This window comes from Apis mellifera, linkage group LG2, assembly GCF_003254395.2.
Source record: "Apis mellifera strain DH4 linkage group LG2, Amel_HAv3.1, whole genome shotgun sequence".
Lineage (NCBI taxonomy): Eukaryota > Metazoa > Arthropoda > Insecta > Hymenoptera > Apidae > Apis > Apis mellifera.
The window spans coordinates 10,433,289-10,549,327 of record NC_037639.1 but is presented as its reverse complement, the minus strand read 5'-3'; the positions used below and the strand labels follow the sequence as shown (position 1 = coordinate 10,549,327).

The 116,039-nt window shown below is 33.0% G+C and overlaps 8 protein-coding genes and 4 non-coding genes across 22 annotated transcripts; 9 read left to right on the top strand and 3 right to left on the bottom strand.

Moving 5' to 3' along the window:
• Positions 1-14,139: 14,139 nt before the first annotated feature.
• TRNAG-UCC lies at positions 14,140-14,211 on the top strand. The gene has a single exon. It is a non-coding gene; the product is annotated as a tRNA-Gly (tRNA).
• Positions 14,212-14,305: 94 nt separating this feature from the next.
• TRNAG-UCC lies at positions 14,306-14,377 on the top strand. The gene has a single exon. It is a non-coding gene; the product is annotated as a tRNA-Gly (tRNA).
• A 94-nt stretch (positions 14,378-14,471) lies between these two features.
• On the top strand, positions 14,472-14,543 carry TRNAG-UCC. The gene has a single exon. It is a non-coding gene; the product is annotated as a tRNA-Gly (tRNA).
• Positions 14,544-14,827: 284 nt separating this feature from the next.
• On the top strand, positions 14,828-14,899 carry TRNAG-UCC. Its single transcript has one exon. It is a non-coding gene; the product is annotated as a tRNA-Gly (tRNA).
• Positions 14,900-16,271: 1,372 nt separating this feature from the next.
• LOC100578356 (apoptotic protease-activating factor 1-like) lies at positions 16,272-21,781 on the top strand. Of its 2 annotated transcripts, none has more exons than XM_026438977.1 (11): positions 16,272-16,526; positions 16,703-16,877; positions 17,138-17,266; positions 17,355-17,669; positions 17,766-18,001; positions 18,097-18,226; positions 18,339-19,421; positions 19,490-19,542; positions 19,610-20,498; positions 20,585-20,980; positions 21,053-21,781. In XM_026438977.1, exons 1-11 carry the CDS (start codon positions 16,339-16,341, stop codon positions 21,566-21,568), a joined length of 4,110 nt encoding a protein of 1,369 aa, XP_026294762.1. In that variant the 5' UTR covers positions 16,272-16,338; the 3' UTR covers positions 21,569-21,781. The 2 variants fall into 2 exon arrangements, with proteins under 2 accessions (XP_026294762.1, XP_006565907.2); XM_006565844.3 differs by having other exon boundaries at positions 17,129-17,266.
• A 2,603-nt stretch (positions 21,782-24,384) lies between these two features.
• LOC413186 (mitochondrial pyruvate carrier 3) lies at positions 24,385-27,265 on the top strand. Its single transcript, XM_396637.7, has 4 exons — positions 24,385-24,635; positions 25,198-25,238; positions 25,820-26,016; positions 26,290-27,265. Exons 1-4 carry the CDS (start codon positions 24,551-24,553, stop codon positions 26,342-26,344), a joined length of 378 nt encoding a protein of 125 aa, XP_396637.3. The 5' UTR covers positions 24,385-24,550; the 3' UTR covers positions 26,345-27,265.
• A 1,532-nt stretch (positions 27,266-28,797) lies between these two features.
• On the top strand, positions 28,798-31,917 carry LOC726956 (Golgi membrane protein 1). Of its 2 annotated transcripts, XM_001122673.5 has the most exons (6): positions 28,798-29,468; positions 29,755-30,049; positions 30,140-30,215; positions 30,544-30,714; positions 31,422-31,487; positions 31,662-31,917. In XM_001122673.5, the coding sequence occupies exons 1-6, from the start codon at positions 29,302-29,304 to the stop codon at positions 31,754-31,756; spliced, it is 870 nt and encodes a 289-aa protein (XP_001122673.2). In that variant the 5' UTR covers positions 28,798-29,301; the 3' UTR covers positions 31,757-31,917. The 2 variants fall into 2 exon arrangements, with proteins under 2 accessions (XP_001122673.2, XP_006565915.1); XM_006565852.3 differs by lacking the exon at positions 30,544-30,714 and having other exon boundaries at positions 28,800-29,468; positions 31,662-31,911.
• LOC411671 (GTP-binding protein Rit2) lies at positions 30,637-35,937 on the bottom strand. 3 transcript variants are annotated; one of them, XM_006565848.3, is made up of 7 exons: positions 35,573-35,937; positions 35,370-35,490; positions 35,232-35,303; positions 35,034-35,107; positions 34,745-34,936; positions 34,518-34,661; positions 30,637-30,752 (listed from the first exon to the last, which is right to left on the bottom strand). In XM_006565848.3, the coding sequence occupies exons 1-7, from the start codon at positions 35,663-35,665 to the stop codon at positions 30,681-30,683; spliced, it is 768 nt and encodes a 255-aa protein (XP_006565911.1). In that variant the 5' UTR covers positions 35,666-35,937; the 3' UTR covers positions 30,637-30,680. The 3 variants fall into 3 exon arrangements, with proteins under 3 accessions (XP_006565911.1, XP_006565909.1, XP_006565910.1); XM_006565846.3 differs by lacking the exon at positions 30,637-30,752 and having other exon boundaries at positions 34,144-34,661; positions 35,573-35,934; XM_006565847.3 differs by lacking the exon at positions 30,637-30,752 and having other exon boundaries at positions 34,147-34,661; positions 35,232-35,288; positions 35,573-35,928.
• Positions 35,938-37,113: 1,176 nt separating this feature from the next.
• On the top strand, positions 37,114-40,770 carry LOC100576433 (protein DENND6A). The gene is made up of 9 exons (XM_003250692.4): positions 37,114-37,724; positions 37,838-38,137; positions 38,226-38,498; positions 38,589-38,774; positions 38,836-39,083; positions 39,169-39,359; positions 39,414-39,682; positions 39,759-39,971; positions 40,088-40,770. The coding sequence occupies exons 2-9, from the start codon at positions 37,988-37,990 to the stop codon at positions 40,286-40,288; spliced, it is 1,731 nt and encodes a 576-aa protein (XP_003250740.3). The 5' UTR covers positions 37,114-37,724; positions 37,838-37,987; the 3' UTR covers positions 40,289-40,770.
• A 528-nt stretch (positions 40,771-41,298) lies between these two features.
• Positions 41,299-47,708, top strand: LOC551711 (kinesin A). Its single transcript, XM_026439191.1, has 17 exons — positions 41,299-41,537; positions 41,873-42,404; positions 42,478-43,099; positions 43,168-43,595; positions 43,696-43,897; positions 43,970-44,396; positions 44,482-44,809; positions 44,949-45,059; positions 45,144-45,613; positions 45,714-46,007; positions 46,084-46,128; positions 46,188-46,271; positions 46,352-46,592; positions 46,684-47,063; positions 47,133-47,296; positions 47,370-47,493; positions 47,576-47,708. The coding sequence occupies exons 2-17, from the start codon at positions 41,873-41,875 to the stop codon at positions 47,633-47,635; spliced, it is 4,512 nt and encodes a 1,503-aa protein (XP_026294976.1). The 5' UTR covers positions 41,299-41,537; the 3' UTR covers positions 47,636-47,708.
• A 750-nt stretch (positions 47,709-48,458) lies between these two features.
• LOC726924 (synapse-associated protein 1) lies at positions 48,459-109,769 on the bottom strand. 7 transcript variants are annotated; one of them, XM_006565857.3, is made up of 10 exons: positions 109,470-109,769; positions 105,453-105,662; positions 105,042-105,056; positions 104,747-104,832; positions 93,491-93,612; positions 61,407-61,544; positions 59,950-60,089; positions 59,299-59,438; positions 56,437-56,607; positions 48,459-55,309 (listed from the first exon to the last, which is right to left on the bottom strand). In XM_006565857.3, the coding sequence occupies exons 1-10, from the start codon at positions 109,598-109,600 to the stop codon at positions 55,305-55,307; spliced, it is 1,158 nt and encodes a 385-aa protein (XP_006565920.1). In that variant the 5' UTR covers positions 109,601-109,769; the 3' UTR covers positions 48,459-55,304. The 7 variants fall into 7 exon arrangements, with proteins under 7 accessions (XP_006565920.1, XP_006565917.1, XP_006565918.1 ...); XM_006565854.3 differs by having other exon boundaries at positions 48,459-51,600; XM_006565855.3 differs by having other exon boundaries at positions 48,459-51,597.
• A 1,482-nt stretch (positions 109,770-111,251) lies between these two features.
• On the bottom strand, positions 111,252-113,849 carry LOC726899 (death-associated inhibitor of apoptosis 1). Its single transcript, XM_001122616.5, has 3 exons — positions 113,750-113,849; positions 111,967-112,810; positions 111,252-111,882 (listed from the first exon to the last, which is right to left on the bottom strand). The coding sequence occupies exons 2-3, from the start codon at positions 112,786-112,788 to the stop codon at positions 111,577-111,579; spliced, it is 1,128 nt and encodes a 375-aa protein (XP_001122616.1). The 5' UTR covers positions 112,789-112,810; positions 113,750-113,849; the 3' UTR covers positions 111,252-111,576.
• Positions 113,850-116,039: the final 2,190 nt, after the last annotated feature.

Genomic DNA, 116,039 nt, shown 5'->3' with positions numbered 1-116,039 from the left:
TTGAAATATCGGCTCGCCTCGTAGGTGATAAACCGGGTGATTCCCCCGTGGGAAGGAGGGGTAACGATTAGTCCATTTATAAACTGGCGGGGGAAAAAATCGAGTGAAAAAGGAATCGTATTTATTTATTTCTCTCCCCTTATTCTAACTAAGAGTAAAAAAGTACGCCGCGTCCACGAGTTTCTTGGAAAACTCAAACATCCCAAGATGAATGCCTCGCGCCGACAAAAGCGTTCCACCCTTTCATTTTTCCATCAACGGGGTTACGGAAGGAAACGCGTCAACTCGAACCGCGCGTTGTAAACCGCGAACTCATCCTTCCTTTCTCTCTCTCTCTCTCCGTTTTTTCCGTTTCGCTCCCGCAATTACTCAGGTGTAATTGCGTTCCACTCCCCCTCCCCCTTCACTCGGCCCACCAGGCTTACACGGGCTCGCGCGAAAAAAAAAAAGAACGGACGATACGTGTCACGCGCACGTTGTTAGAGAGTAAAACGGAGAGAGAGAGAGAGAGAGTTGCGCGCAAGGGATAGTAGGTGTAGGTCGGATGCAACGCTGCAACGGGCAGGCATTTGCCAGTTTCCCTTCCCACGTCCACCCTCGATTCAATTCAATGCCACTCAATCAGTCAATGTAACGCGCATGCAGCCGCATACCGGTGTACCGCGTTTCGCAATGAAACGACCGCTGTTTCGACCGGTACTTCGCTGTTAAGTGTCTCCCCCCTTGTAATCGGACCGCCACCGATCCGATTCCTCTCCTCGCCGCCGCCGCCGTCCATCGCGCGAATATGGCACGCGCGCCGTTTTATTCTACAGATTTTATTTTTCAGTTTACGCTTCGTTGTTTATTCACCGGGGCCCGCGTGTCGCCGCGTATTCCGCCGCAATTTGTTGCCCGGCCAACCTGCTACTATATCATCCCCCGTAACGTTTCACTCGGGAGAGAATTACGACCGAGTTCGCGCTTTTTTCGATATCGCGCGACGCCGATCCGTTGCAGGAAACGAGCTCGAGCTTTCCAAATAAACGTTGTAACCAGGTACGTGACGGATACCCCACCCGTCACGGAGAAATGGAATTTCATAGGGCGGTACGTCAACTTTCGACGCACTTTTCGTAAAAGCCCGGCTGCAATCTCTCCGTTGTAAACGGAAATGAAATTTTAATTCGTAATTCCGGGTGATGCGCGCGTTCCACGGGGCAAGAGAAAAGAAGGGATAATTAACCAATCCGCATATCGCGTAGGAGATAAAAAAAAAGAAGGAGGGTGATATCAGCTTGATGGAGTAGGCGAGGTACGCGAGGGTGGAAAATTTAGAGAACGGTTCGCCTTCGTTTACTTTTATAAAATTCTCGAGAATATCGGGAAATTCTCCTCTCTTACGATCAGATCGTTACAATGGTTGTTTTTAATGCATATACGTTCTCCTTTAATGGATATTTGTCTATCGAGATTTCACGAGTCATCGTCAAACGTCACGCGAGTCCATCATCCATCCATCCTTGTTCTCCGCGGTGGAAAAATCCTGGACGACCCGTGTCGGATTCCATAATCCCTGCGAATGACTTAACTAAACGCGGCCGAAGCCCGAAAACGTTCCGTATCGAATCGTCGAACCCCTCCGTCATCTCTCGGAATCTCTATATATTCTCTCTCCCTTTCCCCCTCTGCTCGGGAGAGAAGTTATTCTCCCATCTATATTCGACGATGCAATCTACGTTGGCCTCGTGGCTGCGGTTCCAACGGCCGTAAACAACTCGGAAAGTCCCTCGGTGGCCGCGTTCCTCGGCCGTTGCTCGGCCGGACGCCGACATCGACGCCGGGATCGAGGGCGAGGGGAGGATCGTTTGCGGAAGATCGGCGCAAGTTTACATACGAATGCCTGATTTCGGGTGTAACGCGCCCACCGGGGAAATCGAGGGAGAGACAGGGACAATATCGCGAGCGACTGAAAGTGACGTGCTATCGTGCTACCGGTTGCCATGCTAATTATCCCTGGCAATTAGGTAAATCAAGGATGGGGAGGGATCCGCCTAATGTCGGATCCCCACCCCGAAATTCTGACGAGCTTCCGTTTTCCCTTCTGCGTGGGACAAAGCTCGTGAATAGAAGCTCGCGACGAGTATTATCTCGCGAGAAATCGCCAGAGATTACGACGATAAAAGGCTCGCGTCGTGATTGGACGACCAGACGGGGACCAGATGGCGATACGATTTTTCCTTTCTTTCGAAGAGAGATGCGCCGTTACTCGCTCGTCCAACTGTTGTTGGAAAAGTTATGCGGCGAACAACCGGCGCTCTTTATTCCATTTCTTTTTTTTTTTTTTTTTTTCTTTTTCAAAAGGATTACACACGTGGTGTCGTTAACGCAACAGAGAGAGAGAAAGGAAAGAATGGTTTTTGTCGGTTGTACCGGGGCCTAATTGCGGTCGATGTCACGACAAATATCGTTGTTCCACCCCTCGGCCAATATCGTACGTCACAGGAGCGTAAGCGCGTCGTGGTAGCTCGTCGTATTCGTTTACCGATACTTCCTATGCTAATTATACCAATTAGCATAGCGGGGACATAACGCGATGAGAGAGCGTGCATCGTGAGTTTCTAGGGAACTCGCTCCGTCCGTTTCCTCGTAAATTCGTCGATAGTTTATCCCCAGCTATCCCTCCACGACGAGTGGAAGTTCGCACACGAATTTACATTCAGCCCGTACGGAGATGCGTGCTGCACCGTTAGATACCGTACATGATATATATATATATACATATATATATATATATATGTACGCGTGTCTCGTACGTTTACTTGTGTGTACATGCGTGTAGCTTACTACCGTCCTGCGTGCGCCGCGTCAAGCGCAACCATTCGGACACGGGATTAACATAAAAGGAAGAGTCAATATCATAAACAATCTTCGTTACAATGGACCGAGCGGTGTTGGCAATAAATTCGTCGATATGAGATGGGGAAAGGTGGTGAGTCCTTCATATATATATATGTATATCTCTCTCTCTCTTCACTGTAAAAGCAGATCAAGGATGGAGGGATGAAATTGCACGGAGGGCGCCGATTGGCCGATTCGGAGAACAGAGAAGGAAAGAGGGACGGCATCGACTTTTCGTCGATATCATAAACCACGGTTCGGGGGTTGAAACTTCTTCCCTCCTTCGAGGGAAACGGACGAGGAGGAAGGAGAGGGAGGAGGAGGAAGAAGGAGGAAGAGGTTGAGCGACAGGGTCGGGTCCGACCGGGTCGTAAATTCATCGATATGCAAAACAGATTCTCCTCGGCCGTTTCCTCTACACCTCCTTCTCTTTTTCTTCTTCTCTCCCCCCTTTTCTTCCCCTTCTTCTTCTCCCTCTTCTTTATCCTTCTTTATTCTTTCCATTTACGTCTCGGCAAGAACGCGAAATAAATTCGCGAATGGAATAGGAGCGCAATGCCATCTCGATCGCCGCGCTGGTGGTAACTCGTAGGATAACTCTTTCCCTGGTCAAAGGTTACGCAATTGCGGCCGTGATTTCTCGGCCGTAGGTCGACCCGTATTCGCAGAAACCGTGTTCGCAGGTAGAAACACCGCGCGATATCTCGATTGTCGGCGTACTCGTTCATTTGCATAGGAATGGTGAGAATGTTGTTCACAAAGGCGGATCAGGGGTGAGATTGGTGGTTATCTTGGGCGCTTCTCGCTTCTCATACTACTGGATATTATTAATTCTGTAAAAAAGAAAAAAAAACCCAAACCGTTATCAAGCTTAAGAATGATCGCGATCAACCTCGACTTGTTACGTGAACGATCATCAAAGAAGTTTTAAATATTCGTCCTGTAAATGAAAAAAAAAAAGAAAGAAAGAAACTTCGCGAAGTTGGGAATAAATTTTATTTTTAGACGTTTAATGAAACTCGAGCGAGCAGTTGGCGTACGAATGGCCGAATAAAACGATAAAAATCGCGGAAAACGATGGAACGATTTTATTAGTACAGTTTCCTCTCTCCCTCCCTCCTTCCCTCCTCGCTATCGCGAGTTATCTTTTACATTACTCGCGACGCGATCGTTTTAAGACCGATCGCCGCAGGAGATACGCGACGAACTTCTCTCTCGCGTTCTCGTTCGCCTCTTCTTTTTTTCTTTTTTTTTTTTTCTTCTTTTATATAAAATCCACGTCGTGTCCACGCCACAGGGACGAAGCCAAAAGGTAAACAGACGGATCTCCCGTTATTGGATTTTTGGTACTGTGGTTAACAAACCGTGGTGGACAAGCCACGGTTATTATTATTATTATTATTATTATTATTATTATTATTATTATTATTATTATTATTGTTATTCGGTCTCGATCGGTTTTTAGCCGAGGAGGATCCTTCCTCTCCCCCTCTCCCCCGAGTAACGGCATCCACGAGCGAGGCGCATTTGTATTTCAGCTTTACACCGTGATTATGGCTAAGTTAAAGTTTAAACTGGCGTATCATTCAGGATAACGCGGGATAAAATCGCGTCGTACGATCGGCCGGTAACTTCGAAGACGCTTTTGAACGAGGTAGTTTCGGCCGGTGGAGGGGTGGGAGGGGGTGGGGGCCGTATTGCAAAGTCTTCGCGATATTACGCGAATTTTACGATCCGGGACTTAGTTTGCATATCAATGGGATATATATTCGGGTTCGAGTCTCGGGCGGAGACTCGGAGTTTTTCGAAAAAGGAGACGAGTACGACGACTACGACGAGGAAGAGGACGAGGAAGAAGACGGCGGTGCCGGGAAATTGGGACATAGCGGGCAACCGCCGACTCTCTCTCTCTCTCTTTCCTCCAACTTTTCATACACGCCGTAGTTTATTGATAACGCTTATCGTATTCCCCGACTGCGTAAACTTGCCACGGCGAATACTCGAAAACGTCCGGCTTTATTTCCCTCCTCTCCACGGGAAGATTTCTATTTTCCCCGGCCGAGATTCCATTCCAGAATATGCTTTAAAATTGCAGCGAGCAACGAAGCTCGTTCCTGGACTGCGGAGATAAAAGTGACGTATAACGGGCACGAAGGTATAAAATAAGAAAAGAGAAATAAAAGAGAGAGGAAGAAGAAGGAGAAGAAGGAGAAAAAAAGGATAGGAAAGTTTGTCGTAAGGCGAGGAATTCGATAAAAGGGATGATCCCCGTGAAGGAAGAAGTTTCGCGGCCGAGGCGGTAATGAAAAGTTTCGCCCTCTTCCGCGTTGTTTTTTAACGATCGAGAGAGTTTTTCCGGGAGAACGACGCGTCCATCTTGGCTGGAAACATTTCATTTAATGAACGCCTAATATAAATATCGAAGATTAATCGAGCCGTAATGCGCTCGTTCCCGGATGATAAACTACCCTCTGCCTCGATAACGGCCGAGTCACTGTCCATCAATATTATGTGCATATTCTCTCTCGCCAGGAGGGGGAGAGAGGAGGAGAATCGAGCTCACTTTACCCTGACGAGAATAAATTTGACGAGAAAAGTAAGTTATCTACTTACTTCTCCTTCCTTCCTTCCTTCCAATACTTCCCTGCCTCCCTGTTCAATGGAAATTTCTTTCTAAACGCGATTACGTCAACTCGGGCCTCTTTAACCTGTTCATTTTTCATTTATCGTTACGAGACACGCGTTCTTTTTCAAATTGATAAAAACTTCTTCGTATCTTAATCCCATCCCCTTTAATATTCCATCTTCTCGAGAAACACAGAAACATCCTTACTTTTATCCCAGATATTCGTTTCAAAAATGTTTCCTTGGGAAACTTCCCTCTTCTTTTATATTTCTCGAAATATTTCCAAAGTTCCAAAGATATATATATATATATATATATATATATATCCAGTCGGTCGTTTCACGGAAGAAAAGAGTACGTTAGAAGCGAGCGCACGATACACACGGTTAATGTACGATCCGGCCGTCACGCGCCAATAGCAGCATGGCGAGGGAATGACAAAGAGGGAAATATTGAGAGGAGGAGGAGGAGCAGGAAGGGGAAGGGGAGGAAGAAAATAAAGTTGCATGGTTCATAAACAATTCCATATGGTCCCGGACGTTCGTCGAGCGGCACTTACGACGGCGATCGCGCTTCTTCCCAGTTTCCTCTCGATATCGTCTCCACTTTACTCCCCCCATTTCCGGGGCCCGAGCCTCGCAGCGTTTATGCCTTCGGTATTTCTCTTTTGGTTATGCCTTCGGAATTGTTATATACTTTCTGCCTGCCTGCCTGCCTGTCTATCTGTCTGTCTGTCCGTCTCTTCTCTCCGTGCCCGATTACGCCACCCGCGCGAGGAAATCTGACGCGGAAAGAGAACGTTCCATAACCATTACCGCGTCCTAAAGGGTCCTAGTTTCGTGGCGATCCGGGACGTAAATTTCCTTTCACGATCGTATCGACGAAAATATCAACGGGTTCCGGTATATATATCTTTTTTTTTTTTCTCTTATCTTCTGCACCAAGTTTAATTAGGCGAAAAATCTCTCTCTCGTAGGAAGGCGCGAAGGAATAAGAAGAAAATAAATCAAACATCGTTTCACCGCCTCGCAATCCAACCCCCATCAAAGTTCCAGCTCGGTCGAACGGAAGGCCGATTTTACAGCTCAGTTTTTCCCTCCTGGCGAATTGACCGTTTGACCATTAATTCCAATCACACAGCCCGGTGACTTTTAATTACCAATAAAATCCCTGAACCTGATGCCTGATGAGGGAAAAATTACCAGAGCACGCTCTCTACCCTTTTTCCGTTAGATTGATTCTTTCCTTCTTTTTTCTCTCCCTCCCTCTTTTTTTTTTTTTGATCTACCCCGAGTATCGTTCTTCCACCAGGGCATTTCCACCCTCCCGCCGTGGTCAAAGACTAAACGGCCCCGTCGACGCCCCGACGTCGAGACGACGCACGACGACTGGACGGACGAGGCAACGCCGGAACCGCGGCATCCTCCGCGCGTTCACCCCGGAAATGAACAAAGCGAAAAAACATGTTTGTACCCCGGACTAAAGTGTCGAGAGAAAAGTGGGGGAGAAAAGGGGGGGGGGGATCTTGTGTCGGACGAGCAATTGAATAAAGTGGAGGCGTCAATACGCGACGGTCGAGAAGCTAGAAGCTATCGATTAACCGATCCCAAATCCCCTTTTTTCCTCCAACTTTTCTCCTCCATCCGTGGAAAATATATTCGAGAATATTATATATCTCGCTAATGATCTCGCGAATAATTTTTCAATCGACTTCTTTACGACGAGTAAAATTGAAGGAACGGCTCCCGTGTTTGTACAGACGATCCACAAAGTTTCGAGTGCAAGGTATATTTACACGGACGGATAATCTTGGTCGACAACATTTCGTGTATATTTCGCACGCGTATCCAAGAGTGGTCGAGTCGTAAAAATATCGTCTCCATGACGACGTAACCGTCAACTATCGTTAAGTTTATTTACTCGTTACGTATTTACGAGTATTTAATTCTTTTTTCCATGCAACGATTACGGGGAGCGACGAGCGCTCAACGATATTTCCGGTTTCTCCGTTGCTGCTGCTGCGGGATGTTAACGACTTTTTGCGTGCATATATATATATATATATATATATATATATATATATATATATATATATATATATATGCAACGGCAGATGTACTTCCTAGACCACGGAAGCTTGCCGATATTCAAGGTTAATTATAATTACGTCCAGGTTGATCGTAATGCGGTGAAACTCGTTTCCATCATTAGCCCATAAATAGCTGGCCAAGAGGGGGAACGGACACACATGGAGGTGCGGGTTGAAGTCTCGTACCATACCTAGCTCCCTACGTGTCACCTGGTTTCGCTGAGAAAAACCGACGGACACGCTAATGGATAGAATGACGCGCCTTTTTCTTCCTAACACGATAAAGTTATCAACGTTCGACGTCTTTCTTCAAGCTATATACTCATTTCCACGGGTGTCTAAAATTACATTCGAAATTTCTTTTCGATCCATTTATCGAATTCTTGAATATTGTAATCTTGAAAAAAAAATTATCGACGTTCGACGTATCTTTAACCCTTTAATCTTTTTAAGCTTCATACTCGTTTCCATGGGCGTCCAAATTTATTACAAGAATATGAAATTTCGATCTATTTATAGAATTCTTGAATTTCAACATTGTAATCTCTAAATATTACAATCTTATTTGAAAAGTAACGTTTGATTTTCCTCGAAATCTGTTTAATATAGATTTAGGTCTATCATTCCGAGCTACTTCGATCTTTATCCAGTACAAATACCGTGCCCATGCATTATTCACGCGTCATCGATCAGCACACCGCTCAGAATTCCATCCAGTAGGAGTTTGGAGAGATGAATATTCGCGCGGGGTGGTGGGGTATCCGCGCGAGACAATCCTCGGAAAAGTAGACGGTCGAAAATCGTTCGAATCGGGGGAATCGAAGGGCCGGGCCTCCCCTTTCTATCCGCGCGACGTGTCGACGGAGGCGCGCCTTCCTCCTCCTCCCCGAGTTATTTCAATAAAGCAAATGGAATAGGCCTCGCCGAGGTGGCATATATCTTGGCATAGAATGGGAAAGAGCGGGCCGATCGAGCAGCAGGGGCTACGCGGAGGAACGTCGGCCGTATGATGGAGCCGTCAGTACATCGTGATCCACGCATCATCAACATTGACGACCTCCGTCCGCTTTTTGGCGAAAACCTTCCCCTTCCCGGGGCCATTGCGCCGGTTTACGAGCCTGCAGGGATCTGCCTCCCCTTCCAACTCCTCTGCCCAGGCTACCTCGTCGAACACGATCTTGCCCTCCTCGGCCACCTCTCTCGCTCTCCTCGGAAACCGCCGAGTTTCTCGGTGACAAGCGTGACGTCACCCGGGACTAAATCACCCTTCACGCCTTGTTACCCCGCGCCAACGTACCGTTTTACGATTTTACGCCCAGCATCGCCCACCGAATTGCCAATTGTTAATTAGCATTCTCACGGAAAGAAGGCCGCGAACGAGGGTGGGTGTCCTCGAGGATGATGCACGGAAGATCCTTTTTCTGTCGCGAGTCTGTGCACAATGAGTATCGTACAATTACATCGCTACAATTGTTACAATACTGATGTAATTACGTGCGAGAAACGTACGTATAGTTGTAATGATACGATGGTAAAAAAAAAAAAAAAAAAAAAAGAATGGTACTCGAAAGAAAAAAAGAAAAAGGCGAGTAATAATAATAATAATAATAGGTGCACGGTTTACCGTTATCACCGTTGCCCAAGGACACGCGCACGCACGCTTCGCACACACTCGCATTCGCGGGGTTTACGCGCCCCGTAAAACGAGGCGCGTTTAAAAAGTGAAAGCATAAAAGAGCGAACTCGTCGGTAAATTAATAATTCATCGACAATTAGAGCTCCGCAGGTGGTCGGCATAAAATGCAAGGCAGCATATGTTTGCCTCGGTGAATCATAGTGGAATTAGCATAACTAACGCGCCACGGGAAACATTAGCATATTCGTGTCGATAGGCGTATATAGGGATCTCGCATGTCAGCCGCTCGTCCTGCACTTCTGCCGGCGCCTCGGAACGATCCAACCAGGAAACATCTTTTTCCTGCGTTTACCCGGCCCCAACTTTGCATCTAATTTCCTGCTCAACCATCCCCCCCTCCTCAACATCTTTCTCATCGCCTTTCGTTTTAGCACCGTTTTACTCTTTCTTTCCGTTTGACAACGAGCCGAGATTGCCTGGATCGAGTCGATATATCCTCTTCCTCTTCCTCTTCTTTCCTTTTTCGCACCAACTTTATCAACTTTATCAAACAAACAAATTACGTTACAGTCGGCGTTGAAACGAGAAATTTGCCACGCGCCGTTATTGGCCAATATTTCGGCCAAGTGGAGGAAACCGACAAACAAACCGGCGCAGATATCGCAGGGCGCAGAATTTAATTAGCAAATCCTGAATATAGGCACGCATCCCATATAGGCCTTGCACCGCATTCGACGCACGAGTCGTCGATCGAGAGCAATCGGTCGCTTCGATCGTTTCCCTCGATCTCGCGGAACGAAAACGCGAGAGGAGGAATAACTGGGGTTCGAGAAACGGGGCGCGCAACCCCGCGACACGTCCACGCACGAGCGGGACAACAAGGCTGCCGCGTTTTCGGCAGCGCTGCCCCTGTAGCCCGAGTAGTGCATGCGTAATTAATGAAACCAATCAAGCCGCGCCCGTGGAAATTCGTTAAATTTAATTGGACGCGACTAATCGTCGCGCCGTCGAAAGAAAGGCGGTATCGCGTTAAACGCACGGGATGGAAGGCGCGCATTCGAGGGAGGGAACGCTCGGTTCCAGCTCGAGAAGGAAGAGAATGTTGGTTACGGTCGCCGTTTATCGCGCGTTAAAACGAGCATACGAAATGGAAGAAATCCTTTAACGAGCGGTCGTGGAAATTCATTGTACCGTTGTGGTGAGAGGAGGTCAAGTCGCGCTGCTGGAATTCGAGGATCGTTAAAAAAGCGACTGCGTGAACGATCTTATCGAAAACGTGTCGCTTATCGAAAAGAAAAATAGTTCATCAGTTTGTTCAAAGATATTTTGCGTTCTTTTTCCTCTTCTCAAATAAATTATTATATCCGCGATTAAAACCGCGTAATAAGTTGGGCGGCGAGCTATTAATTAATGGTGAATTTACGAGTGCAAATGAGTTGATCCTATTAAATTAAATTGGCATCGCGGCGACGGTGCGTAATCCGAGCGTGGAATATCCATCGCGTTAGGACGATAACGCGATCCGCGTTGTAAATGCTCGGGCTCGCGATCGACGGGATGATCGTAAATTTTTGAATTAATGCCGCATTAAGGACCCGCGTGTTGCATCGATCGAGAACGTTTGGATATGAGACCAAAATATATATATATATATATATATATATATATATATATATATATATATACACACGCGTGTATCGACATTAATCTGCCTCTCGGATAACAACGTTTCACGGTTCGTACGTGGTGGTTCGGAGGAACGAGAGTCGTCGACGCAAACCAGAGTCGTTTGGAATTCAGTCGACACTGAAATATCGCGTTTCCAACTAAATCTGGCCGAATCTAATTTTACGGGACCCATGTGCATTAGCGGATTAATGCACTCTATTCCTGCCGGACCAGAGGCGAGATGAGGAGGTGTATTTGCATGGCATTATACTTGCGCCTTCCCTTCCCCTCCCTCTCTTACCGAACCCTTATCCGAACCTCTTCAATCCCATCTCTAATTATACGTGTAACACCCACCACGAGTCCTCTTGCGCCCAGGTGATAATCATATTACCATCCTATCAACGTTATTGCCATTCCTGATCGCATACCACGATCGCACTATTTGAAGTGCTTAGACTAGTGGCGATCGATCAACGCCCTAAGAGGTTCGAATTTACCCTCTCACAATCGGTCTGCTCTTTGAAGAGGAGGTGAGCAGGGGGGGGAGGGAAACCGGAGAACAGAGGATACAGACAATAGGCGACCGCCTCTCGCGCCCACCGAATATCCTATTAACTCGAACGAAAATTTATTCCTGTATTTCCTCTTCTTTCTTCTTTCGTTCTCTTTTTTTTCCCTCGTCTCTTCAACCCTCCTCGTCTTCTGCCTCTTCTTTCCTCCCCGTTCTCGAACGCTATATTTCGAACGCGAATTTTCTTTCCCGCCGGCGAGCAAACAAAACGTAAATAAATAACGACAGGAAGGAGGGCAATGAACTCTCACGTTTGCCAAGTTTTCGGTGTGCAAGTTTTCGCGAAACTGGTGCGCGAAGCTATCGCGGCTGAACTATCGAGAGGAAAGGAACGAACGAATGTTAGATATACGGCGTATAAGTTGCGAGTAATCTCGCGTTGTCGCGGGGGATATCGAGATATAAATTCACGGACGAACGTGAAGTTTCTCTATCACGGCTCGCCGTTTGGAAACTTCGTCGTTTGTTCGTCAGCACACGTTGGAAAAGGGAAGCAAATAATCGACTTTGCTCGATTCTTTCTTCGAACGAACACGGGGACAACTTGTTTGCGCCTTTCGTTTAGACTATTCGTACACGCGATATGCAAATTCGCGGATAAAACTCACCATTCTATCTATCCCATTGTGCAAATTTAATCTTTTCTCTTAATGAGATATTCTCATAATTAAAGGATAAACGCTTCATCCTAATGTATTTTCATCACGATCGAGCGAACATTTTTGCACACCCATTTTCCCCCCCTATCCATTACTTTTGCCACAGATGATAAGAAATAGTTTCGTGACATTTCCACCCCTCTAGTAAGTTGCCGTGATGCATAGTTTAAATTGTAAATTTGTAAATTGGTAGCTCGCGTGTCTCGTTTTCTCATTTTAATTAGATGCACGTCATCTTATTAATCGGACGGTGTTGTATCGATTACCTCCTCTCGCGTACCGTGGCGTTCCGCGGGGCGGCGGGAATGGCTGCGACACGATTCGTATCTTGCGAGCGCAACAGTGAATCCGCGACAAATTAATCGGGCAAAGTAGCCGATGCACGGCTAATGCGGGCTGAGCGCCAAATGCTGTTTCTAACGTAATCGAATTTGCAGCTTGTCTCTGTACTCTCGGGACCATCGAGCACACCTACACGCGTCAAGCTTCGAATGGACGGCTATAGTAATCGAATAATTCATTTTCGCAATCCCGTATCGCGGGACAATAACCGAGTGGAATTATTCAAGAACGATTCGATCTTTCAACTGGCTTCGTTCGCTCCGATTCGCGATGTTTCGCGATGATTTCATTTCCAACTGTTCGAGATCACGCAGATCAAGGATCGTATGGTTGGGGATCGTTGGACGATGTTGTCGCGTACAGTAAATTACAGGAATTTTATTTCAATCGCGATAATCAAAACGAAATGAAACTTTCCACCATTGTACGCGTCAACAAATTAATAATACAATGGTCGGTAAATTTTATATGCGCGAGGCGGCGCAACTTTCGTTTTAATTGTGTGCAACGATGAAGTTAATTTTACGAAGTCCGTAACGGGGAACGGCGGGTACACGCCCGTTTCGCGGTGCCGGCAGATTTCAAACTTTTTTCATTTTTAGGGATAAAACGAGATTCTCTCGAGAGATTTAAGAATGGGCTCATCGCTATGAAAGGGTAATGCTGTTTAATTTATGAACCGAGAACAAAACCTCACGTGTGCTTATTAAACCATTCAAATCATCGGTTATTAAACTGCCCAGATGATAATCGTTGAGATTTAATTTTTTTTTTTTTTTTGCAATCGATTCTTTGGACGAATGTACTTTAATTTAATAAGTGATAAAAACTTGTGAATCACGTACCATTTTGCACGTATCGCGGACAACAATAGCGTGTCGTAATCCGTTATTTTTTTAATTTCGCGGGATCGAGATATGTCTGATTGTGCGGCGATTAATTTGAAACACGTTGTAAATTAATTCGCGTAATATCGAATATAATAGTTAATTTTTATTATATATGGGTATCATTTTAAATTCGATATTTAAAGTTAAAAGTGAGTTTAGGAATGAAGATATTGAATTTTTGTGACGTTTGAGTTATTGTTTTTCGAAAAGGGAATTATAAGATGTTATTATTTCGTGTTTTCTTTGATAAATAGTAGAATATTTTGTGTTCTCAGGCAAATGATTATAAAATATTATGCTCATTTATATAATTCGTAAAAATTCGTAAACATTTGAGAAGGAACAATGTGATGTATTGAATATGTAACAATCCTTAAGAATAGTCAAAGTTGTTTAAAAAAATCATTAAAGCATAAGAGCTGAAAAAAAAAATAAAAGTTTTCAAATTTTCAGTAAATATCGACATAAATTATTTTTATTGTTATATTATAATTTAATTATTATATACAATATAATTATTATTTTATTTAAAATTTTATAAGATTAAAAATTCATTTATAATTATTTGTTCAACATTTTTAATTTTATTTAAATTGTAATCATTTTCAATTGATTCTGAAATCTAATAAATCGGAAAAAGCTTAAAGCCTAAGTGAAATTGTGTAAATAAAAATATTAGAAATTATAATAGAAAAAAAAAAATAATAGATTTGAGTAATAGTTTTCTCAATATGACGAAACTAGAATTTCTCTATGTGAAAGTATTCTTCCAACTGCGATGGTGGTGTAATGGTTAGCATAGTTGCCTTCCAAGCAGTTGATCCGGGTTCGATTCCCGGCCATCGCAGAGTTTATTTTTCTTTCGAAAAACCTTGTTCCTTTTTTGATTCCGATAACTTATTCTACTTTATTATATTCCCTTAAAACACAAGATTTCAATTGCGATGGTGGTGTAATGGTCAGCATAGTTGCCTTCCAAGCAGTTGATCCGGGTTCGATTCCCGGCCATCGCAGGATTTATTTTTCTTCCTTTTCTAAATTTACATTTTTATTTGAATAGTATACGTATTCTGAATATTTTCTATTTTAAACGATCATATATCAACTGCGATGGTGGTGTAATGGTCAGCATAGTTGCCTTCCAAGCAGTTGATCCGGGTTCGATTCCCGGCCATCGCAGGGATTATTTTTTTTTCTTTTAATTTGCATTATTTATTTAAATAATATATATATATATATATATATATATATATATATCTAAATTATTTTTTATTTTAAATATTTAAATTTTAATTGCGATGGTGATATAATGGTTAGCATAATTGTCTTTCAAAGTAGTTGATTCGGTTTTGATTCCCGGCTATTGTAATAATTTATTTTATTTAAAAATAAAATAATTATTTTATATAATTAATGTTTGTTATTATATATTTGTAATTACTTAAACAAATAACATTCAAACTGCGATGGTGGTGTAATGGTCAGCATAGTTGCCTTCCAAGCAGTTGATCCGGGTTCGATTCCCGGCCATCGCAGGGTTATTTTTTTTTTAAATTTTTGTTTTATATAATTTTTATTTTATGTTAAAAATATTTACAATTTTATAAATAAATTTTATCGCTATTTATGATAACAAAAATATTTAATTTTAATATGTTTAATTAACGTGTTATTTAGTTAGAGAAAAATAAATTTCTTTTGATAATGATTTGAATATATGTAGAAAAATTATATTAAAATATTTTTAATAAGAAAAGATAAAAACAGAAAATTAATATTTTTTATTATTGATATTTTAATATTTTTATATTATACATACATACTATATATTTCAATAAAACAAAGAATATCTTATTTTCTCTAGAAGTTATATTTTTGTCCACCAATAAGTTTTGAATAACTTGAAAATACATAGCATATGATTTTTATCAATTATACTTTTATATTTTTAATCATATTTTTAGCAATATTAAATCTTTTATTGTCTATTTAATTTTATTGCCTTTTTATTTTAATATTATTATGATATTTCAATTATAATATTTAAAGAACAATTTTTGAGAGAGCTTAAAAATAGCGGGAAAATTGATGTCATGTGATACCAACAACCAATCAGAATGTGAATTTGATGTATAGATTTGGCAACAATGTTGCCTGACTCAGGCAGACGATAGTAGTGTCACTTTCTTCTAGATAGTGAGTTGAATAGTAGTTGAAGTTAAGTTGAATAGTAATTCGATTATTCTATTTATCAAATAAATATCGTATAAAAAGAAGAATAATTGTATATTTTGAACAAGCAACTTTAATAAGGTAAAATTTAATAAGATTTTATTTTCAAAAATTTATCAAACAATCATAACGTTTATGTTTGAATTTGGAGTCATTGACCGTAGTCCTCTTCTATTTTATCAATTTAATGTTACGAAAATAGATAACTATATTATTATATTAAATAAAAATTTTTTATTAACATATTTTTTATCATGTTAAAGAATAAAATTTTCGGAAATTTTAATAATTTTCAAAAGCAAATTAATAAAGCAAATTAGGAAATATATATATATGAAATATGCATGTATATATATTTAAATTTTAGTATTGTGTATATTATATTATTTAAATTTTTTTTTTAAATAAATACGAATAAAATATGTATATTTGTGAAACAATATTTAAAATATAATTATTTTCATATTTTTTCATTCAAAATATTCATAATATATTTATGTAAAATATAAAATAGAAAAATTCATCCTCAAATTTTGTATAATATCTATCAAGGCTGATTTATAAACCTTGAATTACTATATTTAGAAATAAGAAATTGTATCCTGTTATATATATGTTTATGACCTTTAACTTATTATGTTACAATAAAAGTTTTATTTTTTTATTTTTTTTAATTTTATAGATAAATTTACTAAAAACAAGAAAAATTAATATGATATAAGTATACATAAAAAATATAAAAATGGATAAATTACATCAACATATTCTCAAAGTATTAAGAAAAAGTATAATGGCTGATATGGATGTACATAATGGTATTATAAAGCTACTGCAATCAGAATATATATTAACAGATATACAAATAGCAAGAATTGAAAATGGTGCTTCTAAAGAAGAAAAAGCTGAAATTTTATTAGATATACTTCCAAGGTAATAATAATACATAAAATTAATTTTAATTTACATTTTATATGAAATATAAATTTACTATAGATTATAAGATTTTTTAGAAATGTTTTATTTAAACTATTTTTTATTTTTTTTATCTAAATTTTAGTAATTATTTCATTTAAATATAATGTATAAAATTATTATTTATTTTTTAGTTGTGGTCCAGGTGCATTTGATATTTTTCGTCAAGCTTTAAAACATCATTATGAATGGTTAAGTAATGATATGGATAAACTTGAAGAAAGTGTAAGATCATTTTGTGACATAAAGAATATCAGTACACCCACTCTTCCTCCAACATCACCATTAACTGTTGTAAGAGAGGCAAAGGTACATATCATTAAAAATATTAAAAATTCGTTACATTCATTTTTATTCTATTAATTTAATAAATTGTAAAATAAAAAATTAATTTTTATTGTTGTTTAATTGTTATTGTATATGATATTTGTTATTTTGTATGCATGCTTATGGAAATCAAATATGTAAGTTTAAAAAAAAAATTGCCAAATATTTATAACATTAATTTTATTTTTTATATAATTTTTATATAAAATTAATCTAATAGTTTTTAATTTTAGATAAAACAGTTACAAAGTTATTTGGAAGAATTACAACCAAATGAATATATTGTACTTCATGGTATGAAAGGTTTTGGTAAATCATGTTTAACAGCTAGTACATTAAAAAACATGAAATTTGTAAGAAATATATTTTGTGTAAGTTATAATTTTATAATTAGAAGCTTATATATTAATTATAAAATTTTTACATAATATTTTAAATAATTTATTATATTTTTTTTAGAATGAAGTGTATTGGATCAAATTTGGATATAAACGTCCAGTTGATGAAGAAATATTATTTCAACTTAATACATTGTATCATCGTGTCAAGAACTTGGAAATAGTCCCAGAATCATTAAAGCCAGAATCTTTAAAAGATTCATTAATTTATTTTTTGCAAGAACATTTTAGTAGAGAAAAACATTGCCATGCTTTATTAATTTTAGATGATGTTTGTGATTCAAAAATAATTGAAACATTTGATTTTGGCTGCAAAACATTAGTAATTACAGCTGATCTTGATGTTGTATGGGAAAAAAGACCTCGTGTGATTGAGGTAAATTATTTTTTTTTTTTTTCTATATAATAATTACAAATTATCTAATATTCTATATATATGATAATTCGATGTATAATTATCAATTATTTACAGATGAATGATGGATTTACTGAAACAGAATCTTTAGGTTTGTTTGCTAAAGTATTGGATACAGAAATAGAAAATCTTCCCTTAGAAGCAAAACGAATTCATGATGAATGTAAAGGAATGCCTTTATTAATTGCAATGTTTTCTGCTCAATTTAAGGAATTTAAACATGATATGAAATTACGTCCAGATAGATGGAAATACTATTTAAATTCATTAAGAAATAAGGATGAAAATAATCAGTAATATTTTAAATATATATAAATGTATTTGAATTATTTTATATATATATATATAAACATAATTTCAACTAATAGATATTTTATATCTTTTTCAGTGTAATTAAAAAATTTTGGGAAAAACAAGAAGTAATTTTTAATATGTGTATAGAACAATTACCTCTTGAAATGAGAAAACGTTATGAAGAATTAGTTATTTTTAGAGAAGATGTTAACATAACACCACAGGTATAAATTTATGATTTTAACATTATCTTATATTTATATATTAAAAATACAATATATTAAATATGCATATGATTATTAATATATATTATTATATTTTATATTTATCTTATAGACATTAGAAATTCTGTGGGAGGGCGGCCTATTTCAGGTTGAAGAAATGATGCTTGATTTATGTCATAAGTCACTTGCGGCTAAACAATGGAATGACGAATTACGCAGTTATATATACGGTGTTCATGATTTATTACTTTGTCACCTTCGACAAAAATTTTCAAAAAATGAATTAATACAAATGCATAAATCATTGATTAAGAAATATCATAAATATTGCAATGGTGATTTTTCGAAATTACCAGCAGATAATTATAGTCATTCATATATTGGATATCATTTGGAGCAAGCAAAATTATATGATGAGTTTCCTAATATATATTTAGATTTTGATTTCATCCAACAAGCAATAGTCCATAGTGGTTTAAATAATTTATTGATTGATTTAAACAATTATAGAAAATATATTACCAAAGATTGTGATCCAGAATACGAAAAACGCTTTGTTGACTTGGAAAAATTTTTAGAAGAAAATTCAAGTACTATAGCAGAACATAGACGAAAAAAATGCTTGGATATAGTACAAATTGCTATGAGTCATCCTTATCCGGGATACATTAAAGATACTGCTATTAAACTTGCAAAAGGAAGATCTAAATATTTATATTTATTTCATGATAAAACAGGACAAATAGATATACCATTGAGTGAAGAAATGTCAACAGAAATATGTACATCATGTTTTATAAATGATCCAAATCTTATATTAATTGGAAACCGATCGGGTGAAATATTCTTATGGTATAGCATTTTCAAAAGGCAAAAAATTTTCAATGGACATGACAAAAATTCTTGCATAAAAAAAATTATTGTATGTAATGAAGGAGATTATTTCTTATCTTTAGATGATCGTGGTATAGTAAAATTATTTAAAATTTTTGATGATGAAAATTATGAAGAAAGTAATAATGCTATATTAAGTCCAAGACAAAAACAATCTTTTTGGAGCGGAATTTTTACAAGTAAAATTCCTCGTGATGATAGTTCAGTAATATTTTCTGTTCCTAATGAAATTATATTAGATGTGACATTTTCACATGACAGTAGTTCTATTGCTGCTTGTACAAATAAAGGAACAATAAGGGTAAATAAATTTAATAGAAACTTATATTAATAAATTTTCGTTGAATTAAAATAATAATTTTTTTTTAGATTTGGGATTGTCATGGAAATATATTATCAAATCACGGTCATAATCCTCAGAGGTAAATATAATTGATAATATTTATATATTGATAATTAAAAAAATTAAAATATTATTAATTTTTACAGTTCTCTTAAAAATATAGCATTTACATTAGAAAATAACATTACTTCTTTACTTCATATAATGGATGAAATACATGGTGTTATAATATCATATTGTAAATATGGTGATAAATATGAATATATATCAACATACAATTTAGATTTGAAAAAGAAGAAAGTTATCTTCTTCTGCAGTGTGCCACTACAAAATAATTCTTTATTTATTGTTACTCAAAAAAAAGCTATATATGTAAAATGGTTTAGATCAAGTAATAATCATATGCATAGTTATAATAAACAAGTAAGAGCAAGTGTTGAAAATGAAAAAACCGTTTATGTTTGTGCCAGTATGACTGATGATGGTCAGTATATAGTTTTAGCTGATTCTAGCGGTTTTATAAATGTATGGAATATAAATATTGGACTTCATCCAATAACTACTTATAAAAGTCGTGTTTCTTCTTTGGACACATATTGGTTAAAAGATGAAGGGTATCATATTATATGTGGAAGTGAGAATCGATTACTTCATAAATGGAAATTTCCAGTAGAAGGAACTGGTATATCAATAAAAAAACCTTTATTTGATGCAAAAGTACAGAATTTTGGCAATACTTCGGATACTATTGTTATGGAAACGCGTTCAAATACTATTATTACATTAATTGGTGATGATAAAATAGCAGAAACTGAACAAATTGATGGAAAAATAAATAATTTAATTCTTTATGCAGATAAAATAATTTATGTTACTGATAAAGGTATGATTAATATGTTTGATACAAGAAGTAAAGAAAATATTCGTATATTAAACTTTTCATCTAATGTGGAATTAATCACAGTATTAGATATAAAAAAGGATATAATTAACAATGGTATTCTCGTTTGTAGAGGGACAGATGATAATTTACAGGTAACACAATATATTATATGGCAATATATTATATAAAAAAAATTGAAAGAAATTGATTATTTTAATTGATTTTTTATTTTTTATAGGTGTGGGAAAACATAAAATTAAAATATATAATTCCGAATACGGGTTACGTTATTGCAATTCATACAATTGATCAAGAATGTTTAGTAACAATAACTCGAAATGGTATAATAACAATTTGGAATATCAAAAATATGAATTGGTTACAAACGGATAGAGTGAACGGAAATTCAGAAATAATCTTTAGTTGTTTAAGCTATCAGAAGAATTTCTTAGCTGTGTTAAATGAAAATAGAGATGTGGTTTTATATAAATTACAGAAAGATATAATATTAAATCCAGCATATATTAAGATAATAGAATGTTCTAGGCTAACATATATTCATAAATTAACATGTTGTGAAATTTCACAAAACGAAAAGTATTTAGCTATAGGTTTTGAAAATGGAAACATTTCTGTAAGTTTTTATTATAAATTATTTTAATATCTATATAAAAAATATTAATTATTATAATATTAATAATTTCAGATTATTGATACATTTACATTCGAAGAAATACGAAAATTGAACTTTCATACAAGTTCAGTTACTCAATTACATTGGGCTCCCTCTATGATTGAAATTCCAATTTTGCTTTCTGTAAGTTCTGATGAATTAATTTGGTGGAATATTACTTTAATTCTACACATACGTAAACCAAAATCGGAGAAAAGAACTGTATTGAATCACAGTTTTAGTTCTCCTTCTGTTAGTAAAATAACTAATGATTTCCCACATATATCTACTAGTCAAAGTATAGATTCGTATATTTGCCATTTACAAAATCAGCTACAAGGTAAAAATACAAAGAATGATATAGATAAACTAACTAAGTTTTGGAAATCTAAAGAGGGTAAAGATCCCAAACAACCAGGAATACTAGCTATTGTCGAATTACCTTCAAATTTTTTTGCTAAAATATGCGTATCTACCGACTTCACTAAATATGTTACAGTTGATATATATGGATCAATCAGTACTTTTACATTATGTGGGTATGATTAATAACAAATATTTTTATAATTCAATTTATAATTTTTATACATAACTTTTTGAAAAAGAATCTTGCTTTAAAAAATTTGCATATAAATTCATTATTAGCTCTATGTTATATTGAGTTTTAATGGTAGATGACTACAACAAAATAGAATAAGGAAATAGAATTTAAGAATTCTAATGATTATGTTAAATGTGAGTAAAATTTCATATAATTTAATTGACTAATGCTCAAAACTATATTGAAAAGCATAAAGTTCTTAATAATACTTTAATATTACTGCCATTTGCATTTATCAAAAAATTATAAGATCTCTTATTCATAGAAGAAAACCATAGTTCCAATTTTTACTGCATTTTTTATAACGAATTTATACATAATATAATTTTTAGATAAATTTTTATCCTTATAATTCGAGCACTCGTATTTCTTAGAATTATTCTTTAAGTGATACAAGTTGCTGAATGTAGTTTGTAAACTTTATTCTACTTATTTTTTTGTACAAATGCTCTTTTTTACATATTTTATATAATTATATATCATTATAATATATACATATATCAATATATAGTTTATACATAAGTATTATTTAATATTAATATAAAATATATTTTAGTATTATACACATTTTTGTAAATATAAGTAATTGTATTTTATCGCAGAGATTAGCAAAATTTAAAAAAAATTAAATACTTTTAACAATTAGAAATTTTATTGAAATAAAATAAAAAAAATAAAAGAGAGAGAGAAAAATATCTAAATTATATAACGAACCTAAAAATTTTATAATTAAAAAATTGATTATGTTATATTTTTATGTATTCTGTATTATTTAAAAATAATACTGCAAAATATTAAAAATGTAAGTTATTGATATGGAAAAAAATTTAATTTGAGTTTGTACTAAATAATATTTATTAATTAAAAAATTTTTTAAATAAATAAAATTAATCATAAAAATATCATAAAATTAAATAAATTATAATTTAATTAAATAATAAAATAAATTTTAAAATTTGATCAAAACTTTATAATTATATTAAAACATTGCAATAATTGTTAATATTTTATAAATTACAGGAAATTATTAAATTAGAAACTTTCCATATCTTTGACTTTCATTCGTTAAACTATGAAGTCAATATTTTTTATTGTTATATATTTTATACTATGTGCCTTAAATGTACAACATAAATATTTGAAAAAAAATATATATTTGCATTGAATTTTTAACATATTTAAATTATATGTTAATAATCAATTTATGGCACATGCCTTTTAAATAAGATACTTAAATCATGCATTTATTTTATATACCAAATATAAAAAAAATAAATTGTACTTTAATTGGTGCGTAAAGTCATAGTTCTTGTCGTATATTTTATCTCAGTGTTGCAATCTCAGTGTTGCAATTTCTTTAATTTTTACGAATCTATTTGATTTCATATATTTGATTGTAATATTGCTATATGTTCTAATGAGATTATTTCAAGATACAGACAACAAAACAATAATATAAAAAAAATCCTAAATGTTTCTAAGTACAACAATTTTACACAAATTAGATAGAATATGTATTGAAAAATTTCATGTATTCTGATACTACATATATAGTTATGTATATGTCGAAATGTTTATCAATTATTTTGTGATATAAGAATACATGTGACTAATGTATTCGTCTTAATTGTGGTGCAATTTATGGGAAATGTAAACAATACTAAAGCTCACGAGTGATAATATTTTATCAGTCAAAACGAAGTTTGCATTTTCTCATTAAGAAACTCAATTTTTTAAAACATTTTTTGTATTTTACGACGTTATAAAAATTATATACATTGTATTGTAAATAAAATTCTGTAAATATATATATTTTTTTATTTCTTTTTTTCGAAATCAATGGATAAAACGCGGAATAGTGCAATTGCGTTTTGCATAAAACACGTGGTTAGTATACATATTTTTAGAAGAGAATGACCATGCAATGTACGACTTGGCACTCCACAAAGCATTTAATTTTATACTCTAGGCCAATGTCGATTACTATGTTATGTACATGTTTTAATAAGAAATTGTTTATAAAATTCGGAGATTAATTATATTATTGTAGGTTAAAATTTGTTTTACTGTTAATTCAAATTTTAAAATGCCAAAATATACATGCAATTTTTTTTAATGACTAATAATTATTTATTTAAAAATATTTATCTAATAATCTTAAATAATAATTCATTAATTCATCTCAATAATTACTAATAGTTATTATCAATAATTAATTATTATCAATAATAAATTAATATATTAATAATTATTGAAACAAGTATAATTAAAATATTATAATAATCAATTATAATCTTATGTCTAAATATACAAGTCAATCATTGAAATCGTATTGAAAACATAACCATTTATTGAATTTAATTAAATAATAAAGTAAATGGTATTATATGATTTAAAATAAAGAATTAATTTAAATTATAAATCGTAATATTACTTTTACTTTAATGGGTAATCAAAATGGTAATCAAAAGTAGCTAAAAATATTTTATGATAATATATTATGATTTGAATATCGATTCGAATCGATAATTTTTGAAAGATATTTCCACGTGCTAATAATCGCACGTTAATTATTACATCACAATTATATATCATTATATATCATATCAATTGATCAAAAAGAATATTTGATAGATCCTAAATTATTTGCGACAGTATGCGAATATAACGACACACAACATATACAAAGTATATCACAACACTTTAGGTCCCGGAAATGTTAGCGGGGTGAGGAAAGTGTAGACGACTCATACCAGCAGCGCAACTACCAATCATTGCACTTCGCGATATTCAGTCTCGGTGTGCGGATCGTCTTACTACTTGTCATTTTTATATTCATCCGTTTTGTGATCTTTAAATAATTAATTTTTCAATTTTTTTTCTTTGAATAATTTATAATAATAATCTTCAGTGTGAATACATAAAAAACAATGTCGGTTATATATAAAAATACAATGAACTCAATTGGCAAGTTTGTACCTCAGAAATTTCAACCACTGTGGAATCATCCAGCTGGTTAGTAAGTTATCGATGATTTCTCAAATAGTAACACGTGCGTTAGAACATATGTGTTTCTGTCATTCTATTGCTTATATTTGACTGGACAGATAAAAAGTACATATAATATTTTATATACTTTAAATATTTCTTATTTTTTATAAATGTAAATTCAGATTGATCTGACCGTTATTAACGCATGTAAATCATGTCATACTATGACACGCTGTTCTATATATTAAGATTGTTAGATTTTTATTCATTTCTTTTTACATTTTTTATAATATCGTAAAGAGAAAGTTAAAAATAATATATCGATATCATTAAATAAGTGATTTAAAGATTGTTGTAGATTAAGTTTTTGTAATTGGAATTTGAAACTTGTTGAAATATGATTAAGTAATATACATATATTATGAAACATGATTTACGTAAATTCGAAAATATGTAATCATAATCATTATCGTTATATTACGGATTATTTTTATTCTATTCCTTTTTAAATTTTCTATTGATAATATATATTGCAACTATTATAAGAAATATGTAACAGTAGTATCGACGTATTTCTCCCTTTCAGGTCCACAGACTATATTCTTCTGGGCACCAGCTTTTAAATGGGTCAGTAATTTTGAAGTTTTAATATCTCGTTAAACATTGTTATTTAATATGTTTAATTATGTTTAATATATTTTAACATATTATTTTAAAATAATTAATGTATGTTTATTCTATCATTGAATTTACAAATTTAAAAATTATTTGTTGACTACAACATATCTACATAAATTTAATTTAAATATATTTTCATTAATATATATTATAAAAAAATGATACACATCACTATAATCATCTTTAATTATTTCGTAATGATTCTGTATTTTCATAATATATTTTCGATATATAATATATTTTCGATATATAAAATCAATAATCATGAATATATTTTCTAAAAAGAAAGAAAGAAAAATTATTTCGTATAAATGTCAGATGTTTATAATTTAAAAAATTGTAAATTTTATATATAAAAAAATTTCTGAAGTATCATACACATGTATCTTATTAATCTAAATATAGGTCAACTTTTTAAAATAAATTGTTTGAATATATCTTGCATTTGCTTGATTATTCATCTTTTGTTATTTTTTTTTATAACTTAAATCTACTTTAATAGTTTAAAAATCGAAGTTTACAAATTACAGGGACTTGTAATAGCTGGCCTCGGTGATTTGCAGAGGCCAGCAAGTCAAATTTCCATTAGTCAATCAACTGCTTTAGGCATGACTGGCTTAATCTGGACCAGATATTCTTTAGCGATCACTCCAAAAAATTGGAGTCTTTTTAGCGTAAATCTTTTCGTCGCGCTAACAGCTTTGTATCAAGTTAGTCGAGGAATAATGTAAGTCCACTTTTTAAATATTATATAACAATATTATTTTAAATTGTATCGAATTATATCGAAACAATAAGAAATCATGAAAAAATAATGATTTTTTTATACCTAATATATTACATTTATTGCGAATATGTATGAATGTATAATGTATGAATTTTTGTGTTTTGAAATAAATAAATTATATATATGTAACAACTATATTATTTCAAAAAATTTAATTAGTCTATTTTTTTATTGTATTTCATATTTGATTAAATTATGTTTTTTTTCTTTTAGGTATCAAAGAGAACAAACAACGTTAACTGCAACAGCATCTGCGAAAGAAAAATAGCGTCTATTTTCAAATAATATACATTCCCAGATATTCAAATATTTAAATGTATATATTGAAAATGACATTTTAATAATTTGATGATATTTGTGGAATGTATTTAATGTTATGAAACAAACAAAAAAAACAAACATAAGATTAGAAAAATAACGCGAATTTATTATCAGAATTGAATATAATTAAAATTAAAAACTATAGTTCAGATAAAATGCACTTTACATATATATAATAGGAATACATTCAATATAAAAAAAAATAATAATAAAAAAAATAAGCTATAAATTATATCATAAAATTTAGAAAACAAGCAAATTGCAAATCGCAAGTCGATATGCAGAAATATGAAATAATAATAATTGGAAATTTAAAATATTAATATTCAAAATTTAAAACATTAATTAAAAATTAAAAATTATCAATATTGTGTTTAAATTTAAAATACCAAAAAAAATGCGATACCAATAACATAAAATTATTAAAAATAATATAAAATGTATTAAGCTGTGATATCGAATGTAAGGTGCTGTTCGTTTTTATTTCACTATATTGTATAAATTCTAAATCCTAAACTAAGTACAAATATACCAACAGAAAATATAGAATGTAATTTCAAAGTGCAGTACAACATTTAAAAGTATACACAATGAATTAAAATATCAATCAATAATACACCAATAATAATCGTGTGTAGTAATATATTATGTATATTATATACATACATAATGTTAGATTTAGATAAATTTATTTATGTACATATCTACCTCTAATAAATAATAATATATAATTTACTGGTCTTAACGATTCGCAACACTGATGCTGAAGCATTCGAAGAAGTAGGAAATGTACAAATTGTATACCAAGTTCGATAATATTGTAATTGCCTTATAAAAAATATAATAAAATAATATATTTTTTTAATAACTGTTTTTCCATATAATTTTTTTATATTCGAAAAAAATATATTGTCACTTTATATCCGAAACACGAATATGTAAATTTTCTGTTCGAATAAGAACATAGAATAAAATTTTTTTATTATATTTGACTTCTAACAGATAGATTTCATAATGATAAAATCATATTTTATTGGTCAAATTGAACTGTGAAATTTGTAAAACTACAAATATCTCAAAAATTATGATTTCGATAATTATCTTTTTATATATTTAAAATATAAACTTTCATAAATTATCGAATTGTGCACCTTTGATACAAAAATAATGATAATATAATTTATGTATTTCTATAAAATATATATAATGCTTGTTTTTTAATTTTTTAACTTTAATCATAATACTAAAAATTATATTGAATCATAAAATTAATATTCCTAATAGTGGCAATATTAAAATATATAATATTGATATTTTCTATTAATCTGATGATTTATTACTTTTTACAAATATCGACAAAATGATATGAAAGATGTGATAAAATATTGTATAATTTTTTTAATAACATATTTAAAGTATTTATTGTTTAATTTTATTGCAAGTAAAAGTATAATATTATAATATTGTAGCCATTTATCGGACTATGTTATCTATTTTTTTTTTTTAATATCAGATTAGTATCAGAAAATTATAAGGATTTTGAAAGATAATTTATTTTATTTTTTAATGTAATTTTTTGTAAAGTTATTTTCTATTTTTTTATTTGCATTTTTGAATAATTCTTAATAAATATATATTTAACTGATTATCTCTTTGTCTGATAGGTGGCATTCTTATTTTATTCTTAATAAAAGTAACTTTAAAAACAATATATATCGCATTATTAGATTTTCAGTGTAATATTCTTGTAATCACATTTAAATATAAATAAAAAAAATCAGTACTATTTTTTAAAGTACTATAAATGAAGAGAAATAAAGAGTGCGAATAATAAAAAAAAATAGAAATAAAATAAGAATTAAGAATTAGCGCTATCTTCCGAATGCTAAAGATATCTTTTTAAAGGCAGAATAAAATTGAAAATAAAAATTGAGTATTAGTGCCATCTCTTAAATATTAAAATATCTTTATAAAAACAAAATATCAAGAGATGATGTTATCAATTTTTAATCTCTATTTTTTTTTTATTTCATTTATTCCAAAGATGGCGTTGATATCAATTTTTATTCTATTTTTATGCTTTATCGCATTGATCTCTTATCTATGTTTGTTATTTGTGTATTTAAGATATAATTTTAAGATATAATTTTAATTTTATTTAAAAAAATAAAAATATAAAAATACATAAAATATATTAAATATAAAAAAATATATGTACATATTTATACATAAGTTTGTAATAGAAATATATAGATATAAAATATAAAGATCGAAATTTGATTTCATTTATTATCATTATATATACATATATATTTAAATAAGAATTTCTAGATATTAATAAATATGTCTTACGTATGAATAATATTATATATGTATATATATATATATATATATATTTGTGATTGCATAGTTAGCCGTCACCAGTTGTTCAGTTACCATTTATTTCAGTATAATGAATATATACCGAATTGATTTTAAATCGTTTTAATATTGATGTCATGTTATGATTGTTAACAAATAAACGAAGTTGTTCGATATGTGTTAAAAATCACGACAGATTAAAGTATAATTTGATCTAATATTTTTTGTGATAAAATGCATACATACCATTGTCAATACCGGTAGTGTATACTAGATACGCCCACAACACATTAAGTGTATTTGCTTTTACGAAAATTTTATGAAAATTTAAAAAAAAAGTCTTATCAAAATAAAAAGTTCAATACGTGCTATTATTTTAATTGCTTTGAATTAATTGTAAGTAATGAATTGTGACACTTGATAAGGCTATCTATTTCTTCATCTCTAAAATACGATTGATATATAGTGAGAATTAATTTTTTATACACGTGCAAATTTTTAACGCACATGTATATCTGTTAAATAAAATATAATAAATAAGGAATGGGAATTGACAGTATGAGAGTCGGAGGAGGCCGATGTCCTCCTCTCCTCGTTGGAGGACTTCTCGTTGCTTGTTTAATGCTCATTTGCAACTGGTGGACTTTATCTTCTGAAAATATCGAATTAGTTAGACAGATTGACGAGTTGAATGAACAACTTAAAATTAGGTATTGTTATAAGATAATTAAGATAATTTTATATTTATATATATCAGTTTATTATATATTTTATCACATCATTCGTCATTATTTTTAAAAATGACTTATTTATAAAAAATATAGTCACGCTATATAATTCGTGATAAATTCTACATCTTGAAGTTTGAAATTCTTAAAAACTGATTTAATAATTGACAGAAATCTAATATATTATATGTATATATTATGATGGTTATGCTATGTATATATTATGGTGGTATGAAAACATAATATTCATATCAATATTATGTTTTAGTGCTGAAGAAAGAGATCAATGTGTTACATTACGTGGAAATTTAGAACAAAGATATAAGCATGCAGAAGATGAGGTAGCATCACTTCATGTACGTTTGGAACAACAAGCAGATTTAAAGGAAAAAAATGATAAATTGGAAGATTCTGTTAATAGATACAAAAATGATTTAGATTTATTGAAGTTAAATATTAGTAAAACTGCTACTTTGGAGACAAGGCAGGAAAAAAATAATTTTAATATAGAATTAAATTCAACACGAGAAAAAAATAAAAAATTACAGGAGGAAATAGAACAGGTATAATATTAATTATAAATAATTTTTAAATTTTATATCTTAATAAATAATAATATTAATATTATAATATAATCATTAAAATTTTTTTAGTTGAAAAATGATCTTGATAAAGTTAAATCTACATGTAATCTAGCTACTCAAAAAAAAACTGCATTTATTCCACAAAGTAAGTATTTTATATATTTAAATTTTGACTTATTTATTAAATTTTGGTCTATTTTATATATTTGATATAATACACGTATAAAATAAAATTAAAATAATTTGAAATGTATATAATTTAAATGATTTATTTTGATACTTTTTTAAAATTACAAAAGAATTATTTTTCATTTACATCTCCTTAAGCAGTTTTTCTAATAATAATTCTTTGAATTGTTTTAACATATTCATAAAATCAATAAAAATATTAATACAATTTTCATTTTGTTTAATTTCTGCATATTATCAATTGACTTAGTATTTTATGATATTTTGGCATTTTGCCAATTTAGCTACAAGAGAAGTAATTAACAAGATTCAGTTGGATCCTGTTCCGGAATCAGCTGTAAGAATATCTTTAGCTGGTCAACGTGGTTTGAAATACCATGGAATTCCAATTCTTCCAAAAGATCCACCTGGCGCTGTGCGCCTAAAACCTCGCTTCTCTGTTACAATGCCGAAAGGTAGTGATATGTTTCTTCTGTCTCAGGAGAAAAGAAATCTATCACAAAAATAAAGCACTTATTCAGAAATTCTGTACATAAAATATTGTATTTTTGATGCATTTATTATATTAGGCATTTAAATGAATTTGATAAGGCTTTCTAATAAATACTTACACTGCTTATCTACTTAATATGTAGAATGATTTAAGATGTGAATGAAAAAATAAATTTTCATGTATTATAGAAATATGTTATATTTTAAAGTAAAGACATTAAATTGAATAACAACAATAAAAAAAACTATAGATTATAATTGTAGTATTCATTTTTATTTATAATACAAATTACTAAAAATTATAGAGAAAAATTATTCTAATATTTGATCTTAAATTTTTTTATTTTATTTTATTTATGTATTTACATTATTATATTAAAAAATAAAAATTATATCATTTTACATTATTTATTTAAAATATATTATAAAATACTTTAGTTATTTAGATTTAATTTATATTATAAATAACTAATATATATATATATTTATAATATAATATAACATATATACATATATAAACTAATTGGAGAGGGTTCACTAATGCAAGAATTATTAAAATGTTATCTAATAGCAAATAATATTTTACATAATATATGATATTGCAAATTCTCATAAATGTTTTTTATTACTTTATATTAGAACAGTAATAGTTTATATGACTTTTTTTCAGTTCAGATAAGCTCAAAACTCCAAAAGAATGATTCAAATGGAGATATGGATGACAATCCAGATCCTGGTAAGTATTTATTATAATTTAATCATATTACATATTATCATTATAACACTTATTTCTTATTATTTATCATGCAACAAAATACAAAAATTTTTAATAATGTACAATATATGCAATTTGTTTTTTAATAATAAAAAATTTAAATTATTTTATTTTTATTGCGATTTTTTTACATAGAAATTAGTAAAACAGGAAATAGAGGAACAGATAACAATGTAATAGAAAGTGGACGAGATCAACATACATCAAATGGAAGACTCAATGAAGACTGATAATGAATAATTAAAAAATATTTCATACAATGAATAAAAAATATGTCGATCATTTATTAAATATAATTAAATTATAAATATTTTCAAAACAAGAAATGTTTTGAATCTTTTGTATAGTTATAATCATTAATTTATAAGTAATAGAAATTATAATATAATAGAATTTTGAAAATAATTTGCAATTTTTTATAGTGCAATTATAAAAAACAAAATATGTATTTTTTAACAAAATACGAAAGGATTTCTAAGATTATATAAATAATAATTTATTCCACATTATTATAAAATATTATATATATAAATTTTTTATTTTGTTCATTCTTTATATTAAATTATTAAATTTTTTTATCAAATTGAATGTAAATAAATAAAATAAATGTTTTTAATATCCTATTTTGTATTTATTTAATTTTATAAAATGAAAATTGAAAATACCTATGCAAATTATATTATGTAATATTAATTATTATAGTAAGATTATATATTTTAGATTACAATTACAGTTTTTTAATATCTCCAATTAGTTTGTTAAAATTACAATTCATATATATTATTTCAATTATTTCGGTACTTTATTTCAATTATATCAAATTTATTGCTCAATTTTAAAATGAGCATGCATATTGTGTGCGTTTTTAAAATTTTTTTTTCTATTTAAATTTTTTTGTTAATACATCATAAACTTACATGTCATTTAATTATTTTATTATATTGTCACTGTAAAATGTGTTTCTTTTATATTTTTTAATTAACATTTTTTTATTTAATTTATATGTAATATATTATACGAATGATGAATAAATATATAGTTTTTCATCATTGTTAATTTTAAAAATTTCATTTTCATATGTATATAGATATACCTAGTTTTTTTAAATATAAAAAGAAATAATATATTACATAGAATTACATACAATCTGTTTTTATTATAAAAAATAATAAAAGAAAATTAAACACATTTTACATGTTTCATATATTACATAAATTTCATATTTTGAATCGCTATGTATTAATTTTTATTTGTTAATACTTTCTACTTTATTAGGACAAAATTATTAATATATTGATAATTAATTATCAGCTTTGACAATAATACTTTGTACTTATTACTATAAAATAAAAATCAAAATTATTATGTTAGCTATTAAAATAGATTAAATATTAATATTGAGATTTTTTTATTAATAAACTGTTTATAAAATGTTGTAACAAATATAATACCAACATGTATAAATATTTCGAAGATATGATAAATATAAATGATCACGTTAAACTATATGTAATCAAAATTCATAATTGCATCTGTGAACTGTAAATTATTGCATGTTTAACAAAATGCAAAACTTGACTAGGAAACATTAAGTAACGACTAGACATTTAGTATATAAACTTACATTTAATAACATTTTTTATGTACTGACTTTTGCCATTATAGTTTTATTCTATTATCTGGCAACTATCTAAACTATATAAACTATATATTCTATTAATTACGTAATCGATCTATGATATACATATTCTAAAAAAAAATCACGTATTCTCAAGCTGCACGAATTAAAAACTTCAAAAATTAATAAATATTAAGACACAAAAATAGGATCTATTAGATGTATAATTTTAAAAATTTCTTAAGGGCCATTTTAAAAATATTAATAATTTATAAACATAAAATTTATAGATTTATAATCATATGCATGTTAGTATTATTTCTTTAATTTTTAAACATAAAAATATATTTATATTTTTTGATTGAAACTTTATGCAAATTTTAAATATATAACATGTTTAAACTTTACAAATTATTATAACTTTCGTATACTCTCTCTTTGTAATAATGTAATTCAATGTAAAATAATTCATAATTTCTATTTTTGCAAAATTTAAATTAGTATAAATAAATTTTACTTATTAATATTCTAATTCATTAATTCAACAATTATTTAGCATTATAAAGCTTTCCATTCATCTCACATGTACAATATATTCTGCATTTACAAGATTTTTATTTAATATTTCATTTTATTTTAATATGAAATATTAAATTCTTTGGTCATATTGAATAAATTGTAAATTAGTAATTAGAATTTAAATCAAAGAAAATAAGTGATTATTATAATTACATTAATTTAAGAAAACAAAAGTAGAATACTTTTAAGGTAAATTAGATAGTGAATTATAATAAATTAATTATTGTTTTTAATAATAACACATTTTAAAGAATATTAAAAATTTTTCTAATAAATAATAATGAAGAAATTGGAGACAGAATTATAAGTAATTTATTAGTTTTATACTGAAAGTTTTTTGTAGAAAATATAATATTCTTATTATTTATATTTCATTTTATACTTTTTCAAATTAAAAATAATTAAATTTAATAAAAGATATTATTGCAATATTTATAATAATATTTATAATAAAAATGATGAACTATAGTCTATATTTCATGTCTCCATTACTACATTGAAAATATAATGGGGTTAAAGATAAGGCAGTGAGATGTTATAGAATCAATCCTTAGATTAAGAGACTATTATGAAATCTAAACGAATCATAAAAAATTTTGTTCGTTGTGTATTTGTAAAACTTTAAACTATTTATGCCATGTTTTGTTAATTTAAGATAAACGCTATCAAAAAGATATTTATTAAAATAGTTCAATTTAAGGAGAATAATAATGATTGTTAACATGCCTTTGTTTTCTCCTAAAAATAAAGGCAAGTATAGAACGAAGTCGCCACCAACGACTATGTTTACGTACTGAATTTCTTGATCTCTCTTTAGCTCGAATTTGTCTGACTAATGAATAAAATGCATCATCTATGAATTGTCTAAGAGCTGCAGATGTTTCATAAAAGGGACAACCAAGTTGCTCAGCAAGTGCTTTTCCTTCTTCTGTAGTTACCTATAATGTTTATCACACTAAAAAAATCAATGAATTCTAGCTAAAATAAAAACTAATATCTAAATAAAAAACTAATAACTTACCTTTCGTTGATGTTGTAAATCAAATTTATTGCCAACTAATACCAATGGTATATCTTCATTAGCTCTCACACGTGTTATTAATTTTCGATATTCCAAAGCTTCCTGAAAACTATGTCTATCAGTTACAGAATAACATATCATAAAACCCTCTCCACATCTCATATATTGGTCACGCATAGCTGTAAATTCCACCTATATATAAAATATATATATATAAAATTATAATATATAATTAATATGATTTTTTATAAAATCATCATCTTTTTTCTTAAATCAATAAGATTCTAACCTGTCCTGCTGTGTCTAATATATCTAAAAGTGCAGCTTCACCATCAATAACTGCTTGTTGTTGATATGAATCCTCTGTCAATAATAAAGAATATTAAATGGCATATTACTCCAAAAACTAAAAAGTACTAAGAAAATAATTTCATAAATATTTTTAAATATTTCTATTATTATTGCAACATATGAAACAAATTCTTACCTATGGTTGGATCATGATAATCAAGAAAGCTATGACTGACAAATTGTAATGTAACCGCTGAAAAAATCATTTCTGTAATATACATATAATATAATATATTTTTCTTCTCTAAATAAATGACAATATAAATTATATTACCTGATTTACCAACACCACCATCACCCAAAATAACAATTTTGTAAACTCTAACTCCACACCTAGTAGTAGGTTGCGAGACTACCGGTACATCATTCTTGCCGTTCAAGGCTACACTCTTATCCTGCAGGATGCCAGCTGACATCGTTAAAAAATTTCTATTTACCGATAACTTAATGTTTGCTACGATTATAACAAACTCGTACTTTTACCAACTGACTGACATACTTGATCACGTATTGGAACACGCGTATAGACACACCCGTATCGGCTATGAGATCGGGACAGATACGATACATGTTTGATCACGATTGCAAGCCACTTTTTTTGTAATAGCTCTGAACTTCACCAAATGATACTTAATGGTTAAAATTTATGTTTTTTCAATTACATTTAGCATGGCTGAAAATCATAAGCTCACCGGGCTTGACAGAATATGACAGTCGCAAAGATTAAGCACGCGCGCAATTGTGCATTCAGGGGCGTATCCATTTGCTCTATTGTTAGTATAATAGATCTGTTTATACATAAGTACATATATGTATATATATCTAACTTTACTGATTATTTTTTAACAATAAGAATAATTTAAAAAACAAAATGTTATTTATTATAAACACTTCAATTTTTAATGAAATTTGATTAATATATTAAGATATATAAACAAATAAAATAAACATTTTTACGTTCTATTTATCATAATGGATTTTAAATTTTTATAATATATATGTCATATTTGAATGTATTATAAATTAAAATTGAAAAATACAAATAATATACAAATATATAACTAAATTAAAATAATTATAATTTATAATAACCTTAGTTATCATAGAAGTTATAAAACAAATTTATTTTTATTCGACTATATCATATTTATTAATGGCTTTTATTTATATATTATAATTATTGTTAATGAAATTCAATTATGAAGAATTTTTTATATAATCTACATGTATATGTAGATATATAAAAATACATACATATGTCCATTGCAATTATGTTAAATCATAAATTTTAATCAACATAAAATAATATACCGGTACAATTCGTATAAAATAGAATTGTGTATAGAATAATAAATGAACACCTATACAAATTACTTATTTTATATAATAACATACAAAAATTAATTGATTTAATTGACTAATTATATTTTATTCTATATCGAAATGAATTCGTATGAATAGTATTGTAGAATATTAAAATTTTTATTTACACATTTCTTATCATAATCTTATGATATATTTTCTTCTTAAATATATTAAATTGATTATAAATTATATATTAATATATAAATTTATTAAATATAAATTTTTTATTATACGAAAATTAAATATATGTGTAAAAAAATGATAATAAAAGATATATAATTTTTTAGTATTTAATATTAAATCTTTTTAATATTTTTATAAAAATAAAATATGATATATACAGAAATATATGCATATAAAATTCATGTTTATTTTTATTAATATTTTTAGGATTATAAATTCTATGATTAATATCTTTGACATATATTATAATTTGTATATAAATAAATTCATGATTTAAGCTAATAAAACATTAGTATTACTACATTTAATATATGTATGTATTAGAAGAATAGGGTAATAAGCAAATTTCTCCAAACTTCTGACCAAAGTGCGAGGTATAATTGCACTGATTGTAATATATATATATATGTATATACATATTATATATATATACATATATATATGCATATATATATGTATATATATATATAGTATTTTTTGATCTGATGTTATTTGAGAAGATTGACGTGTTCAAATAAAATTTTTCAAAATACTTATATGATAGATTTCAGAGGTTATAGAAATATTGTTATAGACACTGAGCATTATGAAGACTTTCTTTAATAAAGCGAGACAGAATATTGAATACATACATACGCAGATATTTTCAGTGAAAAAAAGTACTGGTGTAAACATTATTCATGAAAATTTTCCTTTCTATGCCATTATTTTCAAAACTCAACTAAAATGTTTGACAGATTATTATTATCACAAGATGAAAAACACGTGGGCATTTTAACAATTGTGTATAAATAGTAAATAATAATGAAATAAGTGTACATATAATAACCCTCGTGTTTTTGAGTTTTTTGATTCTTCCCTGATTATATGAATATTTTTCTCTGACATTTTGCTCCCTACATTCAATGATAATAAACATAGTTTAAAAATGAATTAAATCTCATTTAACAGTTTTAAATATCATTAAACAGGGTAAAAATATATATATGGAAGTTAAAAATAATTATGAAATTATTAAAATTAAAAACAAGTTATCAAGAAGAAAATTTTAATTTAAATTTGCAGAATGTATAACAAAACTGTAAGTTTTTATTTTTAAATTAACATATTATGAAATATAGTTATAATAATATTACATATTTTTTTTAAAAAAAGGATATGAAATATATTTTAACATAATTTTATATTTTTCAGATATTTAAATTCCTTTATAGGAATTATTACATAGCTTTATATACATTAAGTTACAAGTTGAATAAAAATTGTTAAAAATTGTTATTTAACAAGATATCAAGTGACATGATCTTTATCATATGCATATGGTTATATTAATCAAATTCTAAAATGTCAGTTGCTTCTTGTTCAAAAACTAAAAGGATGGATAAAATAAATAGTAAAGAAGAAATGATATATGGGAAATGGGAATGTTTTCATAATTGGATACATTGTATATGCATTGTTACCTTTGATCTTGAATTAGGCCAAGCTATAGAGGTATTCTTATCATATTTTATATTTAATTTTTAATATAATATTTTTATCTATATTTTATTATTTCTAATAATATTTTTTTTTATTATAGGCTATATATCCGTCTCATATCAAATTATCTGAACAAGAAAGATCTAATATTTGTTATCTTGCTTTTCCTGACTCTAACTCTGGTTGCATGGGAGATACACAATATCATGTCAGAATAAGACAAAATGGAGCTATACTTCAAGAGACTAAAGCCTTAAAAGAATATGATAGAAAATCTCCTCCATTTTTACAATGTGATAAAGATTATTATTGGGGTTATGTATATTTCCGTCAAGTAAAAGATAAATCTCTTCCAAGAGGATATTTTCAAAAGGTTTATAATATATAATAAGAAGTTTATAATATATAATAAAGATATAAATGCAGAATTTTTAATTTTAATAACTTTATTTATATATATTAGAGTATTGTTATAATTACAAAACTGCCATTTGTGAATCTCTTTGGTGAATTATGTGCTTTAATTGCACCTGAATTTTTTGAAATGGGCAATACAGTGATGGAAGCTATTATAAGAGAAATTGACCAATGGCCATCTCCAACACCTGGCCAAATAGTGCATTTACCACTTATAGGTGTTTTATTTCAGGTAGAAAAATTTCAATAATTTAATTTTATTCATTATGAAAATATAGTGATATTCATTTTAGACTTATATCCCAAATCAAAACTATAAAGCAACTGCACCTACAATTGCTGCCATGGATCATGCGCCAAATTTTCATGCAACACGAAGACTAATTTTAACATCTGCCTATGAAGGAGATATGTTTAGAAGTTTAGCTAGTGTTGTAAGTTATGTACATTTATTATGGGAATTAGTATTACTTAGTGAACCAATTGTTGTTATGGCTAGTTCACCTACTGGTTGTTCTGAAATGGTCCAAGCACTTGTTGCGTGAGTATTTTATTTATATATATTTTAAAAATGGTTATAAAATAGTTAGAAAAAGAAAAAAAAGAAAAAATTTAATATTTTATAGAATGATTGCACCATTAAAATATTGTGCTGATCATCGACCTTATTTTACAATTCATGATTCTGAATTCAAAGAATATACTACAGATGCTCCATCACCACCTGCTGTAATATTAGGTGTAACTAATCCATTTTTTGCCAAAACTCTTCAACATTGGCCTCATATTATAAGAATAAGTAATGGAACTAATAATGGTGAGTTTTATGAAATAATATAGGAATAGAGTATATAAATTTATTATATTTTAGAAAATCAAAGATACAAAATAAAAAAATCGGAGAATCTTAAAGTATTAGATTCAAAACCAGGAGTTTATACACAATATAAACCTTTCCTTCAGAAAGACAAAACTATATTGAAGAAATTATTTAGAGGTATTCAAACAAAAAGACCAGGAGAAGCACAAACAGCTCTTTTAAAACGTCATTTAATAGAATTAACTGAAAGTTTCATGATACCTCTTGAAAGATATATTGCAAGTCTTATGCCATTACAAAAGGACATATCACCTTTTAAAGTAATTATTATCTTTTTTTTTTTTGTTTTATATTCTGAAAAATTTGAACAATATATATTAAATATAATTATTTTAGGCTACACCCATACCTGAATTATTTAATCCAGATGATTTTTTAGCTACTTTAAGTAGCGCTGGACCACAATTAACTACTGGTATAAAAGGAGATTGGGTTGGATTGTACCGACGATTTTTTCGTTCACCTAACTTTTCTGGTTGGTTTCATACTAGATATACAGAATTATCACAAAAGTTACAAGTCATACAACTTGAGGCATTATCACAAGCGGTATGTTAAATTATAAATTATATAAATATATGAAATTTTATTCTATTTTCCTTCAAATTTTTATATTTATTTTTTAATTTTTTAAGTAAATTATTATCATTTTCAATTATTTATAGGATTTAAAAACTTGGGTACAAGGAAAACAAGAGGTAGAATTAGTAGATATGATTCTTAGAATTCGACAAAAATTAGAAAAAACTTATATTGATGAAGTACCTATAGGAAATTCTGTAAGAGAAAAGCTTCAAGAAAGAATAAATGACATCACACATACCTTACCAGATGATTTGAAAGATATTTTGAATCATGAATCTTGACATTACGATTATCGTATTAATTTTAAAATTCGGTAATCGCTATTCAAATCATCAATTTGATGAAAGATTTAGGTCAAAAATATTTCTTAAAATTGCTCTCTAATGGTAAATAATTAACAATTGAATTGAAAGAAAATAATATTGGTAAAAATATATAGAACATATAAAGAGCAAAAAAATATAGGAAAATAATTATGTTTTGTATTTTAAAAAAAATAATTTATTTTTATTTGAGATTTCATTTTTTTATTTAAATGATTAAATACTCCAAAGCGGATATTACAGGACCATATATTCTTTTTATATGTAACATGAAACGTGATATAAAAGTCAATAATGGTGCGTGAAATATTCCATAGGTGCAACTAAAGACTTATGAATAATAACTCATATTATTATTCCTACATGGATAAAATGTTAGATATATTCATGATACTTTTTTTTATAAATGATTATGTTGTTTCATAATATTTTATAATTTATACGTGTTATATTATAAATTTTTTTCTTAGTATTGTATGTATTTAAATAATTTTTAATAATTTTGGACTCCCATTTTGAATGTCCAAAAGAAAATACTTTTCATTTCAAAAGGTGTAAATTCTAATCATATGTAAATGTAACAGAAGAAAGAGTACTAATTTGTTACATGTACATATGTATTTAATTTGAAATCTGTAAATATTGATATAAATGACAAAATATAATAAAGATTTATTTTAATACTTTGGTGTTATTATTATTATTAATTTTTAGATTAAAGAATATAAATAATATATAAATAACATATTATGATGTTAATATATATTTAATTTTCTATAATTAAATTTTATAAATATGAAATTATTTTTGTAAATGACTTTTTCTATTAAATAAATTTTAATTTTTTAAATATATAATAACTTTAATAAAGATAATTTAATTCTGATTATTTTTCACAAATCAGAATTTAGTTTTATACATTCATTTTTATTGGTAGATAAATCTATTCTTCGATTTTTATTGGTTGCATGTTAAGCGCGGTAATAATACGTTTATTGAATAATTTACCAATCAGCAGAAAGCATTTTTAATGTAAGATTTCAAAATAAGTTACTAACCGTTTGCTGTGAGTTTATGTGAACTTCCTGCGAAAGAAATGTGCGTGAATGTTTATTTTGATTTAATTATTGAAATTTTCATATAGCTAAGTTAAAGTAATTATTAATCTAATGTTTTATAAGTAATTATTATAGATTTAAAATAAAAGGTATGTATTTAAAATTGACAACAGGTTATCAGTTTATTATAAGAAATTCAGTATTCAAAAATATAGTTTGTTTTTAGAAGTATGTAATAATAAAAAAAGTTTGTTTTTTTTTACTTTATAAAATTTAAATAATATTTGTAAGAATTTTATTTATATATAATTTAATATTTGTAAAGATATTTTATTTTTTATGTCAGTTAATTAATTTTATTATAAAAAGATATAAACAGATATATAAACAGATATATATATAAGATGTAAATAAACTTTAATTTTTTTTTCTTTGTATTATAATTAAAATATAAAAAAATAATATATTCTTTAAATATTTATAGATGAATACATTAGAGAATACATTAGATTCTATTAGACCTTCTTATAATAATAATAATCCTCAAGATGAGATGTCATATTTATTTGGAAGAGATCCAAGTATATTAGCTTATGGACAAAGACCTTGTGTCTCAAAAGATACTAAAAAAAATTTACTTTCTGTATATGAAAATGAATCTGACGAATGCAATTATATTGTAGAAAATGGTTCTGTAAATTCAGAATCAGAAAATTTACAGACTGTTAAAGTATATTTACGAATGAAACCATATCCTAAGAAGTTAAAATTATCACAAGAACAACAGGATGCATATAAAATAATCAATTCAACAACATTATTCACAAGATTACCAACTTTAGATCAAAATACTAGTTGTATTAAAAAATCCAATAGTACTGATATCGTATGTAGAAAATTTACATTTACTAAAACTTTTGGACCAGAAATTACTCAATTAGAATTATTTGAACAAGCTGTGAAGCAGCAAATGATAGATTTTTTAAGTGGGCAAAATTCTACTATTATGACTTATGGTAAATTTAACTAAAATATAAATTAATATGTGATATAAATATTTTAAATTATTCTAATGTAATATTATTATAGGTACTACAAATTCAGGGAAATCTTATACATTACAAGGAACTACTACATCTCCTGGAATAATACCAAGATGTTTAGAATTTGTCTTTTCAAATATTACACCAAAATCTACTCCTTTTTACAAACCTGTAAATCATTGTGATGTTGTTATTTTGGATCCTCTTGAACGTGCACAAGAATTAGAGATAAAAACCAAATTATTAACATTTGCTTCTGTAGATAAATACCAATATATTAATACTTATAAAGAAATGCAGAAATTGTTACAAGAAGAGTCACCTAATAGACCAAGTCAATGTATTGATGCACATTATTCTATTTGGGTTTCATTTGCTGAAATTTATAATGAAATTGTATATGATCTTTTATCAAATGAATGTCAAAAAAAAAGAACACCTCTTAAATTAGCAACAGATAGCCAAGGAAGAGCATTTATTAAAGGTTTAAAAGCTGTTTGTGTACATTCTGGTTCTGAAGCTTATCAAGTTTTAATGGCTGGACAATATAATTTGAAAGTAGCTGCAACTGCTTTAAATGCAAGAAGTTCAAGATCACATTGCATATTTACTATTAAATTATTAAAATATTATGTTGAAAATGATCCCACTTCTGTTGAAGTTAGCACGTATGTAAAATTTTCTCTTTTTATTATCTATTTATTATTTTTTTTATTATTTGTTTTTATTTAAATAGGTTTGCATTTTGTGATTTGGCTGGTTCAGAAAGATTAAAAAAAACATTAAATATTGGAGATAGATTAAAAGAAGCACAAAATATTAATACAAGTCTGCTAGTATTGGGAAGATGTTTAAAAAGTATTCATGAAGGACAATTATCAAAACAAAAAATAGAACATATCGGACCATTTAGAGAATCAAAATTAACAAGGTTGTTTCAAAAAGCATTATCGGGTAAAGAACATATAGTTTTAATAGTAAATATCAATCCTATTCCAAATTTATACATAGAAACGCAAAATGTACTCAATTTTTCTGCAATTGCAAAAAAAATAGTTATAGAAAAAGAAAAAGTACATAAAAATAAATCAAGATTTTCACAAATAGTTACACAAAGCATAAAAACAGTAACTGATTGGGATGCTACAGAATTGGAAAGTGAAGGTATGTTTTTCATTTTTTAATTAATTTTGATTTATAATATAATTTATAATTTTATGTGTATATATATTGTATAATATAATAATTTATATTATTTTTATAGAATGGCAGAACACAGTTGATGATATTAGTACGTCTGATTATGTTCGATTTGAAAAATATGATGAATTAATGAGCGAAAACGAAAGATTGAAGAAAGAAATTTCTGTTTTAAAAAGTTCTGCATTAACTCGTGACCTCCAAATACGTCAAGAAATGGCTGATACTTATACATCTATGATGAAAAAACTTGAAATAGAATGGAAGTATGTATTAAATTTGTTATTTTGTTTTTTATAAGACTTAAATAAAATTAAATATAATGATATGTAATTTAGGAATCATATAAAAGATGTAGAACAACAACAAGAAGATGTACTTCAATGGTCTGTAAAACAAGTTGAAGAATTTTATAAACAAAAATTGGATCAACTTAGTTGTCGCAAGAGAAGACGTTCATCTCTTGGTATTAATAATTCAGATGATTATTCAAGAAATATTGAAGAACTAGAGATAAAAAATTCACATTTAAAGTCAAAAGTTGTTTCTTTAAAAATTGATATGAAAGAACTTAAAGAAACAAATCAAACTCTAATGGTTGAAAAAAATAATGCAATATTTGAGCTCGCTTTAACAAAAGAAGATCTAAAAAATATAAAAAATTTATTAAATGCAGCTCAGCAAGATATTTGCTCAGATGAAGACACAAATTATTATATAGAGGAATTAAAATCTCAATTATTTGCAAAACAGGAACAAGTTAAAGTATTTATGATAATTATTACAGAAATAATATATTTATAATTTACATGATATATATTTTTTTTATTATATAATTACATTATTTCAGAAACTTAAAGTATTTTTAAATGAAGCAAAAGAAGATTATATTTCTATTACTACTGAAATGAGAGAAAAAGAATATGAAATTAAAGAACAAAAAGAGGAATTATTTGAAAAACAAGAAACAATAGATGACTTAGAAGCAAATCTTACACATATTAATATGTGTTTATCAGAAAAAATCAAAATAATTGATCAATTGGAAGAAAAATTGGATAATCAAAATAAAAAAATAGTTGATTATGAAAATAAAATGCAAGAACAAATAAATAAATTGGAGAACGAAAAATTATTGTTGTTCGATGAATTTGAATTATTGAAAAAAACAATTGATATTAAAAAGAATATGAAACAAAATTTAGAATATGAAAATGATGTATGTTATTAATTATTGAATACTATTTTAAATAGATAAAACTACTTTTTTCATTCAAATCTAATAAATCTTTATTTTATAGGATTATAAAAAATCTTATGAGTGTTCAGTAGATAAAGATCAAAATATTGCTATAAAAGAAATATCTTCTGATTTTAATGTAGAAATAGTTGTAGATTCAAATCAAAATAATAAGAATATACAAACAGGTATGTACATAATTTTTAATTTAAAATTTTTAATATTGATTTAAAATTATGGTATTAATTTTAATTTTAACTATAATTGTACAGAAAATGTATTTGATACTCAAATACAAGAAAAAATAATTGCAATAAATGAAGAGAATTCAACTTTAAAAGAAAAATTACTACGAAGTACAACTGAAATACAAAGTTTAAAGATGGAATTGGAATGTGCTAAAATTAAATTAAAAGATATATCTGAACAAATATATAATTTGAAAATGAATAATGTACAATGTAAAATTAAAAATGAAAATAAAATAGAATGCAAGGTAAAAGTTGAAACGATAGAAATAGGTTGTCAAGTACATATGGAATCTGACGAACATTGCGTTGAATTATCTAAAAATGATGTAATTAATAAAAGTAGCCAGACAATTGAAAATATGGAAAAAGAAAAGATTAATCAAACAAATTTTATCGAAGAAACTAATGATCATGAGATGATTTTAAATAAATTAGCAAAGTTAATGGTGAAATATGATGATATTAAGATACAATATGAAGAAAAATGTCTGGTTGGTAAAAATAATAATAAATATAATAATAAACAAATATATAAAAATAAAATGTAATATTTTTTTTTTATTTCTATATAATTATTCTTTTATTTTAAAGATACTTAAAGAAGTGGATCAAGAGATGATACTATTAAAAGAAAAAATAGATAAACTTTTAGAAGAAAATAATGTAAGCAAAGCTGAGAAAGAAAAATATAAGCAGACGATTAATTTACTTGAAAAAGAATTATCTTTGGTACAAAAAGATAAAATACAAATTCAAGAAACATTAAAAAGTACTGATGATATTAAAGTTTCTTTAGAAACAAAAATTAACAATTATCAACAACAAATAAATGAAACTGAGCAACAACTTTCTCTTGTTAAAAATGATTGTAATCAATACACAGAAGTATGTTATTTTTCTTTATATTATAAGAATATTTTATATAAATTTAAACATTTTATAGACATGTTATATTTTACAGAAATTGAATATATTACAAGCAGATTTTGATACTTACATTTCAAAGGTATGATATGAATTAAAATTATTATTTTTCATATCAATATAATTTATTTATTATTACAGTGCAAAAATGAACATGAAGAAACCATAAGTAATTTAAAAAAAGAACTTTCATCTGCAGCAGAAAAAAATAATATCAAATCACAGGTATTGAAAAAAAATTCCTATAAATTTCTATATTTTTTTTTTATTTAAAATAATTTAATTTTTTTTAAATAAAATTTTAGTGTTTGGAGGTACATGCTGCTAAAATATTAGAACTAGAACATAATGTTGAAAGTTTAACTGAGCTTCAGGAAAAGATTTATGAATTAAATAAAAATTTAGAAATATGTCAAGTTGAGAAAGATCAACTGCAGAAATTATTAAATGAAAATCATGATAGAATTTTAGAACTCGAAGATCGTTTAGAACAAGCAGAGGAAAAAGAGCGAGATAAAGATGCTGAAATAATTTCTCTTCAGAAAGGTTTGATTTGATTGATGTAATTGATTTGATTTAATGCTTTATATTATAATATAATATATGACTTAAAATTTTTATATTTTAATTATTACAGAAATGAAGAGCATGATAAACAAAAATGAAAATGATGATAGAAATGATAAATTAATGGAAATAGAGATGAAGAATACAATTAAGGATTTAACTGATACGAAAAACATGCTTTCTCAAAAATTAGAATATATTGAACAGTTAGAAATTCGTGTTAAACATAATGAACAAAATGCCAAGATATTAGATCTTTTACAACAAAGTACTCAAGAGAGACAAGTGGAGAACGAAAGATTAAGAATTATGAACGAAGAATTAAAAAATAGTTTAATCGAAAAAGAACGTGAAATGGAAACATTTATGAAGAATAGGGATGAGATGGTGTCAAAATATGAAAGTTTAGTAAAAAATCAACAAGAAGAATTAGAAAAACAAAAACAAAAGGTATTTTTATTACAGAATTTAATATAATATTTATTGAATAAATTTTATTTAGTAACTATTTTTTTGTAGTTAACAAAGAATCATTTGAAAGAAAGAGACTATTGTGGAAATACGTCTGAAGATGAAGTAGTACTTAAAGAACGTCGAATGAGACGACCACCAAAAAAATTTACACCATCTTCACCGAAACAAGATGAAATTTCAGTGATCGATCTTTCTGGCTCTGATTCAAAGTATATTACATAATAATAAAGTACAAAAATTGCACATATTATTAATTAATATTAAAATTCATTTTTTTATTAGGCGAAGTACAAAACGTACCATTTTGCCACCTCCGGAACAAGTTTCGGAAAAAAAAAAAAATACTCGTAGAAAGAAACTATATGTTACAGGAGATGAATCTTTTCAAGATATAGAACCACTTGAGGTAATTGCTTTTAATTTTTCTATATATATATGTATATATACACGTTCATGTTATACATTTTAAATATCAATTGTTTATTTAGAGTACAGAAACTATCACTCCAACTATGACAACCAGAACTTTAAGAACTAGACGAAAATGAAAATATTGTAAATAGATTGTGCCAGTGAATAAATTGTGGAGAAATATTACATTATAACCATGTTATCAAGCAACATGTTTTCTGTGATTTTTCTACTTGAATTTACTTTATTCTCTATAACATATTATAAGAATAATGAAACAATATTTATGCATCCTTTAATTGTACATCTTATTAAAATAATGTATTTTTTAAATATTGTTTTTTATTATTCGCATTTGAACATAAAAATATTAATTCAAATATGTAATTCCATAAATAATAATATTAATATATATAATGTATACTATGTATACTATAATGTAGTATATTATAGTATACTATAATGTATACTATTTTTTAGTATAGATGTCAAATATTTACATCTTTCAAAAGTTTTTTATTTTTAAAAAAATTTTTTTATATATATTTTTTTTAGATAAAGAGCTTTAATATATTAAAAGGAATTTTGAACGATAGATAAAAACTTATCAATTTACTTATGATATAGTTTATTTTTCACGAGGTACACGACCTTTATTGTTACATTCCGCACTTATATTAATTATTCTCTTTTAATAGTTCTGTAATTAATGCTTATCCTTCTTATACTCTCATTAATATTCATAATATATTATCATACTTTCAATGGAGTCAACAACATATATATATATATATATATATATATATATATATATATTTATATATATATATATATTTTTCTTATTTATTTATTTTCATATGTATATTATGTATATCATTTTATATATGTATTAGGTGTATGTTCATTCTTATGAGTGAATGCACTGTACCATAGGATAACTTTTATTACACAATTCACAGAGTTGTTTTGAAATAGGGGGACTGCCGAAGTACACCATGATGATTTATTTTCTCTTCATACTCTTTTTTTTTTCCTTTTTTTCTTCTTTTGTTGTTTTGACCATTGAAGGGAAAGACGTTCATTTATCAACATGTTCATATTATTACATATTACATTTCTGACCCACAATTCTAATTGTCCAAAAAATGAAGGACTTTTTTCGCGAAAATGTATTTTCTCATGTCTCAGTCGGGGCAAAGAGCATACATAAATCGTGATTTATATGGCGTTCGTAACACGTTACATATACAAGAAATATAACACTCTATGAGAATCACTCTATGAACAGAATCATAGAATATAATAATATACACAAAGATTATCAATGAAAGACACGTTCAAAAATTTATGTATTTTTTTTGTATTCATATCGGTGTCATTTCGAAAAGAATCATAATTGCCAGATTTCAATTTTTATAATATTAGTCATATCCATGTATATATATATATATATATATTTATAACATATATGCGTTTCTGTCTTTCATTAATGTTACAACGAACTTAGGCCCGATTAATTGCGATATCTTAACGTTAATATACATTTCATATAATATAGGTATTATATATTGATCTAACGACTAGTGCGAATGAAAAATTTCACAGCGAACTGGATGAAACACGCGCACACGGTGAACCAGCGTTGAGCTCAGAATCAAGTCTTTCTTAAAGGGTTCTTTCCTTCTTTACAAATTTCTAAGCTAAATACATTTTCATTATTCTTTTCTTTTACTCTTATGTACATCGAATTAGTCGATCGATGCACGGACAAAGGATAACCTAAAAAAATATTTGAGAAGAATTGACGAAAGATCTGGACTCAACATAGTGGCGCACGCAAACGATCAGAAGTACGAGTTTATTCGAATGCGACACTTACTTTCTTTGAATTTTTCCCCTTTTTTTTTTTTTTTTTTTGTTGTATAATCAACAATCATTTACAGGAATCGTTTCTTTTTTTTTTTCTAGTTTCTTGACTTTTGCTTCTATTAATATTTATCATAATAACAGTTCATCCATTTTTTTTTTCTTTTCATATCGTGTTCATTATACACATCTCGAATATATAACAATCGAATCTCTTAATATTTCTTTATCGATCACAGAGTGTCCATATGATGAAGGAAACGAACATTAACGAAGATAAAATATCGTGCCGCGAAACGCTAAACTTTATCCATCACGATTCTTTTCTACACGAGAATTGTTGTTTCGCCTCGATTTTTCAACGAGGTCGAGGAAATAATTGGACGGTATGTTGCAGAAAATCATGTCGAGAAATTGTTTGTTTCCTATCCATCGATTCGTTTTTATTATTAATTAATTCTATTGAATAATTTTTAATTGAGCCCTTCCGGACATCATGTGGACATACTGCGTATCAATATTAAAATACGCATAACGATCTTAGCGTAAATATTGTAACATGTAACAAATATTTAGACAAATTTTAACGCAAAAAATCTATCTTTAGCGACGCAACATTAACAAATGCGCCTGATAATAATAATAATAATAATAATTAATAATAATCTGCGTAGATTTTTACCAATTGTTTTCTATTTTTTCGCGACTTCGCGATCGAATAAAAATTCATTTTTGGCGAACAATATCTACGATCAACGAATAACGATCAAGGAAAAACGTGATCATCGCTCATAAACTGTTTTTTTTTTTCTCTTTTTTCTCTCAGGGGGAAAAAATATAGCCAATAGTTGACAATAATCGTTCGAAACGGTGTCCTTCGGCACACGGCAGTGTAATGTGTCACTTCGGATAGTCCTCGATCCTTCGAACTCGATGAAGAAGCATTCGTTTTTTTTTTTTCCCATTCATTTATTATCTATTCATTTTTTATACGTATATATATATATATATATATCATATATATACATATTTATTCCGTAGCACAGTGCATTTTGTGTAATATTACATAACACGCTTGATGTTAGAAATAGCACATTTTTATTTAATTATTTATTCTTTTTTTTTTCTTTTTTCTTTTTTGTTCATTAAATAACGATCGATATTACAAAGGGGAAAACTTCAGAATTTCTTTCTTTTTTTTTTATTCTCTTTAAATATTACATATTCGCCCTTATAAACGAGTCTAACAATTGACATAAGTGTGGCGTTAAAAGCATGTATCATCTCGTGTGCACACCCGTCCACCGTCCAAAGGATCATCGATGGATGAAAAATATCGACAAAAGTTTAAGAAAAAAGTGAGATCGATCGGTAATAAAATAATATTCTTATAATCATCGCACAAACCTTCTTCCCATGTTCCTCTTTTTCCCCTTTATTCTCCCTCTTAAATCTTATCTCTTATCTTCATCGTGTTCGAGGATCGCAAACGTACGCGTTGTTGAGGAAAGTACCCCATAGGAGAAGAGGAAACGAGGAACAGCTCCTTTCGTCTTCTTCTTCAAACACCCTTTTCCTTTCTTCTATCTCTCTATCCTTAATTACAATCGTTTTAACGATACGAAAAAAAAAAAAAAGAAAAGTATCGAAACATAGTCTTTTCTCTCACGTTTTTTTCTTTCTTTCTTACCTTCTTTTTTCTTTTTTTTACACTTTATTACATTTTTATATATCATCCAAGCAGATCTTTCCTTCGAAAAAGAAATCTTTTTTCCCTCCCTATGGCGACGTCTCAACAACCGCGAAAGAGGGATAGAACGAAAGGGAAAGGGAAGTAGAAAGACGAGATCCTTCTGTTTTCGAGAATCTTTCATCCCCTCTATTCCTCTACAAACAAGTAGAGGAGGAAAGTCGATGGAGGAAAGACGCACAACAATCCCAGCCGGCGATCTCTCACACTAGTCCCCCTTTAAACGAAGGATGATCCAAAACGCGACAAAGATCTTCCTCTCTCTCTCTCTCTCTCTCTATCCGATTCACAAAGAGGATATCCCAGTTCACTTGAGGTCCTCGTCGTCCTCGTTGGCAAGTAACTCGTCGATCTGCTTCTCCCAATCTTTGTCCAACGCGCCACTGCTTCTCACCGGTGTTTCCACGCTGCTCCTCTCTTCGTTACCTGTTACTACCTCGTAATCCTTCAGCTCCGCTTCCAATTCGCGTTCCCAATCTTCCTCTGCTGGAGATTCACAAGTAGCGTTGTAGCTAGTTTCAAGCGGGCCACGCGGCCTCTTGTTTGGCGCGTGTATATGTTTCGTGTAAGTGTATGTGTGTGTGTGTGTGTGTATATGTGTGCCGTTTTTTCAGTTCTATATGTGGTGTCAGTATTTTAATGCATCTATAACGTACGATTTACTCGAAATTATCGTGTATACGTGTACATATTTCACGTGTTTACAGATTTCACGAATCGAGCACGATTTTCCACGCGTGGAGCTGTTTCCAACAATGTACGTAGCAAATGTTCGCAGCCTGTTCCTTCACATCGATCTCGCGACGAGAGAGCCTCGTGTGTCCGTGTGTCTCCGTGTGCCAGAATTAAATCGTGTGTCTGTGTTAGTGTTAGTCGGGAGAGGTGAGGAGCGTAAGAGGTTAGGCGGGAGGAGGGAGAAGGGCGAAGGGCGAGAGAGGCAAAAACTCAAATCACACGCAAGGATGGAGAGAACCGAGAAAACGGGGGGTGGAGGAGGGGAGGGTCAAAAGGCGAAAACGGAAGAACCGGAGAGACGGGGGGGTAGGTAGGTTTCCCGGCGTGCCTCGCCACGCTTTTCCCTCCTTCATCCGCCAGCGATTGAATTAAATATCCCCCTCGAAGATTTGATGGATCATTCTATTTATCCTCCGTTATAATATAAATCGAGATCTCGTCGCGAACCGATTCCAATTCTCTCTTTCTCTCTCTCCTTCGATGAAATCGTTTCTCGCGCGCGAATATAATCGCGATCGTCTATCGGGTGGCGAAAAAACAAGGGGCGACCGGAAGTTTCGTTCCGCGAGAGAAACGCGTCCGACTCGATCGATCGGAAGCCGCGAAATAAACTCTCCTTCCACCTTAATACGATTAAGCTAATTACGAGTCTCTCTCGAGTCGTTTGAATTTGACTTGGGAAATTTCCCTAAAATAATTTTCCCCCGAAACTCGTACTCAATCCCTCTCGCTCGTCCAAAAGTTCCATCACACTGCACTTGTGTGTATTAATTATTATCGTCGTTTAAATTCGTTCCGAAGCTCGTATCAATAATTTTTATTATTATTATTATTATTATTATTATTTTTAATATGCAATAGAAATTATATTCACCCCGTCGAACTGAGAAAAATCGTGAGAAACCGAACTTTTCACCGACAAACCCGATACTCGTCCTCTTTTTCTCACACATACACTCTGTCTCTCCCTCTAACTCTGCGTGTACGTGTACGTGTGTGTATCGATTCGTCTTTACACGCGCTCTCCATGTCAAATCTAGTCGATAGCCTCGCGAGCATTGGTCGAATATCGAAGGCTTCGCGCGTTACCCAGTCGTTTCTATTATTTTTACTTTTTTTTACCTTTGTCGATTTGTTTCTATCGTACTTCTTTTTTTTTTCCCTCCTTCATGTTCCTCTCTTTTTCCCCCCCATTTTATTCGTTTCGAAATCAGGTGCACCGGTGCACGTGCGGATTTTCTCGTGCTCGTTCACACCGCTTAACCGTCCGTCCAGAGACATATGGAAAATGTACAAATTAATTTATTTCTCGCATTCATTCTTCGTCTCTCTGTAATCGTTACGATTTTTCTCCTCCTTTGTCGCCGTTCTTTCTTTCTTTCTTTTTTTTTTCTCGATTAAAGAAAAAAATTTTCTCCCGCCCCCTCCCCTTCTCCCTTCAACTTTTATCTCTATAATCACTTCTCCTTTTTTCTTATTCTATAACGATTTTTAAAGTTTGTTCCAGTGGACGGGCGTGTAAACGGATCGCCCCCGGTCGTTCGTTTTTTCTTTTTCTTTTTTTTACCGTGAATCAGTTGCGTGTAACTCTCTTTGTTAAATTTATGTTCAATTGAGTTGGAAGGAAAATCACTATGAGGAGGACTACACCCACGAGAGACGAGACGAGAAAGTTACACCTCGATTCCCGTTTTATTTATTTTATTTAGTTTTCTTTATTTCTTTTTTTTTTTTTTTTAAATTATTTTCTTTTAAAACATGTATTGTCATTCGATGAATTTTATATCTTACCCTTTCTCTTAGTTCCTTTTTTTACGGTAATATTTAGTAAATTCTTTTCCTTCTTCCTCTGTCTTCTCTCCTATCCTTTCTATCTCTTTTTAATTCTTTTTAATTCTTTGTTCTTTCTTTCTTTTTTTAAAGAAGATACTGATTACGATTAGCATTAATAAATTTCTTTCGTCCGACTATTTATTCTTTCAGTTCGGAAGATCACTTTCGATCGCGCAAAGAATACTTTTCTTCAAGAGTCAGAGTCACAGTTTCGCGTCGTCCTTCCCCTCTGTTCACATTTTATTTTACTTCCCACCTCTTTTCTCTTCTTTCCACTTCATTTTTTACATTTCTCCCTTTCTTTATTGGCTTTTTTTCCCTCTTTCTTTTGTGTTATATGTTTTTAATATTTCCTTAATGTTTTACAACACGGAAAGAATCGACAAGAGACAATATTTATTAATTTAAGAACGAAGACAGACAGACGACAGACAAACGGACAGACATACAGACATTTAATCGAGTTTTTTTTTTTTTTATATCTTTGCTCGTGTGATTTTACAAGATTTTTCTTCTACGTTTTATATATATATATATAAATATATATTTATATATATATATTTTCTTTTTTTTTTGTATTCGTCTTTTCATTTTTTACCAAAGATTTTTTTTTTCCTCTCTTTTATTTCATCTTCTACATCACGTTCTTTTCTCGAAAGAAGAGTGTGTCCTCGCGCATCTACGTTACATTCTTACAATTTCTCTCTCACTTTCTCTCTCACTAACATTCATTCGTTCGTCCATTCATTCTCTCATTGCTCTCCCCTCAGCATACATTACGCCATTAATCGCGTGTAATCGCTACTCGCTATCATCGATTTTTACGCGTTGTTTCTTGATCACGTTTCAAAATCCGACGTGTCTCTTTCTTTATATAAAAAAAAAGATCGCTATTTATTATACTTAGTTTATTTTCTTCGTCTATATTCCCCACCTCTCCCTCTCTCTATCTCTTCCCTCTCTCGTTTTTTCCTCTTTTCTCCTTTCTCGAGCGCAAATCTATTGTCTCCGGGGGAGGGAAAAAAAGAAAAAAAATAAAACAAGAATGATCCCTGTCTCGCGTTCGAATCGAGGCGACGACCAACCACGGTGACGACGACACGATCGACGGGCGAAACGATATCGGCGGATAACGATAGCAACGATAACGAAAAACTACCCTTAACATCGTCGATCGATTGTTACACGCGTGGCACGGGTGGCGATCTTGTCGATCTCTTATCGGGACTTGGGGAGGGGGGACGATAATGGAAAAATAAAATAAAATAAAATAAAACGAATAAAAGAAGAGAGACACTTGAAAGGATTACGTTAGAGAGAAAGCAAAATGATACAAGGAAGCAAAAAAACAAGGAGGATCGTTCGTCCCGTGAGAACATCCTCGCATTTACACTCTAATTACGGTTATTTTACGGGGATTAACCACGCGAGGAACGAGTAAGAAGAAGAAGAAAAATAAGAAAAGTAAAAAAAAAAAAAAGAGAAGGAGGGTAGAAGGAAATTGTGGACGAGAACCGAAAAGCTCAACGTCGGCCTTCGAGACGGGGAAAGAAGCTTGTCGTATTTATTTCTGAGGGGTGTGCTTTGGATAATGCTTTTATATCGGGGGGATTCTCCTCTTCTTAGGCTGTTGACAGAATAGAATGGAAAAGCGGTCGTTTAGTCACATCAGGCATCATAAAAGTCAGACGAGAGGCGAGCAAGGGTTCAAACAGAGAAACGAGAAAAAACGGTAGATATTCTTTTTCTCTCGAGGAATATATATATTATATATACGAATAATATAAATAAAATAGACGTGGATGATTGTACATTGTACACTAGCAATTCCTACTGTAACGAATATATAAGAATGATAAGCACATTTATTATAAGGTAAAAAATGTAAGGAGAAATTGTTCTACTCGCACGAAAAAGAGAAAAAATGGAGAGTAAATGAAAAGATTTGAAAAAGAAAAAAAAAAGAAAAAAAAAAAAAGGTATACAGCGAAACGAAAACTACACACACAAACTACAAACGTGACAAAAAACGTGGTTGTTAGCTGAACACGCTGGTGAAAATAAGTGGTGGAAACATCGACAGATCGATCTTTTTTTTTTTTTTAATTTTGACGTTCATTTAACGAGTATACTCACGAGGGATGTGTTCTTTCTTGGACACACCTTTGTGTCTTTGGTCATAGATCACTCGATCCAAGAGGAACTTCACTTCTCTTTCTCCTCCCCTTCTTTTCCTCGAATCGATAAGTTCATTTTCTTTCGTTTCCTTCACACTAACGAATTCGATATTACGAATTAAACAATTCACGATGCGAATTTTGCACTTTCACCCGTCCAATAAATATTCATCGAGATCGTGGGAAACAAAAAGAGAGCTCGTTCCTCTTCGAATGTATATTTTATATACATATACGTATCCATTGTTCAGAAATTTCGTTGGTGGTCGTAACGGAACAACATGCGTCTTACTTTACTTATTAATCGACAAATATATATGTGTATGTGTATATATGTGTGTGTACAGAACAATTTCGAATCGACGTGATCATTGTTTTCAAGAATAGATCGATCGAATCGAATGGAAGCACGCATCGTGATTCGCATATTCTCTTCTCTTTTTTTTTTTCATTTTTACATCTATCGAACGAAATCATCCGATTATCACAACGCGCCACGAGTTATCAAGATCGTGTGTTCCGTAGCTTGATAGAAATTGTTGCGCAAGTTAGTAACGACGACCAACGATCGACTAACCTTTAGGCGGCTGCATCCCCAGCTTTTTCATGCCTTCCCGGACCTCTTCGAGGTCCGTGTCCGAGACCCTCATGCTATCGGACACGAATTCGTGGCCCGGCGAATCGGCCAACGCGCTGTTACTCCCGGTCATCACGGTTCCGCTGCTTTCCTGGCCAGTGGTCACTTGAACTGTTCGCAAGACAACACTCACGGCTAAACTAGAAGGGACGGGTACCGGCCTAACGCTAAAAAAGCTTCTACTACACGCCTCTATTTTATATTTACAGCTCCTTTTCTTTCTTTCTTTCTCTCTTTCTTTTTCGAATTCTCTAAATTCGTGCGATTTATTATGTGATTCGAACCAATACAATAAAAAGCCGCTACTTTTCTTCGCCTTTACTAATTCTAAGATTTTTAATTCTAGAGTTAAAAAAAAAAAGAAAAAAGAAGGAAGAAAGAAAAGAAAAATGAACCAAAAGAATTAAGAAGAAATTAAGAAGCTTCGTGAAACAGGGATATATATATATATGTACTGTGCACAAATGTATCAAATCGAATCTCCAAGGAATTGCAACCTCGAGATCATCGAATTTCAAGCACGACTCAACCAGACCGGCAGGGCGTTAAACATCCTTCTCGCAATCATCCGGTTCACGAACAAACGGAAGTCGTTGAAACCGCGGCGAGCGTTGGCCGGAATCGAATTCTCATTTCGGGAAAGAGAGAGGGAGGGATGAAGAGGGGACGTGGAGGGATGAACAGCCTGTGGAAGATAGCTTCGAATTCTCATTCACGGGCGATCATTCCCGGAGATCAGACAGGGAGAGTTTCACCGATCATTCATCTCTTCTCCCTCCCTCCCCACGAGCTGTTCTCCCGTTTTATCTCGTTTCATCCGTTATTCGTCCATCTTGCTTCAGATGAACAATCCTCATTGTTTGGATTTTTTGGACCCTCTATCTTATGGATTTCGAGGCCGACCAACGGACTCGCATTTTCCCGAAAAAAACTTTCTTCTTCGTCGAAAACGTGCTGACAGGAATTCGATTTTCGAATATTGGAAAACATGTTCACATTTTCAATAATAAACGATGAATTAACTCATTGTTTAATTGTAATTTTGTGATGGATAGGGATATTTTTTATTATATAACGATTCATGATAATTTATTAATAATTCAAAGAATATTTAGTTTCAAAAAGTGTATATTAGAATATATTTCTTATGCTTAATTGCTGATTTTTCACTTCATCTATCTTCTTAAAATACACGAATACTTATATTATCGGATCTCTTTTCCTTATAAAATATATCGAATTTTTTCTGAACTGTATCAAACTTTTATATACAAATTTTCCAGGAAAGGAAAATCCGCGGATTAAACGGTCTCGGAGGATTCATCAGCACGTTGTTCGACGAGAGGATGAATCTGAACATAAAACTCGAAATTGCGCCATGCAGGAGGTATCTCATCTCGGAGGACGTGGATTCGATCGATGTTGCACGACTTCTCTTTCCTTTCATCCGTCGATATTCGCGTCGTGCATCATCGCGACGACGAATCGATGGAAAAAAAAAGAAAAGAGAAATCTCGCCTCGGCGGAAATCGAAAAAATTACCGTGCTATTTTTCGAGCAACACCGTCGAGGGAGGACGTCGAGTCAAGCGTACTCGAAATCGTGATGCAAGCTAAGTAAGAGACGTGCACACACACACACACGCATACGCACGCAAATCCGGGAAAACAACAACCGGAAAAGGTGGAGTTTGTGTGTATGCACGATTCATATACGCGTTACCTCCACGTTCGACCTTGTTCGTAAAGTGATATCGATGGCCGGCTATTGAATATTGCGATATCTCCATGCTTTGTATCGGTTTTTCCCCCATTTTCCCCTCCCCTCCCTCTTTTTTTATCCTTCATGCGTGACTTTTACGCGGCGAACAAAACCGATAAAATCCTACGATTTCGATTCTGTTGTTCCGTAAAGCCTTGTTTAAAGCCCTTTTTCGCTCCATAAATTATGCAAACGGCAATAATCGAAATTATTCAAATAAAATTCTCTTTTCTACTATATTCCAAATTAATTAATTTGAGAGACGTAAGAGAGGAGAGATGAAAATCAGATCGATTTTTTTCGGATGCGATTTAAGAAGAAATCAGAAATCTATTTTTCTAGCTATGTTTCTCGATAAAAATTTGATCGGTTAATCCGAGTAAATCTATCTAGAAATATGAAATATATGAATTTCATTTAACTCTGGGATCTCGGCGAGCCTCGACTCCCTCCTCTGAATAATGTAACGTCTAACATCCGTCCCTTTATCCCCTCCGACTATCAATCTCACGGTTAACGAGAATCTACAAAGTTACAAGATCTCTGCAACAACTTGGAATTATCGACCATCGAGCCATGTTTCGCACCATTTTAAAACGTCTCCGTTGAAATCGAGATGAAAAATGCGAACGTTCCCATTCCAGGATCGCGATGTGCATCGATGAATCGAGGAATCGAGCTCGACTTACCTTCAATCCACTCCCGAAACTCTCGTCACAACGAAAAACCCATCGAAAGGGGAGGAGAGAAACGTACTAAAAATAATAAAAAAAAGAAACAACTACTGGATGCGTTCATTTGATGAAAAACCTTTCCTTCGACGGGCAACGAAGACGTTTCAAACTTGGAAAAGAAACACCTTTGTGGATGGAAAGAAGAAAAGGTCGAACGAGGAGGAGTCCAACGACTATTGTTTATTTTATCGAATAATTAATAGTGATGATGATTGATTAAAAAATTAGAAAGGGAAAAGAAAAAAAACAAAAACGATATATCGATAAAAAGCGTGAAAAATTGTTTGCTCAGAGGTTTCAGAATTACCTTCAGCTTGATCCACAGTTCCTGCGGATGTTTGATTTAGGTTGTTCTCTGCCTGGTTGGCCATTGTGTTCAGCTCGTGGCTCTGGCGGAGTACCGACACCCGGTAAAAGTAGTTCCGCCAGAAATTCTCCTCTGATATTCTGTGCAACACGGATGTCGCGGATTAATATCCATAGACAGATTGCAAGCACGTCGAGGCAGTGATTGGCTTCCGATTCCCCTTCCGTAATCGGACCCCAACCCTCCCCTTTCGAAATTTTCCCAATTAATCCCACCCACCGCGGATTCATTTAACTTGGGCTAATAATTGGTTCTTCGAGATCTTCGATCGCGCTTTCAGTTGGTTAGATTATGGCGTGATAAACGTGGTTATGGAACAGGAAGTTTGGAAGAAAATTTTTAATTAATAATTGCAGTGAAACAGTTATCGCTATTTACGAGGATTTCTGGAAATTTGTAAGTTTGGTTATCTTTAGAATTGGAGGGAATTTGGAAATTCTGGATTTTCTAAAGATTTTTGAAAGCAATAAAATGTAACTAAGGCATTGTAATTAAGAAGGTAAGAAAATTTTTTTTTTTTTAAATCTAATTACTAAAAAGTTTATGAAATTTTAATCGCAATTTCCAGAACAATTGAACGAAACTACTTACACTTTCGGCACCAGTTGGAACCTCATGTTCTCCAAATTCGGATCCAAGGCGAGAGTGGCTTGCGCCATCGGTTGTACGGCCTCGAAGTCCCATGGGAAATCGACTTCCTTTGGCGGCGATTTTAAGAAATTGCGTTGATCCTGAAAAATTAATTTTTCTCCAAATTCTTTTGCACGTGTTTCGTTGCGATTTCGTGAAATTGCGCAATCGTTGATCTCAATCACGATATATATATATATATATATATATATATATATATATATATATATATATATATATATCTTCAACGAAACACCGTTTGTTCTAAGAAGCCGCAATTAAAACGACGATCGATTCGATTCTTAATGGAATACTTTATTAACCGGAAGAAATCCAATTGTGTGGTCTTCAACCGTTCCTAATCGCGACACGATCTCTTCAATTAACAAAGAACAATTTATATCATATCTTGGACATTGACCGTGCTTGAGATATCTATAAATATAAGAAATATCTTGGATTTAATTAAAATCGATTGATAGAATTAATATTTATCAAAAAAATTGATCCAATTATTACAAACAATATTTAATTCAGAAAGATATTCGAAAAATTATTTATAATTTGTCCAATGGAATCAAAATTTTATTCACGATTACTTGGAGAACTTGTCATATTTATCTATATCCACTATATTTTTAACTAAAGCGGACAAGTAATAAATTAATTTATAAATTAAATCTAATTTACAACAACGTTAGAATTAATATTTATCAAAAAAATTGATCCATCTATATATTTAATTCAGAAAGATATTCGAAAAATTATATAATTTGTCCAATGGAATCAAAATTTTATTCACGATTACTTCGAGAACTGTATTTATCTATATCTACTACATATATCAAAACTAAAGCGAACATCGAATATAAAATCTTGGACAAGTAATAAATTAATTTATAAATTAAATCTAATTTACAACAACGTTAAAATTAATATTTATCAAAAAAAAATTGATTGAACTATTACAAGCAATATTTAATTCAGAAAGATATTCGAAAAATTATATAATTTGTCCAATGGAATCAAAATTTTATTCACGGTTACTTCTCGTATTTATTTATATCCAATATCAAAACTAAAGCGAACATCGAATATAAAGTGTAAAGGGACAAGTAACAAGTTAATTTGTAAATTAAATCAAAGCCCGTATATCCAATATATCGAATTTGATCCCCGGGTAAATAAAATTTGATACACTTGCGCGAACGACGCGATTTGATACACAACGCTTTCACGAAACACACGCGAGATAATATTCGTTGGAAACGCGTGACGATGAAAAGGCCATTGTGCGTCCAATGTGGGAATCCAATTGCGCGAAGCACTCTCTAACCCAACGACGACGACGACGACGACGATCCTCCCGTCGTTCTCTCCCTCTTCTGTTCCACGAATAGAAAGGAGGAATTACTCACCATGGAGAGAGATAAGCATTCCTCGCGGAGTATGTCCTCGTTAGGCGCACCGACCCACGGTGCGACAGCCTCACCCTTTTCGGTGTGCTTGTTCGCAATGAAAGCCTCCTGTTCTCTGTTCAGCTCGGCTACCAATCTCTGCAATACCATTAATTCACTGTTAGAGAGCATCTGTCGCGGCCCTACCTAACTAATGTTTCACGAACGGGGACAGTTAGTGAGCGCAATTAACAGTGTCATCGATGGCATACGTGAGAGAGAGAGAGATATTTTCAATTATGTTCACTTCTCGGTTAATTAGATCCTTCTTATCGCCGATTTTCGACGATGATAATAAGAGCGGATGAGATTGATGAAGTGGAGATGCTGTTGGCTCGATGCTAAATATTATTGAAGAGGGGAACGAATAGTGAGAATTTTAGAATATGTAATTATTTTTTCAAAATCTCTTTGAGATATGATGATAATATTTGATAAAGAAGATTTACAAGTGGAATTCATTCTTTAATTACTATTCTTATTTAAGAGTATCTCGATACTTTTATTAATCGAGGAGAATCGTGCGATTTACATATCGTGGCAATTATTTCAAAGATTCAGAGCATCTGGTAATATCGAGAGAGAAATGATGATGATGGAACGTACATGCTTAAATATAATAATCGCGCAGTACGAGTTTCATAGGAAATGCGGAGATCTTATCCGTGGAACAATCGCGTGCGAAATTAGCGTCGATCAAAACCGGCTCCATGCGACCTTCCACCGTTTATTAGATTTCCAATAGGAAACGTATCCTGATTTTATGGGGAGAGTTTCTTCGAAGAAATCGAGTTTATCGAGCTTCCTCCTATTTATATAGAATAAATGCTGCTTATTGCGAATTACGAACGAAATTCCCTTCAAATAAAATTATAAAAGAAGAAGAAGAAGAAGAAGAAAGAAGGGATAAGCGTTCGAAAACGAGGACGACGCGGAGGGTTTACAATGAAACGAATGACGAGGTAAGAAAAATGGACGAGTTACCGGGGAAAGCAGAAGGATTAAAGCCAGAATGGAGGAGGTAAAAGCTCCATCGGACTCTGGCCGTCTTATTATCGCGGCCAGCATTTGGGTCAACGAAGATCTTCGCGATCTCCGGACTCGATGAACCCGATGGCACGAGGGACGTGGTATTACGGGGTTAAGACTTAAGAAAATCGGTGTCGTTGTAGTAACCGACGATCAAATTAACTTTTATCGCTGTATCGTGCTCGTGGCTGGATCAAAGAACTCTTGATACCGCCTCGGATAATCCTCAGGCTTTTAACCTCTCCGTAATTCTACGCGAGATAAAAAAAAATACGTATCTATATATATTTAATTCATTTGTGTATAAACACAGCATTAAGTTATTTATGAATTATTCATTCATAAGATTGTTATCTTACGAAGGGACGGACAAAAATATGGATCTCCATTTTTCATAGACAGTCGTTAAAAGGGTGAAAACAGCCCTCAAAGTTGGGCTAAGTCAGGGCTAAGAAAAATTGCCATCGCTCTCTTGAATAAAACATCTACGAGAACGCTCGAAGAGGAATAATTTAACAGCGGACAACCCCTCCTCTTTTTTTTTTTTCTAATTACCGTTACCCTCATCAGTACCTTGGAAGGATAAAAAGATACCTAGCTAATTGAATATAGCTAATTTCCAGACTTCGCCTTGACAAAGGGGAGAGAAATGGATCACCAAGTATCCCGTTCTTCTCTCTGTTTCTCTCTGCGCCTTTCGTTCGCTTGATTCACGAAGATTACGCCAACTTAAGCTGCAATTTCTCTCTGCGATCGATCGGGTAATAGCCGGCGAATAGTTATTTCCAAGATCGTATTGTCGACGTTAAGACGATTTCCCCGGTGAAAAATATATATTCGTGGAAATGGCGCGCGGATTCGTAATGGCGTCGTATATTCGCGTGACCACCGGTTATAAAAATTCGTCGTGGTACACAATTGTGAAAGAGTGACGTACGCGACATCGACCCGAATAAAAATAAATTTTTCTGGGCCACTCTCCTCCGGATGGTTGTGCTTATGGTCAACGAATTCCTAAAAAATTCGAAGCGGAAATTGTGCGTGCAGCAACCAGTTGGCATGGCAACGCTTTGGAAAGACGCGAATCTTCCTCGAACGAAGCTTCCTCGAGCGAATTGACATATTTCGGAGGAATCGTAACCAGAGAGATAATCCATACGGCGGCGCCAGTAGTCTGCCAGAACCACTCGATATCCACGAGAGGAGGGGGGCCCCCCTTCGTTTCTTGCGGCTGCTCGCCGGACACGGCAAATATTTAATCGAAGATAATCTTACCGTGTCTGATCCGGGATTAAATTTTTATTAAACGAAACATTTTCACGATTGTACGGAATTTATTTGAATGCTCATATGATGGATCGTTTGACATTCATCGTCGAAGATAATCCCTGGAAAACTTTAAACTCGATTAACGAAAATAAATGAGACGTACACCATTTAAATAAAATATCCGAGTAATTTGATACGCTCCATTGAGTGCAAGTGAGTTAAAGCACGCACTTTGCCAATCGAAACGATGCCCCTTGAAAACGATGCTTCATTTTTTCCCGAGTCGAAGCTTTTCAGAAACGATCTATTGACAATTGATCGGATTTTATTGCAGTGATCCCGTGTTCTGGCTGTCGGTGACCCATCGTTTAACGAACGGCGGGGACCAGAGAAAAGGGAAAAAAGAAACACGAACGAAAGAAAAATATGCGGACGAGAGATCCCCGTCGAGGGGATCAAAACTCTCGCTTATTCAACCGCGAGATTGGCGACGGTTTCGAAGACGAAGGGGGGAGAAGTTTTAAATCTCGAAATAAAAATATCGATCCCTCTTCCCCGTGGAGCGAAGCTCGTGCAGTGGAACGAAAGAGGAATGATGCACCTCGTGCGACGATGATGCACTGTCCACGCCAAGTGGGAGAACTTCGTTGACCTAAATAAGAAAGATAATAAGGAAGGCTTGGCGAACTTGATCCTCGTCAACGAGCCCCTCCATCTTTAATGCATTAGGGGGATTCTTCCAGTTGGATTTCGCCGAGTCAGAGATTACTTACAGAGATTCTTTCGCGTGGATCTCGTCCACGTGTCACGATCGAGATGTCGTATTTGTATTCCGCCATCGTTTGATTTCCTCGAGACCAGAACTCGGATCAACTTTAGATTAAAAGTATTTCGAGTATCGGAGAAAAGTTTTTCTAATTGATCTAGAAATTTAATTTGAAATTAACGATGCTGTGAATATATCGATTTTAATTCAATTACTTTGAGAATCTTTGATCTCTAATATTTTCAAAGATTTGGAAAATTATTTTTCAAATCAAATATATGTATTCCTGATAGAGTATGCAATTTATAAGTAAGAAAAGAAAGAAGAAACGTATTTCTCCCCACGTATTCTCCACGATTGAATGATAAGACGTTCAAAGACGCGAAATTCAATCAGAGATCGCTGGAAGTCAAACTAAAGTGCCGTTGAATTGGACCGAAACGAAAGGGCACTCTAAAATTTCGATTGGTTGGAAGAGAATCGGGGATTAATTTCCAGCTTCGACGTTCCTCGTCATCCTCCTCGCCTTCAATTCGATTTGACGTTTCTGTTTACCGTATTCCAACTGGCAAGCTTGGAAAAATATCTTCCGATCTGATGGATAAATCGATACGAGTCAAAAGCTGCACAGAAATGAAACAGCGAAAAATTCAAAAAAACCATTGAATCATCCTCCTTCTGTCGGAATTCAGAGATACATTTCTATCCACGATTAAGCGAAATAACAAAAGAAACTGTGAATATGAATACCACAGTTGGCATAGGTGTACAATCCAGTATGTGTGAAGTATCGTGACGGATATTAAAAAGATCTAGACTATTGATTAAATACAGAAATAAATAATACAGCCAGCTATTGTATACGTAAAGCGTGTTTGTTCATAAAACGGGAAAGATTAACACGAATAATATAATATAATCATTTATATTCTCGTTTTTTTTCTTTCGAATTCCATTTTGAGAACTGGCATTATTAATATCGATAAATTTATTTCGAGGAAGAGAGGAAAAATTTGTTTGAGAAGGCGTTATACCTTTATATTTATATTTCTCGTTTTATTAATCGCGCAAAACGAAGCACATTCGGTATGAATCTAATGAAAAAGTTAATGGAAAATTAGCCCCGACAAAGGATATACACAACGTAATACATGCGACCCCTCGCATTCATTCCTTCCTTATGGATAGTTCTTATATACAGGCCACCGTCTCTGTATCGTCTTGATACAAAGACGAAGCCAGCTACGTTTGAAAACCCGCACTCTTTCGAATCTTAAGGATGAATTGATCTCTGAAGTTGAAAAAACCGTGTTGAAAAGCGTATCACCGATGAGACCACCACCCTTTTCGATTAATGCTCTCGTTTCAAACTTTCGTTTTTCATTCTTCTTTTCTTTTTTTTTCTCTCTCCATGCAATTACTTACGTTTCATTGACAATTAAAATCGGTTCCTTCTTCTACACCGATTATCATTTCTTCTGGAAATTATTCCGTTATTCCTATTTTAATTTTTATTAAAATTATTCCTACTTTCTTCCACGATGATGTAAGAAAAATCTTTTATTAATCAGCTTAGATAATTACTTTTGCTCTTCTTTGAAAAATATTATTCTAAATTCGAATATTTTATTTCTCTAAATCCTATTGATCAATCTGATGATTCCTTTCAAATGGATATTATTCGAGAATCTCGTGAAGCAACAAGGATAACGCATTATCCTAAAATTTTTACACGGGAAAGTACTTACGCCAGCTCGAACAAACTTATATAATCGGAAATTTCATTTTTTTTACATCGTTGGCGGATTTTCTATTGGTAAAGGGTTGACGTTTCTTAACGAAAAATGATTTTAATCGTGGACAGAGCACGGTTTAGTGAGAGGAACACCGTTCATTCTTGTATTACGATCACGTGGCGATGAAGAAACGTGGGAAGAATGCCAGGATTTTTTTTACTCACGACAAGTCGTTTCGAAGGGATGGAATTTTATTGTCTTGGGATTAAAGAGGGTGTCAATGTATCTTCAAAGATTTCAGCATTTGAATTACGTTTGTACAATGCACGAAAAAAGATTCGATTTGCATACCATTGAAGCCAATTCAATGATTCGTAACGAAAATTTGTTTGCATTATGAGAAGAAACAGGATAATTATTATATTTCATTTTTCTACAAGAAATACTTTTGTTGCTGATGTTATCTCTGTAATTATGTAAAGCCTTTCTTTTTATCATACTTAATCTCATGATAGAAATTGGACAAGAGACGTTTTTCTTGTTAATTTAAGATAAAAAAAAGACAATTTGCAACGATTTTATTCTCCCTCAATAATGTAATTCAACAATATCAATATCTATTTAATTCTAAATTATATCTATTAGAAAAGAGAAGAAAAAAAAAAAAGAAATCAAATTTGCTCAGATTGCTTAATAAGTACGTAATTTAAATTCGTAATGTATTCCATTACAAACCGATGAATATTGCACACGATCATTAATCCGTTATTGATTTGTACATATATTAGTATTTGTTAATCACTTTCTGTAATTGATTGCACTATCCAAATATTATTGACCATTAGTGTACGTGATTTAATGTATTTAGAGATAATTGAGTAGTTGCAAATCATAGATATTTATGATGTATACGTATTGAATGACTCGAATTCTCTGTAAAATACAAAGAAGGATGGAATCTTATTATCTTTTAGACCAACACCGCGAGAGAAGAGAAGAAGGAGGAGAGAGGAGGGAGAGACAATCGTACGATCACATTTATATTAGCGATCAGGTCGTAAAATATCGTGTTATTCGTAGAAACGTACGTAGAAAGAGTGAAGAGTACGAGAAAACTTGATATCAGGGAGCAACAACTCTTGGAAGAGAACGATAGACGGTCGGTGGAACCCGATTATATTAAAAATCGGAGAGGGGTCGATGCGAGGGTCCTCCTCCAAGACGCAATATCAGGAAGAACGGAATCGTAAAAGATATCGCGGGTCACGAGGCGCGATATCAAGGTCGGATGGAGTCGATGTGAAAAAAAAGAAAACATCTGAAATACCGATATATCGATGCATCCTGCATTTTCTTTCTTTTGTTCGGATGAAGTTTCGAGTTTGAATTTTCCGAGAATCAAGAGATAACTGATCTTTGTGAAATTTCTAGATGACAAGGATTCTTGAATCTATCTCAGAATTTTTGGCTCTCTTTGAGGAGAGGCCATCTTGAAACTCTTGGAAATTTCGAACATTTTTTGGAATCTTAAAAATCTTAATGATTTTTCTCCTTTTGGATTTAGAAAATATTCCACAAATATGAATACGTTTGGAAAATATTGATACTCTTTCATATTTATACAAATATGGCTCCTTGGAATTTAAAATCCAATCTTTCAATCTTCCGCTCCATTTTCCCAAAGATAACTCCATCGAGTTACGAATAAAAAAAAAAAAAGGAAACAAAAACGAGATGAAAAATTTCGATCTTCGTTCAATTCAAAAACCATTACATCTCGGTCAGAAAAGAAAAAGTCATCGAATCAACGAGCGAAAGCACATTATCCCTCTTATTGCCTAAGAGTTATCAGGGTTAGATTAAGCCGCCTCCCTTAAATCGGCCACCATCGAGCGAGAGCAGCCTTATTTCTACAAGAAATACCTCCACCATTTTCCATCCTCGTCGACAACTCTTTCGACGACTTCCTTTTCGCCTCCAACGACTCGATCAACACACCTGTCAACCAGGATTATTACGAGAAGAAGCTGGGTATCGAGTGTGATCGTTAAAAATGGTTTTCGACGCGCTTCGTTTCGCTGACCCAATTTCACAATGGAGAGAGAAATCGAGTCCCGAAAAATTCATTCGTGGGACGAGTCGTTCGAGTTTTTGGTTTCAGTCATCGGACGAATGTCGATGATTCGAGTCGTCGAGAATATTATAAGCTGAGAGCATTGCGGAGCACGACTCGTGTGCCGAGCAGCGAATTCGACTAATCGATACTTTCTTCCCGGGCTTTCTCCCCGGAGAAACCTTTCGTGCTAACATTTCGAACTCTCTCTCTCTCTTGTTCTTACACCTGTCCTCCCGTGTGAAAATTCAGAAGATGAAAAGCGAGGTTGTAATAGCTCGCCAGAAGCTTTTTTGAAGAGAGTCGGTCGGTAAATAATCTCGTTTCTTCCTGGGAAAGAGGAAAGGATCTTGGTAAAGCTGGACTCGTTAAAATTGGTATTTAACGCTAATTTCTAATTAATTCGTGATACTTGCAAGGGTATATCAATTAATAAAACGATCCTCCAGGAAGACCTTCGATCTGAAAATAATCTATTTATTCTGTCCCGGATGGGTAAATATTTTCTTCCGATCCCAGCGATTGATACATCGACTTTTACGTAATATTAGATACGTATATATATATAAATATGCGTAATATATTTTAATGAAGTAATATTGTGCAGAGGAAGGATTCGAAGCGATTTTTTTAAATGAACGTGTCTAAACGGAAAATCGACTTGCACTGTCAGCAACGCTTGGACGTTGGTTTTGAACAATGATGCTGAAGTTCAAACACGGGGGACGTGTAAGAGGGACGTAGAGCTTTTGTAGTGGTGGAACAATGCGTGTTTTGTACGAAGATAATGTCAAAAGGAGTGTCGTAGGAGTGAAGGATTGATTCGATGATTGTTTGAAGGAAGATGAAGATCGACGTGATAGATGCCCACGTATTGCGCCACGAAGAGTTGTAAGTTTCGAGATAAAATACACGAGAGAAAATGATAAGAATAGATTGCTTCTCGAGTTATAATTATCCCTCCATTTCTGGTTCAAACTATGAATAATAGTGAAATTCAATTTAATTTTATCAATCGTGGAAATAATTTGTAGGAGTTTTTAATATCCAGATCGATCGAGTTTCACGCGAGAATTGATATCATTGATATTATTAACAAATTCTCTCTCTCTCTCACGATAATACGAATTCTCAACGAAGGTTTCAACAATGAGATCGTCCATTATGAAACAATTTCCATACGATATTCCAAAGTTAGTTCAAATTGTCTGTGACGAACCTCAAAGTTGTAGCAGACCTCGTTTGCTACCCTGAATTTGTATCGAGTGAAAAACTTAATCACGATGGTTCTGAAATGTGAAGAGAGAGAGAGAGAAAGAGAGAGATTATCAGTTAGTTGAATCTTTTGTCCCAGTTTCAATACTATTTCAATGTTATTTAATTTTTCACGAAACTGGAAAAGAAATTACACAATCTCGATTCAAATATATTTATAACTCTAAAACTGTTGTAACATTCTTTCATCGTGTTTCCTTTCCAATTTCAATTATTTTACTTTCAAAACGCAATATAATCCATCGATAATTATTAACACGCGAAATTCCAATTTGTTTTCATCTTTTCCACAAATTTATATCTTCAAACTTTCACTTTTATAACTAATAGAGTGAAAGATAATTGACCAGGATAATCTGATAAAATTTGGAATAATTAACAATTAATCAAAACTTAAAAAAACTTATAGAAGAGGAGAAAAAAATGTGAATTTAACCCAAGAATATATAATAATTACACACAGAAATATCAATAAATTCTAAAACTATTCATTCTTTTATCATTCTTTTATTATCAGATTATCAATCACACGCAAAATCCATTTGGTTTATAACCAAGCGTTTTTTCTCTTAACGAGTATAATTCGAGTAAACCATTTTTCCTCGTAGCAGTCACACCGTAGATAGACGCGTGCAAAAATGTTTTCGCGAAACGATTAACAGCGAAAGAAACAGCCCCATGCAAATGTAAATGCATCTATTGATCCGCACGCAAGCCTTGACAGTAATGGACTCGCCACATTTTTACCTTTAATCACTTTACCTCCACGAGATTTTTCCTTTTTTTTTTTTTTTACGCGCGTTCTTCGAGAGCGTCGAGAAAGGGGAAAAAGGAGGAACAGTTGGAAGACGAGAGGGAGAAGGGAAAATTTTGCGGCGGGCCAACGAAAAACTGCCACGGACCGACTTATTGATCCGCGATGGTCTGCCCGACTTATATTTCTCGGTCAAACTTTCGCCACGTTTCTCGTTTCAAAAAAATTATACGAGTTGAATTAGACTATGCATTTGTGTGTGCATTCGTGGATGGAAAATAAGGAAAGAAATCGTTTCAATTTTTCCCTTCCGAATCGAGGAATTTCGAAAAATTGTCAAATTATTATATATTTCTATCCACTGAGAAAATGTTCACTCGTAGATTGTCGAGCGTTTCAATTTTTCTCGTAACGAGAGAAAAAGAGAAAAAACGAGTGGCATAAATTAAGCCCTTCTTGATAATCGCGTCAAAGAAGTAAAAAAGATCGACGAAGAAAATTCGCATTGTTCCAAGATCCGTTGGAGAGAACGTTCATCGGGAAAAATTGAATCCATTTAATAAGAGAAAAATAATTCTGATCGAAGGTCAGACGTATAATAGCGCAGAGACGCGATGCGAAATGTCGGATATTAATCTCGTGAAGAAGGGTTTTCCAATAAAAAGGGAAGAAAGGGGAAGAAAAAAAAAAGGAATATTGCACGGAACGTTGTTGTAACGAAACGACAGAAGGGAGTGTTCTCGCGATCGGTGACGAGAGACGTTTCCGAGAAGAACAGGCCTATTGATCCGCGAAGCAAGTGGCAAAGAGATGGCGGGTGCCTCGTCCCTGACGTAATATCCGTAGCCGATAGAGAAAGCTCCATTTACGATTTTCGCCTCGTCTCGGGGGAGAATCGACGTCACGAGGAGAGATCCTTTATCCACGTTCTCTTTCTCTCCTCTCATTTCCCTCTTTTTTTCCCTTTATTTTGCGACACAGTTATCCAGAGACATTCTCTCCCCCGATTTCCAGACATCTCTCCTCCAATTCTCCTCCTGAACGATTTTCTTGGATAGAGGCGGCTGGCCTCGCTCGTTTTTTTTCACGCAACATTAACCTCCTTATTGCACGCTTTTCTTTACGTTTTTCATTCACTGTTTCACGATACTTTAAATTATTAAACACGAGGAGGGAATTTATTCTTGAAGATATAAATCGATCAAAAAATTCTTTTGGTTGAGAATATCTTTCTGAATGGATCGAACGTTACGTTTCTTCGAAAGGAAATTCGTCACGTCATTAGCAGGTAAACGAGTTATCTAATTATTCATCGTTGAAATCTGATCGATTTATACTGGTTGCGTTAATTAGGATCGAATACACATTGAACAATTCTACTCGAAATTGAGATAGAATTGGAGAATTAGTTTCGATTTCTGTATCAACGATACAATAATGATAATGATTCTTAAAGTTCTAAAGATCGAGTTAATGCAAGCAAAAGAAAGAAAGGAAAAGCTATTCTAATTATTGGCTTGTCAGAATTACAGATCATACCCCGTCCATTTAAACCACGTGCATATACGTTTAATGCCACGACTTACACTTGAAACGGTGCTAGTAGTATAGGCCGACCATGGTCAGACCACTGGCAAGTTCAACGGAGAAAAATCAATGAACCTCGGTTGCGCGAGATACAACGTTTCCGTATCTGTCGTTCCTTTCCCAAACACAACTTTGTATTTTTGTTTGCCGAAAATTTGGAAATATCTGGAAAAATTCCTTTCAAGATCCTAATATCTTTTAATTTACTTTTCAATCAACGATGCTACTCTTTTCGTAGCTTTTAATTTAGATATTAAATTTCATTTTATTTAAAATTTGGTAAGAAAGAATCGATTTTTGGAGATTGTCCTTAAAGCGAACCCTAGATTCGTTAACAAGTAGTAACGAGCGAGACGAGGCTGACGATAATTAACTTTTAAATACTAGATTTTATTCTATTTAAAAAATTTGACAAGAAAGAATCGATTTTTGTCTTCGAGTGAAATTGGCTAAAAATAAACTCGATTTGAACCTTAAGTTCGTTAACAAGGACAAGTAGAATGAAAAAGCTGACAATGATTTAAATACTAGATTTTAGCGCTTTTAAATACTAGATTTTATTCTATTTAAAAAATTTGACAAGAAAGAATCGATTTTTGTCTTCGAATGAAATTGGCTAAAAATAAACTCGATTTGAATCCTAAGTTCGTTAACAAGAGCAAATAGTAACGAATGAAAGGCTGACAATAATTACAGCGCTTTTACTAAATTTTATTCTATTTAAAAAATTTGACAAAAAAGAATCGATTTTTGTCTTCGAGTGAAATTGGTTAAAAATAAGATCTGAAGAATAAGATCTCTTAGATTCGTTAACAAGGGAGCAAGTAGTAAGGAGCGAGTCGAGGCTGACAGTGGTCACAACCGGCCAGAATTTGCTAAACAGACGCGATCACGCGATCGCAAGATGCTTTCGTGGCGGACAACGGTGTGGATAGTGACAAAAGGCCGTGGTTTGGCATAGTTTCCGCTCGATGTAGATCGTTCCCAACAAAGACGTGGTATTCTCTTAGCTCGTAGAGCGAGCATGAACAAAGGGGGCTTTTGATAAGGTAATCGTTTATCAGTTGACATTGAAGTTGAGCGTGAAATTCAATCTGGCGAACAGATCGCTTGTCAACACGTACGAATATTTATGACGTGAATTTAACGTTAGAAGCCACATGGACCAATTTCAACGAGATCAAAATTTCATTCTCGTGAAAGCAATCGAAAAAAAAAAAAAAAGAATCGAAAAGAATTTCTGATAATGGAAAATTGTGATAAATTTCTCTATCCAAAATAGAGAAACATTTCCCTCCATCTTACAAGTACATTTCTTATATCGGTATACCTTAAACACAATCGAAGATGGCTTTTCCAAGTTCAAACAGATTTTATAAAAATATTCGAGTGCCATTCAATGCCTCGGCTGCTCGAGCATCATCCACCCTGCTGGATATATAGACTTCTCAATTTTGTCCCTGACACTCGGACGACCGACGATCCGCGGCAGGCATTCTTTCGCGCCGCGAACTCGTTATTGGACCGAGTTCCATGCAGTCCTCCCTCATCGATTACCGAAGATTCGCGGTTAAATTCGCCTCTGGAGTTTAACCCAGTTCGCGGATTATCACGGTTGAAAAAATATCGCAAGAAGAGAGGCGTAGAATATATATACATAAAACGTAATAAAAAGATCAAGAGAGGAGGGTGAAGAAGATGGACAATGAACGAACAGGGATCTTTCTTCGTGATCCTTGCGAAGGGGAATTTCCAGATCGTGGTTTCCTCCGGCTGTGAAAAAAACAGGAAGAATAGAAGAGCCTCGAGGATATCGGGGTCGTTCGCCCTTCCTTATCCATGGTCCGCTCGGCCGCTATTTCTAAAAATATCCAATTGCAACGAAACGGAGGAATAACAACGACAAGCAAACCGGGGTGCAAACCGGCTTTTCAACGTGGAATTAATTCCATCCAGTGGCGTGGAACACGCGGAAGAAATTGAATTACCCGCCATCGTTGGTGGCATCGAGCCATTATCCAAGCATGGAAATTCGATTACACTTCCGATTCACCGCCAACTTTCCACTTTGTTGTCCATATCCATGCGCGGAAATTTTCTATCGCCGATTCTGTGGATCCCTACTTCCGGGATATATTCCCAAGTGTCTCCATCTAACGTTGATTTTTTTAGATAGAACGAATCGTGATAGGTTTATTTTTTTTGGGGGATCGATGATCAGAGGAAAATGTAGATTTTTTGGTATAGAAGTATGATTGACGTGTCTAGTTGATTAATGGAGGACGATTAAACAGGGTGATAGGAATCGAACGCTGAAATATTTAACGATAGAGAACTTTGGTCTTTCGAGTCTTACTAGAGAAATTTCAGAGAAAGTTTAGTTAAATCGAAAAACAAAATTTTAAACCTATCGTATGAAACAATTTTGTTAACAATTTCACAGAGAAGATCAATTTTATTTCATTTTCTTCTTCTTCTTCTTCGAGATTTCTCGGATTTTTGAGGTACTCTGTTAGACGAACTCTTGTTAACTTGTTTCCAAAGGAAAGAGGAAATTAAAAGGCGGAAAACTATTTCCTTCCTTATATTCTTCTTCGATAAATCTTTTCGAAAATTTCGCAGTGATAAACGATTTATTTTCCCTCGCTTTGCGTTAAAAAAAAGAATATCTCCTTCCAAATAATTATACAATAATCGATTCAAAGAGATTCCAAGCGAATGCTTCTTTCGTTCTGATTCAGGTCGATTCTCAAAGTATACTTCCGCTCCGCGCGAGGGAGAGCTTATTACACGCGCTATCCGGGCCCGTGCAGCTTCCGGTGTGCAATTATAGACGCGAGACGCGGGCAAAGTGAGTGCTTAACGAGAAACTCAGCACCCTCGCGGCTCGTTTACAATGAAACTTTCGTCTAGACGGAAAGTGCAACCCCCTTTCCTTCGCGGAAGTCGCTTCCTTTCCTCGCTCTTACATTCTTCTCCCGCAAAGATTCCTCCGTTCTTCTGTTCCATCCGAGACGAGTCGGTTTCAAACATGGAAATATTCTCTCCTCCGTGTTAACACGCCTACCATTTTTATTTTTTCAAAGCATCCTTTACTCTCTTTCAGTTGGAACATTCTAACTAATTTTCGAAACGTTTCCAAGCGGAATAAGATATCTCGATCCAAGTGGGATAACATTGTCTCGATGAGACGAGTGTTGGAAGCTGGCCCGCTATTTCATTTTCCTTTTTTTGGACGGCGACCAATTACGTGGGCAGAGAGAGAAAGAGAGAGAAAGAGTTGTTTCTTTTTCTTCGTACCCTTCCCCCTCCTCGACGCCTCCTCGAACGATCGACAATGAGGTTAGGTTGCGTCTGATGGTCCCCGGAGAGGCGCATAATGTTATTTATGTCGTCTGCGTGGGGCCGAGGTTCCATGTAATTTCGTTTCGCTTGGAGTGTTTAGTCGAGTTAGTGGAAAGTTGATTAGGCGTTCGACTACTTGGAGGCCGAGAAATGGACGAGACATCGAGGAGGATTACGTTCGTAGTTTTCCCTATCGAATTAATCCTCGATTTTCTTTTTTCTCCTCTCTTTCTGTTTCTTTGCGATAATAATCGAAACTTGCGATCGTTCGATGATGTGTATCGATTAAGGAAGGCAGAAATCGAGGTTTCGAGTTTTTCAGAGACACGCCTTCGTCGGAAGGCGTAATTGGAACGTTTAATGAGCGGGTGAAAAGAAGGGATGAAGTAACGGCGTAATTAAGAGAATTCCGAAACCGTGGAAGGTAATTGGTTACGCGAGCTACATTTTAATGAACGGGGCTAATCAAGGTGGCGAAGTTTCGATAAACGGACTTCAAACGAGAACAAACTTGCAAACGAGAACTTGAACTTTTCGAAACATTCTAATTCGGTCCGTCCGCCGTCGAAAGGGAGAAGGATTAAAAATTTAAAGTTAAAGAAAAAAAGAAATGTAGAAATGAAACTTTTGTAAAAAGTTCAAACTTCCGAGAGTTAAAATTCTTGATTTCAAGTTGGACAAAAAAAAAGGAAAAGAGGAGACAATTTCGTGGGAAGGATTTCGCAACGATTTTCAACGATGACCAATTGTCGTCGGGGAAACTGGGACAAGGGAAAAAACGGGGGCGCGAAAGGGAAGACGTAGAAAGAGCAACGATCGAATGGGTGAGTCATTTGTGTCGACCAACACGGGGGCGACCTGTTCGAGGGCAAATCGATGGCCCCGCCATTGTAAAACTCCGGATGAGATTACGTCCGCTGGATTAGAGTGTGAAATCGATGAATCGATCACCTCTCCCTCCTCCTCCTCCCATCCCTCGATATTTTCACAGCTTTTCCTCGCTAAGTGCGCCTCAACAACGCTCCCCTTTCGTATCTGAAACGGTTATCAATCGACTCATCTTTCCTAAACGTTGCTCGTTCAACGAAACGTGGGTGCGCTCACTTTCCAACAACGTCTTAAACTTTCTCCCCGAATAATTGTTTCTCAATTTATTCTGTCACTTTCCCCTCTTTTCATCCAATATTCTGTTTCAACAACAACGAAAGAGAATCCTCTCTGACGATTTGTGGAACAAATCCCGTGGAAAATTCGAGGAAACGGAGAAAAGCCGGGCCCAGATTCCAGATTCCACTGGAAAGTAGGGAGCATTGGTTTTTTCTTCTCGATATCGGGAATTCCAATTCTCGATCGGCGAGAGGAATCTTTCGAGAACAACGAAAGTGCAGTCTGGTGTTAAATCGCGTGGCCAATTATTATCGCGCGAAACGAGTACAAAGAGGGAGCCCGCGCGTTTCAAAGGAACCTCGCGAATTCAATTTCCCATTTTCCGTGGCGACACGGAATGAAATTTCTACTCTCCCCCCGAAAATCGAGAATCCCGATTTTCTATGCACCGAAACTTGCGTGTGTGCAAGCGGGAGGAAGAGATTTTTGGGGCTCTGCAACTGGGTCGTAGCCTGTCCTGACCCAGATGAATGTCGCGTGACGTCAGCCCCCTTGATCTTCCCTTCCTCGAGCTTTGTCAAGGTGTCGATTAATAAGAGGACTCAATCCTTTCACCATCCACATTGTTGAAATCTGTTGGATAGTAGTATCATAGGTGGCCATGCGTTTTATTGGATAGAACGATGAAGCTATGGAAACGTATGATGTGCGTGTGTTGGTGTCCTAAAGGAGAGATGAAAGCTTGAAGAGAGAGGTTTGCGCCTCCGGGCTTCTACGATTCTTCCTCCCTGTTTTTAAAGCATGGCAACTCGTTTCTTTGTGAGCCTGTTGTTTGCGTGCCTTTTTCACGGACCACCGCCAAGCCATTTCACGGCGCAAGGTTATTGTAAGAGCATGCACGAAATAGCGATGACAAATATTTGAGCAGGGGTGGGTTGGGGTGTCGCGTTTCGTCGATCGAAATTTCTTCTTTTTCGAATTCTCTCTTCTCGACGATTTCTCTCCGGACAAAAAGAAAAGAAAGAAAGTTGGTTGGGAATATATTTTTAAAGTGGATATTCTAAAATGGTGGGGTGGTACTTTCTATTTTCGAGAATATATATTCTTTCCGAGTAACGCGGCCTAGATAGAGGGCTCGAGTAAAACCTAAATTGGTCCTCGAAATTCTTACTTCTCCTCGGGACTCTAACTCTCTCTCTCCTATTTTAAGTCTTAAAATGATTAAATAAATAAGATTCTTCTCGTGGATTGCGCAAAGCTTGGCCTAAATCCTTTAGAAATAGGCCGTCGGGCGATCCGTCGAATTCAATTTCCAACTTGGCGTGCCACGTGCAAAGGGGGGTGTTTTTCAATTAGAGGGAAACGTCGTTAAACGAGTCGAAAAATGCTCTCCACCGGATTTCGACGCTCGCAATTTCTCGAGGTGTACGAAATCGTCGTAATATCCGTGCACTTACACACAACAGCCGAGAATAACACCGTTTAAACGACGCTCCACTGAGACATTTAAGAAACGATATTTAAAACATTTAGGAGAAAGGATCGAGTGTTATGTTGTCTTGCTCGATAATTGCCCCACAACAATCGTATCATAACTCGAAACGAACGAAATCGATCCCCCAAGTTTGCAAAGTTTCCAAGTCAAGTTTCGTTCAAATCGAATCGCATGCGGTTAACTGCGAGTTTCAATTACATTTACGCGTTTAGATTGGTAAGAGAGGTGGAGAAGGGGAAGATGATCTCCCATTCGACGATTCACCGGACTCTGATACACGCCGAATCGATAATAAGCCAACCCCTTAACTCGCCGCGGATTATACGTACACACTGTGGTATTAAACGCCTGGGGCGTATCGTGCCGAAGATTTGTTATCGCTCTGTAACGAGATGGATATCGTTATTCAGACGATGGAATTCTCGTTGTGCCACGAGGAAGAGAAGTTTTCAGGATTTGATCGTTTGAAAAATATATAAGATCGAGGAAATTAAACGAGCGATTCTTTTGTTAAACAGGGATGAAATGTTAGAAATATTTGAACGTAAGAACAAAGGAAACTACACTTTTATAAAAATGGAGAAGAAAAATAGGAAATGTGATTCCCTCGATTGTTCGAGTCAATCATTTCTCTATCAGGTTTTTACCAGAAATTATTTCTCTTCGCCACGGAATGACGTGTCTATCCCAGGTGAAAATAATAAACTCTCCCTTTCCTCCCCTCTCGAATAAACTCATAATGGGTCGAGTGGCGACTCGTGCGGATATTTGGCATGATCTCGAGTGCGTGCAAGTGGTGATAGTGGCTCGAGTGATCGCCCTACCCGTCGTGCACACCCGTGAAGTGGCCAAGGTTTGTGGATATTCGTTTGATCGAGTAGTTGTAGGGAAAACACTCTTCGCTCTTCCTTTTTTCCTCCCTTCATTCCTTTCGCGGAGAATTGATTGAACGATCGATTGGAATAACTCTATCGATCGATCCTCAATTTGCTCGATTTGTTCTTCTTCTCTCCGTCTTTCTCCGAATTTTCAATCGTATTTTATCAATCGTGTTGGATGGAATTTTTTCTTCGAGGAGATTCGTTCGATTTGTTGTTAATAATAAATCATAATAAGATTGTTTTTATATTTGATAATTTTTTAGCTGATTCAAGACGAAGATATATAAAGATATCGAGCTTGAGAATATGAAAATATTTTTGATACAAAATTTATTACTTTAATTACGATATAAAAGTTCGATATGCGTGGGTGCTTGGTTTTGTTTTAAACGTGAGCGAATCGAGGAAAAGAGCCGTTCGATCGGATTTGGATCGGTTTAACTCGTCTCCAAGCTGATTGTAAGTCTTGGAGACTTACGGTGCTTCCTCTTCTTCGTTACATTCTATCCACGTATCAGCCAAAAAAACGTGTCCATCGTTTATTCTCCTCTCCTCTTTCCACGATTTTCTCCCCTTTCTAATTTCAATTTCAAGTTACCTGTAATTCCACCAGTAACCCAATAACTCGTTTCTAAACGTTCCCACAACCAATTACTCTTTAAAAACGTTATGCTTTTAAACTTAATAAACTTGCAAAACGTTCGATCGATCGCGCGACACGAGAAACCCATTCGCCAACGTTGCAACCGTTGATTTTTTTCGTGAACCGGTCGCGATAACCCGTCGATCAAACAAAAACCCGTCGTTCTAATTCCTCATCTCGAAGCTCGATCAATCGCGTTATCCAATTACGACGAACGCGCGTCACTCGCGTGGAAATTTTCGCCAAGTCGGGGAGAGGGTGTGTTGTACCTTGCAGGAAAATAACCGTGGGGAATCGTTTTCGAAAAAAAACCTTGAAATCTCTCGCGAGGAGAAAGTGTTCCGCAAGTATTTTCGAAGACTTGGACGACATTCGTTTATTACGAAGGGAGAGAGAGATTTAATTAACGAACTGCGATAATTAGAACGGCGTACAATAATCGAACAAAATTCGTATCACGCGCATCGATGGATTCCGAGTTCAAGGTAAAACGAGGGCTTTCTTCTGGGACGATTATTTACAAAATTGGGGAATATTGGTGAAATTCACGACTCTTTTTTCTTCTAAATGAATAAGAAGAATCATTGGAATCTTTTCTTTAAGATTCGTTCACACTTTTGGAAGTTTTACATTTCATGAGCCATGAATAAATTAAAACATTTGATTATTGATCGGACATTTTGTATTTTTTAGCATAGAGAAATAAAAAGCTAGGAAGGAAGACTAAAACCAATCAAAAGTGAATTAAAATTTCACTCAAAAATGAGAAGGGAAATGGAATCTTGAAGTTGAAGATTAAAAAATTGTGCTTCGATTACGATTAAAATAATTCATTCACGAATGAAATTTGAGAAGATCGTGCGTCCCAAAAATGGAATCGAAGGACGTCCACCGAATTTTCAACCCCCTCCTCCTCCGTATTGACCTTTGCAGCGACTTGCAAGTGTACTCCGCTTCGAGTTTGCGGTCTATCGATTGATTGGCACGGATACACGATTATCCGCTAATCGGGAATTAATTAGATTCACACTCCAACCCCTGCATAATATCTCTACGCCTATATCGTTCGACCAACTTGGAGGAATCATCGTTGATTCTTTCACACGGTTTTAAGAAAAGGCTTGTCTTGATGAATCGTGTGTGTGTGAAAAAAAAAGGATAGAGCGATTGGAACGCGTGGAAACGTAATTAGAACGTTGAGGAGGGACGAGGAGGAAGAGTAGCAGCCGGGGTGGAAAAGAGGGTAAGGATGAATCAGCGCTGTCATCAGCACGATCGTTCCACGGTTTGGAAAAGGGCAATTTAGTTCGGTTTCGTGTCAAGAATTTCATTTCGATCCGGTTGCTCGAGCTTCCTCCTTTAATCGGTCGATTAACGCCGCTCGTTATTTGATCTTCTTCTTCTTCTTCCTTGCAGAGCGAATGAAAGAAGCGAAAGAGGGAAAAAGATAATGAATGGGTGGGACGAGAGGTAGCAAAGGAAAGGTGAAAAACGAGGGAAGAGAAGGGAGGTAGCTTTCAGATTGTCTCCAAGGAGAAAACTTTCGATGGACAACTCGATGGAGCGATTAGAGAGAAAAGAACTAGTCGTTCGCATAATCGAACTCATCGAACTTCGTTCCTTCGTTCGCAATATATAAAAATCCTCGAAGTAAAAATCCAGTAGTACGTTTAAACACTTGGAGAGCATCTTTGAACGCCAGGCGTTTAATTATACGACAATTGAATCGAGAAAAAGAAAACGACTGGAGATCGTAACTTTCAACATCTCGATTATAAAGAAAGAATAACGATGGATTGAAAAACGAGAAATCGTGGAAATAATCTCACAGATTACTTTTCCGAGAGATTCCTTGGAGAGAAGGAAGAGGACGTTTTCGATCTTTTGTCTGTTTAATATCGTTTTTTTCAGTTTATCGTCGAAGCGATTCTTGCTTACAACGAGCAACAGTTTACCTTTTAGCTTTTCATCGAGGCGATCGTGATAATGGCTCAACTTGATTCCGTATTCAACTTGGTTCCCCGGAACGAGCACGTGTGTCTCTCGTTCAATTATGCCGGCAGAACGTTTAAATTAGAGGCGATACGTATTTGCATATACGTATCGCGAGAAAGTAAGCTTTAAACTAGGATCGTTAAAAATTGAACAACGAGTACTTGGCTTCAAGGAGGGGGGAGGAGGGAAACGGTTAGGAAAAGTTGTTCCCCTTTCATTTGGAAACAGCTATGAAACGGGATTGTGTGTGCGAGAATTACACTATACTGGCTTATGAAATTTAACAACTTTAAGCTCGTACGCTGTTATTATGGACTTTAGATTTATCGATTTCTCTTACAATTTATGTATGTGCGGGTACAAAACCGGTGGCGCAGGAGGGTTTCTCTCTCTCCCTGCTGGAGTACAACAACGAGGTAACAAAATTTTCGTGAAAAATTCGAAATTTACGCGCGGCAATCGATAACTGATGAGCAAATAGAAAGGCGAGCAAATTGATTAATCTGAATGTTTGCTCGATAAATTTTTAGGGGCGAATATCGCCCTGTTACTCTTTTTTTTAGTAATATCGATTCGTATCGCGGCGAAATTGATTAATCGTAAAGTTTTCGGCACAAATATTTACGATTTCAATTTGGAAAAAATTTGGGGGCGGGGGGAAAAAGAGGAAAGAAAAAAAATAAATAAATATCTCGCGTACAATAAGGCTCGACGACGAAATATCATGAATCAAATTGACGAATCGCTTCGACAAATTGTTAAAATCCAGAGAATGAATGCAAATCCAAGATTCGAATCACCAACCTGCTTCTTCCTTTTAATTATCTTTCGTTTTGAATTTTCCAACGCGAAACGCATTTCATTCAACGAGAATTTTCATCAACTTGGAAAATTCATCAACGCGCGCGAACTTAAACATTGAGTATCAAACGCATCTCGAGTCGTAGCCGAAACGAGAATCCACGGAGAATGAATTGAAGACGGATCTCGAACACGCTTTATACGCCGACAGTTAGTCGATATTGCGATCCCTGGTGATATTTCGCCAGGAAACGTTTCGAGGAAACCCCCATTTGGCACCGTTACGAAAATCGTGATATTATTCGTCGTTTAAATCCGAATCCGAATGCTTAAACGGTCGATAAAACGGCGACTCGTGACCATAAATCACCCCGTATCCCGCGTGCTGTGTACGCTCCATATTTGGACACCGTGAAAAGTGATTAAGCGTAAATTTTAAAAACGAACGTGTATACGTGTTTATGCCATTTTTTTTTTTTTAAACGTAAATTTCGATATTCGAAGAGCCCCATTAAGAGCCAAGAGTTCAATTTGTGGCTCACAATAGAGATTTAACGTTTATTCGCGATATAAATTTTTGAAAGATACAATTTAATAACCGTTGTTGTTATTATTTTGCCTCGAAAAATACAATTTGTGTGTTATTCGCTCGATGTTTGCTCGATTTACAACGATTTATTCACGAGATTCGTGCATGCATTTTCTTTTTTCCTCCCTTCCACTCTTATCGATCTACTCTAAAGTTAGAAACATATTCAGTACACGTTTCTTCGAATTCGAATTATGAAACACACTGTCCGTTCATTGGACGAGAAAAGAAAGAAATGCAGGCGTGTTTCCGTGAATCTTTCAAAGCCGTTATAAAAGGGGATGATTCGGGGAGTTGGGAATAATTTTAGGGCCCAATTCCACGACAATCCTTCTCCGCGTATGAGTTTCTCTTACGTATAAACGGTTTAATTACGAGGGATCGTTAACGAATAATCAATTGGCGCTTACAGGGGTAAACAGTACGTTTGATTCGACAGGAGGCGATGATTTGCGTACAATGTTGCCCCATCGATGTATTCGTAGCCGAGATTACACAGCCTCGGTTAATTGGGATGAGATATTCGTGTTATTATTTTGGAAAAATAATAATCGAAATTTAAATTTGGAGATACGAAGTTTCGAATCTTGGAAAACATTGTTAACATTTGAAACATTGAAATTTCCAATTTATATTTATGTTTGTTCTATTCGAGTAAAATTTAAATTATATATATATATATATTTGAATTTAAATTAGACAGGTTCAATCAAGGGGGTTTGATATATTATTTTGGGGGCAGTTAATTTTGAATATAAAACGAGGAATATTCAGATTCAAATTTAGGATATTTTAAACGCTGAATTTTTAATACTCGAACTGAATCGAATTATTTATTCGAGCTTGATATCTTCCACGCTTGAATTTCGAATATTGCAAATAACGATGGATATAACAATACCAATCTCTCTCTCTCTCTCTCTCTCTCTCTCTGTTTTCCTAATGATAAATATTAAATACACATTCACAAATAATATATTCATGATACGTTCAAAATTTTATTCCATTGTGTATATATATATATATATATATATATATATATTGTACACATCGTGGAAATTAACTAACCGCTTTTGATTAATGATCTCGCGCAAAAAGAATGGAAAAGTTGGGCCGATCAATCATCGTTTTGACCGTAATTACGGTTTGGTCGGGGGATACGAAGATGGAGGGGAAGGAAAAAAGAGATTCGTGTAAAGGAAAAAATTGTGCCTGTTGCTCAGAAAAATAAAGAAAACGAATTTTCCTCAAGGAATTTTCCAAGGTTCGGCGATAAATCTTTTTCTCTTTTATACGCGATTCTGGAAAGAAAAAATTGATTAATCGTTGATGCAAAACGATATACATATTTAGAATTCCCTCTAAAATCTACGCACGATGTGAATTTAAGCGAAACTTCGTATTAAAAGGGATTCTAATTAAGCAATTACGTATCATTAGCCAAAGCCAGATAATAAGGTTAATATCGCTTTGTGTATACTGAAGCTTGGCGATGATCTAAATCGTATATTTTGAGCGTTGTGCGCGCATATGTAATGAAACGAATTATAACACGCGATATCTCGTACAAATAAAAATTATATAAAAAAAAAAAAGGAAAAATTACGTTCGATTACGAAACGAGAAGAGATAAAAGGAAGACGCGATTAGTTTCACAGTTGTATAATCTCTGATCGAACGATAAAAAGAAAAAAAGAAAGAGAAGAGTATACTACAAATAGATCTTTCGATCTACGCGTGTACAAGAAAAAAAAAAATTCATTCCAAATTCACCGAGCGCGAGCGATGGGACAAATGAGACAAAGGGAAACAAGAGAGAAAGAAATAGATAAACGCAATCACGGGTTGGAATAACGGGAAGCTAGGATATAACAAAGGAAATGAGAATGACGATAAACGAAGCGGAAATAAGGCAAACAGGGAGAATTCAAAGGGAGAAGAAGGCCCTTGAAAATCGTCGCTCGCGAAAATCGTTCTCCGAGCAAAGCGATATTAAATCAGATCCGTCCTCTGCCCTCTCTTCTCCGGGAATTAACTATAATCCAGGAAGCGTATCGAAATAATTTCGATGCAGCATCCCCCTATTATTCCAGATATTAATCCACGAGAGATGGAAGGAGGGGGAGAGAGAGAGAGAGAGATCTGCCTTGAGCGATGCATCGGACAAACCCTACGAAGGTCAAGGCTCGTTATCGATTAGTCCCCCTAGTCGAGTGTCTGCCCCTTTCGCAGAGGCTGGCTCCAGGGGAAGGTAGAACACCACCACCACCACTTTTCACCCCCATTATAATATATCCACGTTTATTACGCGAACGATCGACGACGAGGCCTTGTAAACTGATTTACAGCTGCCATCGATTCTATTCTACGTCATCCATTCTACTAGAGGCGTGTTCCACGCGCTACTAGAGATATTAAATTCGATATTGTTATACACCGTGAGCCGATCTTGCTAAAATTTCTTCTCGACAACCCTTCGAACGTTATCCCTAACGTTCGATCGATCCTTGGAATAATTCGATAACTTGGAAATACGTATCCCGACAAAGGGTGGATGATGATGATATCGTTTTATTAGAGAATATAGGATGGTTGTAATACATCGAAAGATGATGCAAGTTTTTTGGGAGTTAAAAAGTAACTGGAAGGGATTATTCTTCTTTTTTAAAAAATTATATTCCAGATATATGAGATATACGAAAATTTTGATCGTTTGCTTTCTTCTCTCTTTTTTCTTCCCCCTCTATTTGCGTGAATTTACAGCTCAATCGATGTTGCGTTGAAATCGTGCGACGTAAAGTCTGATCATCAGAGCCGAGAAAATCGTTTCGTTTCGCGTCGATTCGAGAACGGTAAATATTTGGCCGGATAATGCGAACTTTTCATTCAACGCAGCCGAATACGAGCTGGCCATACTGGAGGTTTTCCCTTCTCCCTTTTTTTTTTTTCTCCTCATCCCTGAAGGCACAATATTTGTCCTGGTCGGAGCATCCGATTGACGAACGCCATACTTTTTTTTCTTTCTCTCTCCGTTTATGATTCGCATCAGATGAAACGATTTTACGGGCGTTGTGCTGTTTGCACGACCAGTCTAATAAATGTATTCTACGAATGCATTCAACGAAGAATAATGCCGGGATATTATTACGATGGAGCGATTATTCTTCGAACACGAGGAATAAAGATTGGCTCGATTTCTAGTAGCTGGTTTTTCAGTTGATTTAGAATCTCATTGTTAAATTGAAAAGTGACTTTTGTCATGATATAATACAAGGATTTACGGCGCTCTTTTGATCTTAAAAAATCGTTAAGAATAAATGAAATTTGATCGAGTGAAATTTAAATTTGAATATTCGTAGTATAAAAATACGATTCTTTATCTTGTTGGAGAGGAACTTAATTTATTATATTCATCGAAAATAGATAAAAACATATCGAACGACGTAATTTAAAAACATATGTACATAAATTAATTAATAATTTATTTTATCCGATTATATAATGCAAAGAAGACGTAAACAAAATAATAGTATCATAAATAAAATATCTACCCGTAATACGTTCCCTCAATTTTTCCCCGATCAATTTAACAATTCAACTTATCCGTTATTAAATATAAACTCACCCTTCGTAAACTGATTCCACCTTAATTAATTAATCACTAAAATTTCCCCCCGTAGCGCCATGAGCCATCCAGTTTAAAGTTTTCTCTTATCCCTTTAACACCTTCCCGTAAACGTTTACCAATTAATTCGACATATCCCGCAATATCCGAAACGGATAATTCCCCATCGTCGTCGTCGTCGAATCCATCCGGCCGCAGAGCATCGAAATTCAAAGAGGCGGCACAAGCTGATCAGAAATATCGGAAAAATCGCCGATTTTAAAAAACAATAACAACGATGATGCATCCATCATTCGATAATCGATAGGAAGAGTTTCTCTACGGAATCGGCAACAATGATTTCTGATCAGCCATTCATATAAGTCCGTCTCTTTGATCTCGAAATCCTATTTTCATAGCGCTACTTCAGAATTTTCACACCGTCGTTGACCGAGGATTGGATCCAACAATTGCAAGGAGAGGAGGAGAACGATAGATGAAACAGATGGATGCTTTCTCTCTTTTTTCTTTTACCTCTCTCTATGATCGAAACAGATAACTGTTCAATAAGATCTCTCGCGGGAGGTGGAAGGGAAACTGTCTCTTTGTTATTCTCCGTTCGATTGGAAACTAAGGATCGTATATTAACAAATTGAAAGGAAAAAACTACCCTTTTTCCTTTTCATTCTATCGCTAACTTTTAAATATCTAATTAGTTGAGAAATATTTGAGAAAAAAATTCGTAGAATCTTATCCCAGGATAAGATATCATCACCTCCTTCGAATTTCGATTAATTAATACAAATTGACCTTGGAATATGGCAGGAAAGCTGCTATACAAAAAGCTCTGAGGAAGGGAGAGCGAGATGAGTAGAGGGAGGGCTAACGAAAATCGATAATACGAATATCTGCGCGAATGGCAAGCTTTCACGCTCTGGCCGATAAATTCGGCGATAATGACAGAGTTAGTGAAAGAGAGAGAAGGTCCACGTTGATAGGACCACACGGATAGTTTGAACTGCGGGAGGCATCAGCTGTTCGAGAACTTTGGGCTGCGAATGGGTGAAATTCAGAGGCGGGATGAAATCGACATATACGAGATCCGAGCAAATACAGTCGTAATGGGGAAAAAGAAGGGTGTCGATTCGGTTAGAGATATTCCATGGAGAGAAGGAAAGGAGGGGGAGGAGAGGATTGAAGTTTAAAGAGGATTAGAGGCATAGAGTTGAGCTGAGCGGGGGAAAAAAAAGTTCAAGGCTCGAAGCATCGATTCTGCTCGCGGAAACGTGCCAGGCAGCGAGCAAGAGGAACGAATAAAAAAGAGAGAGAAAGAGGACGAAAAAGATCGAACAAAGATCGGCAAACAAATCTAAGAAGAGGAGAAAGTAAACGAAGATAAGAGAAAGAAAGAACAGATGAAGATCGTTCGAGTAAACGAGGAACAACCGGAGAGAAGAAAAAATGAACGAAGATGAAAAAAGAAAGGAAGAAAGAAAGAAGAAGATTCTGTCGTCGAGATGGATAATCACAGGCGTAGGCGTTATTGCCATTTTTTATTTTCCTTTTTTTGCAAAAGTCGATGCACAAACCTGGGAGAAGATGTTCGATAGCGCGAGTTGGCTCGTGTAGTTGGGTCTCGAATGAAGAGGGTGGTGTTTGGATCAATACCAACTGCCCCTATTCTTTGTCGATGTGCATGCACGAGCTGTAGTTTCGCCGTGGGACGCACCCACACGAACACGGATCGTACCTCTATCCGTGTTGTTGCACATCAACGCGCGACTCTATCCACCATGTTTGTGTATGCGTATACAATACGTGTTTGTGTATATATATATTGTTTCCCTGTTACATCTATGTGCGACGTTATGTACGAACACACACGTGGGTTTGCGCAATTGGAACCACTACACGCGAGATCGTTTCCGCGCTAGAGCGCATCTGATTATAGATCGGGCTCTACTACTGCGGCCGGGCCTGTCACGGGGTGGATCCACTTGTTGGATAACATTAACCGATCATTATCGATGCGTTATCGTCGTGTATTCGCGAATTGTCGCATTTTCTGCCTCGTTTGTTGCGCGGAATTCGTGCTTCGATGGAGATAGTGTATTCGTGTTGCCTTATCTTAAAGAGTTATTGTAATTATAATAATTGAATTGTAATAATTGTAATTCTTTCGATATATACGATCTTAGGAAAGATAAAAGTATTATCTTAAAAAGTTATTGAATAATTGAATACGATCCTAGGAAAGATTGGCATATTTTATTCGAGAAATTCGAATCAATAAAAGATAGTTATCTTATCTTAAAGAATTATCGCAATTTTTATAATTGAATTGTAATAATCAGATTGTTTCGAAATAGCACTAAACACGAATATCAAAGATCGTATTTTACGGAGAAATTCAAGTGAATGAAATGGCAAAGATAACTAATCTCGATAACTGTCACGTCGATCTTGTAACTCGGTTAACCAGTCACGATTCAAAAGGTGTAAAAATTATCGGATATTTAACAGGGGAGAAGATATTTAGGGACGCGTCCACCGCCGATCGATATCGCAAGTTTAATATTAATTAACGTCCAACAACGGCCAGACCAACGCGCCTATATCTATATTTCGTGTAACACCCCGTGTTGCATGTCGTTGAATTTTCGCTCAGAACTTGATCCTTGCCTTTCAATTTGTCCCACGCGTGCGTTACACGCGTCTCGATCGAATCACGAACGACGTGCACACGCGATCCTCCCCTTCAGATAACCAATTAACCGTGGCGAAAGTAATTTTAAGCTTTCGCCAGTGTTTTCGCCATTTCGAGAAAATGGAACAATCAGATACACGCGAGATCTCTTTCTCGTTTGTTCTCGTAAACGATATATTTTTCCCGCCCCGCGGATTTACAAGGATTTATCAAGATAAATAATTCACGGAATTTAATATCGCGATGGAATTATAGGGTGGCATTTGGCTGGAAGAAGGCTTCCGCGTGATCTGACACCGCGTGAAAAGTATTGCTCCGCATTAATCGCACCCCTCCCTTTATCCAGCGTGTTTGCTGCTCGACAGATTTTTACCAGGTCGTTGGTCATACATCATCGGGCAAACGCTGGCTGATGATGCGTTGCAACATATATATACATATGGATGAACGTTATTAGGGATGACACTTGTCAACCAATCGGATCGTTTAATCGTATCGCGGCTTTTTCATCGAAGCTTTCTTGCCTCGCAATCGTGGCGAATGATCTTGGAAAGGCTTTTTTCATCCCCCTCGACGGGAGGCAAAAGTTGTCGAGTTTTCGAGGCAAAAAGCAGAGGAGGCTGGAGAGGATTCGATATTGATGCTCTGGGAGAAAAAGTTTCGTTCTTAAGGAAAAATGGAACGTTCAGAATCTCGAAGTTCTTTTTTTTTTAAGAAGATTTTTTTGCGGAATATATATCTCTCTCAGCATTTCCGTAAGTGAATTACACGGTAGAGGGATTATCGGTTCCCTTCCCTCGATAGTGGAAATGTGATTCGTTCGAACGAAAGTGACGCGAAATTTGCCTGCACGCGTCCACGATGCAAATCTAATTTCCATTTGCATCGCGTTATCCTGACCGGTTTAATAATTACTCCACAATCGTATATATTCGTTAACGAGCTACGTTTTCGAAACGATAACGATGTATTCGAAATTGGCCGATAATAGCTGGGTGGAAAATTGAAATGCACCGTTCGATGTAATATATTTATTCGTTGAAAAATTCCCGTTAATAAATTGGACGAATAATCTGAACGAGTCTGTCACTGACTGGGTTATATCAGGCGGACCAATAGCCTTCGAGAAATTGCACGTCGCGTTTGAGAATGCACGTTTCGTTAAGATTGCTCGAAACACGAAACATCTCGTGGAGGGATTTGTAACGAGCGAAGTTTGCGATAAGCTTGAAATTGAATTCCTGCAGATTCGTTAATAATCGTTCCTTTTCTTTCTTTCTTTCTTTCTTTCTACGTTTGTCCTTCCTTTTTCGACGAGTCAGTGGAACGAAAGAAAAAGTTTTTTAAAAGTAAAAGCGAGAGAGGGGTCGCGATTGATAAATTTCGTCGACCTACATTTTAACAGTTGTCAGCGGATCCAGCCCGGTGCATAAGTGTGTGTGTGTACTACAACTGCGTGCGAACCAAGGTCGATTCTTCTCTCTACAACGAGCCAATCGTTTCGATACGTCGGTGTGAATCACACGTCGGCTGGTTGATCGACCACGGATCGAATAAATTGCTTTCGAGCACTCGTACCCTGTCGTTGTATACGCTGCTGGTCTTAAGTATCCAACCACTTTACCGGATTTCTAATAACACTATGCGCCGATTTTAACGAGGTGTACGAATTTAATGACTCGAAGCGGCAATTGCTTTTATATTATCGAGGACTAAAAATTTGTAATTATACTTTTCTTCTTTTTTGTAAATTATATTGAATTATCGATACGTATTTTTATTTACGTCTTACAATTTCGAAATTAGATTTCAAATTGCATTAAAAAAGATAAAGATTTTTATCCATTTTATCATTTAAAAAAATTGGTTTTTTCTTTCGAAACGGTGTCGTATATTTTATGGTCTCCGTATTATTGATAGTAATTTTCGTCCAAAGAGTCCTTCACCTAGTAATCCAATTTAAAATTTCAAAGAGCAAAATCAACATACCAAGATTGAAAATTTCAATGGAGCATCCATGAAAATGTTGTATAAATACGAAATTTTTTATTATTCAATCGAGAAGCACAGCTCGACCTTGGATACGAAATCGCGCTTTTGTAAATTTCCCTTTCTTCGTCGTCGATAAAGAACAAAAAAACCTGAAGCGATATTATTATTATCATTGTTCGAAAATTAAAAAAATTACGAGCTTCCTATAATTTTTAATATCTTCAGATACAGTAGTATTGAAAGCGGCTCAAAAATATCAGAAATCATTATTTCGATCGGTTCGATTTTCTTCATTTTCGATTTTTCGTCTCGCCTGATACGATCGTTGGAAAAACAACGATGTACGAAAGTTTCCCTCTTCAAACAGGTGCTACATCGTTCCTCCGACAAATTAAATCCATCCAGAACGCGTTACGAAGTTGCAACGATTCGAAGAATCCCGTTTAAAATACCGCGCGCTCGTGCGAACGAGTCGATGGAATCGGATAATAGAAATCGCGATATAAAGTTGAGAAACGCGTGTAACGTGGAAAAATTCGTCGAGGTAGTAAGTAAGAGGATAAAGGCAAGTAAAAGAACTGAAAAGAAGCACTTTGGAGATGTGTTCGATCGCTTCCTTCCTCAACAAAATGCCTCCGTTTCTCGTTCAACGATAACTGCACTACGAAATATATACATACATTGTGAATGAAATCATGAGTAAAAACGTGAATAAAAATCGTCTCGAACGATTATTGTCGGTGCATCGCATGATAAGATAATCAATTATGAACGGGGATAAAGGATAAAGGAACGTTTTGAATTGAAAAATTTCTATCCACGTTTTTTCGATTTCCAAAATCGTTCAAAATTCCATACTAATTTTGAAGTCTCCCAGTCTAAAAATCTTTTTCGTTTATATTAATTTTATATTCGCTCTCTGATAAGTTCGATCCATCCGGATTAAGCTTTCCTTCTTTTTTTTTTTTTTTTTTTTTAAGCTTTTTGGAATTAAATTGGAAGCTTCCCTCTATATCGATTCTCGCGCGATTAAATCACAGCAACCGCCTCTTATTTCCCCTTATCTTCGCATATATTAAGCCACGCGTAGTGTAATTGGTCGCGTAGAGTAATAAATTGATATTAATGCGATTATTATCGTAGTAGGTTAGAATGCATCAAGAAATTTAATTAAGTTAATTTCGATTTATCGCAAGATGCGCGTACCATATTTTTTTATAGATAAATTTTCTAAATAATCGCTCATATTCCTGCGATTTCTCTCCCATTTCGATTCGTCGACAATTGGATTAATTTACGTCGCAAAACGCCGATCGGCATTCTTCATAATGCGAATACACGTTTTAACGGCTCTTGCAATTTTTCACAATGCAGAAGAAGGGAGGGAGAGAGAGAGAGAAAAAGAACGATTTCTTTGCCTCTAACGCGTTAACGTGCGGAAATTATTTTCTACACCGAAGAAGACTTATTCAAAGATCGGAAATAAGACGAAACGCTTTTTCCAATTACCAACGGTTCAATGGCGGCTCGTGGAAACTCGGGTGAATTAATTTTGAATAACAACAACCGAGTGGAAATGGAGGGCGGGGGAAGGGAGGAAGAGGGGAAAAATAGCCGGGTTTCTGAACGGATGATTTTTCGCTGCAATGAAACTGTAAATGCAATTATCGGAAAAATTCATTTGAAAAAAGTGCGGGAAGATAAACGTCGTTACTCGTTTCAGCAACATGAACATAAAACTGATAAAAAGTCGATTTGCATTTTTTTAAAACAAGAATAGAGATTTTTTTTTTTCTTTACTTTTTTTGTTTCCATTTTTTTTTTCCCCTTTTTCTTTTTTCTATTCGATTAATTTCAATGACGAGGAAGAAGGGGGGGGGGGTCGGCGAGGGGGCAATGAGGAATTTTTTATCGCTTCTTGTTTCGCTCGAATATCGGACTTAAAGGATTTTCTAAAAATGCATTATAAAATTTTGCGATAAACTTTTTTATATTTCCGACACTTGTCATCGAAAATCAATAATATTAAATTTATCAAAATCTCGCTATTTCATATATATTTCGTACAATGAGCTATCTTTTATCTTTTGAAACATTCATTTTTTTTTTATCTTCTAACAATCCCCCAATGGAATAAATAAAAGATCCAAAATAGATCCAAAAATTATATAAATGATTAAAAAAAAAAAAGTTGTAAAAATTCACCTCACTTTTCTAAATAAAAAAAAAATTCTTAACGATTCCCAACAATTACATAAATCATCAACGTTTCTAATCTTTCGAAATATATATAGGGATAAAAAAGAGAAAGTAATATTAAGAAAAAGAAAGAAACTCTCTCTCAAATTATTACTCACGTTCTCCTCGACGGTCTTCTTGATCTTTGCCCCAGCCTCGACCACGGTTTTTCCAGCTTTATTCACGGCGCTGTACAAAAATCCTCCGAGGGTCTTGGCGCCTGCCAGGGCTTTCGTTGAAACTGCGTCAAGAGAAAAATAATGAGCGGCGGTGATACGTTATCCGGCGGTGGAATTTAATGGGGAGGGGGGCCGAAAAAAAAGAAAAAGAAGGAGAAAAAAGTGCAGGAGCAGACTCTGCCCCCCCTCCTGCACTCTTTCCAAGCAAACGGGAGGAAACCTGGATACGTCGCTCGAAATCTCTCTCGCGGGGATCCCGCCCGTTTATCACCGGTGCTCCACGAAAATTAAACACCCTCGACGAGTGGGGGATGTTCGCGGAGGATGATCGCTGGCTGATTCGGGGGATATAATTATTTCGGCTGTGATGGAATGCAAAAGTGGGAATAAAAATAGTTGTCCGAATTTTCTCACGTAGATGAATTTGATGATTTGTTTGATTGAAATTGATAATTTTATGTTAAATATGCGCGATGAAATGGGATGGGATGGGAGAAAAACGATCCTTTGAATTTTTTGAATAGATGGCGATTCAATAATATTGGAAAATTTTCGAAAATTTATAATTTTATGTTAAGATTCTTTTCGATTCTTCATAGATGATCTTCGTAGATGGATGATGATTAGTTTGAGAAATTGATAATTTTATGTTAAATATGCGCGATGAAATGGGATGGGATGGGAGAAAAATGATCCTCTGAATTTGTTGAATAGATGGCGATTCAGTAATATTGGAAAATTTTCGAAAATTTATAATTTTATGTTAAGATTCTTTTCGATTCTTCATAGATGATCTTCGTAGATGGATGATGATTAGTTTGAGAAATTGATAATTTTATGTTAAATATGCGCGATGAAATGGAATGGGATGGGAGAAAAATGATCCTCTGAATTTGTTGAATAGATGGCGATTCAGTAATATTGGAAAATTTATAATTTTATGTTAAAATTCTTTTCGATTCTTCATAGATGATCTTCGTAGATGGATGATGATTAGTTTGAGAAATTGATAATTTTATGTTAAATATGCGCGATGAAATGGGATGGGATGGGAGAAAAACGATCCTCTGAATTTGTTGAATAGATGGCGATTCAGTAATATTGGAAAATTTATAATTTTATGTTAAGATTCTTTTCGATTCTTCATAGATGATAACTGATTGATAAATTTGCAAAGATTTTATAATTTTATGATAAGTAGAATGATCTATTATAATTTACTCGTAGAATTTTATTATTTGATTTTAGATAAAAGGATTTATTAAGATAAATTGTAAGAAAATTCTAAGAATTATTTTTTCTTTCTTTATAGAGAATGAAAGCATGAAAGAATATTGTTTCATTATTATTTTGGAATAAAGAAAGAAAGAAAGAAAAATAAATCGTTAAACTTTATTTTACAAAGCAAAAGAAAAACGTGGAGATAAAATGAGCAAGTATTTAACGATTAAATCCATTTTTCATCAGAGATTAAATAAATATTTAATAAAGCAAATATACTTGACGTTTTTATTAATCAAATCATGCATCGCGTTTCATTGAATTTCGAAAATATTCGTTTCGTTTTGCAAGTTTAATTTCTATTTTCACGCTACCGTATATCAGGACAACTTCAACGCGCGATCAACAATCACCAGATAATTAAATATACAGAGGGGGGGGAAAAAAGTTGTACGAAATATCAAACAATAATTGTTCATCCGTTTCTATTAAATACATTCACGCAAATATCAGGATAAACGGTTTAACATTTACTAATTAACAAACATCCGTTTTGCTTGACGGATTCAATTCTGAATCGAGGTGGGCTTTGTGTTCGGCTTAAACCATGTGTCTACGTAGTATCAACCCCTAGTATTCACCACGCATTCCATTCTACTGGAATGACTCTGAACGATCTCATTAACCTCGTGACGAACACGTATCAACGTGTCAAAGATCACGATAGTTCTAACATTCCTCCATTCAACATCAATTTTTATCAATATACTTCCCTTAATTCAATATTTTTATATCTCAAAATTGAAATCATGCATATATATATATACATTTCACACTTTTCTCGAATTTAAAAAGGCACGAAGAAAATCGTCAGATTTAATAAAATTCGATACAATTCTCTACAATTGTCTCTAATGGATTTCCTTCTTTCTCTAATCGTTAAATGGAAAATCCATTGCATTTCCTCCCCGTTAATATTTAACGATTAATCCAATTCTTCGATCGTAAAAATTTTCCAGATCCGATTAATCGAACGATAATTCGAAATCAGCAATACATATATATATATTACACAAGATCCATTCTCATTGTACCTTTCCTCCTATCACAAAATTTCACTCTCGTCTCGTGACGTCGGTCGACCCTCCCTGATCCAAATTGCCAGCTGACAGAATATCTGACGGTACGCAGAAGCATATTATCTTTCTCTCCTCGGTTCACTCCACTTCTCTTCGAGTAAATATTTTTCCTTTTTTTTTATTCCCACGATTGGAATAAAATACCAATGTCGTTCAACCCCGCGCGAATCTTCTCATCTCTGGAAAAGAATTTAAAAAGAAGGAAGGGGTGCGTTTAAACGCGGGATGGATGGAAGAATTAAGCGCGGTCACTCGTTGAAGAGAAGCGTTAACTCGCATAAACCATGGAGTAGCTGCCAGTAACTCGTTCCTCGACGTAAACTCGAGGCCAATTTAATCAACCAAATTGAGCCACTTCGATTCGCTCCTCCGTCTTCGCCTCTGTATCCCACCATCCTTTTCGCTCTCTCTATTTTTCTTTTTATCACCTCTCTCTCTTTCTTCCGATTAAACGACGCCGGAAATTCATAGGATCGAGGAGGCGACCGCATTTGCACAATAATTCCGGTGTTACGCGGAATTCAATTCAATTCACGGTCAAACGAGTCGAATAAAATGAAGAGGAGGGGAAGGGAAAAAGAAGAATAAAATAAATAGAAAGGGGAAGAGGAGAGAGAAAGAAGGAGAGACATCGTGGAGTCACTTTGCTCGACTTTGTTGTTGGCATGATACCAATCCTTGCGAAACAGGTGCCAAATATCGTGGAGGCCTCGGTTTTAACGGTTTAACGGTGTGATTTGTTGCCTGGCTCATCCTCCTTCTGGATAATTTACCGTGGCCGCGTGTTTAACGAATAATAAGAAATATTGCACCGTCGTGCAACCCTGTCGTTCATCGCGGAGAAATCGATGATCGGTCGTCATCACTCGTCCCATCGAGTTTAAATCTTCCTTTCGAGTTGGAATAACTTGGATTCACACGCGATATCGAACTCGTCGACACATCACCTTCGTAACTTGCACTTTCATCGCGTCGTTATCCACGATTTTCTCCCTATTTTTCGAGGGAACGAAAAGATTTCGAGTAAGGAATCGAGAATAGGCGAGTTCGCGGGAAGGCAAGACGAGTTTTTTGGATTCTTCAACAGCATGGATCCAGAGAAGAACGAGAGGAGACGCGATGCGCAATGTTTCGCGAGACGACGGCCAACTGCGGTTTCGAGTTGCTGGCGATTGTAAAACACGGAGGGGAAGGGGAAAGATTACGCGACGTGTGTGCGTATAAACAGTTCGCGATAACTCTGAATCGTCGCCAACGACAAGTCGAAGCATAGCTCGCTCGAATTTTGAAAAAAATTCGAGGGGAAGAAGCTTGAAAAGAGAATTTTCGATAGAGATTAAATTAAAGGTTCGATTCAATTGTTTTAGAAGAGATTTTTGAAGATAATAATAAATAGCACAAAAAAATATCTCGGAAAAATAACTTTTTTAGAGTTGAAAATTCACTCGTGTAATGCAAATTGGATAAATTAAACAGCGATGCGCCTTTCAGTCTTAATCCTCATTTCTTTCAGTTCGCTTCTTCCTCAAAAATCTTCTTTTTAAGTTTAGTTAAAAAAAGTTTAACCAAGTTTCTTTTCAAAACACGAAATTAAATACGAGAAGAAGAAGAAGAAGAAGAAGGAAAAAAAACTATCGTCGCGCTTTTCAAATGCAAAAAAACCCCTTGAGGTACAGATCTTAATTTTGATTAGAGAGGGTCATCCCTTATTTCATCCCTCTCTCTCCCACCGTTAAATTCCCTTTCAGTACTCGACTCACTGTTCATACTTTTGCATTTCGCCCATTACACGATAGAATGGCCTAATATCCATCGATCCACCCTTCCAACTTTTTATTCACCGAATCCATTCACGATGAGGGGGAGGAAAAACGGAAAGTTCCGATCTTAAAGTTCGCAAATTGAAACGGTATTAGACAAGGGGTGTTGTGGAAATTATATGACGTGCCGGCTGGCATTTAATCAAACATCGACCTTGCGCCTCCATCGCGTTAACCTCGTGCCAGTTTCGCGGCTAGGGAATCAAAGAGGGACGAGAAGAAAAAAGAGGGAATGAAAAAAAAAAGGGAAAGGGAGAGAAGCGAGATCTTAGCTCGAGAAAAAATAAAAAAAAAAAGAAAAGAAAAGATACATTTAACTCGACGTGCACGTGTCTCTTCTTCTACGTGTCACGCGATCCTTTGAAAATACCTCGTAGGCTCGTTTGCTATTCCTCGGGGCATCCAATGGCGCATTCGAACGTGCAGCGAATATACGTATATATATATATATATATATCGAGGAGAGCAATAGTAAATAAAATTACTGCCTCTATCTATTCCAATTCAATCATTTAATAATCCCACACACGATCGACGTTCGAGTTCGAGATCTCCGGCATCTTTTCTTCACCCGTTTAACCCATCCGTGATTGTATCCGATTTATCGTCAGAATAGGAAGTCGTTGCACTCAATCTTATGTGCATCGAGATTCGAATATATAAATATAACAGCTCGGCCAGAAAATCTTGCAACCGTTCTCGAGGAAGGCACGAGGAAAGCGAAGTTCGTGATAGAATATCGTTGTTCTCGAGTACAGCTTTGCCCCTCCCAATGTTCCTGAAGACTGTTCGGTTGGAAAACGCGCGATACAAGAATCCAGCGATTCTCAAATTTCGCAATCGAAGGAGGAGAGAGAGGGTTTCGTAAACTTTGGTGTCATCGAACCCTGGCCATCTTCCGGAACGATGGTCAAAGAGGGTGCGCGCCTTCCTTCTTCCTCGAAAAAACTCGATAGCGAGTAATGCGTCCGGGCGAGGCGACTCTGAAAAGAAGAGTAAAGGGCAAGTAACGAGGGCGAAATTTCTTTCTTTCTTTCTTTCTTCTGTTCCTCTTTGATCGCGGAGTTCCATTCAGATTCCTTCGGAAAAATTTTTCTCTTCCATCGAGGAGAAGTTTGGATACGAGTCTCTTTTTGAGATTTCTTTTCTTTCTTTCTCATTTTCTCGAATTCTCAGTCTGCGTCAATTTATCACGATCACTTTTCGGCTAACTCTCTGTCTCGAGTTTGGATGGGTTTGTTCGAACGAAACATCGGTGGAAAAGTGCCGCCTATAATTAATTCTAGTGGCGGTCGTTGCAACCCGGCTCGTTAGCATTTTCGATCCGACTGCAACTGTGCTAATATCTCTCTTTTGCCCCCCCTCTCCTTTACGCGAAACGTGAAGAGGATTAAATAAAGGCGAGCTAATTCTGGTGGAAAAGAGTAATCGTGTTTTTTACGAAGATCCTCAGAGCTGGCGACAAAGTGGAAAAGTGAATGGAGGAAATGGGGGCAAGATTACGCGGGAAAAGCGCAAGGTCGAGGTACGTGAAACCGTCGTTGATTAAAACCGAGCAACGACACTATCTCTCTCTCTTTCCCTCCGTCCTCCTCCATTTACTTGACGGAATAATTAGTGCGTGCAATTAGCCCGGCTTGAAGGCAGCTAGGTCCCTGCCTGAAAATTGCACGATTTAACGATTGTTTGTCAGAGGCCAACACAATTTCCCGGACTCGGGATTAATGTCTCTCCCGGGGACTTCGTTCAAGTATGCAGGCTCCGTTATAGAAAAGGATCGATCCCAGAGCTTGGCCTGGTTAATAAGAATTCGTGGTTACTTCTTCTGATTTCGTTGAAACGAAATAAATAAAAGGATTTAAAAAAAAAAGTGAAATAAAGATTTAAAAATAAAACAATTTTTAGGAGAGAGAGGAAAAGGTGAATAAAAATTTCGAAAAAGGAAGAAGAAAAGGAAGGTAACAGTACAGAGGTAACAATTTATCCTGTTTAAAGAGGATGGAAAAAATGGGGGGAAGAAGAAAGTACGAACTCGAAACATAGCGCGTTATATTTCGTCCCCCAGCCTCCACACCAGGCCAGATTCGACCGGTGTTGAAAGCGCATCCAGCCGCTCCCAACCTTGACCCGCAGGGGAGCGGAAAAATTCGCGAGAGACCCGCTTCTGCCTGTCCACAAACCGCGAACAATTTTACGCGGTTCGTCCGCGTGCTGGCGCAATTTTCGGAAAGGCGATACGCGGCTATGGTGGCCGCCGTTCGCCTCTCTTCTCCCTCCCACGCGTGCATTCGAATTTCGCTTCGTTTTCCGATCGATCTCTCTTTCCCTCTCTCTCTCTCTCTCGTTCTCGCCTCCCTCGATCGACCATCCTCCTCCTCCTCCTCCACCCCATCGACACCGACAAAATATAACCTTGACCGTTCGTTTATCGAGTTCTCGTTAAATGAAAAATACAGGAGAGGCTGGAGAAAGGTACGAAAGGAATCTTCGCAGCCGTTCGAGAGGCTTACGTAGCTTTTCTCGTTCGGCCTTCGCCATATCACCGTGGCCAGCCTTTTGGGAGATTTCGGGATTTCGTGGATACGTTTCTTTCTCTCTTTGATGATTCCTGTATATATATATATATATATATATATATATATATATATATATATTGGATTTTTGTTTAATTCAATTAATTTAATTAAACTCTGTGCTACACTATTAACTATCGTTCTTCTTCGTGGAGGATTTCTAATTTCACCCATTAAAGACAGACGGGGCAGGAAAAGCGAAAAAGTATAAGTAAAGAGCGATAATTGTACAGTTTCGTATAAATAATTCGTTGATTTCGGTGAGAAGAGTCGCTCGTATTGATCGAGAAAGATGCGGTCCAACGAACATTTATTCTGGATTTTTGGTTATATTGGGTAGAATTCGGTAGCAATTCCGTGGCGAGAATTGCACGAGGAGACCGCCACCCACTCGCTCACTGTTCATCTGCCCACACACGGATCCCAAGCAAAGTCGTCGCGATTTGTATAGTTAAATAACGCGTGGAGAGAAGCCTCGCATCCTTGCGTTTCAACGTTTCTCTTTTGATTACGCTCCTCCCGACGTTTTATCAAGAATCGACCGGATATCCACAACCGTTGTATCTGGGTTTTCCAAGGTTTTCCAGGCCAAGGACGAATCCGTTAACTCGCCAAAAACCTTGTTTCTCTTCTCCCTCCCCCTCCCCCTTGTGGACCTATCGCCCACTTTTTAGAGGCTTTCTCGCTCGTTAATCTTGCCTCGATTCGCGTCCAAATGTGCCCCGCCCTTGAATATTTCAGAGATTTAACGATTATAATCTCGTATAAAAAAAAAAAAAAAAGAAGAAGAGGAAACTTTTTCTTCCCCTCGTAATTGAATCTCTCTCTCTCTCTGGCCATTGGCGCCACCGCCCTTTTTACGATTTTCTCCTCCTCGTTTTTGCTTTTTCCTTCCTTTTTCTCCCTTCAACTTGGAGAGAAAGTTGGTAAGTAAGTTCACAGTTGTATCCGAGGACGTGCTTTATTTCCTTGCCGGGGAAACGAGGCTCGCCGAGGCAGCGACGACAGCATTATGCAACCGTTGTTTCGTTTCCACCACCAAGTTTCCTCTCCCTGTTCGGCGACTAATGACGTTAGGGAGATTGCTTCCAGTTCATCGCGCCCCTCACGACCCATAAAATAGAAACAGCACGTGTATATATATATATATATCGAACAACTTCGAAGAATTTCGAAGGAGGAACGTGGGTATAATCTTAATATACGTTCTCGCTGATTAAACAACGCCCTACTAACGTTCAAAAGTCCCTTTTCCACGATCTCGCGACCTCTGACGACTCTATTCGAGCGACGAAAAAAAAAAAATGGCCTTTTACCTTCGACGAAAACGTCGCCGCTCCACTTCGCTCGCCGCCAGGCGACCTACTCTTTGTGAATTCTCACCCCCGGAGGGGGGTGGCGCGAACGAAACGACTCGGAACCACGAGGAGACGTGTAACGGCGAAACAGCTTAATATTAAGCGCGCCGTTTCGTGATCCTGGTGAAAGATTAATTCGAAAAATATTGTGACGAGAGATAAAAAGTAAATAAAGATGGGATAAATTTTAAATACAACGTTTGCAAAGAAGATACAAGATACTCGAAGCAATACGTACGTAGCAAACATTTGGGGAATGGTATTTGATCTTTTTGATCGAACCGCGCGTTTGCGTTTCAATCTTCACATCGATTTTGAAACGCGAGGGCGAAAAAAGAAGGGCACGTTTTATATCGCGTTAAAAATATAATATATTTGTTACGCGATATTGCGACATGTTCCATCCATATGATAAAATGAAAATATGATAAAAGTGGAGAAAATTTGGAATATTGTTACACAGAAACATCGTTGGGTTCCTTTTGAGTGAAACAATTACTTTTTATCGAGGTTGCGTTGGAAAAGGGAGAAAAGATCTTGTCGGTCTCGCGACAAAAGGCGTACAATTTTACAAGTCTCGTTGCTTCGTTTTGCCGATACGAGGCAGTGAAATCGCGTGGAGATACGCGAGATGGGTCCACGAGATATAAGGGGTCGATACTGTCCTCGAGGAAATTTCTACAACGCTTCTTGTAACTTTGTTATGCGCGAAATCAAGCGGCTCCTTCGATAAAATTCCAGGCACGAAAGAGGACTGAATTTTCCTGTGGCATTAACTCTTATTCGAAGCAATTTTTCTTTTTTCTTTTTAATGCAAAAATGTAAATCAGAAATGTAGAATAATATTATTCGATCTCTGAGAGTTTCTCAGCGTGAATAGTCGTTTAAACGAACGGGTCGCTTCGACATAAAAATCGAAAGTTTGATTCAACTTTGTCAAATGGAAATGATTTTTAAACGAGACACGCGAGTCGCATTATACGATTTTCGTCAACGACGATATTTTCATCCTAAACGAGTAAACATCCACTCCACACGCGCGAAAAAAAACCATTATTATGAAAATTTTTATGGCGGATACAACCCGCAGAGAATCGCAATTACGTATGTGAACACATCTTCGAATGCGGAGATGAATTCTGATTGTTTTTCTTTTTCACTTTCTTTCTTTCTTTCTTTTTTTTTTTTTTTTGAATTTAAATCGATATTTATCGGAAATATAACCACTCCTTTTTCAAGGACTATAAAAATGCGCTTTCGAATGAATTCCGGAACATCTCGTTCGAGATCTCGAGCGTCGAAGTAAACAAATTAATTAAAAAAGAAAAAAAATAACACACGAGCAAACAAATATTTCTCTTTTCACGTAAAAGCATAAATTAAGAGATAAAATTTCGTTATCTTTCGGATAACGGACGAAAAATACGTACGTGAGTGATTCACGTCGATCGATCACAGATGAATTATGCGAATCGATGATAAATCGTATCCATCGTCTCGTATCTCAACCGTACACCTCCTATTTCACGTTGAAAAATATCGCGATATCCGCCTCGCGCTCATCGAGCCTTCCTTCCAATGTCATAATCAACAACATGATTTTTTTTTTCTTTTCCCCTCCCTCTCCCCTGACGCTCGTGATCGCTCGTACGAGTGTTCTCCACAATGAAATATGTATACGTGACGTGGGAAGAAATGGAGGATGGAGGCGAATAAAAAATAAAAGAAGAAGAAGAAAATAAAAAATAAAAAAAAAAAACAGATAGATCTCTCACTCGCCGGTGTAAACATTATTGATGAGTACTCTCTCTGCGCGAGAAATTTGGCGTTATCTCTCTACATCTGGAAAAGGAAAAATCGAGCTCCCATATTCTCCGTCGGGGAATTCTTCTTGAATATACTGAGCTGAGAGATACAATTTTGTCGCGAATAAAATACGATTCGAATTGATGGTGAAGAGAAAGAAACTGAAGGCGAGGCAAAAATTGGTACGAAAAGGGTACGAAGAAGATTCGTGAGAGAACGAAAGTCGAGAAAAAAAAAAAAAAAAAGAATTGAAAGGATCGAGAAAGTTGATTTAACAGTTTGATGCATCGATAACGATACGATGAATCGTTAAACTTCATCATAAATGCATCGTTAATCAGGAAAAGTTCAGTGTAGCGAGTCGAGATAGATGGATCGAGAATTTTCACTTTCAATCTTTTACTCGGGTCGCGTAGCTGATGTGTATTTTTAATAATGAAATACCAAGAACCGTTTGAAAAAAATCGAATCTCGGATATAAATGGGAAATAGTCACGCATGAGCGTGATATCTTCATGGAAATGAACGATTTTTTTTTTTTTTTTTTTTTTTTTTTTTTTTTCATTTTATGAACGATTATTTTATATCGATGATTGGAATACCGTGACTGATCGAGAGATAAATTTTTTTAAAAAATATCGAGAGTATTCCTAAAGCTTTTCAATTTTTGATGACGGATTAACTTTCAGGTATTTAAACTTCAAAGTCGAGAGATTTTTAATTTAAAATTTTTTACTTTCTTATATTTTTCTTTGTTTTGAACTTTTGATATTCATGGATATAATCATTAATCATTATTTCTTTGCGATTATAATTTTCAATTATTTTCTTTCTAATAAACTTTTATAAAAGGATAATCGCAATTTTATTTTTTATTCTTCATTTCCTTATTAGAAAGCAACTTCATCACTCGCAATGAGTATCACTGGCAACGAGGATTTCAATCTCTTGAAAAATCTTTTGATCTCTTTTATTTTCTTAAATTTGAATCTAATTAAAAGTTTTCTTTGCAATTTTTTTCGAACTCTCGCCAACTTAAAATGATTTGCCAAAGGTAAACGTGCAAGAGTAACTATCCGTATAAAAATGATTTATACACGTTAAAACGATCCAGAATTTAGGTTAGGTTAAGTTAATCAAAGGAGATGTAAGAGATGTCGCGATGTTTCATAACTCAGATACATGATCTTACGTAACATTTTACGTTTTATTTAATATGGTTGCCATTCATACTCGTATAAATGTATCTATATAGTAGAAGGAAATTTTAAAAACTCACCTCCTCCAAATGCTTGTTGTCCTTCCTTATCCTCGGATGGAGAACCTTCTAAGCTCGCAGGACCACTATCGGCTCCGCCAGTTGCGCTATAAATATAACGAGGGAAACGCGTGAATAAAATATGAACAAACTGCATAATGCCGTGCAATTTACACTATCCTACAAAGACTTTTAAAAAAGCTTCTACGTAAAATGCAGCATGAATATAGAATAAGAACAAAACAAATTATTCTATCCATTAACGTGTCAAGTGAATTCCAATGCTGTTCTTCGAACTTTGAATACTAAAGCTTACCTTATCAATCGCTTACTAATCGAATAAATAAAAATAAATATATAAATCATTCTAATAATAACAAAAAAATTATTTCAAATTCATCGATAGATCGTTTAAAATCATACAGTAATAAAATTCAACTCTTTCACAGTGTGACTTAACCTCACTTTCCAAAAAAACTCGGAGAAAAAGAAGCACAATATTCCAAACGCACAAATGATCGTATCGTTTCCTCAATTGTATTCACTTATTTTTTCATTATTTTTTCACCGTATTCCTTCGATCTTTTTCTAAATCACTTCAATTTTCAAATTCTTTGTCACTTTATCACACTGTAAAAGGGTTAAATCATATCACATATAAAAAAATTCCACCAAGATACTATCGAAGATAGGATTTCGTTGTATATAAAAAAAAATAACTTCTTACCTACTAGCATCGTCGTCTTTCGTCGGTTCGACGGTACCCTCAGTGGTGGTTTGCGCCACTTGGGCCCCGTTCATTGTTTTAGGGCCCTGCGATTCGCCTTCATTTCCTTGTCCACCGCGGCTCAATCCAGGAATTCCACCGCTAAACCAGCCTGTCATCTGGGATTTCACACCAACCAGCATGTCCAATTTGCTGCCGCTTTTGGTCGGGCTATAAAGGAGAGAATTTTTTAATTTATCACCATGTCACGGTTTCAGTTTTAACATCTAACAGTATGAATAAAAATAACTATGAATGTAAAAATTATAAAAATGCATTTATAAATTGCATTTAAAAACGGAAAGTTTTACACGAGTAATACGAAGAAAGGAAATGAGAGGAGATCGTTTATCGCGAATGATTTGTTTTTTTATTCTTCCAAGAATTTATAATTGTTTGGATGATTCTATTTTAACTTCTTTTTTTCTTTTCTTTTCTTTTCTCTTTTTTTTTTATCGTATTAATCGTGTAACGCTGTAAAGTTTGAATCTCGATTTCCAGATATTAACTTAAGTGGAAAAGTTATAAAAATATATAGTTTAATAATCTTGTAAGTGTTCTTAAGAGACGTGCAAAACAATTCTATCTTATCTCTGTTCGGAATGTTTGTAATTACTTATTGTATAATAGCTCCAACGAAAACAGTTGCATGAAGTTCAGTTTAAATTTGAAAATCAGTTAAAATTGAGAATATAGGTTAAGTAAGAAAGAGAACAGTTAAAGATGTGTAATGTGACTTACATATTGAAATCGATTTATTCCAATGAAAAATAGAGAAATTTCTTTTCTCGTTTGTTACGAATAATCGATGTTTTCATTCTATTGAAGATGTTTAAACAATCTGTCTTACACTTCTACGTAACAATAGGCTAATTGCAGAAACGTTGGCAAGATAGTACTATAAAATGTATATTTTTCATCACTAGAATAATAGATGGAAATTGTTAACGATATAACAATAATATTAGTTATAATATGGATGAATATTAAAGACTTGTACTAAGACTTGTTCGCGTCTATCAATAATCTATGTGTCGTACAACTTTGAACTAATGCACTTATAAACCAATTGCTTTGGTTACATTCAATGCGAAAAGACTAGCTTACGTTATTGATCTGTCGTAAATATAAAAGTTGATTTTATGCCAACAGAATTGATTTTAGAGTTTATGATGAATCTTTTTTATGTGAAGAATCCTAAAGCATCCTTACATTTTTCTTTTTTATGGCTCTAAATAAAACTAGGTATTTTTTATTTTTCCCTATTTGTTTAACCTCATCAGTTGTTACGATGGTTATCTAACCTTTAAGGAAAACAGGTCAATAGAGAAGAATGTGTTTCAAAGTGGGCTTTCGATTCCTGCCTATTCGTTATAAATATGTTACGAGTAAAAATAGGTCAACGTGATCAAGTCAAGAACAACGGCAATAAAATATTGTTGCAACTATAACTCGTTTAAAAGTATCGTGGCTTTTATAACCATTTTATCGACATTATAATTATAAGCCAATCGAAAAGGATTTTTAATAATCTTGAAAAAAGTTCATCTTATCCCTAATATCTATTTTTTCCCCTTCAATCTAGATATCTTTTTTTAAAAAAATGATCTAGTTAAGGATTTCTAACATGTTTGTTTGTTAAATTATTTGTTACGCATGGAAACTATTAGCAACTCCTCCCCACTGATTATATACAAGAATATCGACATCATGATAACGTATTACGATACTTCGGTAATAACCGATATTAGATTCGCATTGAATTGATGCAATTATTTTAAATTACCTGCTGCTACACCATATTATGTGCACAATGTCGTTTATCAATAACTAACAGATTCTGAAAAATAATAAATACTTAACCTTAAATGTTTTACAAAAATATTTGGTAAAAAATTTATTGTTCTTCCGCATATCCTTAAACTATCGAACTTTTTTTCAAAAAAAAAGTGAAAAAAGAGCAATAGAAAATAAAATAAATATAAAAAAATAAGAGATGGAAAGAAATTACGAGTTTTCATCATCATTATATGAAATTTAACAGTTTCGTGGGAGGGCGACTGCGGTGGTATCGATTGCGACCTATATAAAAGATTACGACCACCTCCCTCCCTTTTATGGAAACATCGCTGTTTCTTCGTATACGAATAGAGTTTACTTGAATTCTGGACTAACCTCAATCACATATATAGTATATTGCTATATATATAGATTTCTTAAAAAACATTGCTTTAACCACTTAATGAGAAAACAATTTCTCCATTAAGTAGAAATTTTCAAATTTTGAAAGTTTTTGTCCATTTTTAATCAAAATGATGTTCATTCAATGCATGTTGCAATATTTATCCTAATAATAGCTGAATATATATGAAATAGGATCAAACAATTGAGCTAAGAAATTGTTAAATTATGCGCCACTTTGTTGTAAATTGAGAAATATATTTTTGGAAAATTAGACAATAAAGTGGATTATGATTATTCTATTTTCTTTCTTTCCATCTCCCTCTCAGCAAACAAAATACGCATTCAAATTAAAAATAGCTTGATAACGTATTTGATTCTTCTGACTATCTTATGTTTCTTTCATCTTCAGTTATTAGTGAATAAAAATATACAAATTCAGTTAAATAAAGGAAATTAATGGATGAAACTGTGAATTTGGGGGAAAAAAAATAATTTTTTCGATTCTTGTAACAGAAAAAGCTAAAGATAAGCAAAATAAAAAAAAAAGGAAAGTAAATTATTCAGCCAACACTAGAGAAATTATTTCGCGTTGAAAATACACCTTTAAAATGTGAAAATACACCCAAGATACATAAAATAATGATAGGAATAATTTAATAAAAAAAAAAATGAAATAGAAAAAAAATAATAAAAAAATTATGTTAATTTAAGATTAAATTCTAGAAAGTTATTAAAAAATATATATCTATTCAATGCACATTGATTTCGACGCAATAAGAATCAACATCGGAATTTATGTATATTCAAAACCATGTCAAAATTTGTGACAGTGATCTAACCTATACATCGCGATGGGATTTTTCGATCCATGAAATCTTATTTCTAAAATCTATTTCTAGTGACGTAATTCTTTGAGAATCATCATATAAACGTCATGTTTCGTATAATAATATGCCTATGCAAAGATGACATTTTCTCTGAACAGAAAATGTGAAATATCTAACTAATAACATTGGAAATTCACACAAATAAAAAATGCATGATACAATATTTAAATATCTGTAACGTTTAATGTCAAATTAAAAATGTAAAAATAGAAATAAGGAATATTTGATTTTATAAGATATAAGAGAATATTTTATAGATATTACGTCTGATTTTATAAGAAATTACTGAATTATTAGGATAAAAAAAAAGTTTTTATTTTCTTATTATCTAAAAGAAACTATAAAGAATTTTTAGAAAACGAAATGATATCATTCGAAATGAAATTTTTAATTAGAGTAACATAATATTTAATCAATGACTTAATTATCTATTATTATATTGCTATTATAAAATGTAGTAAATACTTTATAAATTGTGATTAATAATTATAAAGCAAAGAAAAGGTTAAGTACGCAGATTTTCCAACTGTATGTTTTAATTCGCGAACGTCATAATACTGTCGCATAAGTAGTTTATATAAGCATAGAAATAAATATTATCGATCTAATCTCAAAACTGCATTTAAAATCGAATCTAAAATTTTGACGCGTTACATAGATGCGCAGAAACAGCATGTATGCATTTGACGTTCTATCATAATCATAAATTACATCAAAAACAACTATTTCATGTAACAAAAAAAATATTATTAAAACGCATTTCTAAATTTTGAACAAAGAGATAAGAAAAAGAGATAAGAATATTACTATAAGATTAACAACTTTTACAAAATGCCAAAATATAGTGAACAAAATTCATATCAAATTATGACGTTCGACGATAAAATAATATAGGTTAAACTGATACCTATCTTTCCTGTCCAATTCTTCTCCTTCGGTAGTTACAGGAATTTTTTCCTCAGGTGGTAATTCCGTGCCGGCATCTTCTGCCTTCTTTCCCATCCATGTAGACACCTGATTCGTTAAACCAGTGAACATTTTCAATTACAATGCGACAGTTGTTTCACACTTAAATATGTGCGTGATATCTTAAAATATCTTCTTTCTATTCTCTACGCTAGTACGAACGTTACTGAAACCCTTATGGGTCCGAATGATGGCAAAGACTTGTCCGTTTTAATGGTCGCGCAACCACGAACTGCGCGGATTCTACGTATGTTAGCGCATTTCGTATTGCGCATTATAGTTTAAGCAACTATAGCGCCATTTTGGTTTAACGGAAACAAGTTGAACTAAAACTATAATCGATTTCCATGTACATAACCATAGACAAAATGTAAAATAGATTTATCACTTAATATATTTTCTGTTTCTTTTTGTTGACAGAATTTAATGTAAACCGCCCTTAAAGATTTATCTGTAATATAATATTACATATTTCCTTTATTATTTTATCCATTTAGCATAAAATAATTATAACAATTAAATTTTTATATAAGATATATATAAGGTACGAGATAATTCTCAAATAATTTACAAATTTTAATTTAAATTTTATTAAACAAAAAAGAATAATTATGCAAAATGAATCTCAAATTATTTTTTGGAATCTAAATTTTAATTTGAATTTTTAAAAATTAAAAATCTATTTTTAAAATCCAAAAATTTAAATTTCTTCACTTGACAATTAGTTCATCAATAAATTGTATGTTTCGATAACTACAAATTATATAATTTGTACACACGAATAATAGTTTAATATATTTTAAATAAGTATTAAGATTTCATTTGATTATTGTAAAAAAAATTCACGGATTATTTGGATAATTTAATTTTTGAATAATCGGACCTGAGAATTTCAAATAGTGTTGGAAAAATATGATGGAAAAATAGTGTTTCGATAAGAAATAAAAACTCTTACATGTAGTTTTTGATACGTAAATGTACCAATATATTTTTATTACAAGTATATTATACAATATATATACAAATATATATATATACAAATTTTTATATTATTTTAAAAAATAATAAGGTCAATCAAATATTAGATATGTCTTTCAAATACATAAATTTTACAAAACAAATATAGATGAAGACAACAAATAATGTGACAAGAATAGAGATAAAAATTGTGGAATCAGTATTTTAGAGCACTGTAGATGAAATTAATATAAATAAAAAAATAAATTATAGAAAAAGAATAAAGATAAAAATTAATTTTTTATGCCATCTTTTGAATATTAATTCTAATTCTATTTCTATTTTTCTTTTTTTGTACTACGTGTTTTCCTCATTTCATTTATATCATTCCAGAGATAATTCTCTAATTTTTATCTCGTTCTTTATTATTTTTGTCATTCTTTCAGTATTTGTTCTTTTGTCTGTACTTATTCTATATATCACAAACATAGACATATAAACATGCGGCATATCATTTTCATCATTTTTCTTCAAAATCATAATATTTTCAATATTAAAATGTATCAATATACATATATATCAAAAAAACAGATTTTTTAAATTCTTAATATATGCTACATGTATATACATGTATTTTAATATCACATTCAAAACTGTGATTAATAAAAAATAAATGTTTTAATAAAAAAATATTTCTAAATATTTTAAAAACTAACTTTAATAATTCAATAAATAAAAATATAAAATATACCTTAAATAATTAATAGTTTTTAATATTAAAGATTTTTCTTATCAATAATTAACTAAAGCTGTGAATCTATAGTAAAATATACATATTTTTCTATATGTCCATAGCAATATCGCTATCCCAGTCAATAAATGAATGCAAATAACTGAATTGAAATCATTACATATATCACATATTTTAAATTCTGAATGTTTTGTTTAATACTGAATTGATTTGTTGGACGGATTATAAATCTTTCATATTAAAATGATTTGTTACAAATAATTAAAAGAATCATAATAAATATATTGCAATGATTTTTTATCTATAATTGTTAAAATACTATTAATATATATATAGAATACTACGAGAAAAAAATCCGTACAGTCTTTGTAACAAGTTTTCTGCACACTGCACAAGATTTCATATCATTAGCACATTTTACACAAGCGATCACATGTCCACATGGTAAAAATACTACTTCTAATTCTTGATTGTAACAGATTTTACATATTTTTGCATCATCTGTTGATTTATTATTTTGTACTTTTATATTTGATAAATTTTCTGCATTCTCCCTTATAGATTCTATACTGCTTACATTAGTCTCTACACTATTATTTTGATAATCTAATTCTGAATTGCTATTTCTACATCTTGATATTGTTTCCTGAAATAAATAGAATATTATATAAGTATACAATTGAACTATTAATTATGCATATAATATAAAATATAATATTCATATTCTTACTTGTATGGAAGATGAAGATATATGCCGGCCTGTTACTTTATTCACATAATCTTGTCCTTTAATCATTAATAAATAATAACATTTAGAATACCATTTTGCATGTTGTTCCCAAGGATTATCTTCTGGTTCCCAATCTTTTAAACCACATCCACAATAATAACATATAGTTTGATCACTTTTTCCTGTATAATAAAAACCTGCATCTGCTAATTGTTCTTTTGTTTGTAACATAAATTTTGGCCAAGTTGAAAATGTATTCAACCTTGCATCATAACTAGCATATTCAGGATGTATAGGTTTTTTAGGCTCTTTCAAGTTTAAACAATTAGATTTAGCAATGCTTGATAATTGTAATTCAGTTGAAAAATTATAATTATCAACACCAGATGTAAGCCGATGTTCTAAGTCATGAGAACTTCTTGGTTGTACAATTGTATTAGAATCTATTCCAATTGGTACATTACCACAATTTATTTTACAAATAAATCTACATCTTGCTGACCATCTCTGATGATCAACCATTGGAATATCACCTTGTACCCATTGACATATCTCAACTTGACATTCAAAACATCTAACTTTATCATATTCACCCGTATAATAAAATCCAGCAGCGGCAAGTTTTTCAGGTTTTATATATGATACAGGCCAATTTTTAAAACTTTGAAGTCTTGCTTCTTCAAAATGATAATCAATATTATCTACTTCATCTTCATCATTCAATATATGAGGTGTTATGAAAATTGATGATGTTAAATATGGATTTGTTGAAGTTTTGAGATTTGAATCATTTTTAAAATCTTTGAGTTTGATATTAGTCATGTTACTTGAGTTATTGCTAAATCTGTATAGAGAAATAAAATAATTATTAAATGAAATATTGAACAATTGTTATATTATTAATATTATGTTTATGATTACATAAATTTTATTGGAATTTTATTAAAAATTTATATTTCTTTATTAACGTTTATTCTTTAAATCTAACAATAATTTTTAGTATTATTAGAAAAACTTAATAAAACTTAAATTTAAAGAAATTAAAATTAAACTTTATAAGATAAATTTATAATATATGTTAAAATTAATATTAATTAAAATTAAAAAATTTTAAAATAATCTTTTATATTAATTTCGTTTTATAATATTCGATAATAATATAATTAAAAATAATAAAAAAAAAGAAAATAAAATAAATCAAATATAATTTATTATTTCTTTAAGGTAGAAATGAAAATTGTAATAAAAATTCATTATACAATATACTACTCTTTATATTCTATGCTATTTTTTGAATAATTTAAATTAAATTATTTAATATTTCAAAAAACGAATTGCAAAAAGTACAATTTGATTAATTTGTATAAATGATAATTACGATTCGAAATTAATCCACTATTTTAAATCTTATTTTAATATCAAATTAATAGTTCCTAATTTTAAATCTTTTTTAAGAAATATTATGTTCGTACGATTAAAATAAAAGGAAATACATATTACATATCTATTAGAATAATTAACACAATCTATTAGAATAAATAAGACACATTTTATTATATACACACACGAATATACACATTACTTTATCAATCTTATTATCGATCACTGATCTTATTACTGAAGCATATGCAAATAAGGAAAGTTATACAAAAGTACACAAATTGATTCTCACTGCGTATGTATCATTTAATAGAAAAAATAAATATTTGAATTTCACTGTCGAAAATTAAGTCAAAATTACTAAATTTCAAATTATATATTTTACTATTCTTTGCCTCCTTACCTTTGGAACGTGAATGTTAAAATGGAGGTAAAATTCTGCGAATAAAATAAGTAATAGCCATCTATCGGATAAAAAATAAATAATAGCCATCTATCGGACAAAAAATTAATTAGTTAAATAGATGCATATTAAAATTTATAAAAACAAATGTTTAAAAAAAGTGAAAAATAATTATTACATTAACAATTGTATTAAAAAAATAAAATAAATTATTTTTAAATTCTTATAATTCTATATATATATATTATTTATATATATAATCTCATAGCATAAAAGAATAAATAGAAGCTCCGATAGATGGCTACAATAATATACTTTTATTCGCAGTAAAATTAAACAATAAATTATATTTTTAAATATCATCCATTAGAGAAGTTTAAATTCAATATTCTATGGTATTCATAAATTTTTTCATATTCATAAAATATTTGTACATTGTAAAAGTTAAATATTTTTAACTTATTTATAAATATATATATGTTTATAAATATATATATATATATATATATATATATATTATAATTGATTACATTGGATAAAAAGCATGGATCAATATGGATCAATATTTTTTTGATTCTTCATTATTATACTTAACATCCTCTTTATATAAGGTATTGTTATGATTTATTCAGTATTCATTGATATAATTTGATATAATTTTCTATCGATAAAAAATATTTTATTATATTTAATACATTTTTTCGATACATTGCTTGGATTTCGAATAATGGCACGTAGCCAACGTTACTAAGTTATTCGTAATTAGTTAATATTTTTTTTTTAATAATTCGTTAACAAAATTATAACGAAAATTACAAAGAAAAATGTTGCTTGAAATTACTTCAGAAATTTCTAGTTAACAGATGTTTCTAGTTAACGGATTCTTACATTTGTATACCTGAGTTGGAATATATGAGCGTTTTATAATGCGGCAATAATAATAAATAATAAATAAACTCGACAATAAAACCGGATTTAAAATCTTATTCAGCAATAAGGAATAGAAAGGAATTCTATGAATAAATAGATAATTTGTTTATCGAATCTTAGTATCAATTTTTTTTAGTATCAAAAATTTCGATTAGAATGTAATCTGAGAAAAAATGTAAAATTTTTTCTATTTCAAAGAATACAAAGTTTTTATGAGATCTAATATGTATATAATAATTTATATATCAATGTACACATTGAGAAAACAATTTTTTTAAATTCTTAATATATGTATATAACAATAATTATTTAAAAAAGACATATACAAGTTATAATAATTTAACATATTCTACTGTGTAATATAATATTCCTTTCTCCTTTGCTTTGGTTCTAATATTTGAAAGAAAATTTTATAACACAAGAAATAATAAATAAGAATAAATAGAATATATATTTTTTTCAATTATTTATAACATTAAAAAAAAAGAACAATAATTAATAAAGTTATGTTAATTGTGAAATTGAAAATTTTAAAATGATTCAAGAATGCAGGATGATGTTTGTGAATTAATGTGCACAAGCACATAAGTATACATACATTTATTTTGTTCTCTTTATTACATATAATATATATTTAACCCTACCATTAAAGAGAATCTATGTTGAATAGAGTGAAAAATAGCGCGATTTGAACGATATTGAACTTAAACGCCAAGAGATATTGTACTCAGAAACTCGACGTTCAAATCCATCGTAACAGAATTCACTGAAAGATTACTGGTTCAAAAAACTGGCAAAACTATTTTTAACGACCTTATATAAAAACATAAAATAATACAAGCATAAATTCTATCAAAGTAGATTTCTGCCAGTGATAAATTTTAACACACACGATTCTCGAGTACAATTAACTAGACATATTATTTTTTTTTTTATCAAGTATTACTGACAATAATAATAATCTTGAATATTCTCAGATTATTCAATATAGAAATTTTTAGTATATAACTGTACAGTCTCGATTGAATTAAAGAAATTTTGAGATCCTAGAGTGTCAGTATTAAAATATATTTATTCTAATTAAATTTTAACTAAATATGAATTACCATCCAATGCTGGTATTATTATTTTATTATTCTAATCTCGCTTGTTAATTGTACGTATTTTTTTTTTTTTTTTTATAAGAAATTAATTGTAATTGTAAAAGAAAATAACGATTCATAATGTATATACGTAAATTATTATCATAGGCATCGTTACTGTTCAACCCCTCTCAGTAACTATGCCTGTACGTCTAAACGAAAATAAAATATATAATAAATGTAATATATGCCCACCCGAACATTCTAATCGGCACCTA

Bases quoted from the DNA above. Each gene is read 5' to 3' on its own strand.
- LOC100578356 (XM_006565844.3), top strand. From the start codon at position 16,339: ATGGATAAATTACATCAACATATTCTCAAAGTATTAAGAAAAAGTATA. The intron at 18,227-18,338 runs GTATAAATTTAT...TTTATCTTATAG, and splicing joins ATGTTAACATAACACCACAG to ACATTAGAAATTCTGTGGGA. The intron at 20,981-21,052 runs GTAAGTTTTTAT...TAATAATTTCAG, and splicing joins TTGAAAATGGAAACATTTCT to ATTATTGATACATTTACATT.
- LOC413186 (XM_396637.7), top strand. From the start codon at position 24,551: ATGTCGGTTATATATAAAAATACAATGAACTCAATTGGCAAGTTTGTA. The intron at 24,636-25,197 runs GTTAGTAAGTTA...TCTCCCTTTCAG, and splicing joins ACTGTGGAATCATCCAGCTG to GTCCACAGACTATATTCTTC. The intron at 26,017-26,289 runs GTAAGTCCACTT...TTTTTCTTTTAG, and splicing joins CAAGTTAGTCGAGGAATAAT to GTATCAAAGAGAACAAACAA.
- LOC726956 (XM_001122673.5), top strand. From the start codon at position 29,302: ATGGGAATTGACAGTATGAGAGTCGGAGGAGGCCGATGTCCTCCTCTC. The intron at 30,050-30,139 runs GTATAATATTAA...AAATTTTTTTAG, and splicing joins TACAGGAGGAAATAGAACAG to TTGAAAAATGATCTTGATAA. The intron at 31,488-31,661 runs GTAAGTATTTAT...TTTTTTACATAG, and splicing joins GGATGACAATCCAGATCCTG to AAATTAGTAAAACAGGAAAT.
- LOC411671 (XM_006565846.3), bottom strand. From the start codon at position 35,665: ATGTATCGTATCTGTCCCGATCTCATAGCCGATACGGGTGTGTCTATA. The intron at 35,491-35,572 runs GTACGAGTTTGT...GGCATCCTGCAG, and splicing joins ATGTCAGTCAGTTGGTAAAA to GATAAGAGTGTAGCCTTGAA. The intron at 35,108-35,231 runs GTAAGAATTTGT...TATTATTGACAG, and splicing joins TTATCATGATCCAACCATAG to AGGATTCATATCAACAACAA.
- LOC100576433 (XM_003250692.4), top strand. From the start codon at position 37,988: ATGTCAGTTGCTTCTTGTTCAAAAACTAAAAGGATGGATAAAATAAAT. The intron at 38,775-38,835 runs GTAGAAAAATTT...TATTCATTTTAG, and splicing joins TTATAGGTGTTTTATTTCAG to ACTTATATCCCAAATCAAAA. The intron at 39,972-40,087 runs GTATGTTAAATT...AATTATTTATAG, and splicing joins TTGAGGCATTATCACAAGCG to GATTTAAAAACTTGGGTACA.
- LOC551711 (XM_026439191.1), top strand. From the start codon at position 41,873: ATGAATACATTAGAGAATACATTAGATTCTATTAGACCTTCTTATAAT. The intron at 44,397-44,481 runs GTATTTATGATA...ACATTATTTCAG, and splicing joins CAAAACAGGAACAAGTTAAA to AAACTTAAAGTATTTTTAAA. The intron at 46,129-46,187 runs GTATGATATGAA...TTATTATTACAG, and splicing joins TTGATACTTACATTTCAAAG to TGCAAAAATGAACATGAAGA.
- LOC726924 (XM_006565854.3), bottom strand. From the start codon at position 109,600: ATGTTCACTGGTTTAACGAATCAGGTGTCTACATGGATGGGAAAGAAG. The intron at 93,613-104,746 runs GTGAGTTTTTAA...CTCTTGACGCAG, and splicing joins ACAACAAGCATTTGGAGGAG to TTTCAACGAAAGCCCTGGCA. The intron at 60,090-61,406 runs GTGAGTAATTCC...TTAATTTTTCAG, and splicing joins AATGCTTATCTCTCTCCATG to GATCAACGCAATTTCTTAAA.
- LOC726899 (XM_001122616.5), bottom strand. From the start codon at position 112,788: ATGACTAATATCAAACTCAAAGATTTTAAAAATGATTCAAATCTCAAA. The intron at 111,883-111,966 runs GTAAGAATATGA...TATTTATTTCAG, and splicing joins TATCTTCATCTTCCATACAA to GAAACAATATCAAGATGTAG.